Below are 144179 nucleotides of genomic sequence, written 5' to 3'. Positions count from 1 at the left end.
GCTTCACTACTATATGCCGTGGAGTTGGTCTTCTTGCATTGATAAAGTTTGGAGATCTATTGGCTTCTGTCACCTGAAGATCCATCTCCCTCACCAGATTTCGGAAGTTCTCAGCCATTATTTCTTTGAATAGGTTTTCTGCCCCTTTCTCCTTCTCTTCTCCCTCTGGTATACCTATAATCCTTACGTTGCATCTCCTAATTGTGTCTGATAATTCTCGGAGAGTTTCTTCATTTCTTTTAAGTCTTGCTTCTCTCTCCTCCTCTGCCTGCAACAATTCTATATTGCCATCTTCCAAATTGCTAATTCTTTCCTCCATATTATCGGCCCTACTGTTCAGAGCATCTAGATTTTTCTTAATCTCCTCTATTGTGTTCTTCATTTCCAATATTTCTGTTTGGTTCTTCTTTATCGTATCAAACTCTTTTGTGACATAGCTCCTGAACTTGTTGAGTTGTCGGTCAGAATTCTCTCTTAACTCATTGAGAATCTTAATGATGGCTGTTTTGAAGTCATCGTCATTTAGGTTATACATCTCATTTTCTTTGGGATTGTTTTCTGTGTATTTGTTGCTTTCTTTCTGTTCTGGAGATTTAATGTATTTTTTCATATTGCTTGATGTTGTTGATTTGTGCCTCCGCATGGAGATAGAGTTTAGTTGCTCCTTTCACTTGTTTCAGCTGCTGCGGTGGGAGGAGCAGCTGTTTATATTTCACCAACCAGGAACCCTGTCCGTAGTTGCTAACTGGGCCTGGGCCCCTCTTCGTAGCCACAGTGGCCCTTTGGATTCCCTCCTCTGCCGTGGGGGCCGTCACAGGGGGGCTTCAGGCTGCAGGTGCCTACTGTTGCAGCCCACCTAGATGTGCTCTCTCCTTGGGGTCTGCAACGGTGTTATGGACTTTTCCAGCAGCCAGGGGTGGGATCACTTATATTTGTCGCTCCGTTGCTGTCGGCACCCGCCAAATCTCACTTGTCCTCTATAGGTCGCAGGAGAGCTATTGGCATCTTCTACAGTCTGTGGTTAGTACACCTAGCTATGCTGCTTTTGCCCTGGGGTCTTCCAGCCTTGTGGCTGGCAGCTGGGTGCCTTCTACTGGTGCTGTGCAGAGGCTTTCCCTAAGGCTGCTGTGAGCCTGTAGGGTTTCCCCCTAGGCTACTAAGCTGGGTCTCTGGAACTCTCTCCAGCCCCAGTCCTCTCCGAGATCTCCGGCAATCCCTAGCCTCACGGGGTGGGCAACGGCAGCTGGGGGTCGCTCCGCCCTCAGGGCTTCTCTCCTGGCCTCTGCCGGAGCCGTGAATGCTGGGCGTGGCCCCTCTGCCAATGGCAGACAGGGAGTTTTGTCTGCTGCCCGGGCGGAGCTCCGGCGCTTCCCCTCCGGGTCGCAGGACCGGCCTTTGAAAATTCCCCCCGCCCCGGTCCTCTCCGAGATCTCCGGCAATCCCTAGTCCCACGGGGCAGGCAACGGCAGCTGGGAGATCTCCGTGCCCTCCGTGTCTCTCTCTGGGACCCTCCGGGCGCCCCGAGCACCAGGCTGGATCCCCCCGCCAATGGCGGGGAGAGACTCTCCCCGCAGGCTCAGGTGTGCAACTCCAAAGTTTCCCTCTGCGTTTAGGAGTAATTGCAGGGGGTTTAGGTAGGGTTCTGGTCACCTGTTTCCACCGTCGCTCCTCTGTTGTGTTCTCGCTCCTGCCCTAGACGTGCGTGGATCCTCTGGGGGCGTCCGTTGGAAGAAAGCCGCTTGCAGGTACCAGGCTGCCCGTCGGGGTCGAAGAGCCCTCACCTATTTCCACATCCTCCCGGAGGAAAGTCCATCCTCCTTCCGATGTATAGTCGCGTGGGTGTCTCAGACGTCCTGAGATGCTGTCTGGATATCCTTTGTCAAGCGATAAGTGTCCAAATAATTGTAGACTCGAAGGGCGAGAGACAAAGAGGACTACTCACGGCGCCATCTTGGCTCTTCTCTAAATTGCATTTTTTTAAAATCAACCAGCAAAATATATAAAGTATCCATTTAGAGCGATGTGCTGGTCAGGAGAGAGTATTTTGAATCGGGTGCCAGCCAATCTCTATTTTAGCCATTGCTTTGGTGTGAGTCTTCCCCTCTCTGGGACCATTTCCAACTGCACAGTGAGAATATTAGATCCTGGGATGTGGAAGGTCCTTCTAACCTTGATGTTCCAGGATTCTACTTACCTACAACAGTGAATAGTGCAACGGAGCAAGAAAAATATGAAGCATGCCTAACCCGGCTCTGCAGAAAGGCAACCGTGCAGGATTTGTAGTCAAGCACATTTGGGTTTACACTCAGACTCTGGAACTTACAAACTTTGTGAATTTAGGAAAATTCATTCATCAGTCTAAGCCTCTATAAAATGGAAATGATAATTCCTAGCTCCATGCTCAGTTAATGACAGCTTACTTTGCACTTCTGCTTCATATACCCCATGGCTAGCCTTTTAAGTCCAGCTGGGTTAAGAACCAGAAGATTCTTTTATAAATACCACCCTAGCAATTTAGATATCTCAAGTGCTGCTGCAGCTTCAGCTGAGCCCAACACGGGCATAGACAGCCTCTTTCGCAAGGCTAAAGTTTTCCAGGACTCCCCTTGAGGCCTCTGAGCAGACTCTATTTGTGTTACCCGGGAAGTTTCTCGGGCTGTTTCTTTTGCTAGAATTCCATGGTAAACATTCTTACAGATGACTTACCGCCTGTCACAACGCTCTGCAGCTCCCTTTCCAGAAAGAATTCCTGCAGAATGAAGTCAGTCTCTTACTAACCGCGACTTCCATTTTTTTTCACCCCTTTTGGTCTTGTTGTGAAGATGCTGAGCAACTGCCTCTGGCTACGTCAACGGGTCACTTCTAACAGCTGTGGGAGCAAAATGTTCCAGCAGTCTAAGACAGAGCCCGGAGGATCCAGGGAGATGAAGCACAGACTCCAAATCCAAGCAGAGGGCCATGGGGGGAAATTCCAAGTTGGTAGATGCAAAAACCATGGAGTAGAGTCAATGGGAAGTTCTTAGGAATGCTTGTAGAGGATTGGGGAATGGATAAGGTGCTTGTCCTCCTATAGACATCCTTCATTCATCAGTGGCCCCGTGATACATGGAATGATGTTTCTTCTCACTATGCTTCCAAAATGTTGGCAATCCTTAGAAGAGTTGAGCTAAGCACTCCGTGGAGTCCATATAACTCCTCACTCAACAGGGTGGCAGCAGTTCCCTTTCCCCAGGCATGTGGGAGAGCGAGCCAGGATCTCTCAGATAAATGAATCCCACTACTGTCTTCGAGAAGACCATGAATGTCTCAGGGAACCTCACGATGTGTGCACAGGCACACCCTTGTCTTATGTTCTTTTATTGCTGAACTATGAATAAATTTGCTAAGTCACTTATCTTTCATCTCACATAGCTAATGCTTGCTGCATGATGGAAGCAGAGATAAGGGTTTAACAGATGCAACTAAAGACTCTTAGCCACCCTGACTTAGGAAACGTTCCCTATTTTTATCTCCAGTAGATAATAATTTCCCTATGACTTCTTATTAAAATAATATTTCAGAAGCAGAAACAGAAGAACTCAATTGCATTCAATCAACCAATCCTCCACAGACCTTTACAGAGCCCCTGGGAGAAGCATAAACTCTGAAGTCATATTACCTGAATTTCAACCCCTCCCTCTTGAGCAAATTGCCTAACCTCTCCGAGCCTCGATTTTCTACGTAAAATGGCGATAATAACAGAACCTATCTTCCAGGCTTGTTGAGAGGATTGAGAATCAAGACATGTAAAATAGTGCCTGAGGAGTAGAATCTCAATTGGTGTTAGCTATGATTTTTAGCAGTGGTAATAGTAATAATATAGAAATAGTGGTTGTATAGCAGTAGTGATAATACTAGTAGTATAATAGTATAGTGATAGAGTAGTATAATAGCACTAATGCTATAGTATAATAGTAGTGTGAGAGTAATAATACTAGTAGTCATGTAGTAGTAATAGTAGTATATTAGTAGCAATAATATAACTGTATAGTGGTAATAATAGTAAGAATGATATAGTTATATAGTAATAATGGTGGTAGTAATATCATGCTAACAGAACACTAAAAATAGTACTATAGTAGTACTAGAAGAAGAAGAAGTAATAGTATTAAATATGCTAGTAATAGTAGTAGAATTTGCCAGGCATCCATCACGAGGCCCTTGCCCTTAAGGAGCTCTTATCCTCCTCCAGATTCCCTGAATGTCCAGGATGAAAGGGGGCTTCACAGGTCATCTACTGCATGGTGCACATCATATAGGTGAGAAAACTAAGGTCAAGAAAAGTGAACTGTCCCACACAAGATCATCTGAAGAGTTAATGTCAGTCTGCGTTCAAATTCTAGTCCCCTTACTCTCCCTCCAATGCTCTTTCCACTGGCCCATGGAGCCGATTGTAACTCATTTACACATCTCCTCCTGCCACCTACTCACTCAGATACCGACCACATGAGAAGCTAAATCCTCTTCAATCATACGAGAAGCTAAATCCCCCAAACATGTCATGTTCTCTGCTATCTTTGTGCTTTGTCAGACGCCATTCCTTCTACCTTAGGGACACTTTTCGTCTTTGCCCAGCTTGGTAACTCCTATTCATCCTTTGAGACTCCTCTTCAAAATTTTTCCTAAGTTCATCCTCTGTCCTGGTCCCCAGCTGTGTTAGGGCAGCCCTCTTCTTTTCTTTTGTAATTCCTTATAAGGTTTACCCTAGCATTTATTACACAGAGTTGGAAAATATTTTTTAGTTGGAGGCATTATTCTAAGTACTTTACAAGTATCAATTCATTTAATCCTCATAAGAACCCCTGCGAGGCTCTTAAAATTGATTTGTCTCATCTGCTTTCCAGGCCATTTGTTTGTTCCAAAAATAATTATTGAGCACCCACTATGGCCATGTATTAGGCACATAATTCTGAACAAGATAACTTTGCCCCTGTCCTCAAGAGGCTTACAGTCTAGTGGGAGAGACAGGCAAGGAAGCAGCTGATTATAATGGAATATATGAAGTCTTGTAATAGGAGGGGGCCCTGAGAGCACATGGAAGGGGCACAAACCCAACTTGGGAGGGGGTGTCAGAGACAGCTTCCTGGGGGATGTGACATCTGGGCTTGGACTTGAAGAATAAGTTAGTTGGATGGAGAGAAAGCAGAAAATGTTCTAGGGTGGAGAGAAGTGCATGATCAAAAGAGAGAAGGAGAAGAACACAGGTAGGAAAAGTTGAGGAAGTGGGACTCAGAGAAGATTAGGGTCAGGAGAGAAGAGCTGTCAAAGATGGACTTGAGAGGTAGGGGCAGTCAGCAATGCAATGCTCTGAAGGTCATATTACTTGGTTGGCTAGTAGCATAGACCATGAACTCCTTAAGAAAGGGATTCTATCAAATTTACTACCACGTTCTTCATAACCAACCAATGTCTAACACAGAGTAAATACAGTACTTGATAAGTACTTGTCAAATATTTGCATGAGTGAACAACGAATAAAGAGCAGAAAGATTTGGAGAAATGCCTTTTCTTTTTCTTCTTCTTCTTTTTTTTTTTAAGGATTTCTGTTATTTCAGAGGGACAATTTCATTTCATCCCCAAATACAGCAAGTACAACCTATTTGAGGCACACAAATTGTAGGACTTTTTTTTTCTAAAGAGTTCCCCAAATATTTTCAGTTTCATGGAGCCAGACTGGGGCCATGTGTTTGGCATTTTCTAGATGGGAGGAAAAAAAGCAGATTCCAGAGAAGCATCAAGCTGAGCCCAAGTGATAAGAGAAATAACTAGAGAAGGAACAATATTAAAAGAAATTTTTGAAAATACTCACCAGTACATAAATCATCCTGTAATCATGCTGTCCTGATTAGAAAACCAAAATAGAAAAAAACTTATTTTCTTCTGTGCTAATATTTCATCATAACTGGCAGTTCAAAACCCCTGGGAGCCTGGAGTTTGTGGATCTTTGAGTTGGGAGCTGGAAGGACTGATCTCAGAGCATTACCTTACAGCCAGTTCTCAGGGAAAACCACAGCACAGAGTGTGGGCTTCCGGACACTTGTGGAGACCTCTCATTCCAGCACAGGGTTTCAAGGAGGAAACAGGGCTCCCTCAGGGGGTTGGCAGACAAAAGAAATAGTTAAAGGATAAAGTCATACCAGGTAATGGCGCCAGATCTCAAGTAGCCCTGAGGGTCACTGGCTTGGGACCAGGCTGTCAGAGGTCCGTCAGTCAGTCATTTATGCAGGACCCTCTGTGCCTATGACTGTACTTAGTCAACTGAGACCACAGTCCCTGCTCGACACTGGTTAGCATGGTGGGTAGAAAGAGAAGAGACTCTAGAGATACGTAGATGCAGATTTAAATGCTGGTCCTATCACTATGCATGACTTTACAAGCTAAACCTCCAAATTCTTACCTGGAAATTTAGAAAAGAAAAATACCAGGAAAACGTTGTTGTAAGAACTAAATGAAACCATTTATTTAAAGCATGATTCCTTCCGCACGACATGACTGTTAAATATTAATGGTCTTCCTTACATTCACTCACTGTTTACAGAAGTGTCTTTTAGAATCTCCTTGTCACTCAGTTCAGAGGACCCAAAATTTGTGCAAATGCATATAAACTAGCCCTACTGCTTGTCACTAGTTGAGTAGTATTTTATAAATACCTGACATTTGGGAATTGCTCACCTGGTGAGGGCAAGGAGGAATATCCGCTCCTGTTGAATGCATCACGCTCACCTGAAAATGTCTCTGAGGACCGCATCCCCCACTGCTTGCAAATCCTTTAATATTTTTGAGTTTAAACTTTGAAAAATCAGAATCCTAGTATCTAGAGGACAGGCTTGGGGTCAGTCAGGCCTAAACAAAAATCTCAGTTCTACCAATTACCAGTTGTTTGGTATTGGAAGTGTTATTTAATCTCTGAGACTCAATTTCCTTAGCCATAGGTGAGAATAATCTCTCTATAAAGTTTAAATATTAAATGGCATCACATATATGAAATTGCCCAACACAGGATGTGCTTATTGACTTCATTCATTCATTCGCTTATTCATTCAACAAACATGTGTCAAGCATCTCCCATGTGCCAGGAGGTCCTTTAGGGACTGATGGAGTCATGAACTAAACAATGCTCCTCTCCTTTACTTGGATAGAGGAGGAAGGCAATAAAAAGATAGACAAATAGATTTCTCTCAGCTGGAACAAGTGCTATGAAGAAAAGGAAGCAGCGTAATAGGATGGACAGTGATAAGAGTGGTGGTGCTAGAAATGTACACTAGATTCTTTTCTCTTTTGCTCACATAGTGCTTTTTTTGTATCCCAAACTCTCTCACCCTCTGACCAGGAGCCCCCAGGAAGGATGAATAAGAGGTTATAGTCTATTGAATTGAGTCATCTGACATCCTTTAAATGAAGTTGTGGACACCAATAGAAGAGTACATGGCCATCAACAGGATGGAGAGTTGGGGTGTCCCTTGGAAACCCTTGGAGACTCACAGCTATGCTGTCTCTGGGCTCGTCATAGTTGACACTACAGAAGCAATTCTTGGGGGATGAGGCTTCCCCCCAAAGGAGGCAATCCTTAATAATGCCATCTTTGTTGCAGCAGAACATCAGTGACCTTGTTCTGAGCTGGGTCCAAGTTGAGGGAAAAGAAGAGAATGGCCAGCTGTGAAAAGATCAATTTGTTTCCCATCCACTCTTTCTTACCGTCAGAGAGGCTGGCTCCCCACATTGGCTGGGTCTGTCGGGGACAGAAGCCAAGTAGGGCACAGACTGAAGAAACACCCCCTGTTCCCACTGAAGCAGGAGCATTCAGGCTTCTGAGCAGCGTCTGCAGCATTAGCCATCACCCAGCTGTACTGCTTCAAGAAGACACAGGTTGGGGTAGCCGAGAGGGATACCTCAAGCCTAATTCAAAGCCATAACTATTCAAGTCCTCCTCTTATTCACATCTGAAAATACCCAGTGTTAGCTTGCCGTGGGAGAGCCGGCATTCCCATATACCATAGTTGGGAATGTAAATTGGTGTGACCTCATCAGAGACTCATTTGGCAGTAGCTATGGAAATTGAAAGCTTTGTTGCAGTCAGTCCACTTCTAGGAATTTACCCTTCAAACGAATTCTCAGAAGCGCCCCAAGATGAATGCGCAAGGATGTTTAGTGCAGCATTGTTTGCACTAGCAAATGTCTGGAATCAATTGAATATTACGCTGTAGCTAAAAAGAATGTAGCACATGTAGATTTATGTGGAAAGAGATCCAAAAGATAAAGGAGGAAAGGAATAGGCCGCTTTGTATGGTAAAATCCATTTGTTGTACGTAAAGTCAATCCTTCTAACAATGTCTATGTCCTCTTTTACCTCTGCTTGTACTTCTGTCTAGCCCCTCCCCAATCCCAAACTTCGATAATATTCACATGGCAAAAGGACTTGTGTAGGGCCCTATGGGTGTGCAAGATGCTAGGAATGAATGGATACCATCGCTAGATGTAAGAGTAACAGACCTTGCAAGCCTCTATTCATTCTACTCTGTAGAGCTATTTTCCCAGGCGAGGGCGAGATAGAAGCGATAGCCAAATGAGTTGTGAGTTGCTTATATGGTTTATGAGTTTTCCTGAGCTCCCTTTGAATGGGCAACTAAGACCATACTCTTAGTAGTTTCAGTCTCTTTATAATGGATGACCCATTTCCTTCTTTCAGCAAACAGCACAGAGAACAAATGTGAAAGAATTTAAAAGTTCCCGAAGAGAAAGAACAGTTCATATTTGCACAATAAGACTTTGCTCCCTTCCAGCTCTAAAATATCCCAAAACTTTTCCAGTTCCAAATGTTACCAAATTCAGAATGAGCACCAAATGTTGAAGAAAAAATAAGTAATTCTGTGCATCGTCCCCCTAATTAGCTGTGGAATTTTGATAGAGCTTCCTTCTCTCACTGGGCTTCAGCTCTCCCTGTGGTCAATGTGATATGGCCTATGTACTTGGACCAGGTCAGGGATGGCAAATACAGAGCACTAATGCCATTTCTCTCCCTGCTTCCCCCAGTAGGCATGACCAGTCAATCACAGCATTCTTTTCCCCTGGATCTCAGATGAGTCCTCTGAATCCTTCTTGATAAAGAACTCTAAGCAGTCACTAACAATTAATCCAAGTTGATACAAAGAGAATGCTTAATTCCCTTCTCCAGACTAGATGATATCTGAAGTTTATTCCAGATTTAACATTCTGTTTCCATAATTCAAGGATTCATTTGAATCTCAGGTCATTCATAAAATCAACCTAAATTGATAAAACACTAGTTAGTTTTTTCCACTTCTGAGTTGGAGAATCTGGTCCATATACATCAATATGAACTTGACTTGTAACCACTGTGCATCGTTATCTCATGATTATTGCCTATACAACCATGCTGCCTCTCTGGGGAGACAATTTAATTATAGAAAAGAGATCTCATATAGCAATTTTCAAACTGCACTACACTGTACTCCCAGAGGAACCCCAGGATTTTCCAAGGGCTCTTGGTGGCAGATAGTTTTAAGGGAATTTTCAGATTCTCAACTTCCATTTTCACTCTTTCTCAAGAGTCTGAATTCTCAAGAAGCAAGAACTTGAGCAACGGGAAGCCTCCTTTTCATAAATACCTTTCTCCCACTTTACAGAAGGAAACCATCCCTCTTACTTATCTTGAGTTGCCTTTGGGTATAAAAATCTCTGGGGGACCAAACAAAGGCACAATTCAAAATTCTGTTGTAACTATTGAGAAAGTGAATGACGAATGATCTAGGAACAGATCATTTTGCAAGTCAGATGACTTCCAGTGCTTTGGTTAAAACAAAACTGAAGGAGAACTTAATTAAAACATCAGTTGAGAAATCATTAAAGATGCTTTTTGAGAATATCCCTATGTGATTTTTGGCATATCACCTGGTACGAGGTTATAACACTGTTATAACAAAAGTCCTTCTTTTTTCATCTATTTATTTGTGTGAATATGTTTCTCAGTGCTTACAACCAAAAAATGAAAACTAGGAATAGAATTTATATAATACCATCTCATGCTAGCAATATTGAATATTCCTCAACAGACATATGATCTAATCAAAAACTTCATCCCATTCAGAGAAGTATTTCTAATAAAACTTTATGCTTCATGTCACAAATATTTATCAAAATTTTGATAAAGGTATAATGGATCGGTCAGTTGAGTACTTTTAACAATTGTTACGATAATTTGATACAGAAGAAATGTTTGTGCTAGAACCTTACACATACATAACATTAGAAAAATTTTAATATCAATTTGTATAATGTTTTGTTTCAGAGGAATATGATAACATGATCAGTGCTAGACTTTCAAGTATGAAAGTACACTACTTAGAATAAACTGTGGAGGAAGTGGAATGGAAATACACATTTAAGGAGAAAAAGGAACTATGTAAATTTTCAACTATTAAGGAAGATCTTATTCATGTATTTCTTAATGGGTAGATGGTAGTATCAAATCACTATGGAATTTAGATTTCATTAAATCTATTTAAAAGAGTGATGAGACAGTTTTATTTTTAAATGACTGTAATTTCAATACTCTTGCAGCTATATCCTTGGCAACTATTTAAACATGCAATAAAAACATGTCAACTTAAAAAGGTACATAGTTTTCCGGGATGATTTTAGAAGATACAAAAGCAAACCCTTGAAGACTACCATATTTAATACAGTGAATTCTCTTGGGTGATTATAACAGGGCAGATCAAATGGTAGATGTTCAAGGGGATCCCATTTGCTGATGAACTACTCTGTGTGCAGGAGGTGAGGAAGACACATTTTCTAAGTGCAATTGTTCTCAATCAAGTTGGGCTAAGACTGGACTAGATCTGGGCCTTCTTGTCAATCCCAGTCCAGTGTTCCTACCCATGGACCCATGCTGCCCTTTGTAACCGGATGTCTTAACTCGCATTAGGAAATCAAAAGATTTTTAAATTCTGAGTCTCTGTTGAGAGTTCTCTCTAATTACAGTATATAATGTTGGTGCCTTGGAGTCAATGCCTTATCTAGTGAACATGAGCAAAGTAATAAATATTTGTATAATGTCTTAGAATGTCCTTTCCTTCTTTGGTTGATTGCAGGTGCTCTCCTTTCTGGGCAGATTGCTGAGCTGGGGTGAAGGCAGGGTGAGGAGGTGGTAGGAGGGAAAAAGCATGTCATCTGCCTACAGTCCCTTCAACTTTAAGTGGGGTTTACTTATTCATTACTCATTCAGTAAACCTTACCTAAACACTCACTCTGTGCCAAGTTCTGGGTTAGGATGTGGGACTTCCAAGGCCAAGAAGACACAGGTTCTGCCCTTGAAGAGCTCGCACAATGACAAACTCATGGACAAATAATTAAGACACTCTGTAGTAAGTGTTATATTAGAGGAACTATCAGGGTACTAGTGATCAGAGAAGATGGGGTGATCAATTTTGCAAGAGGTGGTGATATTTGAGTGGGGTCTTAATTAGGAAGTCCCAGCAGAAGGCACAGCACACACTTCAATATGGAAACATATACGATCATGACATTTGAAGAATGGAAAGTACATTGTGGTGAAAGCAGAGGTTAGAGCCAGCATTTAGGAGGTGAGAACAGGAGATAAAGCTCAAGAAGCAAGTTGAGGATAGGTCACGAGAGGCCTTGAAAGCCTTGCTGAGGCATGTGGAGTTTGAATTTGATCCTTCAAGCAATGGGAAGCAGCATGACTAGATCAGGATTTTAGGGTGATAATTCTGGACGGCCATGGGTTAGAAGATGTTAAAAATGCCTAGCCCAGCCCTGGATACAAAGAGATTCTCCAAAAAACCTTGGTTGACCTCTCAACTCCCCTTTTTCCCTTGAATCTGGGACTTCCCAGCAGGGATCTGAATCTGTGCGTCCAGGAAATGTTCTATACTCAGAAGAAGAGGAAATGAACCAAAAATAGGGTAAGAACTCTTCATTTGTTTTATCAATATTTATAAGATGTTTACTCCCTTGCATGTGGTTCTACACTTTTTTTTCTCTGCAATAAAATTTTCAAGTAGGAAAGGATCCCTCCTTCTAATGTGGACATTAAGTCACAGATGGGTTAAGTAACTAGTCCAAGGTCACATTGCAGTAAGAATTAGACTATTTACAAACCCAGGCAGTCTGGCTTGTATGCACTTGACCATTGTACCATCGCTCTGTAAGTATTATGATTACTATTTTACTGTTACGGACTGCGAGAATAACAACATACTCAAACACTGGGAAGAGCATCTCTAGAGATGAATTTGGCCTACTCTTGGTAGGGGTGAAGGGTTTCTACATAGATGTATTCACAGGCCAAGTCTGGAGATGAATGGAGCCTGGACACTGTGTCCTGCTGAGGCCAAGCTCACAAAGGAGTCATTTTGCCACCATTGCCTCTATTCCTGAGCTGGAACTACCAAGGTCAAACAGTGGTCATCCTCACTCTTCCCCTAATCTCATTTTAGTGAATGCCATTAGCATCCACTGGGCTCCCCATCCAGTATGCTGCTTCTCTCTACTTCAGTTCTCACATCTCATCAGTCACCAGACCCTGGCAAGCTTGTCTTTAACATCACTAAAATCTTCCCACTTCCCTCCAACTCTGCAGCTCCCACCCTGATCCAAACCGCCATCATCTCTTGCTGAAATGACTATGACAGCCCCTCACTGGTTTCCCTAACTCCAATTTGCCTTCTTCTTAATTCTGCTTCACACGGCAGCCAGGATGATATTTATAAAGTATGACTCTATCCTTGCCCCTGCCTCGTTGACACCTTGGAATGGCCTCCCATCACCTACCTATAGGAGAAGAGTTTGAAATCTTTCATGTCTCTCACCAGCCCTACCCCCGGCGCTCTCTCTGACCACTCACCTTCACTCTGCTAATGTTCAAGAATGCGATATGCTGTTTCTCATCTCCACAAGCTGGTAGGGGCAGATCCCTCTGTCTCTCTCCTACTCCTTCACTTCTTACTCTTTCCTCCATAACTCTAAATCATATTCAAGCTTCTGTTCAGGTGTAACCTGAACAAGCCTTTCCCCAACCCCCACCCACCTCGATCCTCTCTTCACTCTATGATGGCACTTTTCACACTGGATTACAATTATCACTCTCCTTGTTTGTCTCCTCTTCTGGGCTATAAGCCTCTTAGGGGAAAGCTCCCTGGTTCATTTAAATTCCTCACTGCCAGGAACAATGTGAGACACATAGCAAGTAATCAGTAAATATGTATTAAATAAATGAATAAATAACCTCATTATTGTCTTCACTTGTAATGGATGCTATATGTTCTCACAATAGATGCTGTGTATTTGCACACTGGATGATTGTAGAAGTTAAATGAGCTTGAACATTGTCATTAACTCATTAGGGCCACTCAGCCTCCCTCTCCTTCATCATCATGGCTTCCTCATCTCCATGGGACCACATTCCCTTTAGCAGGGGGAGCAACTCATCCAGCTAATTAGAAACAGGGGCTAACAAACACTCCCTCTGCAATTTTAAAGGTCTGAACAGACCTTCTGACTGTGGATGAGAACATGATGGATTTTTCACATCTGCTTTTCCAAAAACAGAAAGGACTCCACTTCAAGCTCTTCTAACATTTCCTTTTGGGGGAAAATTTTCCAATACGTTGGGCCCCAGACTGCTGACTGGAAACCACTTCCTCACTCCTTTCTCCTTCTCCCTTACACACACACACACACACACACACACTTAGAAGCAGATGTTTGAAGACTTTCTGAAATCAGGGATTGACCCAAGGAAGGGTTGTGTTTCGTAAGCTGTTTCATCAAGAGAAAGAGACACTGGGCTTGCTAAAGGTCAAGAAAGAAGATGAAAAGAGACAAAACACACGGTGGTCTAGATGCCCAATCCCTTCCCACATGGTGACACACAGCATTTGGGAGAAGTTTTGCAAATCTCATCCTAAAATATATCATGATGTCACTGAACATTCTTTGTATCATGATGAAGCACAGAACAATACACGTCCTATGGTAAATGCCTATGGCAGAAGCCCAAGATATTTAATGCTCTGACTCGTTGGTTACACCACTGTTGAGCTTTCCTAGTATTTTTTTACAACATAAAATGAGCCTTGGATGGAGACGGAATTCTTGGGTAGGGAAAAGAAAAATTTGAAAGATTTCAATAAAACATTTTTTTCCTACCATTTTCAGGAATCATTATGCCATGCTGATAGAGTAAGCGAGCTAGATAAAGACAAAAATTGTTCAGCCCTCCAAGAGCTTCACATCTAGAAACCCCCATTTGTTCATTTTTAATATGGAACTAGTAACATCTGCCAACAGTCAATTTGAGAAGATTCCATGAAATTGAATTTATAAAACAATTATCACAGTGCCTGGCACATGTAGCCTCATAATAAATGTTACTAACCTTATTTTATAATCTCATGAGAGAGGCACATACTGAAGCAATTATTTAGAATCCAGGCAAAGTGGGTAATCAAGAAATAGAGATATAAGTAAAATATAGAGAGACATTCTGAGATAAATATTGAGGAATGATTTACAGAGCAGGTGGCATTTGGGATGAGCATCAGAAGATGAAATGGCATTTTAGATAAGATGAGAAGGCCGTTTTCCCAGAAGTCTGTGTAACTGAAGCACATCATTTGAGTATGTAAAGAAAAACTTCCTGGCTCAGCTAGTTACTATTGTGTCATTTGTTAACATTATCAAATCTTTTCCATGTGGCTCTTCTTTCTATCCAAAAATAGATTATTAACAAGAAACTGAGATCCTAGTTCCCAGAACATCTCCATAGTTTGTTTCATCCATGAATGCTGATGGGTAGAGGGTGTTAAGTCTCTGTCTAATGACTATACAGTGACTCAATCTTCTTCTCTGGAGAATGGAAATAGCCATCACTTTCCCAAGAATGGAGGGAGAAAGGATATCATTTTATTGGAGAATCCTAAAGGAAACAGAAAGTGGTATCCAAGTGGGTAGAGAATCAGTGGCATCTCCGACACTCACCACGGCTATGAGAGACTAGAATGAGTAGCAGAGATTGTATGTCGACTACAGTCACAAGGGCATATGACTTGAGGAAGTCCCTAGCCTAGTGATATGCACACGGGTGTGCTGGTGGTGCCCAAATCACTATGGATGAGCAGCAAGTTTTCATCAGGGCCAGCCATGGCCAGTTCCATTGTGTGCCATGAAGCTTCCTATTCCCAAGTAGACGTTGTCATCCTTCGAAGGTCAGAAAAACTGAATAAATGCACACTCCTTAGGTGAACACACAGTACTCATCATGCTCTGGTCCAGCCATATTTCCATCTCATGGATCCCATGCCCATCTCTCTTGAACTGCTCACCACTCCTGAATGCTCTTCAACAACTCCTTGATTTTGCACATGCTGTGTCTTCTACGAGAGCATCCTTCCCCAACTGATTTTCTTTGAGGATGTTTCAAAACTCAGTGTAGAAATAAATCAGCTAATCTTCCCTCCAACCTGGGTTAGATGATCCTCATCTAGCATGTCCCTACCTCAGTCACAGAACTCACAACCCTGGATTGTAACAGTCCTGTTCCTTGTTTCTTTCACTTCTGACTGTGAGCTCCTCAAGAGCAGACACTGCATGTTTAGGTCCTTGTTGTCTAGCATTGTATGAAGTATGCTCAAATGAATGCTTTTGGAATAAATGTACGAATGATTTGATTACAATATGGGTAGATTCACATGGATGGAGATAAGAGGGCCCCAGTGATCTTTCTTCCTGAAGAGTTCTATTTTCATCCTACAAATTGATTGACCTGGTCTAGCCTCCAGGGAAGTATTGCTCACCACCCTGACCCTAGCCCATCATTGTTACCAGGAGGGAGGTCTATATGTAGAAAGAATTAGTCATCAACTGAAAGGTGAGATCTGAGAGGCACAGCCAGGTCTGTTACCCACCAAAATTTCCCCAACATCCCGGCCATCTCTGCCAAATTCAAGAACATGTTCAGAAATCCCTTGGGACTGTCTAGCTATTCATAAAACTCCTTTCCTCACCTTCTTAAGACACCCAGATAAACTATATTTCCTAGCTTTCCTTGCAGTTAAATGTAGTCATGTGATTGACTTCTAGCCAATAGAATGTCTCTACTGCCTCTGATCCGTAATCCCACTCATGCAATCCTCCTTGCCCTTTCCACATCTGCTGGTTTACCGCCAGCAGCCTCCACGGAAGTCTCCGTGGAAGCCAAGATGGAGAACCATAGATGGAAAGATTCCGGTATCACTGCTGAAGGAGAGCCAATCCCCTAGCAGGGCTTTACACGAGCAGGATGTAAACCTCCATTGTGTTAAGCCACTGAAATTGTGAAGGGTTTTTTCTGTTACATCAACCATTGTTACTCCAATAAATATATTCTCTATCTGCACATGTCACCCCTGAGCTGTAACACTGTTCATCAGAAAAACATAAGAGCAAGGATTCTAAGAGGATGGGCCGCAAGGGGAGCAGGTGACACCCGAAGCTTGAGACAGAGGCAGCAGCAGCACGGCCAGGTGTGAAATGCATGCGCAGATGAGAGATGGGAGGCACTAGGAAATAACTTCACCTGTTTCACCTGGTCGCTAAACAGCAATGCCAAGAGGAGTTCTAGATCCTTCCATCACTCCTCAGTGACTGGGAGGTCTTGGATTAGCTATGCTTTCTGAAAAGATTAGCTCTCGCTTCACTAGTAAGAGGCATCTAACTTAGTGGTTAAGACCCAGGAATTGAAGGAAGTGAGACGTGGGGTGAAAGCCTGCCTTTGCCGCTTAGTAGCTCTTGCTCTTGGGGGAGCCAGCTTCACTCACCCTCTCTTACAGTCCTGCGTTGCTTAACGATGGGCATACGTTCTGAAAAATGCGTTGTTAGGCAATTTCGTCATTGTACGAACATCATAGAGTGTACTTACACAAACCTAGATGATATAGCATACTACACACCTAGGCTACATGGGACTAATCTTATGGGACCACAATCATCTATGTGCTCCATCGTTGCCCAAAATGTGGTTACACATCACGTGACTGTATGTCTGCTCTCAAGTGGAGATGCTAATCTACATATCACTGTTGCAGAATTACATGAGATAATACTTCTTAAACATATAACATACTACTTTGAATATTGTAACTTCTCAATAATTAGTACCCATGGTTACTCTTATATGAAATATGAATGCCTTCAAGATTTCTATCATTTATACATTTCTTTTAAGAAAGTTACTGAATACTTACCACCTGTCATCATAAGCACAAGAAATACACAGACAGAAATATCCAGTCCCTGCCCTCAAAAGTGGATACCAATATCCTTTTGACTTTTTTCCATTTCTCAGCTTTCTTTCTTTTGATAGACAGAGCTGCAGAGGAACTCCTCTCCTCGCCTGTCTTGGGATGAGTTTGGGTTTTGGAAGGTGAAAGCCCAGCCCAGAGAGCACCAGGCAACTGTGGTTCTCTCAGAGCCAGAGCTGCTGTCGATGTAATCTGATCTGGCCACAGAGAATGTGACTAATCGAAACCCCATCTGCTGTGAGGTTTCCCTGAATTCCCAGGAGGGCCCAGAGCAGGATATGAGGCGGCTGTGATGGCGAGGTGAGGGGGTCTGCGCGGAAATGGTGAGATCCCCCACTTGTAATGTGTCTCACCACAGGCAGGCTGGTGTGGGTCTCCCCCAGCATGACATCATCCTGGAGCTCACCGGGGCTCACACATACTGCTCCCTCCATGCGGGAAGGGGACTTGGAGTGTGCTGGTGTGTGTGAGCATGTATGTGTGGGGCGTGCATGTTGCATGTGCACACACGTGTGTGGTACTGGAGGGTATAAACCAGGATTTCTCAATCTTACCACTGTTAACATATTTGTGCTAGATAACTCTTTGTTATGGGGGGCTGTCCTGTGCATTGTAGGATGTTCAGCAGCATCCCTGGCCTCTATCCACTAGTTGTCAATAGCACTCCCTCTCGAGCTCTAACAGCCAAAAATGTCTCCAGTCATTTCCAAACGCCACCTGGGGTGCAACATCCCCCCTGTTGAGAACCACTGGCATAAACCTCTTCTTATTAAAGGCAGGGAAAAGCAGTTGGGGGAAAAATAAAATATAGTAAATCTCCAACTCCTTATCTACTTTTAGAAATAAAAACTGAGGAGGTGGCTTTGTTTGATAGTTCACATGATACTTATTCAGAAAGAGAAAAATCTAGTAGCAATAATAATTATCAACTATTTAGCACTTCCTATGCCCTAAACACGGTTCTAAGCACTTTATCTCACTGACTCCTTACAACAGCGCAGGATGTAGGTGTTATCTCCATTTCACAGATGGAGACACTGAGGTTCGGGGGGCGGGGGGCAAACCGTCTTGCCCAGGAGCATGCAGCTCATACACAGCTGAGCTGAGATTTGAATTTAGGTCTGCATGATTAAAAGTCCCAACTCAGAGCCATTGGGTTATCTTAGTCCATTATTACGGAGACGTCATGCAGCATCATAAAAATTTCAAAGTCTATGATTTAAACCACTGAGTATTTAATAAAAACTTCTACATTCAGCATAAGGCTAGCCAGAAGGTGGGTGGATTTGAGTGAAAGAGTCAGACTTTCCGTGCCCTTACTTAAATGAGACTAACCCATATTTATAAATCAACATCAGATAGTACATAATTAACCCCTAAATTGGTGGTACGTGTCAGAGGCATATAAAGTAAATAGTGTGCTGAAGAGAAAGAATATATTTTAATGACTGTGTTTCTAATCTGTCTCTGAGTCGGGTGGTCCATATACTAGGAGGCTCCTCAGTGATGAGTTGGAGTTGAAAGCATGTACTTGGCATTGGATGGTTCTGGGTTTGAGTTCTAGCTCTGACACCTGCCAGCTGTGTGGCTTTGGGCAAAGCACTTTACAACTGGGAGCCTCAGCTAACTCTTCATCAAAATGGAGACTAAACTACTCACCTCTCAGGACTGAACTAAGACCAGATAGTGGGAATCAATGCAGAGCATCTCACAGTCACTTGGCTTTTCTTTTATCACATTCATCGCTGTTGGTAATTATATGCTTATTTGTGGATTTGTGTGTTTAAGGATTGTCTCACCCATGAGTGTGAAAGGTCTATGAGAGCGGGAACTATGCCTTTTTTAATCTTTGCCTCTCCAGCACCTGACGTAGTACTTAGCACATAGTAGATACTCATTTAAAATATGCTGAGTGAATAGAAAATATTAATTCGTCCTTTCTCCTTGCATTTTCTTCTAAGATAATGAGTTTCCTGACAGTGGAAGTATTCAAGCAATAGAAAAATTAGATTTTTTATCCCTCCATGTTCTTATCAGGGCCTTTTATGGTGGCTCCCAGGACAACACATATCACATCATTTCGTAATTACCTGTTTCTGCACCTGCCTCCCACAGGGGCTATAAACTCCTTCAAAGCTGGATGGATCACCTTTTAATCCCTGTGACATGGTCCCATTACCTGTGCCCAAGGGGTGACACATGTCCATGTCCAATAAATAAAATGTGTAAAATGAAGACTGATGCCTTAAAGGACATCCATTGACCAAATTAGAACTCAGACAAAATTCCCACTTGGATATCAGCCAACTCATTAATTCTAGACTTCAGCAACTCTAAATACTGCCAACTCTCCTTACACAACATGCAACGATCAGGAACAAAAGATGGGGGCTGTTATTTCATTGTTCCAGACAAACATAAACAATCAATAATCCTGTATTGAACTAAATTGGCATTTTTACAAGGAAAAGTTGTGAAGCAGATTTTTCTTATCCAAGCTTCCACTTCAAAAATGATTCGATTCATTCATCAAACAAATATCCATAGTGTCTTACCATGTGCCAGCCACTGTTCAAGGTGCTGATTAAATCCTGTTGGCTCATTTAACACTTAGAGAATGATTTTGACATTGGGCGCTCCAAGGAAACCAGATGTTCCTATTGGATTGTTAGGTTAGACAGCAAAAAGGAGGTCAGAAGTTTTGGAGACCTCTTCATCCTCTGGTCTCAGCGCCTTTGGAGAAGAGAATATCTGATACTCAAAGGAAATAGTTAATTAAGCCACAGATGCATCCTAGCCAGAGGGTAGCCATCAAAGCAGAATACAAGGCACCAGAAAGTTTTGCATACCTGTAGGTCTCATCTCTCCAACCATCACGCAACTTCCCTGAAAACAGGAAAAGCTATCACTTCATTTGGGATTGTTCTCCGTGAAAGAAAGAAGGAAATTAGCATTGTCTGTGGCTGGCCACAGCTGGTAGCTTTATGTGTGTAGCCCAGTAGTAGGTACAATACTTACAATATTAGAGGATAAGAAACATCTCATTTCTTCGTTTCTCTTCATTTCTCTTAACCATGCCATTCTGCTCTAAGCCCTCATCCAAGAAACTAGTAACCCATAAAATTAAATAGATAAATAAAAATAACCAAGTAACTGGTAAACTTCAACTTCAGCTGTGCTGGGTAGTTGTCCCTCTGGCATACTGGTTTCTTCAGCAGTCCAGGGGTCTTACATGGCCCAGAACATCTGGGAAGCAGTTACAGGCCTCGTTTCTCTCCAGCCATGGCAAATATCATCATTGTTCAAGCCTGCACTCCTAGAAGTGAGTGGCCATACTCTTTACATACCCAGTTAAGGGGCTGAGATCTTAGGAAGGCTGATTTCATTAGTTAATCTAATATGTAAGTGTCTTTTTTGCAGGTCAAATGCAGTTGAATACCAGCAATTTCCTATAAACCACCTACTAGATTAACTGTGCAAACAAGATTACAACTTTCTAAAGAACCAAAGTACTTCCACTTCCTTTAAAAGCATCCATTGATTACTAATTTCTGCTCATTAAGCCAGGCTCCCAGAAGATCTCTCATTGGCAAGACTATACTAGCTTAGACGAGCTACTGGCAGAATAGACTTCAAAGTGAGCGCCCCTCAGCTGGTCTTCCACAAAGCAGCTGTTTCACTGATTCATCCTAGCCCCCACCCCCTCCTGTCCATGGAGATGATCAAGGCTTCACCGTCATTTCCTTATAAAGTGTTTCCACAGGGGAAATCTTCTATCATCTGCCTCAAATGATGAGTCATGCATCTATACTCACTGAAGAGCACGCCCCACATACCATTCATCTGCAAGTCGAGTCCAATCCTGGCCCAAGAATTTAGAAAGCCTTTGAACGTCTCTAAAGAGGCCACTTTCTGAGACAGCGCCTGAAAGATTTGCTTGGCATCTCACGCAGGGGCTCCTTCGGTCTCCAGATACCACAGCTCCCTCTGATGAGATCACTGAGTGAAATGGAAACCAGAGCAAAGCGGAAGAAAGGGACAGGGCTCACGAATTGTGCACAGAGGCATGGAGGGAGTGGGGAGTCTGGCATGTGTCCGTGTGTCTGCTTGCTCGTCTCGGCCACCTTTTTATGTCTTTTCTATCTAAGCAGAAGAAGCTTGATTTTTGTGAAGGATTTTTTAAGCAATAAACTCCTTTGGGTTTTGTGAGTCTTAGAGAAATCTTGGTACAATGCTTCCTCCATGTGAAACATTGCTCCAAGAATAAGCAGATCTGGATTTTAGCCTCAGGGGACCATAATTCACAGTGTGTGGGCAAAGCGGGCAACTGCTCTGAGCCTCCTTTTCTTATCTCTCACTTGAGCACCAGGATCTCTTAGCTCTTTCAATTTGACAAAGTGTGCTGCAGATGAGTCTTCTGCATTATTGATGAGCAGCTACACAGATAAGGCTGACACTTATGAGGGTCAGGCTGACTCTGGAATGATAAGGATGTAAGGTTTAAGTCCAGTTTTACTCCTCTCTCTGGGCAAAATCATTCAACACCGCAAAGCTCCCACATCAAGAGGCCACTTCAAAACTGTCAGGCTAATGGTGGAGGTTGGAGCTCCCGCCAGCTCCCCTTTCCTTCCCTGTGTTCCAGCCAATGCCTAAAAAGTCATATTCAAGGAGCTGCAACAAGAAGATAGTCAAAAATCTAATGAGATGGAATTCCCGTTTTTAAGACCCTGTTATGCACGAGGTAGAGAAATCATCCCATTTAGTCCTTGCATTAGTTTCTTGTGGTTGATACAACAAATTATCACACATTTAGTGGCTTAAAACAACAGAAATTAATTTTCTTACAGTTCTAGAGGGCTGAGTCCAGAATGAGTTTTATTGGGGTAAAATCAAGTTGTCCACAGGGCTAGTTCCTTCCCAAGGCTCCAGGGGAGGGTCTGTTCCTTGAGTCTTTCACTTTCTGGTAGCTGCCAGCATTCCTTGGCTTGTGGCCACATCACTTCAGTCTCTGTTCTCTGGTCACATTGCCTTCTCCTCTCCTGTAGTCACATCTCCCTCTGCCTCCCTTTTATTTGGTCACTTGTGATTGCATCTCCTTATGTCACAATCCTTAATCATTTCTGCTATGTCCCTTATGCTATGTAAGGTAATATACACAGGTTCTGGGGAATTAGGACATGGCTGTCTTGGGGGGCCATTATTCAGCCTACTGCAGTCCTGTTAACTCTGTGAAGTGAGGATTCTCATTCTTATTTTACAAAGATACAGATGGGACTCACAGGAGGGAAGGAATTCGAGACATTTCATGCTTTAAGAAATGGCAGAGCTGGGATTAAACTCAAGTGTGTCTCCTTTTAAAACGTGAGCTTCTTCTGTTACACCATTGTGCCCCATAAGACTGATAAAATAATACTCTTCATAGATGGTTTCTGCAGTGGAAGCAAAGAGCCCAGTATTTTGACCTTCCATCAAACCATGCATCGGCTACCTGACTTTAAGCAAGTCTCTTGAGCTTTCTTCACCTCGGTTTCCTCAACTGTAATATGGGGATAGTCCAGGTGTGAGAACTGAAATAATGTCACTGCTTCGTAACATTATAAGCAAATATAAGTGGGTCTATTTGCTGCCACTCCTGCTCTTGGAAGGCTGCAGGGTAGGGAAGGGGGAGAGGTAAGACTTCCCAGTCAGGACAATGGCCAACCCTGAGGTGCCACCACAGGAGGAAAGCGATTCTCATACCTCTGTGATACCAGCCCATCAACCTCTAGGGCCTGCTGAGGGAGCTTCTAGCTCTAAGGCAAGTCATACCACACAGCTGACTCCAAATAGGGGAGAAGCCCGCTATTGAATGGATAGGCAAAAATAGTTCCACTTTTCAAAGGAAGTTAATATTATTTCTCTGACATAAATAATCTCTCAGACAAACACTCAACATCCCTTTCAGGAACATACTCATTTCAAAGAGTTCATGTGTGTGCATGTGTGTGTTTGTGTGCATGTGTGTGTGTGTTTCACATGTGCATAGCAGGATGGAGAGGAAATATATCATGTTTGAATAAACACAGGAACCAGTACTCTCAGTTTGGTGAATCTGGGAGTCTCAAGGTCCATAACAAAAGGAGCTATATATTTTTTCTATGCCTATACATTTTTAAATTAACCCTTTTTATTTTAGTGAGCACATTTCTGGAATTTAGCTCTGAGGTTATCTTTTCTATCATTTAAAAATAAAAACATAAAGGTCTAGAGTAGAATAAATGACCTACCTATAATAACCAATGGCCACCCTTTTGTGATTACTTAGAATGTGGCAAGCATAAACATTTGACTAAGTATATTTCCTTTAATCCTGAGAATAACTCCAGGAAGTATCGGTTATTCTTGTACCCATTTTACAAATGAGGGACCTATAACAGAGAAGTTAAGTAATCTGCCCAAGGTCCCACTCCTTGTTATAGCTGCTGAGGGGTTGAATTAGTATGGGAAGAAATCCACACCAGATACTTCCAAAATTCCAGCATCAGCACAGACAGACGTGGACTTTTCACTGCTCCCTGCTGCCATAGTACCCAAAGAAACATAACCAAAGCCCTTCTTGCCTCATTAGATCTTCATTTACAAACTCCATAATCACTCAGGGCAGTCCCTCTGAGTCTAAGAACACCATCTTTGCCTTTGGGTATTTGTTAAGTTAAATATATACGGTACCACCCCCAATTATAGGAAGTTGGGCTGGAGTCTACAACTTGGGTTTGGATCCTCTTGCTACCATTTATGAATCACATGTCTTGGACAATTTACTTAGTCTCTCCATACCTCACAACCCCCATCTGAAAAATGGGAATAATGACAGTATCTATCCAATAGGCTCGTTGTAATGATCACAGAACTTAACACATGCAAACTACTTAAATAGTGTCTACATCACAGGAACCGCTCAATGAATGCGAGCTGCTGTTATCAGTCACTGTCCACAAAAGAAATCCAAGAAAAACCAAGGAGAGACATCAGGAAAAGGGACAAATCACACTTCCTCACGCGTGTCTAACTCAGCTGTGGCAAATCAGTCAAAGAAATTCAATCTGCACTGGCTTCAATGCTGTGCATTCCCTCTGTGACCTGTATAAGCCCAAGATGGCTTGACTCACTTGTATTCATCACTGCAGCCTGGGCTCAGACCAGAAAACGTGACCAAAACCCCCTCCCAGCCCTCTCTAGGGAATACAGAACAGACCTTCTAACTTAGAGCCGGCTAATGCTGGTCTTTGAACTCTCCCTCTTTGCCCTTTGGCTTCCAGCTAAGAAGCAGTCTTTAGCAAGTCTTAGCAGACAAGACAGCACCAGGGGGCTTAAACTCCCTTCTCTCCCCTGCTAAGTCCAGCAGAGCCCAGAAATACTTTAGACAGAAGCTGGGACTCATGAATTCATAAGCACAATACAGCTATGCAAAGTGTGACCTTTCTACTGGAATTTTTGGGAAAAAATTATCATTCATCATCAAAAAATCTGCATAGGCTATCAAATTTACTGAGCACTTTCCTTTCCCCTCTCTTACTTAGACGTCCCACCAACTCTGGGTAGTACATGAGGTAGGGATTTTTATCCACCTCACTAATGAAGAATCTGAGTTTCAGAGAAGGAGTATGATTTTCCCAAGCTAATTCACCTTGTCAATGGTCAAGGGGATTAAACCCAAAACTACTTGTGCCAATCTTATGCCCTTTCCACATCTTCCATCATTCAGCCAATCAGTTGGTCAATATGCCATTCCATGGAAATGTTATTTGACTTTCTAGTGCTTTGGGATGGAAAACACAGTTCGGGTCCTCAGGGAGCTCTCACAGTCTCATTGGGGAAATGGATGAGTAAATCAACGATAACAATAAAGTCTTTAATTATCTAATAAATCATTTCAAGAAAGTCTTATTGTTTACCTCCAAAATTGACCATAGATTATCTGCCATTCTAACAATCAGGATATGCAGGAATGATATTCAAAGTAATAAACAAGTGGCGTGTTCATTGACATAGGCACCAACCATAAATAGATGCTGGCTATAAACACATATGTTAATAAGCAGATAAAAAGTTACGATGCCTACTCTTAAAGTGTTCGTGGTCTAATGGGGCAAGTATGAAATGTGCTAAAAATGAAAAATGGAAGTCTAGATGAGCATGGGGGAGGGGCCCCTCTCTCTGAATGTAAGGAGCATTTCTTAGGAGTATTATGAAGTAAAATAATATAAGAATTTGCCACATGGATAAAGCGGGAGGAGGGTTATTCCAGGGACAGAGAATTGAATGTGCAAAGGCTCAGCAGCCTTTAAATTATTTCTTCGAATTTTTTACTCAAAATTTTTAAGTTGCCAAAATCCTTAAGGATTGCTTATTTGGTAACGAGGACATTAAGAGCCAGAGAAGGGAAGGCATTTGCCCAAAGTCACACAGGAAGTTGATGCAACATCAGTATTTGAACCCACTCTGAACCAAAACTCTTTCCACTCTGCCATGCTGACCAGAAATCTACGTTTTGGTCAATTGTGCAGCTCATTTGCCATATTCCATCAGTCAATGAAGCTCTCCTCTGTCTTGCCACTCATTCGAAGACCAATGATGTCTTTGAGCTGTTTTGTCCTTCAATATCTAAGGAAAAGTGAGAAGAACACTGAACAAAGGCTTGCAGACAGCAAGTTGGGGAATCTTGACTCTAAACAAATACATCTAATTAAAGGACTAGCTGATTGTGTTGGACTAGAGCTCCTTCATTGTTTTGGGAGAGATTTTTGGCAAATATAGAGTCACATGGGACTTCTGGATGGGAGTTAGCACGCCAGATGAATTCCAAGAAGGAGGGAGGAGGTTGGGAGCAGCAAAGGAGTGGGTCAGCATGGGTGGGAATCAAGGGATCCCATGAGAAGTAGATGCCAGACTTCTCAAAGAAATGGACACTCAGCTGCCTCAGACAATGCCAGTCCTGGCCAATATTCCACTCACTGGCTGATCTATAGGGGAAAAAACATATTACATTTAACAGACCTTCAAGGACATAAGAATGATCTCACCCAAGGTGATCCCCCATGCTCCCTCTGGCTTCCGAACCACAGTCTCCACCAGCAACCTGTGAATGAGGATCGCAAACAACCAACAACAAAATCAGCCTTTGGCTGAGAACTCCGTGCAGAGGTGGTGTTTACAAGCATCGGCTCTGCCTTCTCATGCAGAAAAAAGTGCTTATAGTACTGCGAAGGGCACGATCGTAAGAGATCAGATGCCAAGAGTTGCGGCCTCTGCCAAACAGGAGGATGAACAGCTATGAATTCCACAAACATCCTCTGCTGTAATGTCTAGCGTGGTTTACTTGCTCAGTTCTGACTGTGATGACCATCTGCATGGAGGGAAGCCATGGAGGCCTTGGTTAAGTCATTGCCCCTCTCTGGGCCCACTTTCCTTATCTGTACAATGGATGTGTTAGACACAATAATCTAGTTGCCCTTTTATATTCCGTGGGTGAAAAAGGAAGAATTTGATTATAACGTACAGCATGTCAAACATTCACTTGTTCCTCCGTTACTTCATTCATTCAATAAACATTTACAAAGCTTCTACAATACCCAAGGCTCTATGCTAGGCACAGAAAAAGTAGGGTTAATCACTGTCCTCTGGAACCGAGAGTGTAGGAGAAAAACCTAGATATATATACATCATTGTACTGTGTAGAGGCAATGAATTTCCTAACAGAGTTACAAAATGCTGTGGTGCATGGAAGCATTTCTTATAGAAGAAATCTAGGGAGCTTCATGGGGAAATTAGACCAGAATTGATCTCACTGGATCTGAGGAGGTGGAGGTGAAGACCCTAGATAGAGCACAGCATCAGCAAATTGGAAAGCACACAGCGTGTGCAGATCCATTTGTCTGGAACGGAGGCTGAAGAAGGTCCAGGGACAGATAGAAACAAGCTCTTGTCTGGGCTCCCCTCACTCAAAAGCCAAGGTGTGGCTTAAGATGCCACATCACATAGGTTTTGGAGAAAACTCATTTTATAAGAAGCTGCTTCTAAAGATTCATGAGTAAAACTCACTTCTCTATGCTATTGGAATGTACTTCTATGATGGCTCACTGAACGCTTAGTAATATTCTTGTTTGATTGCTCCACTGGCCTGTTTCCTGCGTCAAGGACCAGTCTGGTCCTATTTGGTTTTGTTTCCCTGTGATTGGCTAAGCCACTTGTAGTAGGCCCTAATCAATGATCATGGAATACTACTAAGTGGGAGGTTGGGTTTGGGACATTCTCAGAAGAAACTATATTTATCACTCAGTTTTCCAACATGCTCTCTTGTCTCATTTAAATACACACACAATTGCAAATATATATATAAATATATTTTAAGATTATTGCCTAAGCTAACAACTGTTGCCAATCTTTCTTCTTTTTTTTCTGCTTTTTTCTCCCCAAATCCCCCCAGTATATAGTTGTATATTTTAGTTATGGGTCCTTCTAGTTGTGGCATGTGGGATGCCGCCTCAGCATGGCTTGACGAGCAGTGCCACGTCCATGCCCAGGATTCGAACTGGGAATACCCTGGGCCACCCCAGCAGAGCGCGCGAACATAACCACTCGGCCACGGGGCTGGTCCTGCAAATATATATTGATTATATATTATATGCAAGTATAAGTCTATATGACATGTATTATATACTCTTCTAATATTCTATTCTGTAACCCAGGAGATAAACTCAGTAGTCTTCACAAAGCCAAGAGGCATGGAAGCATTTATTACTGATTGAAAGACACAACTAGTGCTACTGAAATATGCTTTGGCTAAAACACAGATTTAAAAACTTCCAAAACAACCAACATTTGAATCAGCCAAAACAGTTCAAAAGTTCAAATGAGCTGTTTTATGACATGACTATGTATGGGCTTTCTTGCTGTCTGGGAGGGTCACTTAAGCAGAGAATCCTAGAATATCAGAGCCAGAACACCCTAGAGATGACCTAATCTTGTCCCACTTTTTTCAGATGGGGAAACTGAGGCCCAGAGCAATAATAATAACGAGTGTGAGGATGATATTATTCAATATTGAAAATAGGTGGATAACGGAAACCTCCATTATTGGTAGTTTATTTAAAAAAATCAAGGATCTCTGAATTAGCTCTATGGAAAAAGAAATATATCTTCCATATTCAAATATGGCAATGGTTTTTATATAAGTAGTGTTATAATCTAATAGGGCATAAAACATGGTTTAAATATCATCTTACAATGGTCGTGGGCAGTAATGTGTAATAAGAAGAATTATGGAGCCCAGTGTAGTAACCTAAATGCTTCCCAGGTGTATTCCCTTAGTGAAGTTACAATGCTTCTCTGACCCTCAGTCTCTTCATCTGTAAAAAGAGGGCAACACTCATGCCATCGCACACGGTGGTTGCAAGGATGTAATGAAATAGTGTCCATAAAGTACCATGTACAGCTCCTCATATAGACTTGACAAAGGAAGGTCCAACAGTAGCTACAGATTGCATGAGACTCATTTCTGTCCACTATCACGAAACTATACGCTGTGACAAGCTCAAGCGTGGGTGCGTGCCCCGGGCTCTTCCCCACTCCCTCAAATGCCTGTGTGTGCCTGTGGGTACTCATTGCATGCTAACCACCAAACAAATGGATGACTCAGAGCTTGGCAAGTATCCACAGCAGGCTGGAGAGCTAAGACACAGCTTATGTCTCAAAGATTAAGTTGTTACCTTTTTTTCTCTTGTGATGGACACCGTCCAGCACTGAGAAGAGACCTCAGAGACCTTTTCCCAGGAGATGCAGCTTCAAAGACGGGACCATGCACTGGGCATGAACAATGTCAAAAAGCTGCTCCTCTACAGGGCACTGGGGCTGGGATAATGCCGCCTCCGGGCAGCTGGGCATGGCTGGCTCCCACAGAAGAGAGGCCGGACTGATCTGTGCTCCAGGCACAGTGCCCACCTGCTGAGAACTAATCCTGGGTTATCTCTCTGCTGGCCCTGGGAAACTCAAAACGCCCCAGGCTTTTGAAGGGCTTTATCTCCTCTTTCCAGGAACTCGGCTCAGCCTCTTTGCTTTCTCCAAGGTGCCACTGAGCAGCAGCTGCCCAGAGCACAGGCGAGCCCTGGTGGCATTTCCAGCCTGCCTGCCGGAGTAGCAGAGCCAGAATCAGAATCGTTCATCCTGCTCCCTCTTGCTCCCTGGGCTTCTGTCTCACAATTAGAAAATCCGTTTGGGGAGCGAAGCAAAAATCACACTTCACTAACAGCTGCTCTGTGTCGGGAGCAGGAGAGGAGGGAAGCGGGGATTCCTCCTTTCGCCATAAATTGTATGCAAATGGGCTCCTTTCTTGGCAGCGAGCAGGGAGTGAGTGCGTCTTTCATAAGCTAAGCCTGTTCCACTGGGAGGGCTGTTCCTTTAACTCACCAACTGAAAAAGTGGGAAAGGATGTCTGGAGGCGAGGCGTCCCATTACAGAGGAAGGAGCTCGCTATATAAGCCAGCCAAAGCTGGCTGCACTGGCCACAGCCTGCCTACTGTCACACGCTCTCCCGCGCGCAGACACACACCCGCCTCTCCTCCGCACAAAGACGGCGCGGGCGCGGGGTGACACTGGGGGGCAGCGCACGTGGGAGCCCCGCGGCTGCTCACATCCAGGTGCTTATTCCATGGAGCTGGTTCGCTCAAGGATCTAGGTGTTTCCCAGCTCCGGAAAGGTAAGTCCGTTTCACCGCCATCACCAAAGATCGTTATAATATACCGTTTGCATTCCTGTTACCAAATGGGTTGTGGTTTCATAATGATAAAACCTTTGCTTTATCTTCGCCACTGGCAAAGTGGGGTATTTGTTATGATCAGATGCACCTTGCTGTTTCCTACTCGCCCCTCTTCCAGTCTTGTACATTTTTGTCTGTTTGTTTTAGTTCAATGAGTAGGCATACACGGAAAGAACTTTTTGTAAAGTTTTTATCTCTGCCGCTCTTCAGAGGAATAGCAAGGATTTTCTCTTAACTCCTTGCCTGGCTGATTCACCTGTGAATATTTTCCTTGGAGGATTAGGGAAGGAGAGTTTCAGAGTGGAGTTTATTCGTGGCCGGACTCTGGGATGGGTTAGGGGGAGACTGATAGTGGATTGTAGAGAGAACAATAAAATTTTATGTCTAAACAGCCCTTACCTTACAGTTTACAAAGAGTTTTGTATCCACCCCCTCCTTCCACAGCATTCCCTCTGTGGTCAGATGTGGAAAGGGCCACGGGCTGGGGCACAGAAGCGAGAAGGTGACTCCTAAGGCCAGATGAACAAACTAGAGACTACAAGATGGAGGTGGTGGGCACCAGCTTCCGTTCTGAAGGGCAAGGGGACTCCTCGTGAATGCCTCTTGATTCACTGACCCTTGGTCTGGGGACATGTGCATGTTTGGAGTGCTGAGAGGCAGCAGTATCCCATATCTTTCTAGAATCGCCTCTCCCTCCTCACCTCTCATCGCAGAAAACCCTGAGAAACAGTTTCCCCCAGGGACGGGAAACTCTACTTGGCAGTCTGTGGAAAGGGCACAGGGGTTCCCCGCCCCATTAGTATTGTAAGGAGATTAAGAGCTCAGGTTTTGAAGCCGGGGGTCGCTTTGGTATCCCCTCCACCACCACCAAAGATGTAACATCTTCGAGCCTCAGTTTCCACTTCTCTAAACTGGGGACAATGACTTATATTGTCATGATGAAGAGAAAATGAGGTCTAAAGAGTTGAGTAGAGTGAGTGCTTAGTAATTGAAATTTTGGATAATCAATGTCATTGCCAAAAACTGCCATCACTTTGGAAGTTAAAAGAGGCATTTAGCCAATCTTGGATTGTTTCTTGTGGGTTCCCCACCCCTCTGTCCCCCTCCTCTTCTTTTTATCTCAGCTTGTCTGAGGGTGTCTCACTAGGCTGGCAGGTCAGAGACTTAGCTGTATTTTACAATCAGGAGGTTGTGTTGGCACAAGTTTGGAGAAAAGCGAGCAGCCTGGGGCTGGATATAAATGTCGGGCTCTGATTCCAGAATGCACAAGGTTTTGAGTTTGGGTATTTGCAGACGGCCATAAAGCACCATGCTGCCGGGGACTCTGCAAATGCTTTCCGTCTAGAGGGAGAGTGGGACGGGGACCCCCCCCCCACCCCTTGAAGAATGAATGCCTCTTTTTCATGTTTTGGTGGACCTTTTTTCCCTTTTTTATGGAGCTTTCCCATATGCGCTTTAGAAATAAAAACCTGCTGCCCACCCCAGCCAGCTTCCTGCCCAGTCCTGTGATATGGCAAGGCCAACTCAGGACTGGGGAAAGGTTTGTTCAGTGCTAAAGAAACGTGTGGAAAGTTTGCTGGCATCCTGTGCATCAAGCCCTTTGTGGTAGAAGTGAATGAGTGCACTTTGACTCTGTGCGTTTCAGGGAGGTGACAACATTTGGGGGGGTGGCGGTGCACAAGAAGAATATTCTCTGGTTTGCTGGAACAGCGTGAATTGGATAAGGGTTGAAAGGGGTGTTACCAGGTTGTACTGCCTAAAGTTTTTTTTTCTATGCTTTGTTTGAAAAATCTATCTTCCCTATCTTATCTTCCACTAACTGCTCCGTCCCCAGACCAAAGGTTGCTTACCTTCCAGCCCTCGGCTTTGTGGTCCATAGAAAGAGGATGACCATCTTTGTCTCACAGGGCTCTTGTGATATTCGAATGAGATCATATATGGCAAACTCTTGGCATAGTACCTAGCACATAGTAACGGCTCACTAAATAGAGGCTTTTCTTGGTATTCCTGTTTATCAATTTACAAGGACTTGGCCAAGATGAATGTTCTAAGACCAGGGTTCTCAAACTTATTTTTAGCAGTGGAAATATTCATTAACTGAAATTGAAGGCAAAACCCCAATAAACAACAGGTCAATTTGGAGCTGTGTTGAGTGAAGAGGGGATGGAGGGTCCAAAACTCACCCCATTGCTCTCAGCCTCTGGGACATTTCCACAGAATCCTGAATGACACCAAACACAGTGAAGAATCACGAAGCCGGGTGTTGTGTTTTCCAGGCTGCAATTTTGCACTTCAACAAGGATTTTTGACCCTCTGAGTCTCCATCTGTAGTAGGAGTTAGAGCAGTTCCTCAAGTAGTACAGTAGACAGGAATATATGTGGGAAGCTTAAAATGTTTAACAAAGGATGATTAATTAATTTTAATGATAACAATAACCAAAACATACGGAGAGCCTACTCTCTAATCTATAGGCCCTTTGTGTACATCATCAAACTAAATAGCCACAACATGTCTCTAAGAGTGGTACCTATTGGACAAAGAGATGGCTCAAAGAGCGGAGAGAATGAGTAACTGTTCCAGAGTTCGAGAATTCGGATGAAACCTGTTGTCAGACACGGGTCCCCATGATCCCCAAGTAAGAGGCACATTCTGCCACGTTTCTTCTGAATGCTGCTGCTTCTTGCACTGCCTTTAGAAAGAAAACACTTCTTTCTGGGCTAAATCTGCCCTTCCAGCCAGACTGTGGCCACCCATAAATACAGCGGTAGCCTGATCATATAACCAGAATGGAATTTGGAAAGGGAATTCAAGCTGACAGAATGAAAAACATATCCCCCTTAATCCTACCCTTTCTAATGCTCACAATGAACTAAGAACACCTATTTTCTCCTCCCCCTGGATTTCTATAGACATCCAGCCATATTTTCTCATAGGAAAACACATCCAGCTGACCTAAGCACAAGTCCCTCCATACTGAAGCTAGATGTGTTTTCCTATGAGAGTAGCTGGAAGAGTAGAAAGCAGGTAACAAACATTTACTTGACTCTAGATATATAGTCCCTTTGTGATGAGAAAACACTCAAAGTCGTTAATGTTGAGGCTAACTACATATCACATATGTGATAGGAGGGTTTGCCTGTGGTTTCTCATCTAATTCTGACTCTACCACTGCAAGTTATGAATGACTAGCTTCATTTTATGGACAGCGAAATCAAAGCCCAAAGAAGTTGGGTGACTCATCTGAGGGCTTTCCACAAGCGAGGAGCAGAGTTGGATTTGAACCCAAACTTTCTGACTAAACCCTATTATTCTTTCCACTCTGCTTCATTGCCTCCTGAAGTCAGGCTGGGCTGACCTCATAGAGAACTTTGAACGGTGACTTTCAGTGATTAGCTGAGGTGGTAGAGAAGTCCCCGACTGGCATTCGTGTCTATCAATTTTACAGAAAAGCCCTGTGTATATCGTTTCTCATGATGCTCAGAAAAGGTCAGCTCATGGTGGTGCAATTCTCTGCCTGGAAACAGAAAAGTTCAAATTTCAGCCCCAGAGAGAGACGAATGACACTAGAGGTAACAGTCAGGTCATTACTGCTGGTTTCCATCCCAGAAAAGTAGGCACACACTTCACTGTGCTCTCCAGGTGGGAGCTCTGATTGGGAAGGCAGGGCTGGACCTGGACCTGCACCCTCTCTGAGAACCAGGTGAACTGAGCACCTGATTTTAAAAGGTCTGATGGGGAGACAAAGCCAAATTGGTGTGCCCAGCCTCAGAGCAGTGAATCCCATGACAATCAGGAAATGCTTGTAGGCTCTGAGTCACAAATTCCCCTGAAGCCTTAGAGATGAGAGTTTATAACTCAATCACCTCTCACTTTGAAAAGATCACAGGGAATCCCCTTGAATCTAATCCCAGGCCAGTTTGAACACCTTCAACATGTGGGAAACATTAGATGAAGGCTTCCTTTCAAGGAGGGAAACCCTCTCAACCTCCTACAAACTCCAGGCAATAATTCCACCCAAGACCAAAGACAGTGGTGGCCTTACGTACCAGAAAGGGGCCATACACACCTGTGCAGTCTTGGCAGAGGAGAAAACTCTACATGCCTACCTGATTCTAACCCCAATGACCAGACTTTTTTTTCAGTTATGTCCTTATGCTTAGAAATCCTTTTTCTCTTTCCTTCCTCCTTGTCTCATATTTCTGGCCTCTATTTAAGTTTAGCAACAATCTAGTTCAATACTATCATTGCTCCCTTGGACTCTCCATCATGGAGTAAAAGCAAAATGCCTACGCTGAAAGCAGATTGTGAATGGAAAATTCCTTCCTTGTGTATTTTTAGTCTATTCGCAAGTGGAAATGAAGAAAAAAATTTCATGCCAAGTATTATTCCCATTTTTCAGATAACAGAAGAAGTTAGAGACAGCAGGCTACTTGCTAGAGGAATATTTACATTTTTAAAGGGTAGAGAGGGCAATGCTTAATACAGAGAATTGTCAATGGTGGACTTTAGACAAGGGAATAATTTGGTGGAAATAGGAGGGCTCAAATTTAATCACCCAAGGATGTCTTAAGGGGTAAAACCATTCTTGGTAGGTAGACAAATAAGATGGCAGAGACTGAATATTGAGTGCAAGTCACTGTATTTTTATTCACGACTCTAGCCTACAGCTGCATCATAAGGTAGCTCTGGCTAATAGCATTGCACTGGGAAACTTTTCTAGGCACGCAGTGCGACATGAACACATGTCACCTCACTGCAAAAGCAACACATTACAGCCAGAACAAGAGAGCCCACAGCAACACCAGACTCTCTGCCAGCCAGAGACCCTTAGGAACATTACAGCCAGGGAGGCACCAAGTAACAAAATAAAAACAATATTGATGATGATAATAATAATAACAAAGCGTGTGAGTACATCCAGACAAGGAAGCCATGACTTTCCAGCTAGGGAACAGACAGCCTGGGAGAGGAAAATACTTCAGAAGCTTTGATGCAGCAGAGGGCACCCACCTGCTGGGAAGCTCAGGAAGTGAAACCAGCTCATGTGCTCACGTAGGAGTTGCCCCAAGGGAAGCAGCCCGCTCTCTGAGGTACTTATATCCTGGGTCCTGGGATGGCCACACAGGTAATTCAAGGCAGAGATGTCACAGAAAAGTGCTCTAACTTATAGATAGATTGTTAAAAGTAAAATCTCCCTACCCATAGGTTGTTGAAACTAAAGGGGCTCCTGGGTAAGCACTAAGCCAGGGGTTTGGAGACCGGATTTAAAAGGTTCCTCTGAGGTGATCTGGGCTTTGCCATGGAGAGATGGGGAAGCCAAGCACGGGCTCCTCTCAACCTTATGTCAACCAAACCCCTCCACTTTTATCTGTTTTCTACATTGAGCCTCCTCATAAAATGCCATTTGATGAAAGAGTTCTGTGGCAAAAATTTTTCTACATTGCTGGTCTGGTTTAACTCTCCTCATTTGAAAAATGGTGAAACTGAGACACAGAGACGGGAAAAGTCTTCCTAAGATCTCATGCCAGTTGGCAACAGGGTCAGGACTGAATCCTAGGTCTTCTGACTCTTGCTCTTGGAAGCCAGGGTTCCTGGCGTCAGAGTCAATGCATTTTTTAAAAAGAAAAAATTAACAGTCTTATTCTCTGGGCAGCCTTCACTCACATAGACTGAGCCAAAGAGTCTTCTGTATTAGTTATCTGTTGCTGCCTAACAAATTACCACAAAACTTGGTGGCTTAAAACAACCCACATTTATTATCCTACAGTTTCTGTAAGTCAGGAACCCAAACACGGTTTAGCTGGATGTTCTACCTACGGTCTCTCATGAGGATTGGCCAGGATTGGGGTCTCATCTGAAGACTCAACTGGGGAATGATTAGCTTCCAAGCTCACTTATGTGGTTGTTGGCTGGATTCAGTTCCTTGCTTGCTGTTGGCTCAAGGACACCATCTATTCCTTGCGACTTGAGTCTCTCCAACATAGCCATTTGCTTCATCAAAGCCAATGAGAGAAAGAGCTGGCAAGCAAGACAGACATCACAATCTACTGTAGCCTAATTGTGGAAGTGACGCCCTATCACCTTAGCCATATTCTATTGATTAGAAGCAAGCCACCAGGCCATCTCACACTCAAGGAGAGGGAACTACACAAGGACGTGAATAGCATGAAGCAGCATCATTGAGGCCCGTCTTAGACTTTGCCTGCCACTGCCTCCAACACTCCAGTGTCACTGATTTCTGACCACTTATCAACAACAAGTTCACCCAACCCATCTGCATTTCTATTGATGAACAAACAATAATTATAGTAGTCACTAGGGTGGACTGAGTCTTATTTAAGCTTCCTATTAATTTACAAGGTGGAGCCAAGTGTTTTGAATTACATTTCATAGTTCATTGGGGTGCCATGATTCCTCTCAAATATCTTCCCAGGGCAAAATATTTCAAGGCAATGACTTCAAATGTATTTCATTCAAAGGCAAGAAATTCAGAGTGACCAAAACTGAAACTCATCCATTGTCCCCATCCCCAACTTATTTCTCTATCAGCAGATATAATGAAGACTAAAATCTAGGATTAATTCCTTCACTTTTTCTACCTCTCTCCTTACTACCTAACCATATACCAAATTTTGTGGACTCTACTGTCTTGACAAGTAAATCAGTTCACTGCCTTCCCAGCTTCACCATCATCATCCAAGTTCAGGCCATGGCATCTCACAGATGGACCACTACAACAGTTTCTTTCCCCATTGGCTCCCATCCCACCAACCTTCCCTTTCAATCTATTCCCCAACCCTGGCTTGCACAACATTTCAAGCCCTAAAGATTTCCAAATGGTGCTCTTCTGGCCACAGAAACAATTCAAATCCCCAGCCTGGCATTCAATTTTTTCCATGATCTGGCTCCTGGTCTCCAAACAGACCTTGTACTTCAGTTCTAATTCATGCTCTTCACATCAACCATTTCATGTTTTTAATGCCCTGGCAAATGCCATTCCCTCCTTCCTCGAATGTCCTTCCCTATGTTTTTCACTTACTCATTCTCCTTTCAAAATTCAGTTCAGGAACCATCTCCTCCAGGTAGATGAGATATCCCTTTACTTCATTCCATTTCACCTCATGTTTTTTTCTATCATTCCTCTATCATCCTGGAATTGCCTGTCTGCTCAGAGGTCAACTCCTCCTGCCCATGAAGTTCTTGAAAGGAGTATTTGTATCTGGCTTACATGTAATCGAACACAACTGGAATAAAATTAACCTTCAACAACAGACAGTAATCCATGCTGTGTCCCAGATTTGGACTTCTACTTTCTCACCAGAGTTTATTCAGAAAGCCCAGAACTTGAAGTTGTTTTCATGCTTTGCCCTCTAGGCTCTCAACTTTTCAGAGTGATATCATAACACATGACAGGAAGAAGCCAGTCCAGCCCTGGGACAGGAAACGGTCTCAGGACACAGACCTCAAGGAATGTCCTTGCTTTCGGAGGTGGCCCCCAGGGTCAAAGCATGCACTGCCTCAGATTTTGAAAAACCAGTACCAAGGACAGAGGAGGCCTGTCTGGGGATTTAAGGCTGAGTCACAAGAGATAGCAGAAAATCTGGAAGTTATAACTAGGATCAGTCTACAACTAGTGGGAGGATAGAAAGGACTCAAGGAAAGGATGGAGACAAAGAGCTCTCTGTCTTAAAACGTGGAGAAATTCACAGCCCAGGGGAAGAATTGGAAAGTGATTAAGAGTGTGGCTTCAGTATCAGAAAGTTCTGGGTTCAAGTGCTTGCTATGTGATTTTGGCCAAGTTATTTAACTTCTCTAAGCCTCATTTTCCTCATCTGTATTAAAGGCAAAGTTGTCTCTACTTCATAAGGTTATTGTGATGGTTAAATGACACAGTTAAAGTGCATTGATTAGCACAGAAATTGGCACTCAATATCAATGTTCTATTGTCGTCGTTGTTGTTACCTGTTGTTGAAATAGTTCTTAGTAATAAGACTCCACCAGAGAAGTAGCTGCCAAAAGTGTGTCCTGTGGAATAGCATTCTCATAAGATTCATCTAAAAATGTGTTCTGTGGCCAAATGAATTTGGGGAACACTTGACAATATGTCCCATTCTTAGAAATTCATGGCCCACATGTTCATTCAATACGAGGTTCTAAGGGCTGGAGATACAGGAGAAAGCAAGACATGCAAGGTCCTTTTATTCATGGAGCGTACATTATGGTGGAAGAAAGTAGGCAATAAAAAGGAATCAAAGCTTATAGTACAATTTTAGGTAGATACTTGCTAAGAGGAAATACTAAACACGATGAGGGAACAGACAATGACTGGTGGTGCTGCTTTAGATAGGGTGGGATGTGGAGATGATATTTGAGCAGAGATCTGAAAGAAATGAGGAAATGAGCCTGTAGACAGTGGCTAAGACTTAGGATTTTATGCTGAGTGTGACAAGGAGCCAATGGGAGATTTTGGGTAGAAGAGTACGTGATCAGAAAAATCCTGCAGCAGTTAATCTATTCAGATTTGTTTAACCCTGTATCCCCAAACTTGTTTGACTACAAAATACCCTTTTCCACAGGGCATCTACCTAAAAACATCTTAGATTATCGTCTGGTAAATTCTTCACTGGAGCACAAAGCTTTGTGGATGTTAAAAGCACTGTAAATTTGTTCTCACTCATCTAGACCTGGGGTAAAAAGGTAAACGAGCCACTTGAGCTAAAAAAGACATGCCCAGAGTAGGAAAACCTAGCTCTAGAGGTAGAGACGAGTGGAGCATCACCCTAATTAGCCACTCTTTTTGGCTAAAATGATCCACGAGCACAGCCAAGCTTCAACAGACTCTGGAACCCCATCGCAGGCCAAAGGAAACTCGCCAGCATCTGCCCAGAAGCTAATAAGCGTTTGCAAACAATGCACCTTGGCTTAAGCACGCTCCAGAGGGGAAGTGTGTAAAACTTGAGGGCCAGCCAGAGACTCTGAGAGAAAGACAGAGGTCAAATATTTCAGTGCTTACACGTGGCTAGCCACCAGATTGCTGTGGAAGATCTAGGAAGTGGAAGGTGAAGCTTTCTGCTTAAGCTCTGATCTCCCTCTTTATCAAGCAGTGCTAATTGAAGTTTTCACCTAATATGAACTGCAGGAAGTTGCCTCATGAGTCACCCCAGAGTAGAGGCTGAGAACACATATTTTAGAGTCACATGTTAGGTCTAAAAGCTGGCTTTCTCTTTTAATGCAGCCGCTGAAACTCCCTGAGTCTGAATTTAATTTCCAAATAGGCTCACCAGGGTGTCATGACAAATGATAAGATAAATGATAGCATGTATAAAAAAAGCATCTAGCATAAAGCTTGGCATAAATCAGGAATGTGGTAGGTTCTCAACAGGACGTTGGTTTCCTTCCTGTCCAGTTCAATCTGTATGTGGTTTTATAATAGTAGTTGTCATTTATTGACTAACTGCTATATTCCAGCAGGGTCAGCAAAGTCCCACGTGGCTGCCTATTTTTGTAAATAAAGTTTTATTGCAACATAGCCACGCTCATTCATTTATGTCATATCTGTGGCTACTTTCTCTACAATAGTGGAATCGAGGAGTTGTGACAGAGACGGTCTGGCTGCAAAGCATAAAATATATACTATCTGGTCACTTAAGAAAAAAATGTACTGACTCCTGCCAGTCAGTGTGCTAAAGTTATATACATAATTTCTAATCACCACAGCCTAGCAAGGTGAATATTATTATACTTATACATATAAAGAGATTGAATCAGAAATAAAAGTTCATCCAGTAAGTCTCTCTAAAAACATAATGCCAAACTGTCTAGCTGTAGGAAGCTTAGAAGAATGGTAGAAGAGCTATTCATTTGTATGACCCATCTTGATTTGTCCCTGGCTACCTCTGACTTTCATCTCTCTTGGGCTAATTTCTTGACTTTCCTGCCACATGCTGAATTTAATGATCCTGTCTAGAAGGGATTTTCCCCCTTTTCTTTCTTTGTTCTTTTGTTCATTTAACTCCATTCTTTCAAAAATAAAAGTTGTCATTTCAAGACCCTCTGAAATGCTATCATGACTTGATTAATTTCTTGGAAGGCGTATTTTTTTTTAAGTCAGTACATATCATGAGGCCCAATTTTCCAGAAAGGAGAGATTCTTAAGCTCCCCTGTCTGCTACTTCTCACTTTATCTCCCTCTCACTTACTCACTTTCTCTCCAGGCCAGACTCAAGGAGAGTAAGCTATTTCTAGGGGCTTTAAAGACTTGCCCGAGACATGAATATTGCAGTGCATTTGGCTTTGTGCCTTCCCTCAAGTTCAAAACTGTAAATTCAATCATCATATACACCCCCAATTCCCCAACACCATCCTTCCAAGAGGTCCCATTTTAGGAATCCAACTCTACTTACATCAATGATGTTGGATTCCCCTCTGATATTTATTGAATAAATATTGTTTAAACTAAGCAATAAACCTTGCCTCAAAAGATAATTTGGTACAGCAGAAAAAGCATAGAGTTTGGAATTACAAGATTGTGTTTTTAATTCTGAGTCCAATAATTACCCTCTGGGCAATTTATTTAAATTCTCAAGCCTTCAGTTCTCTTAACAGTAAAATACGAACAATGCTTTCAAACTTATAAGGTTGGTGTCACAATTAAATGGCATCTGTAAAGTGCCAGGTACAGGATAAATGTCAAACTAGTTGCATCACTTTTAGTTTAAATTGCTAGAGAGCCTTCATCCTGGAGCATCATGCTTGTCATAGACAGGTCATAGGTATATCATTACTCCCACCTCATATGAGGGAGATGAAAAGAGAAAGGGTCAGGATTTGTTCCAAATCTGCACTTCTGCCATTGTGTGCCATCAAACCCAACCCTGTGACATAATTCACACACAAAATAATCAAGTAAGCTTGGGAAACACTCTATAAACTCTCGCCTTCTTGGAGATTTCTAATGAACACGAGCACATTAAAGACCCTGGGAAATCCTGAAGTAAAGAAAGTTGTGTCATTTGCTTGGTTTAAAATAGCATTTTCTGAACATGTTTAATTAGGAATTCTTTCTCCCATGCATTAATACCTGTCAACATGTTGTGGATTACACATTAGAAAATGCCACTGAAAGTTACACAGCCAAATTAAACCCAAGTCAAGTTTAGAAACATCTCTATGCTTCAGACTCATGTGCAGCTTCTCCTTCTCTCTCTGTAAGTCGTAAAGGTCCTTCATTGGCAATAGTTATTCTGGACTCCGACCACTGCTTCCTTTTGAAGTCAGTTCTTTTAACTTAGTCATGCAAAAGCCACCCTTTGACATCATTAAAGGATGGCAGCAATGCTGATGGTAAGGAATGAGATCTCTGACACATGAGTCAGATTACTTCAATTAAATTCCTCTCCCCCTTTCTAGTTGCAAGGCCTCGAGCTGTGTGAGCATCTCATCTGTTTTCTCATCTGTAAACTGACAAAACTAAAGGCAACTATTTCAGGGATCTTGGAGAGGATATAATAAGATAATCCATATAAGACACACAAAGCAGTTCCTGGCACACATGTATTCAATCAGTGTTAGTTATTATTGTAGCATTTAAATGGCCCCATTTTGAGAAAGAGAAAGTAGACAATGAAAGTATGTTTGCCTTGCCTGGGATCACACAAACTACTTACTGGAGTAGTCTTAGTGTTCCCTGGAAGACCAGTTTCCTTCTTCCAGTCTTAGAGGCATATTTTCATTTCGGGAGTCAACTTCTATCAAAATGGATCAAACTTTATTGAACTTGATTCTAACAGGCTTTTATGATCGTCAGTGACTCCATCTGGTTCCTTCTGACACAAGCCTCAGTCAAGCAGCATTCCATTCATTTGAATATCAGCAGATTAGGAATGGAAAAATTGCCAAAGCTATCCAGTCTTGCTATGCCAAATATTTGGCACACATAGCAACACTCCCCTACTTCTGTACCCATGGTAGACATTGCTAATCCATCAAATCACCTTTCCCCTTGAGCCCAAACATGGCCACAGAATCTTTCTCAAAGCGGCTCCAGGCAGCCCCATCAGCTAATTGAAGTTGACACATAAACTGAAACTTAACTGCCTTCCCAAACCAATTCAACCTCTTAACCAAACCTTGAAAGACCTCTACAAAATTATTGTCTTTTTTTTGAAACGTGTTCAATGTCATGGAGCTCCCTAATAGGGGAGGATGAGAAGAAAGAGGAAAGAAAAGGAGAATAGATACTGACATTTGTTAGTAGCATTTATGATTAATATCCCAGGCATTTATAACTCCATTGCCCCATTCACTGTCTCCAACAACCCTGGAAAGATCTCCGTTCAACAGCTAAAGAAGCCACGGTTCAAAATAGTTATAGGACTTTGTCCAAGGCTCCCCAGCGGGTAAGCGGAATTTGATGTCAGGTCTACCTGATTCTAAAGGCTGTGTTCTCTTCTCTCCCATCAGAGTGGCTCCTTAAGAGTTTTCAAGGCTACATCTCTGGCATTGGGTGGCCGACAGTTTCACAAAGGCCACCATGTCACAGAGCCCTTTTCAGAAAATCTCTTATTTAGGGTTGAGTTATAAGTCCATCTATAACCTGTCCTTCTTAGATAAATTTCTTTCATTCTTATAACCTGGGCTCAAGAACCCACTTTCCAATATTTGTGAAAGAGTCAACGAGATTGCTTAAAATTCTGGACAAAGGCCAAAACAGAGAAGGTCATGGTTCCGTTGGGAAATGAATTCAAATCTATTTTTGAAACAATTTTCCAGAACCTTATAGAAATCTATACTGTTGCCACTTGGTCAGACCCACTTTTTATTTTCCTTGCAGTCTAGGCAAGACATAGAAGAGAGAAAGCAAGCGTTCTGCAGAGTTTTTATTTCAAAAATTGAAACCAGACCACGCCAGGGAAGTTTGTGGTCTGAGTGTATCAATGGATCTAGTCATACTTCATCTGAGCTTTTCTTAGGTATACTAAACCACAAATATGAATCTCATTATTGTGTCTGGATGGAAATATTTTATGGATTAAGATTTGTGGGCTTAATTTGGTTGGTAATGAAATGTCTGTTCGGGGGATGGGGGAGAGGAAGCCATGAAGCATCACGAATGCTTAAGCCAAACAACTAAAGAAAGAAACACTGAGTATTTAGGGAGTTTATACTTAATATTGACCATTTGACTTGGGTCTAAAATGAAATCCAAAATTAAGTTTGGTAGAAATATTGCCAAATTAGCAATGGGCCATGTATCACCAGAACCAAAGACACTCTAGAATTGGAGCCACACGCACTTGTTTATTTTACAAGAGAGTGGATGTGAGTTGCCTAAGGTCACACAAGAAGTGGTTGTGTGACTCAGAGCTCATCTTCTAGCTCTTCAATCTATTGCATGTTTTACTACGTGGCCCCATGAGAGCCTCAAATCTTCAGAAGCTTAAAAATAAGTGATAAAAATCAAAATACAAAAAGAGAGAGTGACCTAAAATTAACAAACAACAAATATGGCAATGAAATTGCAAGTGTCACTGACTAATAACCCAAGATGCTTCTTTTTTTTTTTAAAGATTTTATTTTTTCCTTTTTCTCCCCAAAGCCCCCCAGTACATAGTTGTATATTCTTCGTTGTGCATCCTTCTAGTTGTGGCATGTGGGACGCTGCCTTAGTGTGGCTTCATGAGCAGTGCCATGTCCGCGCCCAGGATCCAAACCAACGAAACACCGGGCCGCCTGCAGCAGAGCACGCGAACTTAACCACTCGGCCACGGGGCCAGCCCCCAAGATGCTTCTTTCACCCCAACACCAGAGTTCGACACTGAGTATATCCCAGGCCTGATCAAGTCCATGCTGTGCCAAAGGTCCAGTCGAGTTTACCTTGCTCATATAGAAAGCTTGTGTCAAAGCAGACATGCTGGGCTCTCAAGAACTTTTGGGGTGTTAACTAGAATCTCATGGGAAGAAGTAAGGTCTATCTTGGCCACTGTTATAACCCCATGCTCAGTGTGGTGTCTGGCACATAGTATGTACTCACTGAATATCTAAGTGAATAAAAGTGAACTAAATCCAGGAGTGCAGCAATGATGAATTCCTTCATACATCTTGCCTTAGGAGAGATCACAGGAGAACTAATTACATTAGGTCTAACAGGAAAATAAGAGTACTTGTTCATTCATTAATTTCACAAATATGAGCACCTGCTGTATGTAAGTTCAAAATCAAGAAATATATTCAATTTTATTTTATTCAAATATAAATATATTGTGCATTTACTGTGTTCCAGACACAGTGCTTGGTGCTGGGTTTTAAGAGATGAATGACTCAGGTGCTGGCCTGATGGTGTAGTGGTTAAGTTTGCATGCTGTACCTCAGCAGCCTGGGGTTTGTGGGTTTGGATCCCAGGCACGGACCTAGCACCACTAACCAAGCCTTGCTGTGGAGGCGTCCCACCTACAATATAGAGGAAGACTGGCACAGATGTTGGCTCAGCAACAATCTTCCTAAAGGAAAAAGAGGAAGATTGGCAACAGATGTTAACTCAGAGCCAATCTTCCTCACAACAAAAAAAGAAAGAAAAAGAGATTAATGACTCAGATATAGTCCCTGCCCTCATGGAACGTAACTGTCTATGTATAGTCTAACTGTATGCATTCTAACTACATAAGGAGTAACCATATGTACACTAACTGCTTACAGTCTAAGATAAATACAGGACAGAATTTGCTGATTGCTCTAAAAGAGGAAGATATACATACATCATAAAGCCACTCAAAACCATTTTTAGAATGCCATATGATACAAATAATATCAGATCAAGTACTGAGAGAATTCAGGAGAGGGAAAAGTTACCTGAGAAAATTTCTAATAATAGATTTCTTTTTTTGAGCTTTGTCTTGAAGCACAGATTGATTTGTCCACTGGGAGATGGCAAAAGGGCTTTCGAGGAGCCTTCAAGGCATCTGGATCCTCTCCCAGTGACCGAGATAGGACATCTGCAAGGTGTCTGTCAGTGTGTTTCATCACCATAGCACCCACAGGATGTCTGCCACTGTAGGGCCCTCATTCCAGGGTGTTGATAGTATTCTCTTTTGAGCCAGGTGTTTGAACGTTATATAGACAGAACTTGGGTCTGGTCTTGAACCATAGGTCCTTTCCTTGGCCCTCCAGCGCAAAGGGCTGTATAAAATGGTGGTTCAGAGCACTTTGGACTCAGATGGACCTGTGTTCAAATCCTGACTCCACTACTTAATAGTTATTCTATTCTAATTATTCTGTGCTTCAGTTTCCACATCTGCAAAACCAGAATAAAGACACTACCTCATATCAATTTGTGGGAATTTGCGGTTGGAGATTTTAAAATGCTTAGCACAGGCTTTGACAAGATAAGCACTCAGTGAATGATACTCAATGATATCTTTATTACTTTTATTATTATTTTATCATTTCAACCTCTTCTTGATCTTTCAAGGCCTTTTCAATTAATGTTCAGTGATTCTAAGCCTTCCTCCTCCAGGAAGCCCTCTGTGAACTTCCAAGCTCAAAGGAACACTTCTTTCCTCTATTCCTTCATTCAGACCAGCACTGCTACTGAACTTCGCTGTGTATGCACTTCTAGTTTGTGAGACTTCTGGAAAGAGAGGCTAGACCCTCACTCTGGGTAGTCTCCCCAGCACCCAGCATACATGCAGCACATAGTAGGTAGACAGAAAGTAGCTCTTGCAAGAATCTTAACATTTCTACTCTTGCTATTGACTTAGGAGTGTGCACCATGTTCTCAATCCGCAGCGACACTTAAGAATATCACCAATATTGAATCCACAATACATGGATTTAAAATCAATTGCTTCTTGTGACCATTCAGGAGGAAGTTATAAGCTTTATGATTATAGAGAACATGCTTAGCTTCTTCATTGTTGTATCCCTCATGCTTAACTCAGGGCTTGGCACATAGTAGGTATCTAATAAATATGTACTGAAAAGATGGATAGTTGGATAGATGGATGGGTTGATGGATGGGTGGATGGATGGATAGATGGATGAATGGAAAACTGAAGAAACTGCACAGGACCAAGAAATCTGGATATCTCTTAACACAAATGCTCTCCAAGATCCCATTGCTGATATTTGTCTCTGGGGACTATTATGATGACCTCAGACTAATAATTACGAGAATCCTTTCATATGCATTTATTTTTGAAGACCTCCCAGTGGCCTTCAGGAAGAGATAAACCTCAATCAAATTCATTGACCAAAAAATAGGATCTCTGGGTTTTAATATTAGCCAGTGACCTTCTCTGGGTGTATCAGTTCAGTTATTCTTTTTCATGTCATGTTATATCTCTACTTAATTGGACGTGGCTGCCTGGAGTGATGTACTCACAACAGTTCTGAAGTGGGGCTCCACAAAGGTGTGTAGGCATTGATTAGCAACATCTGCCACGTACACCAAATCTATGGGGGTGCCACAGATTTGCCACCCCTGGACTCCATGATCTCCTACAGTTGCTTCTAAGCCCTGCTCAAGTCTGATCTTGATTTTACAATCCCATGTCTGTCTGCATCGATGGAAAGTGCTGAAATACTGAGCCAATGTTTCCCGTCAGGAGCAGTGTCTTGAAAACTAAACCGCAGGCAGCCTGTTCTGGAGAAAGACCTGGCTGAGCAGCATAGACAACCATCCCAGTGGCAACGCTGCCTCTTGGCCAGGGGACTGATCTCCCAGAAAGGAGCTCCACCCTAGGCTCGTGAACTTGCTTTTCCTGCTACTGAATTAGAATAGATAGGCTAGGAGGAAAACCAGGAGTGTGGCCACAGCCTCCTCACCCCCTAAGGATCTCAGAGAATTCCTGACTCCTGACAAACTGAAACACTGAGAATTACCCACTTCCAAGGGAAAAGTGACAGAGGGCAAGAGGGAGCTCCCCAAAATTCCCTTATGAATCCCTCATCCTTCAGAGACTAGCCTTCCACTGTCTCTTTCAAACAAAAGACACAAATCACATAATAACAATACACACCTGTTACCTGTTACCTCCTGTTCAGCACTGTCCTAAGTGTTGCACGTGCATTATCTCATTTAATCTCATTTTTTCTCACTTGCAATTGAAAGAACTTTATAATAGTGTTGTCACTGTTGTCATTTTACAAACAAGAAAGTGGAGGTGCAGAGAGACAGTGTTACATAGCTAAGGTCATAGCCACTCGATGGAACCATAGGAATTTGCCCCTATCCAACCATCTTTGGCCTATGGAAATGGAAATCCCATATGATTCAAACTAATAGCAAGTGGCAGAACCAGAATCTATAGTATTTGACTAATTCTAGAGCAGATATCTCAAACATTACACAGCCTCTCCTTGGAGATTTGTCGGTTTTAGCATTTATCATTCTTCCCTTTCAGTATCTCTTTACGTGTCTGTTTCCTTTACTAGACTGTGAACTCATGGAGAGCAAGAACTATCCATCACTGGACTCTGAAACACCTCACTCCCTCTTGGGTTCTCCCATGGCCTGGTCTTAATGCTCATTCAACTCGCCTCTCTTGAATGCAAGAATGAATGGTTTTAAAAATGAGTTAATCCTCAGGACACTAAGATGATTGCTGGATCCACTAGCATCCTAACTGGGAACCCATTAAGCCACCGTGCTACCTAAATGGATAAGCACTTTTCAGTGCTGGAATTTAAACATCTAGGTCCTGTAGGAGCTTTGGTTTGGCAGCAGAGTTTTCTCAATTCTTTTAAGACACAGGTTGTGCTGGACTCACTCAAGGGTAAGGATCAGATGTCCTCGGAAAAAATCCACACTTAAGGCTGTTTCCTGGCTCCTCTCTCCTCCTGACACATTCCGAAAAGGAATTTATGGATGTTGGGAAGAACAAGGGGTGAGGAATTTCTAGAACCTTTAAGAACGCCCATGTAAGCAACTCCATGCGTAACTGACTGTGCACAATAAAATTCTCTTGCCTGTGAGCAAGAAGAAAAATTTAGTGTGAGCTGCCTCATGTGTTGCCAAAATGATGTGGAAAGAAATTCATCTGCATTTCTAAACAGTAGGAATCCTCCTCGTTCCCCCAAACCTAGGATATTTCATGTACATGCCTAATAAACAAGATAAATATATTCTGTGAGCTACTAAAAATGAAGTCATAATAGCTAATTCTGAAATATGATTCTAAGCAGTTGGAAGTTTTATCTGTATCTAAAAGTGATGTTGTTTATTCTCCAGCTGTGACCGAGGAAAAAATCCAAAGATTGTTGATTCCTTTAACTAGCAATGGTCTTTGTCTTGTGGTGAGTGCCTAAAAATAAACGTTAGTTTATTCCATGCTGCTTCCAAAAGGTTAACTACCAAACAGTTCTACTGGGGAGGAAAAAAAGAAGATTTGATAACAAGGGGCACCTTAAAGTATAAAATTATTAACCAAAAGCCCTTGGGACGCCGCTGCCATGATACTCCTCTACTGACCATGATGGTTTCCCTGCCTCTTAAATGAAGTGTAACCTCAGAATAATGTTCTGAATAAAAACCTATAATGCCCAAATCTGGAGAATCATCCTACTCTGGCAACGTCTAATACCGAAGAAATTGAAACGAGAACTAATTTTTATCTTTCATCAGTAACGAAATCCTAACATCTTAACACCCTCCCCTGCCAAAAAAAAAATAAGCCTTCAGGATCATTGTTTTTTTATTTTTTGTGGGGGTCAGGTGCCATAAATGTGCCAGATATTTGGAGACCAAAGGGCTAAATACAGAAGCCTGCATTCTGCCTAGTTATCTCAACTCATGATCCTGTGAGCAGTCAGGCACCTAGACTTAGGGAGACGTGGCATTGCTTCCTAGGCAGCAGCTACTCTTCACATTGACCTGCAAGGCTCTCCTCACTGTGATTTGACCAACTCCACGTGCTCTCTCCTTTCCACTCCCCTACATACGTGTCTTTACACCTCAGTAGAACTAGACCTCCAGTATTCCATACATGTTACCCACCTTTCTCTAAGTCAGGCAGCTACAAAGGGAAGCTGCTTTATTTTTTTTATTCTCCTCATCACCCATGTCTTCCAACTCCCTTGACTTTTCTCATGCTCTTCCCTCTTTCTAGACTTCTGTAGGCTTCAAATTCTACCCACCTCCTCAGTTGTATCCGTCTGCGTTTTAGAATCCTACCTATCCTTCAGGTCCATTTCAGATGCCATCTCTTTTGAGGATTCTTTCTCGAGCACCTCAGAAGAATGTAGCTTCCCTCCACCTACGTGACCAATTTCTCTTGTTTTCTATTACATCATTATTATAGTCATAATATACTTCCCTGATGCTCCCATCCCTTCTGGATACAAGGTTTCCTTTCTGATCTATTCTGTATTTGACTGCTCTTGTTTTTGTTGCTTCCATTATCTTAACTACCATACATTAAGCTCCTAGTATGTACCTGGCACCATGCTAGTAGCTTAATATATTTTCTCACTTCATGCCATCCTCCCACAACACTGTGAAATAGATACATGTATAGCCATGTAGGAAATGAGGTTAGTGAGTCTCAGAGGGCAAAAATGAATGGCTACAGGCAACAGCTACTAAGTGGAAGAGCTGGATTCTAGCACAGGTCTGTTTCTCTCCAAAGAACAGGCTCTTTCTCCCACACTCAGCTGCTTCATCAACATAATTGTTTAAGACTGCTGAATGAAATGGACTGAGTCCCTCAAAAACTGCGGAGCAAAAGAGTGCAGGGTCAACAAAAAATGGACAGTCATGAGTTAACTTTGACAAGGTCTACCAGCTCCCAAGAGAAGGGTGAGGCAGAGTAAGTCAAGATGTTAGGTGTGGACAGAGTAGATCCTGGAGAAATCTATCTTTTGTTTGATTTGAGGAGAAGAAACTCATGGAGATCTTGAGACTCAAAGGTATTCAGAGAGAGGAAGAAGAAAAAATTTCCTATCTCAAAGGTAGAATGGGGGGAAAGGATGCTGACCTGGGACAAGGTAGACATCCCTTCATATTTGAGGAGGGTAGTAACCATGAACACCATTCTCCATTGGTACCTGGATGTGTTTGAACATGTAAGGTATGGAAATTACAGTGCACATACCTATTTGCTTATGTTCAGCTGAGTTAATGAAAAGTATCATCTTCTCTCTCTCGTCTCCTGGCAACTGCATTGGAGGTACTCACCCATTTTCGTTAGACAGGAGACTGAACAATAGCTAACTTTCTTAGAGACTCTCCTTGACCTCTCTGAGCCTCAGTTTCCTCATTTGCACCATGGGCTTAATATCACCAAGCAGCCCTCTAAACCAGTCCTGCTCAGTAGAATTTTCTGCAACGATGGAAATGTCCTTTATCCACACTATCTGATATTACAGACAATATTAAGCACTCGAAATGTGGGTAGTACAACCAAGGATGGAATTTTTTATTGTACTTAATTTTAATTCATTTTAATTGTAATAACCACTGGTGGCTAGTGGCTGCCATACTGGACAGCACAGCTCTAGACTAACGAATTCAAAGTTTTATACTTTTTCTTGAGTTTAAGTTTTCTACCTTTTCTCTCATGGGAAAATCTTTATGATAGATTTTTTACTCCAGATTAATTGTGTTTTGAGACGTTAACAGGAAAGGAGGTACCTAAAGAAACTCACAAAAACAATTCATAGCAGTTTCTTTGGCTCCTGATAAAGATAGAAAGCAAAGTCTGATCCACCTGTGTATTTTTCTGCATTCAGCATATGTGCTGAGACTGGGTACAGAGCAGGGTAATCTGCATTGCTTAGAAATAGCCACTTTGCCCTGGATATGTGGCCCCAACAATCTGTGTATTGAGCCCGTACAAAGGTTGTGTCTCTTCCTACTCTCCTCCTTTGCAAACATTTATTCACCAGATCCTTTAATCTTACCATAAAATATAGATAGATGGACAGATAGATAGATAGATAAATTGATATGAGTATAAATATAGGTTTGTTGTTAGTGCCGTTGAATCAATTCCGACTCCTAGCGGCCCTGTGCACAGTGGAGCAGAGCCCTCCCTGGTCTTTTTGCTCCAGCCTCTCACCTTCCAACACTATATGAGACAATGCTCCACAGCTATGCATAGGCTTTTCATGGCCAATTTTCAGGAGTTGGTGGCCAGATCCTTCTTCCTAGTCTGTCTTAGTCTAGAAGCTCCACTGAAACCTGTCCACCATGGGTGACCCTGCTGGTATTTGAAATGCTGGTGGCATAGCTTTTAAGATCACAGCAACAGGCAGCTGTCACAGTATGACAATCCGTGGACAGGTGGCGTGGTTCCCTGACTGGGAAGCAAACCCAGGCCGGAGCAGTAAGAGCACCGAATCTTAACTACTAGACCACCAGGGCTGGCTATAGATAGTTATAGACATAGATATGGAGATAGAGATGGAGATGGGGATAGAGATAATCTCCAGGCCGTATTTGCCTGGGGTCTTTGAGAGAGACAGTCTCCACATACTGCAGAACTCTTATCCTTGCTTAAAAAAACAGACCTGCATATGCCAAAGTAAGAGGTTTAAGAGTTGGGAGAAAGAAAATCCTAAAAAACTATGAATTGAAGTCTCTATTTTTCAGTACAAAAGCTTCCCTTTGAGCTCTTGCTGCTGCCAAAGACCGTACCATTCCATGACACACGTCACCCCATGCACTTTTCACAACCATCCTACAAGGAAACTCGTATCACATTTTATCAATAACATGACTCTGCCTTACAGTAGTAGATAACACCTTTCTCAAGGACAGGAAGTAGTTGAACTGTGAATCAACCCAAGACAGTTTGTCTTTAAAACCTATACTCTTCAGCACTATTCTATTTACATTCCAGCAACTTGGAACCTGCTATAGTCTAAAAGAAGCTCTTTCTATTGGAGAATTCCGACTTGAAAAATATTTCTCCTGTTGTGCTGAAATTTGTCTTCTCGTAACCAACCCTACCGTCACTCCCAACAGACACACACATCAGTGCTTGTTCTGTCCTTTGGGGCCACAAGGAGCAAGCCGGCTCCTGCCTCCCCAGGATTTGTACATGATAGTCATGTCCCTCTCAACCTTGGCTTTTTCAACTACAGGATAAATAGGCACAGGTCTGCATTCCTTCCTCCTACAAGATATTTTCCAGACCTCCCATTGCCTGGTCACTTCCTATAAAGATAAGAATCTACTTGTGCATTTTAAGAGTCACTATAGAATAAGTCGTTCAGTCTGAAATTTTAAAAGACCTGCTGTCAGAACGTGATTCTTCATGTCTAACTTAAATATCTCAAACTGCGATCTAAAGTAATTTTCCCTAGATCTATCCTCAAAGGACACGTTAAGCAGCCAGTTGTCTGCTTGAGAATATTTTACGTTCTTAAAGGTTATTATTTGCTCCCTATCTTTTTTTCTCTCCGGTGTACATAGTTCCAGTTCTGGTAAATGTATCTTTATAAGGTTTACCTCCTCACCCATCAGTGATTTCTGCAAGTCCTCTTTGATCTGGATCCAAGTCACTGCTAAGTTTAGGACTGGATTCCATGAAGAGGTCAAACTCAAGCTTAGGCAGAGGGACGCTCTTGGCCTGGTCATGCTAGGCTTTGTTCCTAGGAATGCAACAAAATAGAAGCTACTTTTTAATGTATGCCTCCTATAGGCGGACTCAGTGCTGGATGCTTTACATACAGATTTCCAATCCATAGTTTCCCCCGGAAGGGTTTTGACCCACATTTTACAAATGAGGTCATTTGAGGTCAAATGAGGTTGAGAGAGGATAAATGGCTTGCCAAAGTGACCAAGCTAGTGAGTGTCATTTGAATCCAGGTGCCTCTAATTCCAAAGCCTAGGCATTTTTTATCACAAAGATATAATGGATCTTTCCCAAAGGACAAAAACATCCATCTGTCCTCAGACCACCATGAGCCAATGGGAAATACATAGCCCTCAAGAATTCCATTTCCTTCCTCCAAACAACGCAGCATTTGGCTGTGCCAGTGCACATCCCTTACACTCACAGTGAAAAATCCTCACTCAACCCATACTCTGGTCATTATTACCCTAGACTCACTGCCTTGGAGTCTCAACCAGCAACTCTCCTGGCCTTTTAGATGGAAATTTAAGTCATTTAGCAACACACACAAAAGTGTTGGGTAAAAGTCCAAAAGCATTTCAAACTTGGCCCATGGCCCTTTCTCGTGAAAAAAAAAGAGAGAGAGAGCTAAGAATTGAGGGGAAGAGGATGGGAAGGAAGGACTTTGTGGAAGGCAAAGAGAGTTAAAGCAATTGCAGTAGAGTACGCCATCAATAAATATTTGTCCAGTAAACAAATAAGATGAGCTATGCTGGTTTGAGAACTTGCCAAGTTCTCCTCTTCATAATAATTTGCATTCAGTGGGCCTGCCTACATCCCAGATCCACAAATTCTTACTTAGGAAACTAATTTGAATGAGACAGCATACTCAGAAGTTTTTTGTTTCTTTCTTTCTTTCCTTTTTGCCTAACCAGGGAGTAGATGCCGTAAGTAGCTATCACATGGATAGTTGGTAAAATATCAAATATGACTATAATTAGGATGTGGTATGGATAGAAAGTTCTTGATTAAATCCACAGTTGTGCTTCCTAGGTCCCCTGACCCCTGGCCAGCCCTACAGAAATGCTTCTCAGTTCGATTTTCCATGCTACAATCCTTCTCCAGGTTTTGCAAAGACTTTCCCGTCATCATGAAGGAGGTGATCATTTGCGATCATATTGACACATTCTATCATTGGGATAAGACCTTCCTTGGAAAAAAAATTGGAAAGCCTCTTATAGGATAAGCAATCTAAATACCACATCTAATTGACATAAATAGCTAACTTAGAACATGCGAGTGTAAGCAGCATGGGCATGGGAAAATACCAATTTTTGAAATGACTGATTAAAAAATAAGTAGCTCTCAATTACATTCTTGAACGACGGTCAGGTGTATTTCCTAATTAAAGAAGACTATAAATGACTTCATACTATGTATAGATCATTCTCACAAGATTCAAGGAATATTATAATATACAGTATTATAATATACAGTATTATAACCACCTAAAGTTTAACCATGTCTTTCTATCTTTACTCAATAATTTCTCAGCTGCCTCTGTCAACTCCCTGTAGTGTAAACTCTTGACAGTCTTTTTTTTCTTCTAATGCAAGTGCCTGACTTAAGCTTTGATTACAGAGGCAGCCACTTCAAAGAGGCATCCACTGCAAAGATGGCTATCTGGAATAAACACATTGCCAGCCACAGACTAGATAAAGAGCCAGGCACCTTCCCCCACTGAGGCTTCTATGTTTTAGAGATCTCCATTAATTTCAATAACTGACCATTTGGGCCGCTTGGTGTTTCTCTTCCCACTTTTTAAATTCCTGCTCGTATGTTTTAAATTCACCGATAAAGAATGAGCCTGCGAAACCCTGGGCCCCCACCCTCGACCCCAATAAAAGCAGAAGCCCAGGCCTGTGCTCTCTCTCTCCCCCATGGCCTTGCTCTTTGGCCCCAGGTATGCCTTGTAATTTCCATGTCCTTTAAGTAATAAACCGTTTTTTCCCAAAAATTTTCTGATGGTTATTGTGGAAGGGCCTCTTGCAATCATAATAAGAGTCACAAGGGCTGGTCCAGCCACAACATTGGTTATTGATAAGCTGAGACCAGCACACAACACTCCCCTTTCCTCAGCTCCTTGATTGTCCATACAGGTGAATAGCCTTAAGACAGCTTAACAATGTAAGAACTGCTTCACAATAGCGTATTCTCCTCTATACTCTCTATCTAATCATTTTCATTCTTTAAGGATCATCTTAAATTCTATCCTTTCCAACAGCCATGCCCTACCACTCTTTCGACAATTCCTTTTACATCTTTCAAACTCCATAATCACTTATATCCTATACTACAAAATAAATGATTTACATTCCTTCTTGCTTTGCTCCTTAAATAGTAAATGGATGATTCCATTTTCTTCTTAATTCTATTGTTAAGCCCTCTGAGGGTAGGCCCTTGGTCTTATATTTATTTCTACCATCCAAAGAACTCTGATTATTGTGGAAAAAATGTATTCGTCTGCTTGGGCTGCCATAACAAAATATCACAGACTGGCTGGCTTAACCAACAGAAATTTACTTTCTCACAATTTAAGAGGCTGGAAGTCCCAGATCAAAGCACTGGAAAATTCAGTTCTGGTAAGGCCTTCCCCTTGGCTTTCAGATGGCCACTTCCTCGCTGTGTCCTCGCATGGCCTTTCCTCTGTGTACAAGCAGAGAGAGAGAGAGAAGGAGAGAGACCTCTGATGTCTCTTCCTCTTCTTACAACACTATCAGATCAGGGCCCCAGCCTTATGACCTCATTTAACCATGATTACCTTCCTAAAGTCCCCGTCTCCGAACACAGTCACACTGGGGGTTAGGGCATCAACATATGAATTTGAGGGGAGAAGAGGACATCGTTCTGTCCTAATACTCAGTAAGAATAGTATAAGTACTTGTTGACTGGAGAAGACATCAGAGGCTCATACACATCCTTTCTGAGCCATCTCTTCCCCTGAATCATAATTTGGACAAGGGGTTCAGGGACACTCTGTCAGGCTCTTCTAAAAACTTGACGTTTCAAGGTTTTGGAAGTAAATCAAGGAGAAGAGAAACTGAGGTTCAGCGAAGTAGAAGACTATTCCAATAGCCACAAAACTAGTAAGAAACTCAGCTGGAATTAAAACTCAGTTTCCTTAGAGAGTCCTTCATTTTAATCTCTGCCTCTGATAGCAGCAGAGAAGCAGCAGATGGTGTTAAACTCAGATTAGAGGGTCAATAATAAGAGGTAGGAGTTATTGAACATCTACTGGGACTATGGCCATTACGTCACTATGAGGGTCACTCAGTGTGCACATCTAGCGAATAGTGAAGAAACTCATGAATACATGGTTTCAAATTAATGTTTTCACTTACAGGATTATTTTAACTTTGACATTAGCCATTATGATCTTCACTGTATGCCAGTGAAACAAAACCAACAAAAGTTACATATCTTACCCAAAGGCTAGAGCTGAGATCCAAGCTCACATCCGGTCTGTCTTATTCCAAAGTTTGGCCCTTTCTTCTGTACCCTGTTGACTTGCTAAATTTCTAGAAGTTGAATAGTGAGTGAAATCATTCCTTCCAGTTTGCAAAATTATTTTGGAGACCATTTTATATCAAACCTACAGTGAATATTGAAGGAATATGAGGAGAGCATCAAACGCAGGAGATATAAAATCAAAATTCACTTGGAACTGCAGATATTCAATAGATTCAATTAGCAGTAGATACTCACAAGGTTGTTATTTTGTTTGTTTACTTGTAGAAGAGAATTCCTTCAGGAAGATCAGAAACGACTGATTTGGGTTCTACTCTGTGCTTCCAAATCCCCAATTCTGCCTGATAGTGAGACACTCTGGGACTGTAGAACCCCAGAAACATCCAGCCAAACCCACTTCCACCATGGGGGCCATGACTCGGCTGTTGGCAGGCATCTTCCTAGCTTTGCTCGCCCTCTCTACGGAAGGTGGGGTCCTCAAGAAAGTCATCCGGCACAAGCGAGAGAGTGGGGTGAATATCTCCCTGCCAGAGGAAAACCAGCCAGTGGTGTTTAACCATGTCTACAACATCAAGCTGCCCATGGGGTCCCAGTGCTCAGTGGATCTGGAATCAGGCCATGGGGAGAAAGACCTGGCCCCGCCATTGGAGCCCAGTGAAAGTTTCCAGGAGCACACAGTGGATGGAAACAACCAGATCGTCTTCACACACCGCATCAACATCCCCCGCCGGGCCTGTGGTTGCGCAGCTGCTCCTGACGTCAAAGAGCTTCTGAGCAGATTGGAGGAGCTGGAGAACCTGGTGTCTTCCCTGCGGGAGCAGTGTACCACAGGAGCAGGCTGCTGTCTCCAGCCTGCTGAAGGTACGAGCTGGTCCAGGCCCTCGCTGTACAAGTAGGAGAAATGATGAGCATGGCAGGGTCCATCAGTGGTTTCCAAAGTGGGTTCCCTGGGGAACCAGCCTCACCACGTGTTCAGTGAAAAGAGATTTTGTGGTCAAATAAATGTGGGAAATATAACCATCGCTGTTTTGCACTTGGTGACAAGTGTTTCTTAAAGGAATTCTCAGGCTTCTGGGAAGTCTTCCTTCAAGAAACCCTGTTCCACTCTAATTACTAGTTTCTAAGACTCATTTGACCACGAAATCTACCCATTCTTTACCCCAAAACTTATGAACATATTATGAAATTCCTGACTCAAAGATCACTCTCCGAAGGGTGCTAATATAGCCCCATCACCTCGTTGTACAAGTAGGGAAACTAAGGCCCAGAAGGAGGGTGGGATCCCTCAATGTCCTTCAATAACTGGCCGAGATAGGACTTAATCCACAGTATTCCACACCCCTGTGTTCTTAAAAATGCACAGTGCTGCCTATGGTCCTCACAAATGTGCAGTGCACGTTCTGCGGGAATTGGAAAAAACAGTTCCGTTTAATGGCAACAACAATGATGATGATCACAACTATGAATTGAGCCCCCTTTATGTACCAGGCACTGTAATTCATTAACTCATTTAATCTTTCCAAGAACCTTGAGATAAGGTTAAATGCCCCCATTCTACAGATGGGGGAACTGAGACTCACAGAAGTTACCCAACTGGCACAAGATGACACAAAGACTAATACGAGATGGGAGCTTTGAATGTGCCTGTGTCTCCAGAACTTGTGGTCTCCCAGTCGTACCTGGCCACATCCCTGTTTTAAGGAATTTTGCCACTTTGGAATTATGTCTTCATCTCCGTTCCCTCAAGTTGATAGAACCACAGGCGTTTCAACAGCATCAAACTGGAGGTGAAAATCTCTATTTCTGCCACTCAGAAAAACTTACCAGGAAGTACTTGGGCAAATTATTTCAAGAGTAGATCTAATTACCATAAATGGAGAGTACTATAGGACATACTCTAGGTTTCTAAGGCAGGAAAAAAAAGTTTTCTTTATGCATAAATTAGTTTAATTCCCCCCCCCCCCCCACTCACCGTCAACTACCTGGCAAAATGCTGATGGAAGTTACACAATGGAATTAACACTTAAGAGTGAGTAGGAATGATTGTTTAGAGGAATGCCATCTGCTATCCAATAGAAATATAATGCGAGCCACACACATGACCTTAGATTCTCCAGTAGTCACATTGAAGAAATGAAAAGGAAACAGCTAAAAATAATTTTAATCGTTTATTTTATTTAACTCAATGTAGACCAAATTATCCATTTTTCAGCCTGGAATCTGTATAAAAATGTATAAAAATTAATGGCTATTTTACATTCTTTTCTTTCACACTGTCTTTGAAATCCAGTGTGAATTTTACACTCACAGCACATCTCAGTTCAGGCAAGCCACCGTTCAATCACTTAATAGGCACGTGTGTCCAGCGGCCACCATACTACACAACACAAGTTTGGATTCTCCGTTTTCAAACCCACTTTTATTTTTAATTGCCTTCTTTCCTGCTGTCAAGAAGGAAATAAAATATATTAACACAACTAGATCTAGGTGCAGAAACACGGAAATGAGTTTCATTTCCTCTCCTCGGGCTCCATAGAGATCGCTCCAGTTAGTCCGAGGAGTTAAGTGAAGACATGAGATAGACCTCAAAGAGTGGAGTCATGTCGGTGCTGACCATGTATTCCTCAGGTTCACTCCCACTGTGGCTTCCGGGAAAGAGAGGGAAAAAGAGAGAGAGAGGCACAGGAGTTTTGTGGGGACGTAGCCAAATCGAAAGTGGTCCTGACCGAGTTAGAAAGCCACTCCTTCACTGCCTCATTTCAGTTAGGGAAAATTAGAAAGTTGGGTCACGTAAAGCCGTCTACCAACTAGAGTCAACCCAAAACACTCTGGAAGGGAAAATAACACTACACACAGCAGTAGGTTCTTGATGTCCTCGTTTAACCCTGATGCACCCAAGGAAGTGGGCTCTTAGTCCCGCATGAGCAATGAAGAAGCTGAGCTTCAAAGCATGTAAATCCCTTTCCAAATGCAGCACCGCTTTGAGTCAAAGAGGCAGAATTGAGTTCAGTTCGACAACGATTTCTTGTGGGAAACAATTGTTCTCGAATGTTCCTCCTGGAGAAGCAGCAACACAGCCCAGCACACTGCTTTCCACAAGGCAGTGATTCAGAATCACTGGGGTCTTGGGACTACTTGAAAATTTGATAAAAACTATGGATCCTCTCCCCACGGGTGGAACACACGCACACACACACACACAGAGCTACACACATAAACCCACACCATCTTTGCACATGAGTCTACAGTTTCAGAGAGTGCAGCTTAAGAATTCCTACCTAGTGTAACTGGATGGGAGCTCATCTGATTAAACGCATGAAGCAATTAGTTCTCAAGCCAGATGAGGCCTGAGGATGCAACCATGCTCTGGCTGAATTTCAATCTGCATTTGGCGGGTAGAAATCGAGAAATTGAGAATTGAGCTGAGAGCATCTATTTTCTTCGTTGCAGGCCGCCTGGACACCAGACCCTTCTGCAGTGGCCGGGGGAACTTCAGCGCTGAAGGATGTGGCTGTGTTTGCGAACCGGGCTGGAAAGGCCCCAACTGCTCTGAGCCCGAATGTCCAGGCAACTGTCACCTGCAAGGCCAGTGCCTGGATGGGCAGTGCCTCTGTGACGAGGGCTTCACCGGGGAAGACTGCAGCCAGCTGGCCTGTCCCAGCGACTGCAATGACCAGGGCAAGTGCGTGAATGGGGTCTGCATCTGTTTCGAAGGCTACGCCGGCGCCAACTGCAGCCAGGAGGTCTGCCCGGTGCCCTGCAGCGCGGAGCACGGCAGGTGCGTGGACGGCCAGTGCGTGTGCCAAGATGGCTTTGCCGGCGAAGACTGCAATGAGCCCCTGTGCCTCAACAACTGCAACAACCGCGGGCGGTGCGTGGAGAACGAGTGTGTGTGTGACGCGGGCTTCACGGGCGAGGACTGCAGCGAACTCATCTGCCCCAAGGACTGCTTCGACCGCGGCCGCTGCATCAACGGCACCTGCTACTGCGAAGAAGGCTTCACAGGCGAGGACTGTGGTCAGCTCACCTGCCCCAACGCCTGCCGCGGCCAGGGCCGGTGCGAGGAGGGCCAGTGTGTGTGCGATGAGGGCTTTGCCGGCGTGGACTGCGGCGAGAAGAGGTGTCCGGCCGATTGTCACAACCACGGCCGCTGCGTAGACGGGCAGTGTGAGTGTGACGACGGCTACACAGGAGCTGACTGCGGAGAGCTGCAATGTCCCAACGGCTGTAGTGGCCACGGCCGCTGTGTCAATGGGCAGTGCGTGTGTGACGAGGGCTACACCGGGGAGGACTGCGCCCAGCTGCGGTGTCCCAGCGACTGTAACAGCCGGGGCCGCTGCGTCCAGGGGAAGTGTGTGTGCGAACAAGGCTTCCAGGGCTATGACTGCAGTGAAATGAGCTGTCCCCACGATTGCCACCAGCACGGCCGCTGCGTGAATGGCATGTGCATCTGTGACGACGGCTACACGGGCGAGGACTGCCGGGAGCTGCGGTGCCCCAGGGACTGCAGCCACCGGGGCCGCTGTGTGGACGGGCGGTGCGTGTGCGAGGACGGCTTCACCGGCCCCGACTGCGCAGAGCTCTCCTGCCCGAGTGACTGCCATGGCCAGGGCCGCTGTGTGAACGGGCAGTGTGTGTGCCACGAAGGCTTCACGGGCAAAGACTGCAAGGAGCGGAGGTGTCCCAGCGACTGTCACGGCCGGGGCCGCTGCGTGGACGGCCAGTGCATCTGCCAGGAGGGCTTCACGGCTCCAGACTGCGGGCAGAGGTCCTGCCCCAATGACTGCAGTAACTGGGGGCAGTGCGTGGCAGGCCGCTGCATCTGCAATGAGGGCTACACAGGGGAAGACTGCTCAGAGGGTTAGTACCAGTGCAAACACTACCCTGATCTCCCAGTGTGTGTTGGAGAATTAGACATTAACTAAAATACATGCACACACACGCACACTGACTTTTTGAAGGGGCCCTGGTCATTCACCTGTTACAGGGCTACCTATTTGAGGGCTTGGGGGCTCAGAGAGGTTATGGAATTGTCCCGAGGATGCACAGCTCACACATCCCGCAGCTGGGATTTGAGTCTGCCAAACTCGTTTATACTGACTTGAACATATAGTGCCTAAGATGAGGTAGATGGAAAGATAACCTCCCTTTTGCTAGACATCAACCATCTTCCCTCCTCCCCTCCGACAACAAACCAATCGTAAAGTAAATCCCTCTATTTGGATAGAAGTAAAAGTTCAGCTAAATTGAATGGACAGTGAGATTACATAAAACAAAGATCAGCTAAAGACTAACTGTTGATCCCCTGTGAGGCAGACCCATCTCTTAAATCATCTTTCCTTTACTGTCTTTGATCCTGAGCATTGGGATGCCCTTGGAGGGGCATTATCGCGCAGTTGGCACAGGTCATGGTACACACTAAGTGCTCAGTAGACAGGGGATGAGTGAAAATACAACAAAGACCCATGATGCTCAGGTTTAATGAGGGTCTTCTTTGTTCTTCTTCCATCCACCCATGTTATACTGGTTGTGATGGGGAATTTCTGTCTTGATTAAAAGTATCGATAGATAAGAATAAATAAATGGCTTTATGTTTTACGTGGCCAAGGCAGGGAAGCCTGGTTGGAAGGAAGCCCAGGCTGGCGGGGAGGAGATGTGAGTCCCAAATTTGATGAGAGAAGCAGAGTTGGGCAAGTCCCTCTGCCACACTCACATCTAGAAAATGAAAGAGTTGGACCGGATGAGCCCCAAATGCCCTTCCAGCCCTAGGGAACTAGGACTTGAAGTTGAGAGCAGGGAGCCAAGCTCAGGCTGCACTTTCCCATGCAAATGGCCTGAATCTGAACTGAAGTCCAGGGAGTGGATAAGTTGGAGGGGTCCCTCACAAAGAACCCTGAAGGCCACACTGCAGACCCGGAACTTGAGCATGAAGGCAGAGGACGGCCACCAAAGGTTTTAAAGATGGATCACAGCTGGGGCTTCCTGATGAGCTCTGCATTTTAAGAAATGAAGCTGGATTTCAGGCTTCAGAGACTGGCAGTGCAAGAGACTGGTCACAGGAAACAAACCTGGAGAGAATGTATGGGGAACGTAATTGATCTGTCCTTTCTTATTCCTACCAGTGTCCCCTCCCAAAGACCTCATCGTGACAGAAGTGACGGAAGAGACTGTAAACCTGGCCTGGGACAATGAGATGCGGGTCACGGAGTACCTCGTCACGTACACTCCCACCCACGAGGGCGGCCTGGAAATGCAGTTCCGTGTGCCCGGAAACCAGACATCCACCATCATCCAGGAGTTAGAGCCTGGCGTGGAGTATTTCATCCGTGTGTTTGCCATCCTGGAGAACAAGAAGAGCATCCCCGTCAGTGCCAGGGTGGCCACTTGTGAGTGAACAGAAGCCCCTGGGCAGCCCCAACTGCCCTCCACTCACCCAGCGTACAACCCGCCCCATGAGTTACTGCCTCCCCTTCGCCCCCATACCTCTACGGCTGTCTTTCTATAGTTACACCAATTAACCTGGAATCCAGTTAAGCCCATCGAGTACTTTTCAAAAGAAACTCTTCATTTTCTACAAAATACCCCTCCTTGCTCTCCTGTCTCTTTGCTGCCACAGAGAATCATTACAGGTAACACTTAACAAGTGTTTACTCTGCGCCAGATTTGGTTTGAACCACTCTGTGTATCATTAAGTCACGTAACTGGCGAGAACCCTATGAGACAGGAGCTATCGTTAACCCATTTTACAGATGAGAAAACTGAGACTCTGAATGGCTGGGCGTCTCATCCCAAACCACGTGGTTAATAAGGGGTGTAGATGGGTTTTGAACTCTGGAAGTCTGGTTGCAAATTGATGCTCTTAACACTCTACTGTACACCTACCTTTCTGTGGTGCTCACTGTCTATATATACTTAACATATTATAGCTAATATTAATATATATTATATATAACATAATTGTATGAAAATATATATACATATTTTTTTAAGTAGAAACATTAGGGTTCGAGTTATTCCTTTAAGAGTCCAACATCGGTACCATCACTCCCATATCTGCGAAGGAAATTCTGTCTAGAAATTGGTCATTTTTCACTTAGTAACAGTATCATTGGCTGCCATGTTTTAAACTTGTGCTTGGTGCCAGGAACCATGGCCAACAGTCTACATGGAATACATCACTCAGTCCTCAAAACATTCCCAAGGGACAGACATCCTTACCTCCTTCTCCCGTGTGAAGAAACTGAGGCTCAGGGCATTTTTTGTACAACTTGCTCAAGCACAGAAATGTTGCAATGGTGGAGCTTAGACGGTAGCCCACGTCTGTCAATGTCAAAGCCTGTGCTGATATTGGGTTATATGCAGTTGCCAATATTTAATCATAGGGTTGGTCCTTATATTAATTTTCATGCTGCCTCACAGTAGACAGCATCCCGGAAGAACCTTTAAATAGATGCTCTGCTGATCAGGCCCTGACTATGGCAGTGGACCCACAGGGCTTAGTGGAATTCTGGCTGTGCTGCCCCAATACGCATGTAGCCATCTTTACCTCCTCTCTGTGCTCTTCCTGACAGACTTACCTGCACCTGAAGGCCTAAAGTTCAAGTCCATCAAGGAGACATCTGTGGAAGTGGAGTGGGATCCTCTGGACATTGCTTTCGAAACATGGGAGATCATCTTCCGGAATATGGTAAGGAGCACAGAGGAGCAGGCATATTTGCCCATGAGGATCTAAAAGATGCTCAAAGCTTCTGCAGACTTATATCAACTCAATTTCCTTAGCTTTGGGTGGGGGAAAAGGCTCTAATTAGCACCCTGTGTGTTTGTACATATATTATAAGTGATTTTAATAAGTCAATAAGCATAGCACTTAAGGCTGAGACCTAAATGAATAGATGTTAAGACATGTCTAGGTTCAGATTGCCCCTCGTAGTCTTGCAAACCTCTACTCAGAGGCAAAGAAGAAAGGAAATGGTCTCTCTCTCGAAATGCCTCCAAGCATATCAGAGATTGAGCATCTCTCCTCTCTGGGCCTAAAAGCACGCCTGAGGCAAGGACGTGGGTTCCCGAGTTCCAGCCCAGGCCCTGCCACTAGCTGTGTGACCATGGGATGCTCACCCGACTTCTGTGATGCTGGCCTCTGAGTCTTTCAAAGGAGGCGTTGAGCTTGTGGCTCCAGAATTGCTTTAGCTCTCACATCCTGTCAGTGGAGTTGAGTGTCCAAGGAGTGAGTAGAGAGGTTTACAAGAGGGAGATACGAACTTGAGAGAGATCTTTATCATCTCTGTATCCTATACTGATCAGATGCCTAGTAGATGCCTAGTGAATAGACGACGGAGTAAAAGAGGAATGAATGAATGCGGAATGAATGAGTCACACAAATGAAGAGGTCGGCATCTCCTTTAGGTCTTACAAGGTGCTCCTATCTTTCAGAATAAAGAAGACGAAGGAGAGATCACCAAAAGTCTAAGGAGGCCAGAGACCACGTACCGGCAAACAGGCCTAGCTCCTGGGCAAGAGTACGAGATCTCTCTGCACATTGTGAAGAACAATACGAGGGGGCCAGGCCTGAAGAGGGTGACAACCACCCGTGAGTATCACCATTAACGCCACTAATACAATGACAAAGCTAGTGTCCCTCACAGCACCTCTCGTGGAAATCATGCCCTCTTGTAGAGCATCTGTATCAATTAGCTTTTGCTACCTAAAAAACAAGCCCCAAACATAGTGGCTTAAAACAATAGTTCTGCACAGTGATGATCTGGGGTAGGGCTCAGGTAGGCAATTTTTCTGTTCTTGACTAAGCTCACTTATGCATCTGTGTGGGCTGGGGGCTGGTTGACCTAGGATGGCCTCAACCAGGATGGTAACTTTTTGCTCCATGTCTCTCAGGCTCCAGGATGCTGGCCCGGGCCTGCTCACATGGCAGCTGAGCAGGCTCAAAACTGGCACTATGTTACTTCTGTTAAAGCAAATCTCAAGGCCAGTCCAGGTTGGCGGGTGGGGAAGCACCCCTTAAACACCTCTGTCTCTTGATGAGAGGCACTTCAAAGTGACATTTCAAAGGGGCACGGATACAGCAAGATAAATAATTGAGACTGTTGCAAACAACCTACCACATCATCTAAGTTAATATTGGCACCCAGTCCTCTGAAAAAGATACGGCAAATGTTAAAGTCACTATTTTTCAAAAGTAGAAAGTGGGGCTTAGACAAGCTAAATCAATTTAAGGAACACCACATGGTTAATACCATCTGGGACACAATTTGAAGCCAGGGAATGGTTTTATTACTTGAACCCCATTACCACTAGCATTGACTAGGTTCTGGTTTATGTAGAATGTTGATTCCATGTCTTCAACAGGAACCTAAATAAAATGTCACTCAATACTAAACATGTCAGAATGTCTTGAGGGTGGAATAGGATTCAGCACAACTAGATCAATTGGTGGGGGAAAAAAAATCCAAATTTGGCATTGATCTACCAGAAAGCAAATTTTTAGAAAGCAAAAATAAATAAATAGAATTGTTTTGCATTGCCATTTGGGAAAACCTCTTTATCTTCTTCAAGATAGCATATGTGCCAACTGTTTAAGAAATTGATTCTTCTTGGTGGAGGGTTGTTGGAAAAGTTAAATCTGTTGACTAACAGCAAGAAAGAACATCTTGCATTTAAATGTTTGCACATTTTGCCAAGCTCAGAGCCAATTCGTGAGATTGTGTCCTTTATAAGCAAGTGTTTTTCCATCATCCTGACAACATTTCTCTGTGGTAGGTAGAAGGCAGGTACCAACAGGAAAAAAATTGTTAGATCACCAGAAAGGCATAGAAAAGATGAAGCAGGTGCTTATTTGCTACAGAGCAGGCACCCTGAGAAAACAAAAGGTACTTCTTTCATCTGTCCTTTTCATTTTAATCTAAATTTGGGGATCGGCTCCTTAGTTTCTTCTTATTGCAGGACAAACATCCCAACATTTGGAGCTCCATAACCACACAAATACCAACATTGAGAGGCAGATGTTTACCTGTTCATTTTGCTGATAGCTGAACTCTTCCCAAGTTTAAAGGACTTTAAAGGACTAGTACCGGAACATTTTGGCTCCTTCTCTCTAGTCTCTATATAAAGGTTTTATTCCAAACATTTGTGGCACTTGACTGTTTTTGAGAAGCATCTTCATTTAAAGGAGGAAGAGCATGGGCTTTGGGCCCAGACGGTCCCAAATCTGAATTCCGGCTTCACCCCTCACCATCACCTGGAGCAGGTCCACTTCTCTAAGCCTCAGACCTACCCTCTGAATAATGGGTTTAATGGTATCCTCCTTGTGGGCTGTCATGAGAGTTAAGATGAAAATAACAAAGCATCGTCCTTGGCACAAGGCAGTGTTAGTCTCCTCTATTGAAGGGTCCTGAATCCAGGGGGAGATCAGTGTCCTTGACTGAATCCCAAATTCTTTAATGAAAGGGTACTAATAAAGAGAGTAGGTATGGTTTGGATGCTTGCTGGTACCTACAAGAACACAGGACAGGTGCTTCTCTATTGATTTGTAGCGTCCTTTTCATTGTGCATTTTATAGGTTCATCATTTGTGAGCCAAGACTCACTCATGGACACCTAGAATTCAAAAAATAAACTCTGCAGGTTTCTCATAATCAGCTATGAATCATTCCTCCTCCTCCTCATTTTCTGTACAAAACCAAGCTCCTTTCATTTGATATTGTTTCCCCAACCAATGCTGAGAGCACAAACTTAACTATTTTTAAAAATGAAGATGAGACATTGACTGAGTGCCTGGCAAGTCTTCATTTTAGGCATTTACTGAATGCCTGGTGTGTTTTAATGTTTGCATTAAAATTGTTTACATTATTTTAAAAAATAGAGTTAAGACATACACGAGGAAGCCTGACTCTATGCTGAGGATCAAGAAAGATCAGAGAGATCCACTCTGAATGAATGAATGAATGACCCCATGCAAACTGAATAGTAGAGTTTGAATAAACTGCAGAGAAATCTGTTGAAGAACAGTGAGAAAAGTACAATATTGGGATACTCCTATTTTTAATTGTAGTAAGAACACTTAGCATGAGAGTTGCCCTCTTAAATTTTTAAGTTTACAATGCAGTGTTGATAATTCTAGGCACAGGGTTGTACAGCAGATCTCTAGAATTCAATCACCTTGCATAACTGAAACTTTATACCGGTTGGGGAGAGAGTGTGTGTTTACCTGATTGCAGTAGGGTCAAAAAGGCTTCTTGTTAGGAAGTGACATTTAAGTCAGATTTTTAAGGATGGTTAGGAGATTTTTAGAGGGGATCGGGGCAATCTGAGGAAGAAGAAACAAAGGGACAGCAAGTGCAGAGGCCAGGAGGTGAGAGACAGTAAGGTGTGCTCTCTGAGCTCTGAGCAGCCTGCTGTCAGAGCAGGAGACACAAGCGTGGATGGGCAGGAGGTGAGTGACAGGGCCAGAGGAAGGCCAAGATGAGGTTACAGAGATGTGCACAGCTGGAGACAGCCATGACTTTCTTGCCTGAATTCTTTTTATCAAAAGTAACTTTCCATACACTGCAAGACAGTCCTTGCCTCACTTTTCGGCTTCAAATTCTGATGGAGAAGTTATCAGCCATCCAGGGAGTCTTGCCTAATTGAAAAACCAGAGAGACTAAGTCAATGTTTTCTAAATGAACTTGTCCCTGAGCGTGTTTCTTCAACTTATGAGAACAGTAATGGTAATAGAAACAGAGTAACGACCATTTATCATGTAACTGCCATGTTCTAGGCTCTACGATACATGCTTTGCAAGCATTATCTCCTTCAATATTTGAAAAAACAACAAATCCGACAAGGTAGCTGTTATTATCCCAACTTGTAGCTTATCGAATAGGAAATTGAGGCTCAGAAAGGTAAATAAGGTCAAGTGGTCAGTATGCACATAAATGTACATGAACTGACCCGGATGGCTGCAAGCTCCCTCTCTGCTCACCCCCTGGCGCCAGCCTCAGTCTCTGAAACCACTCTGTCTTCACCCGTCACAGGCTTGGACGCCCCCAGCCAGATCGAGGTGAAAGATGTCACAGACACCACTGCTCTGATCACCTGGTTCAAGCCCCTGGCTGAAATCGACGGCATCGAGCTCACCTATGGTGTCAAAGATGTGCCAGGTGACCGCACCACCATCGATCTCACACAGGATGAGAACCAGTACTCCATCGGGAACCTGAAGCCAGACACGGAATACGAAGTGTCCCTCATTTCACGCAGGGGTGACATGTCCAGCAACCCGTCCAAAGAGACCTTCACGACAGGTAACAGGCCTTCCCCTGCTCACTTAACAGGAAAGGAAGGATCATGATACTTCCATCCCACGCCATGCTGGTGTGTCTTCTAGGCTCCTTTTCCAGTAGGGAAAATAGAAAGGGGATTTTCATTCCTTTAAATGCTATTTTAAAATATTGTTGCAATTGATGGATTAATTTTTCAAAGAAAAAAACAACCCCAAATAACCTTTCAAAGCAAAAAATATATATATAGTGTGTGTGCATAGAAGATGCTGGACTGACATTTTTGGTAAAAGTTCTGATTCCAATAAAATTCAAATGAATATTTTAATAATAAAATATAGTATATGGAAAACATGAATGACAAGGATGCCTCCTAACCTCTTAGCCTTATGGCATTCTTTTAGAAGTACCAAAATGTCAATCATTCATTCCATAGATATTTTTTCAGAGCTCAGTAAGCACCATATGAGTTAGTAGAAATACAGTGATGAACACAAGAACCCAGTTCTTACACTCATGGAGCTTATTTGTAAGTATCTGTGTAGTTTTTTTAAGCACAAAATTGGAAGAAAATATGAATGGTTAAAGTATCACACATTAATAATAGGAAAAGTGCCAAAAAGGTAGTATTTGTTTACATTTGCGCATCAGCTGTTGACAGCGATGCGTGTGGGGGCGATTTTGTCATTTCTCTCCAGTGACAGGCTCCTTTCATATCTTAGTTTGAATCATTGAAGAGTCCCACTCTCTTGGTTCCTGGTGTTTTCAATACAAATGTCTCTTCCTCTCCCAAACAGGTCTGGATGCTCCCAGGAATCTCCGTCGTGTCTCCCAGACAGACAACAGCATCACCCTGGAGTGGAGGAATGGCAAGGCGGCCATCGACAACTACAGAATAAAGTACGCACCCATCTCTGGAGGGGACCACGCTGAGGTCGAAGTCCCGAGGAGCCCACAAGCCACAACCAAAACCACACTCACAGGTGAGCTCCACATCCTCGATCCTCCAAAGAGAGAAAACAGTGCAGTTCCCAGCAATCTTTTTCACTTGGACTTCAGTGAGTCAGTCTACAGAATGTTCCAGACGCTGAGAAATTGTCCAGGAGCAAGCTCAGGGCCATGTTTATGGTCCTCTGTTCCAGTTTTTGGCTAAATTTCAACCTGCACATTCTCTTCTAGGTCTGAGGCCGGGAACTGAATATGGAATTGGAGTGTCTGCTGTGAAGGGAGACAAGGAGAGCGATCCGGCCACCATCAACGCGGCCACAGGTGAGGCACACCTGGATTCCCACCACCACTGGGCTGGCACTGGCCAACACAACAGGGTCCAGAAGGCAGAAAACCTACTTAAAAAGAAAGAGTAGACGCCCAGAGGAGAAAGGGGCCTCTAGGATCATCTAGCCCAAATGTCTACATTTACAATACCATCAGCATCCTGCATCTAAATGATGCCAACACCACTCTCTCTATGCATAAAGGAGATTTTTTAGGGAAAAAACAGACTATAAACATCTACACACTTTCTAAAGTTGGTAACCAATTCCAATTTTTATGAGCCATTGACTAATCAAAACACACCTTGATGGGGAGTTCTCTTAGAAAACACCTAATTTTTATTGTATACCCTCCTCATACAGATTATAAGTGGCAGGAGCACAGTTTAAGGCAGGTGTTGCTCATCCCATTGCATCTGGCCCCTCCAGTCTCCAGATGACGACGATAAGGGGCTATATGATTAGAAGCCATTGATTCTTTCCTCAAGTTTTTTTCTGGAAAATTTGTATAAAAGAAAGCTCTTCCCTCTACCTCTCTGCCAGCCTCCGCCATATCTCCCCCAGGTGCTGTAAAGAAAAGAGGCTGGTGTGCAAAGAGGACACAGATTACACTTCATCAACCTTCCCCATTATGCAGGATCTGATGCTGAGTGCTTACATACATAATCTTTTTTATGTTTTCATTTTGAAGTAATTGTAGATTCACATGCTGTTGTGAGAAATAATACAGAGAGATCCTGTAAGCCCTTCGCCCAGTTTCCCCCAGTGGTAACAACTGTGTAACTATAGAACCAGAACTATCACAACCAGGACATTGATATAATCTATCAACTTCATTCCCATTTTACCAGTTTCACCTGCACTTAACTTTTGTCTGTGTGTGAGTGTATTTAGTTCTGTGCAATTTTATCACGTGTAGATTTTTTAATCCACCTCTACAGTCAAGACAGAATAGTTCCATCACTAGGATCCTTCTCATTACCCTTTTCTGTACCCATAGGCGCCTCCCTCCCTCCCTCCCTCCTCCTTTTTCTAACTCTTGGCAATCACTAATCTGTTCCTCATCTCTATAATTTTGTTATTTTGAGAATGCTATATGCAAGGAATCATACAGTACACAACCATCAGAGATTGGCTTTTTTGCTTGGCATAGTTCTCTTGAGGTCCATCCAAATTGTCTCTTGTATCAATAGTCACTTCCTTTTAAATGCTCTGAATGAGTAACATTTCATGGTATGGATATACCACTATATTATGTTTAATCTTTCAAAAAATCCAAGGAGGTCATGTACAACAACAGCATTTCACAGAGGTGAAAATGGAGACTCGGGTGGTTGAATCACGTGGAGCCACACATCCCCTGTGCAGCGGAGCTAGGACGGTAGCCCAGAGCCAGCTTCCAGCTCCGGAAGTAGCCCTGCCTTGCAGCCTAAAGAGGAAAGCTTATCACTCTGTTTTCCTCCCAGACCTGGACGCGCCCAAGGACCTTCGGGTTTCTGAAACTGCGGACTCCAGCCTGACTCTGGTGTGGAGAACTCCATCGGCCAAGTTTGACCATTACCGCCTCAACTACAGCCTTCCCTCTGGCCAGCCAGTGGAGGTGCGGCTTCCCAAAGCCACCACCTCCTATGTCCTGAGAGGTCTGGAACCTGGACAGGAATACCCCATCCTCCTCACCTCAGAGAAGGGCAGACACAAGAGCAAGCCTGCACGTGTAACGGCATCCACAGGTGAGGCCAGCCTCTGAGCTCCCTGCAGACCCTCTGTTGACTCTGAGGCCTGCGGACCCGTCAGCCAGGTTGTCTTCATCTGAGAAAACCAGTTGGAAAGACATATGACTTTCTCTACTCATGAATCCTCTCAATTCTCCTCTGAAAGAGCTACTCACTCTTCTTTTCCTCTTGTCAACTGATCCAGTGAATTTCTCTTGCTGGGCAATCGATAGTGGTTTTGAAATATTTCTTCCTAGAAGAACTCAAAGCATCAGACTGTGTTTGTCTTTGTTTTCTTTTTTTTAAATTTTCTGCCTTTCACAGAGCCTTTTAAATTGTTTCTTGTTCTTTTTCCCCCTCTTGAGCCTAACAATTAATTTACTTTGCATTTTATTTCTTTTCAAGATGACCAAGAAGTTGGTAGTAATGCTTTGGTGATTTCCCATTAAATGATTTTATTCCAGGTCTTTTGCTTTCCTCTAAGGTTGTCAGAAAAGTTGCATATGGTCCTTGGAACTTCTACAGAGCCCTTCTCATCTTCTCTTTTCTCTTAGTCATTAAGAGGCGGACTTCGTTTTTCCATGACAGCTTAATCCTGACCTCAAGTCTCCCTTCAAGCCCAATGATTCTGTTCTAGATACCTGCTGCCATGTTTCCTAAATAGCTAAATCAAAAAAACCAATCAGAAAAAAAATCAGTTCTTCCTACATGAACAATATGCACATTTTCATTTTGGCCCCCAAATATTCAAGAGATATAGGTGAAAAATGTTAATGCTTCACGGTTTGACAAGTAATAGTCTTTAGTTTCAATTTAACTCATGAGTATTTGTTGAGAACCCACTGAATGCATTGTAATGTGCTGATCTTTGAGGGGAAAGTCAATCACGTACTTAGCACTGTTATTTTGACTCGTGTGCTCCTGCTCACAATCCTTGGGGAAGACTCAATATTCAGAATGTTAGATGAAATTTAATCAAGGAAACAGAATGATTGGGGAAATCAGGAGCAGCCAGAGAACGTGTCATGGCAGCAATGTTACTCCAGCTGACTCTGGATATGCAGAAAAGGAGTTGTAATGATGGGCAAATTTGTAAATGCCTCGAAGAGTCTTTGTCATTTATGAATACCTTCACCTGCATATAGCAGAAATCTCAAGTAACAGTCACTTAAGCAAGGTGGAAGTTGGTTTCCTCTCTCATCGAATACATCTGAGGTTAGGTGGTTCAGGGATGGCACAGCATTTCCAAATTATCAGGGACTCAGGCTCCTTCTGTCTTTTTGTCCCACCATTCTTAGTCCCTGACTTCCACTCTCAAAGTCACCTCCATGTCACAATATGGCTGCTGCAGTACAGCCTTCACATCTGTGTTCTAGGCAGCATGAAGGAGGAAAAACTGAAACCAAAAAGGAGTACCTCCTAGATGAGTCTTTCTGGAAACCTCACTAATGACTTCTGCTCACATTTCATTGGTCACTCCTAGCTATAAGTAAGTCTAGGAAAGGTAGTCTTCTGGCTGAGCACATTGCTGCCCACATAAAATTGTGGTTTTTTTGAAAGGAAGAGAGAGAGAAAGGATATTTGATAGACAAAGAGCAACCTCTTCAGAGTCAGAAGTGAGCTCAGGTGGTCAATTCTATTGACTGCATGGCCTGCTTCCCACCCAGCTATGAAATGATCATCAAGGATGCTCTGGAGGGGTAGCTTAGTCATAGGTGAGGGAGGGCAGAAGAGGACCAGGAAGAAATAAATCTATGGTAGAGATCTGAATGTTTCAGCTTTATAAACATGAGCTTGTTGTAAGGTATCAAGGGACAACAAATGAATCAGAAAAACAAAAGAGAGGGAATTCGTCCCCCTTCCCTGTCTCCTTCTCCCTCCCCCTCCTCCTCCCCCTCTTCCCCCATCCCCCTCCCCCCTCCTCCTCCCCCTCCCCCTCCTCCTCCTCCCCCTCCCCCTCCTCCTCCTCCAGCTTCTTCTTCTTTTCTCTCTCTCTCCCTTTTCACTTTCCCTTCAGTTTGACAAATGCTGTATCAGACAGCCCCCCATCTCCACACAATCATTTTACCCTCTGGCTATAGCCCGGTTATCTCTTGTCTCCAGTAAGGAAGCCCCAGGCCTCAGCAGCTCAAGGAGATGAAAGCGAACCACAAACTGGAATTACTTTGTCTCTGACTGAGAGCCCAGTTTTGGCATCTCAATGGCTCAGTGGTTTTGTTGCCCCAGCCAGGCCTCCTTAAAGCTGTTTCAAAGACATCGCGTTGTATATTTAAAGACTTTCTTCATTACAGGAAAAATGTGCAAAGTCCCTTTCAGTGACCCTTCCCCATTGCCTCCAGAATATTTCTCTCTATGGCTTTCTCCATAGAACTATTTTACTTTATTAAAAGTGGGGTGGACGTTTCTTTCCTTCTCCTGAATTCTCTTTCCACGTCTCCTACATTTCCTCAGTCAATAGTATATACAGCCATGCTTCATGCTAAGTTCTGGGGATACTAGACCAATTAAGACAGATCTGTGCTTCCAAGGAATTCGCTTTCTGGTAAACAGACTGACAGACCCCAACACAGGTCTCCACTCGCTATAATTGGGTGTGCGGAGGGCGCAATGAGAGCACAGGATGCCTCTGGGCATCAAGAAAGTCTTAAAACAGGAGAAAGCTTTTGGACAGACACATAAGAGGCAAACAGGAGTGTGTTATGGAATATGTGAAGAGGGGGCAGTCCAGGCACCTGGCCTGGCTAAACACACGGGAAGAAAAGAGAAACAGGAAATGTGAGCGCTCTTGGGAGAATGTACCATGTGGCTATGAGTCCTAAAATGTCAAAGGACTTTAGGTTCAAACCTCAGAAGAACAGGGCTCCCAGTTCTGCATCACGAGATTCTTAATAGCAGAAGTCTGCAAAGTGCCACTCGTTGTCTGTGGGTTTTATGGAGAAGATGCAGAATTGGCTGCCCCAAAGCATTTTTCCCATGGAATTCCAGGGATCTAGCCATGGAATTGAGCCAAAGTACAAGCCTTTTCCTTGGTGTGGCATCAAATTAAAAGTGTGCATGACCTAGCTGCCCATCACACCTGAAATAAAAGCCAAGGCCCTACACAGACTACACGGCCCTATGGAATCTGGCCCTTCCCATCTCTCTGACCTAGCTCCCACCACTTGTCCCCTTGCTCATTTCACCATGATCCCTCTAGCCTCCTCACTGTTTCTCAAGTATGCCAGGTCTGGTCCTGCCTTGGGACCTTTGCACATGCTATTCCTGCTTCCTAGATACCACTCTTCTCCAAGTACTTCACATGACATCTCCCTCATTTCACTCAGCCCAAGGGATGTCTCAAAAGACTTCTCTGGCCACCAATCTAAAATGATGCCCCCACCCTGATTTACCCCTTCATGCTGCTCCAGAGTTCCTCATTGCCACTTCTCTGGCCTGATATTATTCAGTAGCTGGCTTATTTATCTATGGCCTGCCTCTCACTACCCATCAACATGTAAGGACTCTGTCTCCTTTATCCAGGGCCTCATCCATAGTGCATCTCCAGTGCTTTGAACATAGCCAAGCACATGACAAGTGCTTCATGAGCATTTGGGGACCCCAGCCACTCCAAGGCTGTATTTCCATTGTATCCTCTGGCCTTTTCCTTCCACCTCTGCATTAATGACCCAAATTCTCTCCTTTAAGGATTAAGGGAAGGGAAGTCACTCTCTTGGGGTCTTCGATTAAGCTTACTCTGGATAGAAAAAGAAGGAAAGAAGGAAGGGAGGGAGGGAGAAAGCGTAGGAAGGATAAAGAAAGGAAAGAGAGAAAGGAAGGAAAGAGAGCAGGAACTATTTTTGTTAGCAGTGAACAAAATTAGTATGTGCCAGTATCTCCCCCTTCTCGACCCCCTGTGTTTGTACTCTGATGAACTCAACGAAACCTTCCTTAAAGTGAAGGCCATGAATTTGTTGTGGGAGTAAAGGACACAAAGCAGGGAGGATGTGTAGAAATACAAGGCCAAGCATCCTTCCAAACCAGCGTGGGACTCAACAGTGATCCGCCAGGAATTCTCATGGGTTTGGGAAGCAGAAAGGTGGAAGTTTGTTTTTAGCCACAGCTACAAGTAATAAGAACCTTCTTCTCTGATTTACCTTTTTTTTTCTCAAGGAGCAAACTGAAATTTATTCAAATATTTATCCATCCTACAAATATTTATTTCATACCTGCTAATGGGTCAGGCCATGCTGGTATACAGAACAGAAAGATACATCCTGCCTCTCAAGCAATGATGCACATTGCGATGAGAAAGAGAGAACCAGAACCAAAATTATAAGAATGCAACTAGCCTGTTTTGGGGGGGGGGGGGGGGGGGACAGGAGAACAGGGGCAAATAGCCATTCCAGACCTGAGCAAAGAGAATGAAGGGTGTCAGAGAGGCCCTTGGGGAAGAGGCTTGGCTGAGCCCTGAAAAAGGAAAAGTGGCTGGGTGAGTGCAGAAGGGAGTAATGACATTTCTAGCAGGAGGAACAGCATGTGAGAAGCTCAAACACAGGAGAAACTTTATATTAGTGAAATACAAGTTGTCCAGTTCTGCTGTATGAGGGAGCAGGAGAACAGAAGGATGTGAGGTTAGAGACGTCATCGCGACCATCCTCAGAGGGCAGTGATTATCATGCTGATGGGCTTGGGCTTCATACTTGGAAGTGTTAGAGTCATTGAAAAGTTTTAAGGCAGGCAAGGCTTTTAATTTCAATTACCTTAACTTTACAAGATGAGATCACAGCAATTTAAGCTACGCTTTGGGGTCCTTTGCTTGAATTTGGCTATCCCTCTGCTGTGGGAAAATCACTCTCTCTCATCAGTGAGCACTAAAAGTGGATTCCTCATCAGCCGGCCCTTGGTCATTCCTGTCTACAAGGTGGTGGAAATCTAAAGATTTAAAGTTGGCACAGCCAGAAATTCCTCCAGGCCAGCTGGTCAACCCACCATGAGCACAGAAACGGGATTTCGAAATTCTGATTTCCCAGGCCCACTGACATTGTTCAGAGGGTAGCTGCCAGTGCACAGCTGTAAGAAAAAGACAATAGCCTTTTCATAAAGAAATGCCAAGAAATTCAGTGTGGAACTATACAACGGAAACGCTGGGCTTCTGGGGCAGGAAGCCCACAAGCATGTCCTTGGCTGTTGAGATGTAAAGTCTGCATTTATGTGGAACCTGTTGGTCCTCACCTCAACTATCGTCTGCTGTATTGTATTCCTATTATTCCTTCTCTTTTCATAATTCCTATCCTTCCCCCTTTAATTTATCTACTGATTTTTTTTTCCTTGGAGGTATACCTTTTACTTATCTGACTAGCATTTGTTTAATGAAGCGGTTTGGGTGGGGCAGCAATCACCCACTACAGAAACCATCACAGCACTGCTCACTAAGTATAAACTGATGCTCTTTCTTTATTTGCCTCCCCCCAAGAGTGGAAAAATAGCCAAAATTTTGGATGGAAGGATCATTACCATGATTATTACTATTTACTGAGCGACACAACATTATATGAAAATTACTCTGTCAACTCTATGACCAGATGATACAGGATGTGAGGGATGTTGTATAATACTATCAGGGGCATATAAAAAAGCTGATTCAGGGGCCAGCCTAGTGGCTCAGTGGTTAAGTTCTCACGTTCTGCTTCCATGGCCCGGGGTTCGCTGTTTCAGATCCCAGCTGAGAACATGGCATCACTTGTCAAGCCATGCTGTGGTAAGCATCCTACATATAAAGTAGAGGAAGATGGGCACGGATGTTAACTCAGCGCCAGTCTTCCTCAGCAAAAAGAGGAGGATTGGTGGCAAATGTTAGCTCAGGGCTAATCTTCCTCAAATTAAAAAAAAAAAGCTGATTCAAAGAGCAAAGATGGTTCTCAACAGAAAGAGACGTTCCAATGTGGATCCCCTCCCCTCCTCTCTCCATCTTTACTGCAACATCTTAATAGACAATCCGTCATCACCTCCTCTCTGCCCCAGTTAACTCTCCTCGCATCTTTTACAACCTGGTACCTGAAATTTCTTTCATGGAAAAAAAATATGTTTTATGTCAGAATTAGAGAGATAACTTAAAAGGCGGTTACATGGAGAGGAAAGACAGTGAATTTAATTCGTATAAAAGGGAAAGTCATCAATGTCAGCTAAGTTCCTGACAAGCAGTTTTGACAGTAGGAGGAAAAAAAACAGGAAAGTGGGATAAGACAGGGAGTCTATGGGCCTTAGGATCAATTTCCTTTACTTCACAGATTTTCTTCAATTGGCTTTTGTCCTGCATCTCTTGATGCACGAGGACTGCTGGAATGTTTGAAAAGGACACGCTCTTGAGTTTAGTTGTGTTTAAATCCCAAAGTCAAGGAGACAATTGTTATATCTGGAGCACTGCTCCTGGCCTCACAAAGGCCAGGGGTTTAAGAATGCCTGATTCTCCCTTTCTTTCCCCAAAACTAGATACATCACTTTGAGTTTGGGGTCCTCTCTTTCTCATTGAGACCATGTTTGTATCGTTAAAAACTGCTATGGGACTTTGGGTGTGAGATTTAGGACGTGAATTTGGGTTAAATGAACTACACAGAAAGTATTCAAGATCAGCTATCACAAACGTTTTCTGCAAAGGGCCAGACAGTAGATATTTTAGACTTTCCAGGCCATATGGTTTCTGTCACAACTACTCCACTGTGCCTTAGCAGCCCAAAAGCTGCCATCAATAATAGGTAAATGAACAAGCATGGCTGTGTTCCTATAAAACTTTATCTATGACACAAAAATTTGAATTTCAGATATTTTCCTATGTCATGAATTATTCTTGTTTAGATTTTTTCCCCAAGCATTTAAAATTATAAAAGCTGTTGTTAGCTCAGCTAAGCTCGTTACCAAAATAGGCAGCAGGCCAGATTTGACCCTCAGATCATATTTTTCTGAACCCTGTTCTAGAACAAATAGGATTTGAAGGAGTGTATGCTTTGCCGATATGAAGCAATTAGGAAGGAACGTTCCCCAGAACTTAGAAAAGTCTGAATTAAATAAATTCTTGGAAAGAAACATTGTCCCCTCTGAAAGATATCTTCAGTCCAATTATAAGTAAAGATTTTCAAATGAGAAGCCTGCTTTAATGGACACATAGGGCTCATTTAAAATTAGCAGCCAATGTGAGGCATGAAAAGAAAAACAATTTGTTATTTTAAATAAACTCAAGACGGTTCTTCCTCTGTTGTTTACAAGATCCGTTTCCAGAGAAAATCCCTTCTTCCTAGGTCATGCAAAGTCCACTTAAGCTCAGCCCTGGCCAAGTGATCACCTTGAAGGCATGTTCAGACAAGTGTTTTGACGGTACTTTGCGCGTTTAAGAGATGAATGAAGATGGCGCACTCAATTTTAATTGAGCTCAATAAGCTCTGTCTCTCCCAGTGCCAGTGTTTCTTTTTGTCCAATAAGGGACAGTTTTGCAAAGACCCATCGCCTTCCTTAGTTCAGCCTTGCTTGTACTGTGTAATTTATGCCTGATCCTTCTGAAGTGGTTTATATAAACTGATTTGAGCCCCGGAAACTGACAAAAATCCCAACATAAAGAGACCATAACACAGACCTTCCAGAGGACACTGAGAAAGCATGAGAAAGAAGGGGATCTAAGAGAAGCCAATTTTCTCAAAATACCGAAGGCTCGACAGCTCAGACCAAGAATGAGGAGAATAGCCCAAGGCTGTTCCTCATGATCTCATCTTTACGATGACAGACACTTTCCAAAATGGAAACTGAAGCCCAGAGCATTACGAACATAGACATGTGGGGTTTTCTAAATCCACAGGACACTGGTCAATAGGAAAATACCTTTTCCAAAAGACAAATCCAAATACGCAATATGGTGAAATCAGGCTTCTATTGATTTTTCAGTCGGTGTGTTTTGGCAACAGCACCACTGAGGGATGCGGTGAGTGAAACATGGCACTCAGGCCCCCGTGGTCCTTTAGCACTGGCAGCCAGTTTGCCATTTCTGGGCTCCCAGAAGGAAAGTGTTTTGAGGAATGGTTTAACTGACCCCGTCTCTGTCATTATTCAGACCACACCCCTGAACTGGAAAACCTCACGGTGACCAAGGTTGGCTGGGATGGCCTCAAACTCAACTGGACCGCAGCTGACCAGGCCTATGAGCACTTTGTCATACAGGTGCAGGAGGTCAACAGGGTGGAGGCAGCTCAGAACCTCACGGTGCCCGGCAGCCTGAGGGCAGTGGAAGTCCCGGGCCTCAAGGCCGCCACCCCTTATAGAGTTACCATCTACGGGGTGATCCGGGGCCATAGAACACCAGTGCTGTCTGCTGAGGCCTCCACAGGTACCTCTTACCTTTCTTTCTAGCTTCTGTTTTTTCTCCTAACAGGAAACTGCCCGAAGATAATCAGACACAGCTCACTTTTGAATGGACTCATTTGGCCCCAAGTTATAGCCGCTATGGTGTGTAATAATGGGAAGCCATCAGGCTACACAGCTCCACGGGCAGTTTTCACGCTGCACCCCATGTGAGCAAGGCCCTTTGGAGTTCTGCAGAGCCCAGCCTGGGGACTGTATACATAGCCCCAATGGCGGCAACATTTAGCTTCACCAACAGGCTCGCCCCTGGCATTATACTCAAAAGGAAAAAATCAACCCCCAAATTAATTTCCTTCTCTACTGGAGGTTAAGGCAATTCCTTAATAAAATAAGATAAATATTTTCCTATATCTCACCCTCTTTGCTCTATTTCTCAAATTCAGGAAGGCTGCATGTTTATCTAAAGAAAGTCACATTTTTTTAAGTAATGTAAAGCCTGTTCTTGTGTTAAAGATGCCCTGGGTCTGGGTGCATGAATTGATCATTAAACTCGTTCTTTGTCCTTCTCCAGGGGAAAGTCCCAATTTGGGAGAGGTCACGGTGTCCAAGCTGGGCTGGGATGCCCTCAAGCTCAACTGGACCGCTCCGGAAGGAGCCTATGAACAGTTTCTCATTCAAGTGCAGGAGACTGACAGAGTAGAGGCAGCCCAGAACCTCACAGTCCCAGGAGGACTGAGGTCCGTGGACTTGCCTGGGCTCAAAGCATCCACTCGTTATAGCATCACCATCCGCGGGGTCACTCGAGACTTCAGCACAGCCCCTCTGTCTGTTGAAGTCTTGACAGGTATATTGCACTAGTTCACTAATCTGCTTCCCCCCATTGTCACTACTCATGGGGGATCAAAGCTCTTCCCTCTCTAAACTGGGTTCATCCCCTAGCACCTTGGGAGAATACCGGTACATCACCCCTGTGTCCATCCAAATGTCACATCCCTTATTTGGCAAAGTCCTAGACATGGCATGGTAGCCAATTCCATGGAAAATTCCACCTATTCTTCCTTGACAAAAGTGAGAGGTGACTTTTCTTTCAAAGCAAGTTTCAGACATAATATCTAAGAAGTTGGAAAGCACAATTTGCAAATGGAAAAAAGAATTGGTCTGAGCTCATTTTAAGAATACACCAAAGGACTCCCCAAAGCCCCATTTGTATGTCAAGAATGGAGGTTATGAACAATTCCTAGAACTAGCTTTCATTCCCAAAGGTTGAATAGAAAAACCCTGGCTTTAGTGCCAACAATAAGAGTGTGCTCAATACCCGCCATAAATCACGCATCTGTAATCAACACTAACCAGACAACTCATCCCATCCTTGGCCAAGACGCCACCTCACCTGAATCCCAGCATGCATGCAATCGCCTTTTTTAGTAACTCAGCAACTCTGTGTCCTTATGCAGAGGAGGTTCCAGATCTGGGAAACCTCACAGTGACCGAGGTTAGCTGGGATGCCCTCAGACTGGACTGGACCACCCCAGATGAGATCTATGAGCAGTTTGTCATTGAGGTCCAAGAGGCTGACCAGGCCAAAGAAGCTCACAGTCTCACAGTTCCTGGCAGCCTGCGCTCCGTGGAAATCCCAGACCTCAGGGCTGGGACCCCTTACACAGTCACCCTGCACGGCAAGGTCAGGGGCCGCCGCACTCGACCCCTTGCTGTCGAGGTCATCACAGGTATATGACCCTCCTCCCAGACCAGGGAAGTACTTGAGCCAGTCTGTCTTTGGAGTAGAGAAAGTTCTCTATATGGCAGCGCTCTATCTCAATGTTGCAGGCACGCAGCTTGAACACTGGCTCTAACTGAGGAATGTCTGGGTTGGAATTCCACCTCACTGGCTGAATATTCTTGGGTGTGTCATTTGGCATCTCTGAGCCTTCTTTACTCATCTTCCAATCAGAGATCATACCCCAGCTCAGAACACTGTCATGAGCAGTAAACGAGATGGTGAATGCAAGTGGTTAGCAAATCGCCCAACCTATAGTACATATTGAACCGCAGACAGCTAAATTGATCAGATAGCAACACGTTGTAACAAAAATAGCATCAACAGGTAGGCTGTGGCACAAGCATCAGGTCAGAACTTTCTACAGAAATCTTATCATGAGTGGCCTCACTAATCGCCATCCAACTTGTAGTCAAATTTCCACAGAATAACCTTTGAAATGAATTAGTCATCTGCTGAAAGTATCCAACTCACTCTCCCCTTAACGGACACTCAAGGCAAGGACGCTGCCAAGAAAGGACAGCCACATTTGACTTCAATGTTTTGCATTCCATTTGGGGAGGAAAAACAATTCATCTCAATTTGTCCTCTGAAAATATGCTGCTCCATCTGTGATAGAAAACTGTGCTGTTCATGAGGTTTCTAGAAAGAGCTTTAAAGGAGGCTGTGAGCAAATGGGCCAGAATTTTGGTAATAGGGTTTTTATGCTGGGCCCTAAGCCCATACCTTCTCCAATGCCTCCCGCAAACCTAATTCAGACAAATTGTTTTGCTCCTTGTATACACCAAATAAATTTGGTCCTTGCTAGAAACTACACATAGTTCCAAAAATAGGAAAGGTTTCTTTGTAGTTCACCTAAATTGGCCAGATTATTGTTGTCCTGTGTTTCCTGGAATATCTTCAAGAGCAAATGGGGACATTGAGACATACGTGATCTGGATGCAAGATGCTAATGGTCTACATCTGTAGTTTTTGAACTTCTGTTTTTAGCAGCTCCTTTTTAGAACTCCTTTTGCACATGAAATTTTACAGGGAACTCCACTAAATGACATAAATGAACAGCATTTCGTGGTGAGCTGAGGAAGGAGGGGGCTGCCTGCACCCACGTCCCCAGCCCAGTTCTTCCACGAAAGCGCTAAGTGAAACATGGTCTGCATACAGCTCCTCTGAAAGGCTGGCTTGCCCAGACTCTCACAGGGCACCGAACCCTGGGATGCCTGAGAACAAGTCCCTCACACCTTTTCTGGCTAAAATCTCTGCAGATATTTTCTTCTCTAATTTCAAATCCATGGCCACTTCAGCCTTAAAAAGAGAGTCTGAAAGACTGCATTTAACCCTGCGCAGCATTCCACTAAGCAGTGGGTTTTTCCATGTCTAGAAGCCAAACTTTCTAAATCAGCAATAATAACTACTTTAAATTTCCTTCCTACATTGTAGAAAAATAAATAGTGGGCCCTGCTCTGCACCATTTATTGAGCAAAACATAATCACTTTTAATTAAAAGTGGGCACTTGCCTCATGCAAACGGCCTTGCTCCGTGATGTAGCCATCCTTCATTCAGACACAAAGTACTGGCAGAAGATGGGGGAGGGAAAGAATCAAGCCAAGGATCTGGTATAAAACCTTTAAGCCGAGAAAAGTCCAGAGATAAAACATCGGGCTTGTGCCAATCTGAGACAGCATATGCTTTATAAATGCAGTCAGAGAGCATGCAGCCAGCAGTGAGATGACCTCTCCGATGTCAAGTAACCAAATGGAGCAGGTAATTCTCTCCAATATGATGGAGAAGTTACAAGGGCAAACATCTCAACAGGGATATATATGTTAGGCTGCCACTTATCAGGCACTCACTATGTGTCAGGTATGATGCTCAGAGGTTTATAAATAGTATTGTTCCATCATCATGCAATCCAATGAAATGGTGCTGTCAGCTCTTAAATGGAGGAGAGTGAGGCTCACAGATGAGCTGGGTGACATGCCCAAGATTACACAGCTAGCAAATATCAGGGTTGGAATTCTAACTAAGACCCAGCTGCTTCCCAAGCGTGCATTTTGAACCAGTCCCACTTCCCTTACTCTGACCCACGATCCCACGTTTTCCAGTTGCCCTTTGCGTTCTGGCCGTGCATGCTCAGAGACTTCCCGGTGGGTTGTGCAGTGATCCTGATGGCACTGCCATTTCAAGGATGAACAATGCAGATGTTCCCTTTCCGATCATTTTCAATTCTTGGGGAAAGCTGTGGCCAGGTTACCGCAGTTCAAACTGGAAATTTCCAGAGACCAAGAATGACACACACACGCACGCACAATTCTCTCGCCCCTTTCTTTCTTCCCTAGAGGTGGGCTGTGGGACTTTTGGTTTCCTCGTTTTTGGTTTGCAGAACTGACCAGTACCTCTCTGTCCTTCTTCAGAGGAGCTCCCTGAGCTGGGAGACTTAGTCGTGACCGAGGCTGGCTGGGATGGCCTCAAACTCAACTGGACCGCAGCTGACCAGGCCTATGAGCTCTTTGTCATACAGGTGCAGGAGGTCAACAGGGTGGAGGCGGCTCAGAACCTCACGGTGCCCGGCAGCCTGAGGGCAGTGGAAGTCCCGGGCCTCAAGGCTGCCACCCCTTACAGAGTTACCATCTATGGGGTGATCCGGGGCTATAAAACACCAGTGCTGTCTGCTGAGGCCTTCACAGGTACCTTCTGCTCCCTGTCAATTCTCTCCCCCAGGGTTCCCTGCTTTCTCTCCAAGAGATTGTAAGGGGAGTCAGCTTCTCTCCACATCAGAATGCCTTCCTTGCTCCCCTTAGCTGCTGGCTGTGCATGCTCAAACACCTCCCTATGGGCTGTGCCTTGGTCCAGATGCCTTTGCCATCTCGAGAATGAAGGATGAAGATGTTGCCTTTTCTGACCTCCAGCCTCCAGCCTCTCCCAGACTTTACCGGCCCCATCCTACAACTTTATCCCTTTTGAATGATGGCTTTCTGTTTCAGAAGACACAGTCTGATGGTTTTAATTCTCTTCTCCAGGGCTTGGATATAACTACAAGCTGACCCTTCCCATGTGTGCATTCTGGTGGAGCACAGATTATTTACTTTAGAGAGTCTTTTTTGCTAGTTGGAAAATGGTGCTTCACTATCCCAAATCCCTCATGGGCACTGTGGTTCTTGCATTTAAAAGAAATGTTTTAATTTAAATGTTTCTTTAAAAGGCACTGAGTATAATAAGAGAATTGAATTACCCTCCTCCGGGCAATTCTCTCAGATACTGAGTCATTGTTAGAACATCAAATTAGCTAGACCAGAAAGGAAAAAAAAATCACACAATTATGATGGAGACAGGACCGAAGAAAAAGCCATTTATTAGCGGAAGTACACACAGCAGCATTTGAAGCAAGAATGTCCTAGGCTGCAAATGTCGAAGATCTGATGCCCTTTTCGCTCTCTTCATCAAGAGTTGCTCCCTGGAGTGTTGGCCTTTGGATGGCACACTCCCAGCCCAGACCCAGGAGGGTACATTATAGTTTACTCATGATTCTGCCCCAGTGACAAGGCAGCCAGTGTTTCCCCCTGAGCCAGCTAAAGTGAGCAGCCTTCCCCAACGCTGTTTCCCATTGCTCATCTTCCTATGTGCCTCCATTGGTTTGAAGCTCAGTGGAGGCTGTGTTGTTTGGTTTTGCATATATTTGCCCCGTTTTTAGATAATTATTGCAACTAAACATTCATGCAAACCTGTCTCTCCTGGTTGATTCTAGCAAAAGCATAGCTTCCTATTTTAGCCTCAATCATTTCAGTAACTCTTGCTGAGATAAACGTACAGCATACGCTCTGCTGCGTGAGTGGTGACCCCAGAATGCCTAAAAATTGCAGCTGAGGCTCGATGCACCCAGGGCTTTTTCACTTGACACCCACAAACCATCCCTTCCCAGTAGGCAGAGAAATCATTTGCCACTTGTGATCTTTTCTGTAGATCTTGTGGCTTGGGTGTTTTTAGTGTTTTTATGTGCTTTTTTCCTTTTTAATGATAGCAATATTCTTGCTTCTGATGAGTTGGTCTGTGGGGGGAAGGGCCCTAATTCCGTCTGATCTATGTTTCACCAAATCTGTTGAGATGGGAAGGCCTTCTTCCTTGCTAGAGAGACAGCACTAGTTTTTCACAGCTTGCTTCTGCCTGCTCTCTGCATGTTTTCATCCTCTTGCTCAGAAAAACACTGTAGGACCGTCTCCAAGATAAAAGGTTATTTCTTGGCTGAATAGGGTTCCCTGACTGCCTTGTCTTGGCTCAGCTCAATACTAGCCTTCTTGGCCCACATAGAAGCAATTAAGAGAGGACAAGCTATTTTAGCAGAATATGAAAATGGCTGGCCCTTGTCAGAAATATGACAAAAATACCAAGAATGACACTGACAAGTCACCACTTCCCTTTAAGTCACAAAATCAGAAGCTTCAAGGTACCACCTTGGGAGGATAATTCCGTCAGAATTATTTAGTCTTCATTTGAATAGATGGGAGTTCCCTCAAAGCAAAGGATGACTGCAGGAGGAAGCCAAGTAATGTCGGTCTCCTGAGTACAATTCAAGAGACTGGAAGCTGCCAGCACTCATATCTTTTGACTGATGGCCAGCATCCCCGAAGTAGGGCTCCTGGAAGCATCTGGACTCAGGCACAGTTCCTGCTGCCATCCTTCAGCACGTCTTCTCACACGCAGGATCTCAACCAGCCTGACTATGTGTGGCAGCTCCAGAGCAGGGAAATCTAACTACCCTGCCTTCCTTTTTCTATTCTTCTTTTAACAAACCCCCTTTTTCTCTCCCATTGGCACTGACTGGTAACACTGCTTCATTTCACCATAACCCTGAACTATTAGATCTTTCTGCTCAGCTATGGTCCTATTAATAACCTCAATCTTAAAACACAAGCCAACCGATTAACTGAAATTTCTTTGTTTCTTCTCTCCTACCCCTCCTTTTTCAGCCGGAGAACCTGAAATTGGAAACTTAAATGTTTCCGCCATAACTCCTGAGAGCTTCAATCTCTCCTGGACAGCTACTGATGGGGCCTTCGAGACCTTTACCATTGAAATTATTGATTCCAATAGGTTCCTGGAGACGATGGAATATAACGTCTCTGGTGCTGAACGAACTGCCCACATCTCAGGGCTCCGCCCTAGTAACGATTTTATTATCTACCTCTCGGGACTTGCTCCCAGCATCCGGACCAAAACCATCAGTGCCACAGCCACCACAGGTATATGTGCATTCTCCCACTTCTAACACCCTTTCTCCAGAGTCTTCTTTGCAGGATGAAGCCACTCCTCGCCCATTGAAGCGCAAGCCACAGTGCGTTAACTCTTCCGTGATGCTAGGCTGGAGCCTCTTTAACGTAACTCTCTTCCAGCAGCAGCCCAATTGGTGGACTTCCATTAAGCCCTTTGCCTGATTTATCACTGACCAGGACATATTTGCAGCATAAAATATAGTTTGGTCTAGATTGTCATATAGAATCTGCAGGAAAGAATTCTCCCCTTCAGTAACTGAAAAGCCATATTGAGCATTGTCCTTGATTTAGAAAGATGTCAAAGAGGTCTTAAAATTTTTATTTTGTGTTATACTAGTGTCTTTGTCTTCCTAGTGCCTTTGGCTTCCTAATACCCAAATAGCCCAATGATTTAGTGAAATTGTGTTAGTGATGTTATTTTTTTTTTCAACTGGGACAGTGATGAGAAAGAGCAGGCATTACTCATCAGAGGAATACAGGAGGAAGCCCTGCCATCCGGGTCACCCTAATTCCAATGCCACTTCTAGGAGAAAAGACCACAACATGACCAGAACAGTGAATGGTAGATGGCAAAAGTAAAAGTAAAATAGTTGTGTTTAAACAAAGAGCTTGGTTAGTGAAAGCATAAATTACTCGCACTTTAAATTCATGGTCTCTGTGACATACATACTAAGGGAGATGCTCTGTGGTCTGCAGCAAAAAAGAGCTCTCTGTGAATTTAGAAAAGAGAGGCTTCGCTGTTCCAAACAGCATTCTTAGCACATTTAGGACAATGCCTTCTTTTGACAGATAAAGTAAGACATCACAAACGGAAAAAAAAGTTACTTGTGCAATAAACACAGGAGAATTTCTTCTTATAGTGCACCATCTCATATTCTGGAGAATTCAAGAAAACAGTTGACATGGTAGTATCAAAATTACCCATCATTTCAGTCATGCATGATTGAGAGATAATCTGTCCTCATTCTACATGAGACTACAAATTGTTGTCAGGGTGGTCCACAGAAAAGGCAGAGAGCCAGCATTAGCTCCTTCTCGTCTCAGCCAGATTAAAGTGTGCCAAATTAGTCCACCATATATATTTGTTTCTCATGGCTCAAATTGGTTTTCAACAAAGGACAAGTTCCTTTACCAGAGGGTAAAGTCTAAAACTTTACAGATTTAGTCTTATGTGTTTTGATGTTGACCTTATAATAGTATTTTACATTGACACGCTTTCATATTTTTTTCTTCTTGCTTTAGTAGCCGAACCTCTCCTTAGCCACCTCACTGTCTCAAACGTGACCTGGGGTAGTGTGTCCATCTCGTGGGAAGCTCAGGAGTCTGCCTTTGATAGCTTTCTTATAGAAGTTAGGAATTCTGACCACCCCCAGGAGACGGTGGTACATTCTGTGCCTGCAGCATCTCGCAGCTCGGTCATCACCAACCTCAAAGCATCTTCTAATTACACTGCCCACCTTCATGGGCTGATTGGCGGGCAGCGTGCTCAGACCCTGATGGTCCAAGCAACCACAGGTATTTCCCATGATGAGTTCTTCACTCTTCATTGATCTTTCTCTGAGGAACATTCCAAAAGGTCACCCGCTACCATTTTTCATCCTCCTAGTTCCTCTGCATCCTTCTCAAATTTGATAGGGCCACTCAAATCAGAGTTTAAAACTTTAAATACTCTCACCCCAAATTAAGGAAGTTCAATGCCAACCTCCTTTTCCTAAATATCCATTCACATCTGGAGCTGCTCTGCTTGTTTGTATAGAGTTAACCTGACTTACTTTGGTTGAATTTCTAAACCATCCTTTCATTTGATCTTGAGTAATCATTTCCATTTCCACCCATTATCATCTGCCTGTGGTCTTTCTAATCAAAGTTTGCCTGCGTCATATTCAAAGAGGTCTATGCATGCCATTTTTGCTTCCTTGGTCAGGATGTTCTACATTCTCTTTCTCTCCACCAAGATTTGAAAAGTGATGCCAGTAGCATGCAGAGAAATGATCCTAAAACACACCCCAAGAACCACATGAGAGGACCCAGTGGTCTCATCTTGTTCTGGAGATTTTTTTTTTTTTTTTTTGCTTGCATTCCCTACAAACAGACTGCTCTTTTTGACATTGACTCTATCAAGCATGTTTTGTCAACCACTGATGTCTGTCACAACATGTCGGGGTCTTCCTTTCCTCCATCATCTTGTCCAAATCTTAGTGTGTGTGGTGAACATTCAGAGCACTAAATTTTTGAAAATGTGTGTCTTTCCTGGGAGCAGAACAGCGTGTCAAGGAATTGTGTCAAAAGCTTAGAAGTGATGAGAGAAAAATGCCCCTAGCTTGCATGGAACACTGACCGCCCCTAAGTACCATTCTCTTTCTGAGTTCTTTCTTGCATCTCACTTTTCAGCTTGGTTGAACCTTTTGGGAGACAGCTGGAGGTAAAGCTGACCTTGAGGACCTTGGTCTTATTCTGCATGGTGAAGGTGTTGGCACTGCCAATCTCTGTCTGGTAGCATGAGAAAAATCCTAACAATCATTCTTAATTCAGGAGATTGCTTCCACAACAAAATAGAGGGCAAACAGAGTCCCATTATTACTTTGGTGAGGTAATTTGCCAGTGCTGTGGCTGAAAATGATCGCATCATTAGCTTCTCAAACTAATTGCTAAGTAGGAACTCCTTTGCCATTACCTACAGCTATGTTCTGCTTCTGAGCCGGATCCTTTTTGTCCTTAGAGGTTTAATGGCATTGAGTATGCTGTGTGGTTGTCCAGTTAAAGTTTATCCTTCTTTCCTCCAAATGCTGGAGTTCCAGCAAGACAACTCCCAAGTCCCTGGAAGTAATAGTTTGCTTCCTCCCAACCCTAAATCCCGGTCCTAGTACCTCAGTCTTCCAGGACTGTTGCCTCTCTCTAAAATACAGTCTGAGTTGAACTTATTTTAATGTTCGTATTATTTGATAAATGCACATTTAGGAGGCCAGACCATGTACATGCCCATTTAAACTAATAGTACAGGCCCCCCACATTAAAAAGGAATTGCTCTTATCACTAATTGTCTAGACTTTAAGGGACAAGAGAAACTTAACCTCATCGGAACCATCCATCTTTCCAAATTATCCAATAAGAGAATTTTCCTAATCAGAAAATGCAATGCCTAACTTCAGGCTTTCCTTTACCTTTTGCATGCACCAGGCATTTGTTAATGAAAGCCATTTTCACCTTGACGGTATTTAGGCTGAGAGGTAGGTTTTCCCATGGTGGGTAAATACTATGGAGAATTTCTCTTGTATGGATGTCAGCCTTTAATGTCTACAATCCAAATAGATCAAAAGAAGACTAAATAAGGAAACTGCAAAGTAGCATTTTCTAAGGCATGCTCAGTGGAACACCAGCTCCTTGAGATGTTCGAAGGATATTCCTTAGAAAAGGTGCCCATTGATCCATAAGTCAATGAAATGCTGGGCTAAACTAAATTAAATAGGTTTCTTTACAGAACTAGCATTTCAGAGCCTGCTAGCATGCTTTGTGAATCTCTAGGGTAAGATATAATATTCAGTGTTTCACCATGAAGCTGTCTTTTCTTGGAACATCTGACTCAGCACTCCACTACAAACCTTCGAAAATACAGCCTAAATACTCTTTACTTTAATCCTACCTACCACTCTAATGGCTTGTCCACTTTTCTTCATACATAGCTAGTAAATGGTCATGTCTATAGTTAAAAAGAAAACAAATTCACCTCTGCAGATAAAGCAGTATATTCTCTAGGAATATAATCAATGCAGGTGTAGACACAGCCTAATATACTACCTTTCTGCAAATGTTTGGAGGGATTGATACTTTCATGTTCTGTGGCTACATTCTGGAAAAGTCCACAGCTTCTTCTAATAATATCTCTCTTTTTCTCTCTGCCCATGTTCCTTCTCCTTCAGAGCCAGAGCCACAGTTGGGCATACTAATCCTTAGCAATATTACTCCTGACAGCTTCAACGTGTCATGGACCACTCGAGCTGGGCCTTTTGCAAAGATTGTTATCAATGTTAGTGATTCTCAGTCGCTCCATGAGTCACAGCAATTCACAGTCTCAGGAGATGCACAGCATGCTCACGTCACCGGCTTGGTGGAGAACACTGGCTATGATGTTAGTGTGACAGGGACCACCTGGGCTGGGGACCCCAGCAGACCCCTCACTGCCTTTGTCGTGACAGGTACTCATTCAAAGGTTCTCACTTGTCTGTTTAGAATTCTGAGACGAGGTAAGGGGAAAAAGGTGATAGGCATTCTAAAGGGAAATTCAATCCAAAATACATTATTCACTCCTTATATAAACCTCCAAGTGAAAAGAGAGCAGAGACTACTGCAAAGAGGGGTCTTTCACAGCCACTCCTAGGAAATGGAGGCGGTGTACTCAACAGTTGTATAAAGCTTCCTAGGATTTTCACGCCCAGTTATATAGGCTGTCTGAGCCAGAGTTTGGAGATTCTGGCTAAAGAGTGAGTTCTAAGTTAACAAAGGCCTAGGGCAGGAATTTTGTCCGTAAATCATGCTAGGTAAGGCAGTCCATAAACGACCTGTCCCAGAAATATAGTAATTTATCTTTTTCTTGTAAAAAATACTTCTTCTGAAAATTAACATCTACGACAGATGAAGGTTCAACCTAGGATAGCAGAGAAGTCCCAAGTTTAAAACCTTACCCATCCATTACACTTGACTTCTAACTTCTCCTTGAATTACATAAAGAAATGGTTTTCTATTTTCTCTCCTGAGATTATCCTAAATCAGTGGCAAAGGCTGCAAATGGTGTTGATTTACCAAATCTCTAGCCTGAAAAACCTCAGAAAATATTTAGAAGTCCCTTGCCTCCCACTAACGATAATTTTCAGGAGACTGACTTTGCTGTCTGATTCTCACATTAAACCAGGCCTTTCCCAGGGTCTAAATTGCTGTAAATAAGATATATTAATAAGTTCAATTAAATATTTGATTGGAGGCAGCATGGAGTCCTAGAAGGCCAAGATTTTGAGATCAAGCCTGAGTGGTTTCTAACCCTCTCCCGCATCTTTTTAGCTGTATAACCTTGTCTGGTTCTTAACTGCTCTGAACCCCAATTTTCTTATGTATGAAGAAAGGATACCCACAGGTACCTCTGGCAGCCTTGTCACAGGCATTAAGTGGATATGATGAAATTTAACTGCCTGGCAGCCAGTAAGCATTTTACAGAGGCTGGGGCCTTTCTGCGGTCTTCCAACAGTATGAGGAAAGTGGTGTTCTTAAAAATAAGCAACAAGCCTAGATAGAAACAATAGACCTATGCAATCATGGCTTTTTGATTATTTTTAAGAGAACATTGGACGTGTTTTAACATGAGATCAAAAGTGTTTAGATTTCCTGTCCAGTTATGTAATGTGAACTCAATCATTCAGAGAGTCTTCAAATGCAGAACAAGATAATTCCTTAGTGGAGCATTGGGGGAAGGGAGGAGGGAGCCAGGACTCGAGAATCTCTTTGCCCAGAAGGGGAGGAATGGCCAGCCGCAGATCCCATCAGGCCTTTACTTGTAGCCTCTTGCCTGATCCCCCACAGAACAAAGAGAGGAAAGGGATGCTGGGAGAGCTGATCTTGGGAATCCTGGATGCGGTTACAGCATTGTCTCCGCTAATCCTTGAAGCGAAAAGCTTCTGCGTTTTAAAAGAAGCATATTCAAAAAAGAGGAAAAAAAAACTGAACATGAGAGACTGTAAATAACAAGCCCTTAATTGACTAATTAGCCTGAATGCACTCTTTTTCATCGGAATTCCTTTGCTTTGATGGCATGGAGGTGCAAAGAGGCCAGGTATCAAAGAGCAACTCCACTTCTCTAAACAAAACTCTGCAGCAGCATTTGAGACTCTTGTCTTGCAGACAAGGAAGCCTGTTTGCACAATATATGTGATTTCCTCTTTACCTTTGATAGAGTTATGGTTTGGGGAAGGTCTTTACATGGTAAAAAAAAAAAAGTCTCAAAATAAACACCAAGTGTTTCAAAATAAGTACAGGAAGTCCAAGCTACAACGAAAACTTAAATCTTTGCTTAGGGGATGAGGGCATTTGTTCACTTGTTCATTCAGTCACCAAACACTTCTTTTTAAAATATTTTTCTTTACATCCTGTGGATTAAACTCTGGACATTGTGTAAGGTCGTTTATCTCTTTGGAAGTTTCCATTTAGCTGCAATGGAAAAGAAGGCTGTAAAGTCTATGCAGCTCCAGCAGTTTTGGCCGTGGAATTCCCAACCCCATGCCCCTCCGATAAAAAAGAAATACATTCACCATTAGTGTGTTTTGTCTTACTTGAGGGGAGATGCTGGACATTCTCCACTAATCCTGCTCATGTCTCAGAAATTGCCAGCACTGATGGGGTTGAATAATTAGACGTTGGCATAGGGTGTGGAAAGAACATTGCACTTGGAGTCAGATGCTCTGGGTTGTATCCCAGCTAGGTACCTAGTAGCTATGTGATGTTGGGTAAGCCATTTATCTCTCTGTTTCTTTAGATGTCATGGGGATGAGAGAGTAGGTAGCTATATGTACTTTACGGTGTTCTTGTGAAGATGCCATAAGATAATGGACATAAAGCCCTGTCAATTGGGAAGTATTGACAGAAACTTAGCTGATATAAGCTCACATTTTTGGGGAATCCCGATGCATGGAAAGATCCCTTGGCACCTAAGAAATAAGAGTGCCTGAGATATAGATGTTTGGTTAATGAATGAACAAATGATGACCTCAGAATTTACTAAAGATTCAGACCTGTCTTTAACTCCTAACTTTATCCAGGAAAATAAATAGCAAAAGAATCAGTAAATTCTTATGGCTCTTCCTGGGCCATAACCTTAACTTGTTAACTTTGATGCATGAAAAGTCTTACCTCTTCCCTTTATCTCAGCTTACGAGAATATATGTCACTAATTGGTCTAATCAACAGGATTCAAAATGTGAACTAGAAGGAAATAGAAACATAAGAAGTGTAGCAAAAAGAAACATGTTTTCAAAAAAAAGAAAAAAGCTGTTTCCCTTCAAGACCAGAAGACAGTGGGAAGTAGAGAAAGTGGTCCAAACCCAACACAAGATATCCAATTTTATAGGGGAAAATTCATGGCCTTTGGAGTGAGACTCAGCTAAAAACCTTGCTCTATGACATGCTAGCTCTGTGGCTTTGGTCAAGTCAACCAATCCTGTGAAGCTCAATTTTCTTACCTGTATAATGGGAATAATATCTATCTCATAGGCTTGTTAAGAGATTTACACAAGATAATGTTGTTTGGCATCAAGTAAGCTCTTACTAAATATTCATTTCTGAGCCTATCACACATTTAATGATTGATTGGGTATCTATCAGCGTTCGTGGAGACTTGTGCTATCCCAGAAGAGTCAGTGCTGCTAACCTGAGTTATTTTCATCCCTCCCTTCTTTCAGAGGCCCTGCCCCTTCTGGAAAACCTAACAATTTCCGACATTAATCCCTACGGGTTCACAGTTTCCTGGATGGCATCGGAGAATGCCTTTGACAGCTTCCTAGTAACGGTGGTGGATTCTGGGAAGCTGCTGGATCCCCAGGAATTCACACTTTCAGGAACCCAGCGGAAGCTGGAGCTCAGAGGCCTCATAACTGGCATTGGCTATGAGGTTATGGTCTCTGGCTTCACCCAAGGGCACCAAACCAAGCCCTTGAGGGCTGAGATTGTTACAGGTATTTTGATTCAAGTGAGCCATTTTCTCCTCTTCCTGGTTCCCTTCCATGTAATTCATCTACCAGATCACCATGGTTTTAATATCCCTGTCCATGTTCTCTACTTAATCCATCGATGTGGCTTATTCTTTTATGTTCCCTTCAACACTTTCCCTTGTCTTATGTCTCTAATGAGCACGCCCTTCTCCCGCTCCAGAAATGAGAAGGTCGAAATGTTTCCACTTCGTGTCCCAAATCTTCTAGACCATGTCTTGTCCATTGCTCTTGTGTGCTTACTCCACATCACCCTCCCCTGTGTTCATCCTGGCTGGTCCTCAGCTAATTTCAGCCTTCTCAAAGGAAATATACCAAAGAGTATATTTCAAAAACTTATTTACAACATTTGCCCTCTCAAAATCTCAACTGTGACCTTGATAAACTTGCTGCGTGGGCTTGTCTTTGGAAAACCAAGTGTGAATTTATTATATTGGTAAACACTAATATCATAGAGCTTCTCCAACACAGACTAAATCCATAATATTCTAAAGGCTAATAATTCCTAGAGAAAGGTAGCATTAACAACTTTAACCGTCAAAAATCTGTGTTTCCCAAAGTCTTTCTAGAGATTACTGGCTCCATAGAATATTCAAAGGTCCCACTTGGTGAAGAAGTTCCATGTTCAAATAAGTTTTGGAAATACTGAGTTACACATAGTTTGACAAGATCTTGGACCACAAGGCTTTGCAGAACGTCCTAATGTGCATGTGCCTCTTCAAGAGTGAATTACCCTGGCAGTATTTCCCAAACTTATTTGACAATGGATACCTTTTAAGGAAGAGGATCAAACAGGAATAGTATACTCTGAGTGCACTTTGGGAAACTCAGGTCAAAATTTACCTTGACTTTGAGTTTTGTCTAGTTAAGGCAATCCAAGATAATACCTTGAGTCCAAAGTATGTAACACAAGAGGTTCCAAGCCTCAGTTCTGCCATCTGAGTACTCAACTAACGGTTAAAAAAAGCAAACAAGAAAGTCAAGAATAGGAGTCTTTTTTAGTAAAACAGCTCCCCAAAAAAGCAAAAAGACTATAACATTTACAGCAGTTGAAAAGCCATTTTTCTCAGGATCAAGGGAAATATAATCAGCAGTATCATCATGGGCAGCTCTACAGATCGTTAATGCTGGTTTATTTGTCTTTTCAAAAAGAAAAGAAAAAGGTCTCGCAGAGGATGGGCACTCAGCCACTGGAAGACAGAGAGCAAATGTAAACAAGTTACTGGCTTTGAACTTGTTTAATAATGCATGGGCGGGGCCAACGCTGAGTCCAGATGTGGATTTATAGAATTGCTTTTAGACAAAACTCACATATGCAAGCATCCACTTGGCTTATGTTGAATGTGTCAACTCCACCTTTCCCCTCTCCTCGACCTACTAGATTTGTTCGTGTTGAATAATTTTACTTTTGTATCTCAGGACACTTGTGTCTCTGAGAGCCAGGACATCACCACGTATTGATACTCCCACTGGAGAGAAGATTGCACAGGCTGGTAAACGATGTTCTCTTTCCTCCCTCCACCATTTTCTCCCCCTCTAGAAGCCGAGCCGGAAGTTGACAACCTTCTGGTTTCAGATGCCACCCCAGACGGTTTCCGTCTGTCCTGGACAGCTGATGAAGGGGTCTTCGACAGTTTTGTTCTCAAAATCAGAGATACCAAAAAGCAGTCTGAGCCACTGGAAATAACCCTACTTGCCCCCGAACGTACCAGGGACATAACAGGTCTCAGAGAGGCCACTGAATATGAAATTGAACTCTATGGAATAAGCAATGGAAGGCGGTCCCAGCCAGTCAGTGCTATAGCAACAACAGGTACCGTACATAACCAGGAGAAACCAGAGAATAGTCACAAGCTTGGGGTCTTCTTCTCACAGGGCTGGGAAATTACAAGAGCTTCAGACGCAGACAGGCTTGCATTCAGATCTTGGCTCTTTTGATTGTAGACAGACGACAGACAATTTGGCTAAGTCTTTATGCAAAAAGAGTATGATACCATTTTCTGAATAGCATTGTGAGGATTAAAAGAGATAATTCGTAGAAAGCTCGTAGTGGAGAGTCTGGCACATAGCAAGGACTCAGCAAATGAGAGCTATCCACGTTTTCAGTATTGTTGTTAATACATTGAATTTTTTAAATTCCAAAGACCTTTCCTTCTACCCATTATCTCGTCATTTTTTATCCACAGATACACTTCTTTGTTCTTTGGTCAAATGTTCAAATTATATTAGGCAGGGATAATGGAAAAGTGGTACCTCCACCTATAAAAATCAATATTTATAAAATGCTATGTGTGAATAATCAGTACCATGATGGGGAAGGGAAAAAAGAGGAAGCTGGCAAGGTTAATAGGCTGTTCTTCATGAAGCTCACTAATTTTGTCCGATACTCATAGCAACTCTAAAAGGCACTAGAGGGAGAAATGAAAACCATTTTCCACACTGAGTTGTTTCAAGGAAAAAGAGGAAGATGGTGAATAACATGACTCTTTAGAATAATAATACTAACATGACTCTTTAGAGGGAAAAGGAAAGACTTACAAGAGGTGGGGTGAATTCTCTCATGAAACTGAGGGAGCTGGAGAAACAGCATTCACTAGAGATGGCTGCTTCAAAAGGAACCAGAGGAAAGAATCACAAAATCACAGGGAGAGGTAAAAGGGATCTGAGAAATGATGCAGCCCAGCCTCTTCTGTTTGTGCATGAAGAATCAGAGGACCAGAAAGGTGAAGCGACTTTCCTAAGGTCACACAGCCAGACTTGGGGTAGAACCCGAATGTTGACTTATTTTAGTACTGTTAAATGTTAGCAGGCTGGGTGACAGATAACCAACCACCAGACCTACCTGCCTTCTCTGACAGGCATAGCATAACACTAGCCAAAACCTTCTTCTCTTTGTCTGGAGACGGGTATTTTATGATGTCAAATTTCAGGACCTAATGAGCTCCAAGAAGCCACCTACGGAAATCATCATAATCGGTATTTGCAGATGTGGAGGGGCTGCTGAGTCCAGGCAGCAGTTCAGTCAGAAGAAAAACCCTGTTTCTAGTTAACTCAGACACCCCATCCCCGGGATGTGGGTCCTGTCTCCTCCTCCCTGTGGCTTCCCATAAAACAAATGGAGATCAGAGGCAGAGCCCGATTTTGACCTTGGTGTATAAACACTGCTTTTCAAAGTTTACTGCTGATCACTGATTTTGTTTTGCTGATCTTTTTTTCTAGAGGCCCTGCAGCTCTAAAGCAAAAAAGGAGAATGAATAATCATGAGCTTTTTTTTTTAACAACAAAAGAAAAGACAAAGCAGATCCTTCTCTTGCAGAAAACTTTTTCTTTGATTTCTTGCTCTGAGGCTTTGTATTTCACAGCCAAAGAAGTATGCGTGCGTGTGTGTGTGTGTGTGTGTGTGTGTGTGTCTATGCATGCGCGCATGCATGCACGTTTGTGTGCCCACGTGTGCCTGCACGCCTGTGCTCCAGTACTTGGGGAGGACAGGAGAGGTGACCCTCAAGCGTAGCAGACAGATGTCTAATTTCCCTCTTCCTGTCATCAGCTTTATGAAGTATCTCTTCTGCTTTCTCATCCTCACTTCTCTCTTTCCTCCTTTGCACAATTGTCAACTCTTGTCTGTGATGGTCCGTTCCTCTTTTTCCTTATAAAACCTGCTGTGGCTCCTCCTCTCGTTCACAAAGTGCCTCTCCTTGAGCACAGGCTGCCAGCCCTGAGGGCCCCAGGCAGCAGAGAGGGTGGTTAGGGGCAGCATAGCCTAGTGGTTAAGCCTGCAGCCTCTGGGCCTCTGGGCAGGTTACTTGGTCTAATCCTGGCCATACCTCTTACCAGCTGTGTGACCTTGGGCAAGTTTCCTTTCCTCTCTGAGCCTCAGAGCCCTCATCTGGCAAATAGGTTTTACCTCAAAGGCCAGCCATGATGTTTAAATAAGATCATGAATGCCAACTATTTAGCAGAGTTTCCTTACTCACTGTAACGATATTAGCTATTGTTGTGTTTGGTTATTTAATGTAAATTTTATTTTTAATGAACTACTTGGCTCAAAATTCAAAGTTCAAAAAGGATGTACAGTGAAGTCTCTATTCTACTGTGTCCCTGCCACCCAGGTGCTCTGTCTAGAGGCAGCCAGTGTTACCACTCTTCTGGATTGTTCTGGAAATATTCTATACAAACAGACAAAATTAGATATAAATCTAAGTTCTTTTTTTGAATGCTTTTTGGGGCATATAGTTAATGTACCCACTCTTACACATTGTTGTTGTGGAGTATGTGTGTGTGTATGTGTGTTTCTTGCTTATTACTAGATCTCAGAGATTCCTCTATATATGTTATTGATTTAACCGGTCCCCTACTGATGGACACTTAGGTTATGACTTTTCTCCTCCATCTGTCAATCGATCCCTGCATTGACAATGGCTCCTCTTCCCCTCTGTGGTTTGAGCCACTGCTTCACAGTAGCCTTGGTCCCCTTTTGGGAGGCCCAGAGTTGCCAGCCGCTTCCTTTCCCTCTGGGGAGTTAAATGCCAACCTTTATCTGTGCACCATCTAGAGGGTCCCCATAGTTCAAAATCCAGCCATGGGGGAAGACAAATTTGTCATTCTCTTCTAGAGGTTCTTATATGCCACCTCATGGGACTAGTGAGGCCCCTGAAATGCTTCCATAGCCTGTCCCCATTGCTGTCCCCAGACATACACCTCTTGAACTCCCTTCCACCCCCGAGACCCATGGGGGTAGTCAGTGCTCCTTCTCCCAGCTCCCAGAACGTGTCCCCTCCCATCTCTTCCCACCTTTCCTAGCCAGGCAGCCTCTTGGCTCCTCTGCTCAGTTCCAGTTTAGATGCCCATGAAACCACACACCACAGAGTGGCGGTGGCATTATGTCTGGGGGCCTGGCTCAGCAGGTCTGCAGAGACCCGTGCTCGGCAATCCCCCCTTCTGTACGAAGTAGGCTCTTTATGCTGGCTGCCTCCAGCTCTGACTCCCATAAAGCATGAAGACCGTAATCCCCAGTTATAGAGCACATCCTTATGCCATGTGCAGAAGGGTGCTTGACACACTCTACCTCACTGAATCACTGTGACTCAGCCAGACCAAGTGACTGCCACCTTCAGCCCCATTTCACAGACGAGGAAACTGAGACCTAAGAGGCTAAGGTGTTTTTAGCTGGTAAGGCCAGAATGGAATTCAAACCTAGGTCAGTCTAACTCTAATATCCTTGCTGTTAAACCGTACAGGCTACAAGAACTGTTTCCTTAGTTTAGCATAGGAACTGACACATATTAAGTGTTCAATAAAAATACGTTGAAGGGGAAATGATTTTTTAAAATGATTGTCATAACTAAAGACATTTGCTCCAGAGTTGAGGAGGCAACTTTTTTATGCCGAGAGTAGTTAGATAGAAGCCTTCTTTGAACACCTCGAGAGTTTCTATCAATTCCAGGTGTTTCCCTGATGGAGTTTTTATTGAAAATCAAGAGCACCACTTGGAAAGAGAGACAGAGGTATGTCCATGCCTGGGTCTCAACTTTTCAATGAGGATGATTTAGTTTCTCTGTGGGGCTTTATCTCCAGGTTCCCATTGGCCATCTCCTCTGCCATAGTCCTGGAGACTCGGGACCCTATTTATGGCAGAAGAAGACATGCTAAAATAACAAATAGTCTTCCACATCTGGCAAGGTCTGTTGACCAAAAGTATCATGCTCATTGAGCCTGGATTCCACCACCACTGTGCCATTCCTTCGGGTTACAAATGGCTATCTTCATGCTGCCACTTCGTCAAGCACATCCTCAGGAGTGCACGATGGCTGACATTACTAATTCTTATGGTTTCTAAGACACGGCAGAAAATATTTCTGTTTGCAGATGATGACACTGGGATCTGGAAGGGAAAGCTGTGGCCGTAAGATACAGCTTCTACCCTGTGTCGGGACTTGCACCAGTGACGTCTGCAGTCACGCTGAAGGCCAGAGTGGACCAGGCTGGCAGCAGGACAGACTCAATACCTGAGTTTATACACCTCACTGGGGTTTTTTGCTCCACTGGCCTCATCGAGATCTTTGCTGGGGACCACCTCAAAATCCAGGGTGGCCATGGAGAAAAGAGTCATATGCAAAAGAAAAGAAAGGCAGGGCGATCCTGTTTACTGAGTTCTTACTGCGTGCCAGATTCTGGGCTAGGGTTTTTACATCATGATCTCTGATAATCCTCTAAACATCCCTGAAGGTGGGTACCACTTTTCCCACTGACCAGATGAGGCTCCCAAAAGTGAAGGGACCGGCCCAAGGTTGCCCAGCCTCTCCATGGTATTTGGACAAACAAGATCTTTCAGGCTCCAGAGCCCTTGTGGTTTCCAGAGCTTTCCAAGGGGTGGGCTGGGGATGGCTACCAGGTCCCAGGAGAAGGCCATAAAGGAGAGAAAAAGACAGAAACGGAGAGAAAAAAAATCCTTCCCGCAGTGGGCTGTGGGTTTTAGAACTTAATGATCAACGTGGGTTGGAGAGGGGAAAAGATGAGGAAGTGAGCTCCCTGGAGACCTGAAAATTGTTTCCTGCATTCTCTGGTTAAGCGTGGTCAGCTGAAGAGGGCAGAAACTAAGCCAAAAAATACACCGAGAAAAGCCAAAAGAAAGTGGGTTCCGGGGGAGGTATTTACATAAACTGCCCCTGGGACATGGCTTTCCCCGAAGGTAGACCCCACGTCCCCACGGTGTTTGCTTTGGTGATGTGCCTGAGGTGGGTCGCCTGGCTTGAGACCTCTATCCAGTTCTGGGAATGGGTTTGTCGAGGTTAGTTTCTGTAGGCACAATATTTCCAAATCCTGGAGCTGCGTCAGCTCCGCAGCCCAGTCCAGGGACCCAGAAAGATCACAGCAAGAGAATGCTCATTGGAGAACTGAGCCTCAGTTTACTCCTCTGTAGAATGGCTACAACCACACCATCTTCTCAGGGGTTTCTAAACGAGGATTAATCCTTATAAATTGCAAAGAACTGTAAGTTGTCAGGTTTTGGTGTCATTTAATAAAAGGAACTAGAAAGCAAAGATTTGAAAAAATGCTAAAATTCAAACAAAAGGAGCATGGATTCCAAGGTGTGAAACCACTGACCCTCACTTCCTTAGAAACCAGCTGTGGTGTTAACATCCTCCTTGAGTGAAACGAAATGGCTGTCCTACCTGAACGAAAGAATGGTTGTTTCTATCGTGTCACAACTTGACCACAGATGGCTACACTCTCCATCCCAAAGGCTTAGCTTGGGTGTAAACTCTAGGGGCTGAGTTTTCCTGGATGAGGAATCCAGGAAGAATCGTTGATGAGCAAATAGTCAACTATCTAGTTAACTAGTTCTGGATTTTTCCTGTGCTTTCTCCTTGACAGCTATGGGCTCCCCAAAGGAAATCATTTTCTCAGACATCACTGAAAACTCCGCCACTGTCAGCTGGATGGCGCCCACTGCCCAGGTGGAGAGCTTCCGGATTACTTACGTGCCCATTGCAGGAGGTAGGGGACATGGAGGGGGTAAGGGGAGGGAACCTGGAGGGTTTGGGGGGAATAGGAAAGAGAACCTGATAGGTCCATCCTCCCAAACATCATGACTAAGGAAAACTACTTCCTCACGTTTGAGACCATCCAGATAAACTTCATTTGTAAAGTGCTATGAGATCCTTGGAAGAAACGACCTTGCAAAGGGTGATTTTATGAAGACCATTTCCAGCCTTGAAATTCTAAACTTCGATGAGAACTAGACCCCCCGATATTATTTTCACATACTGACAGAAGACTCTAAATACGTTGGCCTTTTTCTGTTTGAGTACACGCATCTGAAAGCTGATCTTGACCTGGATATATGTGAGGTTTTGCCCTTGGGTCCCCAAAACCCATCTGTCTCGGTATAAGATGAGGAGTTGTGTCTCAGTAGAGTTGGGAGTTCTGGTTCAGAGCACACGGGCTATAATAGAGACCACGGGGAAAATCTGAAGACATTCCATCAGGTGGTACATTCGCCATTCGAGGAAGAAGGTACAGAGAGGATGGTTGATAACCTCTTCAGAGAAAGGCATACCATCTCTATGGGGAGTTTGACTAGCGCATCCACAAGCTCTTCATCAGCCCAGAAATTCAAAGAAATATAAATTTTAGATTTTTTAGTACATATAAGAACACAAACTTGACTATGACTATCTTCTTTTCTTACGTGGTAGAATCTCTGCTGGAAAGGGAGTCCGTATTTTCCTAAGCTAAGACAATGGGTTAACTATATCAGATATGCATTGCATGGTGAGCTTCCCATATTCTTTGTGGGAAAAAATAAATAAAATTTGCACAACATGCTAGCTCTCTACTGAACGGAAACTTGTCATTTTTAGCACATTGTGACTTCGTGTTTTTTCCTCTTCTGGCCCGGTTTTTGGCATCTGCAGGGATGGAAAAAGCATTATGCAAAAAGTAAGACCTTTTCTCTTATGCCAGAGGGTAGGAGCAAATGAGAACAAGTCGAGAAAATGGTGTTGGATAAAGATATCGTTTCATTTCCAAATCGGAGACACCCATTCTTGGGGCAACGGTAAATTTTGGTGGGGTTCACCATTCCTGATTTTGCTTTTCCTGCGTTCCAGGGACTCCCTCGGTGGTAACTGTGGATGGAACCAAGACTCAGACCAGGCTGGTGAAGCTCTTACCTGGTGCGGAGTACCTTGTCAGCGTCATCGCCATGAAGGGCTTTGAGGAAAGCGAGCCTGTCTCTGGATCATTCACCACAGGTATTTATCTCATCTTCAGCATTATTGCTCATGACTCAGCAAGTGGAAAAAAGTTTCCATTTAGGAAATTCTAGTGGAAAGTGGACTGGATTTGGATCACCGGAAGCCTCAACCCCAGCCTCTTACGAGCTGAGTAACTTTGACTGCATCCTTAACCTCCCTGGGGCTCCGTTTCCTGGGGTGGTACAGAAGTTAGAGGCCAAGTCTGGGAGTCACGCTGACCTGGGATTGGAATCCCAAGTCTATCTCTTCTAGATACGTGAGCTGTCAGTTAATTTCTCTAGAGTCTAGTTTCCTTCTCTGTAAAATGGGTGCAATTCTGCTTTCTGTGCAGGGAGCTATAAGAATCACATGGAAGTATATATATAAAGCATCTGTAAGTGTAAACGACTCTACACTACTCTACACGTTAATCCTCCTCCTTCCCTTCCCTGCCTAGGGCTGGGACCATGGTGAGGCTCCTTCCAGGCTGGTGCTGCCCCAGACATGGAATGGTGACAGCTATAAAGCACGACTCTCCATTAGGCAGCTACTGTCTTCCAGGCACTGTTACTAAACTCTCCCCTGTCATCCCCATAGCTATTATCATTCCCATTTCACAGAGGAAACAAGTGAGACCAGGGAAATTAAGTACCTCAGCCAAGGCCAAACTAGTAAATGCAGGAAGCCAGTTTGAACTTAATTTGGTCTGACTCCAAATTCTGTGTTCTTCTAAAATAAGGGATTATTTTCCTGTTACAACCTGATTTGTACAGCACACTGGAAGGAGGGGGAAATAATGAATTGCATTGAAGGAGAATGAAGTGGAAAATTTCTCTTCAGACAGCCATGTCTCTAAACAATTTACCCTTTGATATATGAACAATTATCTAGCCTAACCCATTAAGGGATCCAAAGAATGGGCCTCATAGGAAATTTCAAAAATACCCTAATAACTAAAAGAGTTAATAATATGCAATTAAGACATCCCATCTGAACGCAGAGTCCTGTGTACCCTGCCACACAGGCTCTTATTTCCCCCAAAGAGATCTTTCATTCATGGATTCTCCACGGCAACGGATTGCAACAGCTGGATGTGTTTCCTCCTGAGGTCCCGTTGCCCTCCTCCATTAAAGGAGATTCTGTACAGGCGTGATGAAGCAGGAAGGAACTCAGAGTGGACGATGTGGGCCCCCAAAATTACTCTGCCACCTCCTGACTCCTTGGCCAATCATTTCATCTCTTGATGCTCAGGAGCCCCATGTGCAAAATGAGCTGATGATGGCTGCCCTCCATCCTCCCAGGGCTTCCATCTTGGAGAAGTTGAGTCGTAAATGTGAACACAAGAGGGAAATGGTCATATTTAGGTTGGTTTCTAAGAAAGGGATGTTGGGTAGTAGCAGTGGTCAATTAAAAGGACCAGGACCCTATGAATATCCATCCTTTCTCTGTATGAATCATTTGGAAATTAGATCTAAGACTCCAAATAACTTTAATAGTCATATGAATAACAACTGCAATTATTGAGCGCCACCCTTAGCACATTTCATGCACATCATCTAGTTCATCCTTACAGCAGCTACTCTTTGACAAGTGAAGAAGCAAGGTTTGGAGAAGGGAAATGACACAAGGGCACAGACACTAGACACTAGAGAAGCCAAGGTAGAACCTGGGACCATCAGCCCCCAGAGCCTGGCTCCATGTTATCTACAGGTCACCGGACCAGAGCTGTCACTCAAAGCCCAGGAAAGCCTGGGGCAGCCTTCACTCTGCAAGTCTCCTCTGTTTTTGTAAGTTCTTTCCCTGGGGAAAGTGATCGGAACTATAGTGATAACCGTTGTTATGTGTTCAGCTCTTTCCAGTTTATATAGCACTTTTATGTCTATAATATGATGTGAAAATCAAAATAACACTCAGGATAAAGCCAGACAGAATTGTTGTCCCCCTTTTACAGGTGGGAAATAGAGAGCCAGAGTAACCTGGCCAGCAAGGAAAGGGGTCATGACTCAAACCCAGGCCCATTCTGGCTCCAAGCTCAGGACTCTGAACCGTGCATGCAGCTGACACTGTGCCCCAACACCAAGAGTCCAGGAGCAGTGTTCACAGCAGAGCAACTGCACTCTGATGTCCTATCCCATGATTGCCTATCTCTCCAACACATCGCCATCTTTCTTTGCAGCGCTGGATGGCCCGTCTGGCCTGGTGACAGCCAACATCACTGACTCAGAAGCCTTGGCCATATGGCAGCCAGCCATCGCCCCCGTGGACAGTTACGTCATCTCCTACACGGGGGAGAGAGGTAAGGTCATGTCCAAGATCCTCCCTACTCTGAGGAGTGACTGTCCTGCTGTGAACTCTTCCCACTTTCCTTTCTCCATGCTACATTTGGTACAAGATGACAAAAATGCGTGAGTAGGTTGTAAGGCCAGCAATGTCCTGTGGCTCTCAATTGCAACCTCAGAATAGACTCCTGGGCTGGGGCTGGGTGGATGGGTGTGGAGGGACCTTGTCAGGGGGTGACAAGGGAGGCCTTATCCATACTCCTCTGCTTCTTGTCAAGTGAAAGGGCACAGACAGTGTGGTTCTGTCAAGGGAGTCCAGTAGGCCATTTAAAGAAAAAACAGAGAGTCCATCTCCAGCCTCCACATTTCCCCCGCCTTTTCCTCATTCTTCCTCTCCTGCTAGTCTCTCTGCCTGTCGGTGTGAGTCACCCTTTCCAAACAGCGCTCTTATCTCTTACAAAGGATTCCAGAATCTAAACCTTAAACAGGCTACTTCAGGTGGCTCTGGGGAGCCCAGGCTTCTCAGATGCCACAGAGGAGGCCAGTTTAGCAAATTTGATTGAGAAATCAGAAATCATTTCTCCCTGTGTTTGCAGCCGTCTGTGCTGATTTACTTAGTTCACAGATCAAATGCTTGTTTGGGGCACCAGCAAACCACAGCCACCAGAACGTAAAGTCAAATACAAATGCAGCAGAGAAGAAAGAGAGATTCGTTTTCAACAAATGAATCCATACTTTTGTAATGAGCTAGATTTTACTGTTTTAACCCCCAAGCATATGTAAGTTTCATATTTTAGGCTTCAGTATTTTTTACTTTGAGTACTAATATGAGAGGGCACCGCAATCTGTGCCTGGGGCCTCTGAAAATCTTCATTCAGCCCTAACAACCACCTAAGAGAGCTCTTCGTGAGGACAGAGCAAGTTGGTGGGTGGTGGGGAGGAGAGATGTTTGGGTTTATTCTTTTTACTTTCCATTCTTACATATTCCCTGTAAGCAGCCTCTTCCCAGGCGGGGAAGATGATAGTGTGTCCCCCAAAATAAGTTAGAGTGTAGTTCCTGGGAATCGTGGACATCGTGGATGCAGGCCTAGAAAAGAGCCTGGTCCACAAGAGGAGGGAGTTATGGATGATGAGTAGGCGGCCAACTAGTCCCAGTTTGCCCAGGACTTTCCCAGTTTTATCGATCTATGTCCCACGCCCTGGGAAATCCCTCAGTCCCGGGCAAGCCAGGATGGTAGGGCACCTATGATTAGGAAATAAACACATATCCTTGGACATCATGGTTTGATGTCCGCCATTGGACCTGACCCAGCAAGGCTGAGAGGCAATGATCATGCTGTTGTGTCTGTTGCTACCCAATTTTTGTGACCCCCAGCCTAATAATTTGACAACATTCGGCAATTTATAAAAGGATGGGTAAGTGAAAAAAAGGAGAGAGCAAGCAATGGGACTAATTAAATTTGGGTGGCCTGAGGCTTGGAGATGTTGCCTGCAACTCTCCTCTGGCTGGTCCCTGTGCCTCAGCTGCAACGCCGTCCCAGACGGCACCATGTGGAAAAACTGCCTACCCCCAGGTCCTCTTCCCTCTGATTTGGTGCCTGGAAAAATCCAGTCTCCGTAGGATAAATCCTTTGTATATGAGGTGGGTGCTCACGAGAGAGGAAGGGGTGTGAGTCACTTCAGAAATCAAATCTGCTTTTCTGCAGGGTCACTGAAAGTTTCTGTGTTAGAAGTAGGTGTGTGCGCTGTGTGCCAAGTCCACTGATGGCTCAGACAGGGAAAGGTAACGGCCTCGGGGTGTGTGTTTCATGTTCAGTGCCAGAAATTACACGCACGGTGTCCGGGAACACGGTGGAGTATGCGCTGACTGGTCTCGAGCCTGCCACGGAATACACGCTGAGGATCTTTGCGGAGCAAGGGCCCCAGAAGAGCTCAGCCATCACTACCAAGTTCACAACAGGTACAAGACACCCAGAGCTGGAGGGCGCCCACCCACAGACTCGGTCTTAAACAGGAACCCTCTCTACTCTTCCTTCTCAAGTCAGGTCCTTGCAATGTGATGACATCAGCATCAGCTAAACTCACCAGTGCCCACTCAATCAAGACCTTCAGAAATACACCGTTTCCTTTTGAACTGAAATGACCTTGTTCTCCCCACGGACTAGGAAATGATTTTAAGAGAGGGATTTTTAAGTGGAAAACCAGTCCCCATTGGCCCTAAAGCCGGTGTTTAATGATCCATGTTCTAGGCAGGGAAATATTTTTAAGAGCAAGATTTTTCAGTCAAGTTTTCCTAGATGTCCGCTGGGTTTTTATACATTGAGATCTTTTTTACAAACTGCAGCAAACCAGGGAAATGGAGGAAATGTCCTTTGAGCAGTGGTGAGCACCAATACCAGTATCCATCTGTCCTCTTGTTTAGAAACAATGGGGGATTGTAATTATGTTCACAGCTGTGTCTTTCTCCCCAAATCCAGCCAAGGCCCAGCAGGACCATGTTGGGCTTGGGAAAATGTGGCCCTTAGGATGAGATGAACCACAGAGAATTTATGTCTTTAGGATCACATAGCTCAACCACCTCATTCACAGATGGGGAAATGCTCTGCCCAAGGTCATATAGGTCAATGGTAGAGAAAGGACTTGAACCCTGGCCTCCAGATACCCAGCTGGGATTTTTGTCTACACTCGCTGACTTATTTGACATTGAGTGTGTTATCTTCTCCAGACCTCGATTCTCCAAGAGATTTGACTGCTACTGAGGTTCAGTCGGAAACTGCCCTCCTCACCTGGCGACCCCCCCGGGCGTCTGTCACCGGTTACCTATTGGTGTATGAATCCGTGGATGGTACAGTCAAGGTATCTGGAAACATATAAATAACTGCCAAGCTTGCTGGTTGAAACATTTACACGATCCTCAAAGTAGGGAAGAATTATCTGGGTGTGTTTCTTTACCCAGTGCATCTGGGGAGCTGAAAAAAAATTAAAAGGGAAAGGACGCCATGCCAGACTTTCTGAATCACATGCTCCAGCGTCTCTCATTTTAACCAGACTCCAGTTTTGATAACCAGCCAAGGTCGAGAACACAGCTCACAAGACTTGAGGACATTTTAGGAGCTGAACTCTCAGTCCTTTAATGTTTTATTGAACAAAGGCCAACAGCTTCTTCTGCATCTTTGCCATATATATTATCTCACAGATGGCATCATTCCATTATATATTGAAATATATATCGCCAGGTCCTTATGACATCAACTGTTAATACTGTTTATAGGAATTGCTAATGCTATTTATATTCGTTACCCATGAACTTTTTTCTTTTACTTTTAAATTCGAAATAACTTTAACCCTTCACGCAAGTGCAAGAGATTTTCTAAACTCTATCTTCTAAACTTGTTATTGAATTTTTAATTTCAGGCCTCATACTTTATATTTTCAAGATCTTTTACTCATTCTCTGCACATCCATCTTTTTCTAGCATCTTGTTTTTGTCTTGTGTATCATCTTTGCTTTATCTCTAAGAATATATGTTATTGGTATTTTTTTTCTACAACCTACATAGGGTTTTTTTTTTCAAGCTTTTCTTTTCTGTTTCACTGCTGCTGTTGGGTTTGGTTTCATTGGATTTGGGTCTTTATCTTTCTTGTTGAAGACTTCTTTCCAATATCCAGTGGGCCTTTTGTACCTGAGCCAAGAATGAAATAGCTGGTGAGGAGTTCCAATTGCGTAGACAGGGCTTCTCGACTAGGGGGGCCATGGTAGAGTGATTTGGGGGTACCCAGCAGTTTTATGGGGGGACTCCCAAATATCAGCACTGTAAGCCTTTTCTCGAGCTAACCAATCTCCCTGGAGGATCCTCCAACTCCTTCAAACCAGGCTGCCAGGAGCTCAGCTGGAGAAGGTACAAATCTTCACTTCTTCCATTTCCAGGGTAGCATAGCTGGGCCTGGTGGGTTTGAATCCAGAGTCTCCTCTCTGGCTCAGCCTCTCCAGAAAGTAAACCTCAGCCTTCCCTCTAGACTGGGAAGGACAGTCCATCAGACTGTTGGGGGATGGGGAGAGCTGGGCATCTGTTTCTTATACAAAGTTTTTAAACAAACCTTAGTTCATCCAGGCCCCACCCCACACTGACCTTCAAAGGCATCTTTGCTTTTGTACACATTCCATTCCTGAACTTGCTGGGCTCTGTGGCATTCGTCAACCAGCCTCTGACAGGTGCTGTTCGCTTAGTTAATTAGCCCCCTCAGCTGTCACTCCACCATGCACTTTCCGTCTATCAAGATTCTCTTGACATTGCATTCACATTGCTGTCTCCTCTGCCATTTCCCACATCTTTGTGGGTTTACACTCTCTAGCCCATTACTCTCATTTTGGTGATATCAAAAGTGAACAGAAATAAACTGCATTTCCAATCCATCATGCTTAACCAGAAGTCAACACACCTTGCTAGTTACTATCGTGGCCCTTCTTGGAGTTGGTCGAACAATGAACTAACTCAGCGTGTGGATGGAGGCAGGCCCTTTGCCTTCTCTGGCTGTCAGTGTTCACATCTGTAAAATGCACTGGACTCACCAATCTCTGAGTTCCCTTCCGGTCAGGTGTTCTAGGATTCAGTGTTTACCTGAAGTCATAAATCTCATTTTGAGTTACCTTAATCGCCTAGAAAATAACTTTGTACGGCAGCCTAGAGAGCTGATAGGTAATTGTTTCCTGAAGTAATTCAATGAGCACAGCTTTGTAACTGATAAGTGATCCTTCTTACGCAGACCAGAGCTGGGGGCCTCACAAAGGTCACCGGGTCACTGGTATCAAATGGGACCTTCCCTCGGCTTACATCATGCATGTCCCAGCCCCAGCTTTCTATGTTTCACTCAAGAAAGTCAATTTGGTAAAGGAAGAAAGAGTCCTGGACAGGGTATTGGGAGGCAGAATGGAAGACCATCCTCTGCCACCAACCAATTATGGAGTGAATGCAAGTGTCTTAGCTTCTCTGAAACTCAACCCCAGCCTCCCATTCGAAAAACCAGGATAGCATCACTTGCCCCATTCTGAGGATGTGAGAGAACCTTCCAGGGGCCTCCACACTGACTCATTTCTGCCTAAACCCAGTCGGCTGCATTTGCAGGATGTTGAGAGCACTCTTATGTTTGATTTGCTAGGAATGTAGGCTGAATTCCAATCCCAGAAACCAAGGTCATCTGCTAAGTAGTGATCCCCTGGGTATTGGAAGCTGGAAAGAGGGTTTGAAAAGAAAGAGGATCTCTTGCAAACTCAAGCCGATCCCCTCCTCCGGACAGCAGCACAGTGACCAGTCACAAACGCCAAGCATAGGCAGTTAGGTCTCACAGCAGGTGCACACAGCCGCCTCTCCTGGAGATCTCTGTTCTAGAAAAGAGATACGATGGTCAGCTCAAGCCTTCATCACGCCATGCCTACTGAGCTATTATAATAGCATCCTGACTCAAGAGATGCCCAAACTGACTGCATCTCAGTCATCTGGGAGCTTCTGAATATGCACCTGGCCAGGCCCCCTTCTGGCTCTCACAGTCCTGTCAGTCTGGGATGATCTCAGGCATTGTATCATTTTAAAGCTTCCCAGAGGGCTGTGACAAAAAGCCATATTTAGGGCCCACCAGCCCAACTGGTCTCAAAGTCTAAACCTTTGTCTTTCATGTGATTCATCTTGCCCCCAGATGAAGTTGGGTTCATGCCATTCACTTTTTCAAAAATCTTTCAGGAATCTCTGTTCCTTATAATGATAAGCTTCAAATTCCATAGCTTGACGTTTAAGGTCCTTTGTAATCTGGTCTTAGTCCATCTCTCCCGCTGCTTCCCCAACTGAAGTATGGTTGAGGTAGGTCATTGTCTCCTCACGTTATTTTAACTTACTCTGCCCCTTCTGGCCCCAGGACCTTTGCTTGTGCTGTATGCTCCCCATCTTTGACATCCCAGAAATGAGCATGGAGCCTGGCACAGAGTGGGGCTCAGTGGATTCTTGTTGAATGGATGAATGATCTGTATGCATCATCTGTACCCTGAGGATTTATGTGGCCAAAAGCTATGATATTCTTTCTTCTGCCCTTAGGAAGTCATTTTGGGTCCAGACACCACCTCTTATAGTTTGGCAGAGCTGAGCCCATCCACCCACTACACGGTCAAGATCCAGGCATTGAATGGGCCCCTGAGGAGCAAGCTAGTCCAGACTTTCTTCACCACAGGTAAGGGGCTCAGGGAGCAGCCGGGCCACAGCCGGGCTCAGGCGTCCCAGGAACAGGGAAGTTCCCCCTGCATCCTGCCACTAGGTGTCTTCTGCAGATGGCAAATGTGCACGCTGTTCCATTGGTGAATAAGAGGAAGCAGCTGTGTGTCCCAGAGGGCTGAGAGTGTAACAGAGTGTATCCCAGCACTGCCTCCCGCCCTTCACACTTCCCTTAGCCACTCTGCACACACCTGCTGAGGGAGGTGCAGAAGCAAAGGGACCTCTTAGTCAGATCTTATGCCAGGTGCTGGGAGTACAAAACAATGAGTGTGCCCTAAAGATGCTCTCAGACGAAGGCCGTGAAATAAACGAGGAAACAGCTGATGAGGCAACCTCAGATGAAGATAAAGTGCAATGAGGAAGTCGAATCAGAAAAAAGAACTGCTATGACCATGACTTCTCCCACCCACCTGCTAAGCACAGCCCCACGTCCATTTCTGTCAAGGTTTTGCTTGCATCACATTATTGAACTTGGAAATTCCCTGGGAATTCTTGTTTTCTCCCTCTAAGATTCCCAAGCTCACAGCAGTTAACTGACTTCTCCAAAGTCCCAAGGCAAGGAAGGGGCAAGTTCAGGAGGAGCACCCTTGTCTTTGGCTTCAGAATCCCTTAAAGAGACTGAGATGCACCTGATAGGGCTGATAGCACATCCTGATCCACAGCGAGCCACCACTGGGGGCTAGAGACCTAGCCATCCTGGCCAGCACCTGGGTGCTCATCAGGTGCTGCCTGGCTGCTCCAGGTAGAGCAAGGTCGACCTGACACATGCCCCTCCAGGGGCTCAGCTCTCCTCCACTGATGTCATAGGCAGCTTCCATCAATAGAAGAGACTGAGATAGGCCATTTATCCATAACCTCTAAGCCTCATTGCATCTCCACAAAAATGGGACTATCTGCATCTTGCAGATGAGGGAACAGAGCTTCAGAGAGGTGCAGTGGCTTGCCCATAGGCATCTAGCCAATAAACAGTTGAGCTGTGATTTGAAAGCTCCTCCCCTAGTCTTCCAGCTCCAAGAGAGTCATTCCTTCTCCTTATCCCGCAGTTGGACTCCTGTACCCATTCCCCAGGGACTGCTCCCAAGCGATGCTGAATGGAGACACGACCTCGGGCCTCTACACCATTTATCTGAATGGCGATAAGGCCCAGCCGCTGGAAGTCTTCTGTGACATGACCTCTGATGGGGGTGGATGGATTGTGAGTGTCACCAAAACAGACTCCAGAGCTCTCAGGCATAGGGGATGGGGATAGAGGGCGCGAGGGGGAGCAGGGAGGGGTGGAGGTCCTCCTTGTGCACTGTGACCCCCATGTGCATGAAGTGTTGCAAGATAAGGCCTGTCACACGGAGCCACTCAGGAATTATCTCTTAAACAAAGGAATGGGAGAGAAACTGGAGATAAAAAAAGGCTAAAATAATTTTCTTGTAATTTATGTCCTCAAAAAGTTTGTGATGTATAACATTGACAGTGGTCATCGAATTCATTACGTGTATTAATTAGCACTGACTATCTACCAGGCACCATGTGAAGAATTTTACATGAATTATTTCAATCCCATTATCATATGAGCTGGGTAGTATTTTTTTTAAATTAACAAACAATTTTTTAGAGCCAGTTTTAGGTTCACAACAATATTGAGCAGAAAGTACAGAGTTCGCATAGAACCCCTGTGTCCCGCCCCCACGCATGGCGTCCCCCTCTATCAACATCCCACACCAGAGTGGTACATTTGTTACAAGCAATGAACCTACATTGAAAATCATTCTCATCCAAAGCTGGGCAGTATTTTTAATCCCTATCTTTCAGAAGAGAACACCAAGTCTCAGAGAGAGGAGGTGACCTGCTCAGAGTCACATGGCAAATAGTGACAGAGAGAGCTATGGACCGGTGCTTTTCCCACGGTCCAATATTTCATCCTCCCAGAAAGATGCCTTCTCTTTCTTTCAATAGCTTAAGTGCACTCAGATTCATTGATTATGTTTACAGGTGTTCCTGAGACGCAAAAATGGACGTGAGGATTTCTATCGAAACTGGAAGGCCTATGCTACTGGGTTTGGGGACCGCAGAGAAGAATTCTGGCTTGGTAATGTAGCCCTGCATGTTTGTGTCGAAAATACCCATTTCTACCCTCCTTGTTGTTTGTCCTAACCTTCAGCAACCTATGGGAGAGAAATGGATTAGGAAGAAACAACGGCACTGGTAGTAGACACAGAATTTCAATTTCTCGAGAGAAAAGACTTTAAATTCTCTGAGTCATTAAAAATAAAATCTAATCAGGGAAGAGCCAACAGCCAGACCTTAAGAATAAGCCAAGCTTTAATTCATTCACTGGACCATTTCTAGAATTGTCCTTAGTGATATCGTTAACTGCCTCCATCCTGTGCTGACATAGGTCCCTAGGAGCCATAACCTCTAAGCCTCATAGCATCCCCACAAAGTTCAAAATTCCCCTCTTGACACGGGGAAACAGAGCCTCAGAGAGGCTATGTTTCATGTTCATTGGCATCTAGCCAATAAGCAGTAGAGCTGCAATTTGAAATCTCCCAAGCCAACTCTACAATGCCATCATCCATCCATCCATCCAAGCAACTCACTCTTTCCAACCACCTACCTGCAAAGGGCACTGTCCTATGCCCCAGTGCCTGGGCCAGGGAGTCTGTCCCCTGATCATCCATTGCCTTTCACTTGTAAGGTGGTTTATTGCTTAAAAAGGGCTTTCTCCACCCTTATCTCCTTTGATCTTCACAATACACTAAGAAGTGGGCAGGGCAACCAGATTGTACCTGACGCTCAGAAACATCATATGTCTTGCCTGGTGTTGCACCAGCACAGAGCAGACCAGGCTGCAAACCGGGGTCTCTGCAACACAGACTTCTCTAGGGTACACCCAGCCGCTGCTCTTACCGGGTGGAGTAGAAATGATGGCCCCAGTCACTTGTGCATCTTTGGCAATATTGCCTGTCATCCACAGGGCTGGACAACCTGAACAAAATCACATCCCAAGGGCAGTACGAGCTGCGAGTAGACCTGCGGGACCACGGGAAGTCAGCCTATGCTGTCTATGACAGGTTCAGCGTGGGTGATGCCAAGACGCGCTACAAGCTGAAGGTGGAGGGGTACAGCGGGACAGCAGGTATGGGACAGCCGTGCTTCTAGCCTCCGAACCCACAAAAACCTTCTTGTGCTTTCAGCTAGTTCCTCCAGCCATCATTCCTTCCACCATGAATCCATCCACTTATTGGATCAACAGATATTTGAATCCCCACTAGGTGCTAATCCAGAGGGTCTGCCATTGAATGGAATCGGGTAGATATCTCCATCATGAAAATAGAGCAGGCTGGAAATCAGGACCAATTTGTAGCTACTGTCACTCAAAAAAATAGGTCTTTCTCTTATCCATTTTTAGATATCAGTTTTAGACTAAGAGAAAAACAGACTCTCAAGGGTCTTAATACTCATCTGACCCAGTGCTTCTCAATGTATTATGTACATGTGACCCGCCACGGGATCCTGTGAACGCGCAGCGGCTGACGCAGTATGACTAGGGTGGAGTCAAGGTTCTGCCTTTCCTACGAGCTCCCCGGGGATGTCACTGTGGGTGATGTCACTAGTCTGTGGGTGGCGCTTTGAATAGCAGACAATCCACTCCATCACCCAGCTGTTTGAATCTCATCTTAGACATCACCACCATGTGGTCATCCCACCTCATCCTGCATACCCTGTGACCAGAAGCTCACTCTCTCTCAATCGGTACTGTCATTCCTTGTCTGGTACATAATGTAGTTCAGGTCTTAAAAGATGCCTTTGGCTTGAAATGGCCTTTGTGCGGTTTTCTGGCTTCAGCTTAGAGGAGAAATAAATAAGGGAACTATGCATTCAGGCCTACTAGGAGGCATCTTCTTTTGCAAATATTTCAAGTGCATCACCCCCATTTTAACTCTCATAAAACCATTCCAGGAAGACATTGCTATTATTCAGATGAGGAAACTGAGGCTCATACAAGTTTGGTAATTTGCCCAAGGTGAAACAGCTTGTAGAAGGTGGACCTGGGGTACAGGCCTGGCTGAGACAGGTGGACTTGGTAACAAGAAAGGATGAGGCCAAAGAATGTGACCACCCCATGCAACCCATGCCCACTTTAGGATGATTTCTAGTTATGTTTCTGAAAACAAAAGAGAGAGATGTTATGGGATATTTTCAACCTCTCTGAGCCATGAAAGAAACCATTCATAAAGGTGAAATTCCCCAGTTTGCCAAAAGCCAGGCTCAGTCTGAGGAGGCACCCAGCTCTTTCGAGATCAGTCTGGTCTGGAAAAGAGACACCCAGGGGCAAAAATTGTTTTCGTTCTTGCATCCTTCAAAGAATTGTGACATTTTATTACCTGGCAATAAATACCTCCTTGGTTGAGATGGCTTCAGGCAGGAAGGATATTGTTACACGGAAAGCAAAGCCAGGGGCAGCAGGCATGTGGCCTCCACCCGTCTCTGTCTAAGGAGTGAATGAGCCATAATACGTCTCTTTGCTAAGATAAGCCTTGAAGGCTGCGTTCTCCCGTGTATGTTGCTGGCAGCCAGCCCTCCACAGCAGAACATCTTGTTTCATCAATATCTACCTGCTATTCTCAGTTAAAAAGGCACCTGGGTCCCTCTGACAACTTGTTCCAAGTATCAGGGTAGAATGCCTCAGTGTCTTGAAACTTTGGTGCACAACATTGGCCAGGGGTTGGTAGTGAGGGGACATGGAAAGAAATGGCACTTAAATGCTCCTAAAATTCACTATATTAAATTACAAACTAGATGCTCAAATAGCACTCTATATAAATGAGCTTCTCGTCTAAGAATCAGGGAACGCTGGTCCCATGAACACTTTGAAAAATAGCTATACGATACGCAGGCTCTTTGGTGACAACTAATATATGAAGAGTTTATTTATAAGTATGGCTCTGAATACTTGAATTTGGGGGAAAAGCAGACCATTATTAAACGCAGATTTCTCACTCTCTGAGCTCCTTTATGAAAGGGAATGCAAAAAAATCATAAAAATTACAACACTCCTATTTGTATCCTACTCTGCCTGTTTAGCATATCCATCGTCCCTGCAGTATACTGAGATAGACTGAATCCACGTGCTAGGGTCATTCTTCAGATGAGAAACTGAGGCTCAGCAAGTGGCTTGACTTGTTCAAGGTGGCAGCTCGGGGGCGAAAGAGATGGGACTTGAAGTTGGACCCTCCGAAGCCACCTGCAGCCCTCTTTCTACCCGTTGTGCTGGTTGTATCAGAAATGAGTCTTTGGGGTGACACTCATGTCCCATCCAGGCATGTGTTTGATTCTAATTCTGGGTCCAATGTCCAGAGCCAGCCCACCCCAGGACCTTTTCATTTGTCACCCCTGGCTCTGCTCTTCACGGCCCACAGGAAACACTGGCTGGGATTTCTCAGTCCATACTTTCTCTCTCTCCCAGGTGACTCTATGGCCTATCACAATGGCAGATCCTTCTCCACCTATGACAAGGACACGGACTCAGCCATCACCAACTGTGCCCTCTCCTACAAGGGGGCTTTCTGGTACAAGAACTGTCACCGTGTCAACCTGATGGGGAGATATGGGGACAATAACCACAGTCAGGTGAGTGGATGGTGAGGGCCCAGGACAGGGCTAGGGAAGCTGGCTGGAGGTGATGGGCAGGCCAGTCAGCACCTCCGCCCTGGCTGAGACCAGGAGGCAGGAACCACAGGTAGATGACACACATTTTTTTCCCAGCACAGCAAGGAGAAATCTCAATGACACTGCAGGGCAGGTAATTCACAGAAACAGCACGTGTTCACCCATGAACGCTCCCCAGGGATCACTGGTCAGGTGAATTCCAAACATAGATAGCTTTTCTCAGACAAAATCTTTGTGTGAACCCCCAGAGGAAAGCAGCTAAAAGTGGAAGCCACTTAGGGGAAGCCAGGGTGATGAAGGCCCGGGACACCGCCTCCTCACCCCAGTCTGGAGGCACCTCCAGAGCCCCAAGAACCCCTTGGAACGAAGACCGCAGACTTCAAGTCTTGTCTTTTTATGAATCATGAGACCGAGGCCCCGAGAAAGGTGACGTCCTTGAGGTCACAGAGTGAAATTGGAGGCAAAACAGGACCTCCCCACATCCGGCCCTCGGCGTTTCTCTGTGCCACACAGGATGCTGTAGCTTAATTTCCACAATCACAGAAACAGATTTTTGAGGTCCCCTTTAGAAATAGGTGAGCAGAACAAGTGCAATCATCTCCCTTAGGCTGAACCCTGGTGCACCAGCACGCGCCCGCGAAGTGGACAAAGTCAGGTGGTTTCCAGCTACTTAATCACAGTGGAGCCCCTGCCTGGTCCCTTCTCAGAGGCCGTCCCCACCCTGGGGAGGAGAGAGGGTGCTCACACACGGCCACCCAGACTGATCCCTGGAACTCAGGGATTCCTACCCAGGCTGCTCCCAAGGGGTCCTGGGGGTTTTGTCAAAAGCCACAGGCTCTAACCCCACCTTATAGCCCAGGGATTCGGATTCATGGTCTCAGGTAGGATGTAGCATCTTGTCGTTTTGCTTATTTGTACTTTATTATTGAGGTTTTTTTGTTGTTGTTGGCATTTGGTTTTTGACCGGCTGCTCTTCCTTATTAGTAATTTTCATACGAGTGTTTATGCTTGAGGTAGCTGCGAGCAAATCATCATTGTGCCTTTATAGGCAGCTCTTCCCACGGCACCATTGCTCATGCTCTGCAGGGCACTCTCAGCTCCTCCAGCCCAGGTGCTTGTCACCTTTACCCTGTGAGGGGACCAGGACGTGGCTATTCATGCCTGTTGGACAGAGGAGCCAAGAGCTGGAGGACACGTTTTGACCCCGGTTCTGTGTTTTCCTGTCTTATTGTGTTGCCTCAATTACACCTCCGCTCTGAGCACCATTGGATTGCCTTTATTACCTTGTCTCCTAACACTAGTGCAGTATGAAGTGCTTCTGAAAAAAAAAAAGCCACATGCCTAAAGGAAACTTCTTGTTTCATCTTCCATACAATTTTGGAAGAAGAAGGAGATGACGAAAAAGGCCACAATGCAATTATGGGAGTTTGGTCCCAGCTCTGGCTCTGCTCCGGTGCTGTGTCGCCTGTGTGAAGTCACTTCCCCTCTCTGGTTTCAGTCTCCACCATAGTGCAAGGAGAGCTTGCCCCCAGCTCTATCAGAGGAAAGAATGAGGACAGAGGAAGGCGGCACAGGACCAGGCTGTCAGGCTGCACTACCTTACCGTAGCTGCCTAATTACAGTTGTCCCCTCACAGCCCAAGGCAGGTTAAAGAGAAGAGGGAGTGCATGGAGTGGTGGCTCCTAGGAGCACCCTCTGAAGCTGAACCCCTCACCAGTGGGACAAGGGGCCATGTGGGACTCGATGGGCAGACTCTACCATCTGTAGACTCTGCTAAAGAGTCAACGTGGGACCAGGAGATCCAGACACAAAAAAAAAATAGTCTTTTCGTAAAGGAAAATCTTTAGCCAAAATTCCAAGGATATTTCTCCCTGTTTGGGATTAGTAAAGTAATATTTATTGAGCACCTATTATGTGCTGAGCAGTGTGATGGCTCCTTTACAAACTCATTTAATCTTCATACATACTTTCAAGGTTGACATTATCAGACCTTAAGAAAAACAAAAAAGATAGTGAAACTGAGGCCCAGAAAGTTTTGATAACTTGTTCAAGACCATTTATCTCTCAAGTAAGAGCACTAAGATTTAACCCTATATGTTAAGTTGCAAACTTGTGTTCCATCTGTGTTCTCTCTGCTGTTCCATACAAACCTCTATTAACACACTCCATAGAAATCCTGTGAATTATAGACTTCTCTGCGTGTAGCTACTCAATTCTGTAACCTCCAATCATGACCTGAATTCCTTCGGCACCTATTCCTAATGTTGCCAAGTTTCACCAACCGCCATTTTGTTTCAAGATGGAAGATCAAAGCTCAATGCAGTCAGGTGACTTCTGACCAAAGTAAAAAATTGGAGTCATATTCAGCCAGCCTGTTTGAAAGTTTTGACTACACAGGTCAATAGACAGATAAGCAAGAGACAGTTGTCAACTACCAAATGGTCAAGTTGAAACAGAACTCGTTTTGTTCCATCTACTAAACTGCAATGGTCAGTGAACCCCTAGCCTAATGGAAACCAATCTGGAGATCTTCTTTTTTTTTTTTTCCAGGGTGTTAACTGGTTCCACTGGAAGGGCCATGAATATTCAATCCAGTTTGCTGAGATGAAGCTGAGACCCAGCAACTTCCGAAATCTTGAAGGCAGGCGCAAACGAGCATAAATTCCAGGGACAACTGGGTGAGAGAGAAGTAGGGCCCAGAGAAAGAAAAAAATTTTACCAAAGCATCGATACAATCAATCTAACCACCAAGCCACACCTGGACATTTGGCAGGAGTTAAAGTTGACCATGGATCATCAGGGCCAAAGGCAGCAGCACTGTCCTGGCCCCCCTCTGCAGTTACTTCCTTCACACCAAAGACGACAGTCTCCAACCTGTTTCCGTTTTGTTGTTTGAATCAGCAAAAATCTTCCAGTGACAGCATCGCCATGGTTTTCCTTCTCTTGGGTGGCTCTGGGAATGGGAGAGGGGTAGGCTGTACAGTGGTAGTTTTAGGACCAGCTGTATTTTACCCAAAGCTGTGTAATTAATTATCATTATTTTTGTTAGCAATGAGTCAATGTGTGTCATTGGAAGCCATCCCTTTTTTTACATTTCATACAACAGAAACCAGAAAAGCAATACTGTTTGGATTTTAAGGATATGATTAATATTATTAATATAATAATGATGATGATAAAAACTAAGGGTTTTTAAAGAGATCTTCCTTTCCCAAACACATCTGGACAGTACCTGATTGTATTTTTTTTTTTAATAAAAGCACAAGTACTTTTAAATTTAGCTGTTTCAGGCCTTTCATTGTTGAGCCTGAATTCCACCAAAGCCTATGCATTTGAACAGAGGGAGGGATGTTGGAAATGAAAGGTTAGGGAGGGATGGTGGTCAAGTGGGAGGGGAAAGAAAGGCAGACTAAAGGCTGGGAGGATGGAAACACTTTTTTGAGCAAAGTTGAACAAGGTTGGAAAAAGCTTACAACTTAAGTTTCAGCTTCTTGCTCAACATTTCCAAGACTAATCGTTTATGGTTTAAAAGATGTTTTTATACCCATTTTCTAATGTAATCTTGTTACCGCACCCGGTTTGTTTTTGCCTACTGCCCGGAAAGCCAAACACCGAGACGCCGAGATTGCAGCAGAGAGAGGGTTTACTCACAAGGCAGCCACGTGAGGAAGCAAGAGAATGAGTCTCAAATCAGATTCCCCGAAAAGAGGGACTCAGGGATATTTATGGGATAGGAGGGAAAGGTGGTCTGAAATGTGGAGAGAGGTGGTTGGAAGTGAGGAGAGGTGAGGTAATTGATGATCTGTACAAGTGTAGTCAGACTCCATGCCTGTTCATAGGATGCATGCTCACAAAATGGCAACATTAGTATGATCTGAGGATGGAGGTTTTAGCCTCTTGACTTCAAAAGGTCATTTATCAGACATCTGCACAGTCCCAGTTGATGGGTTGGTGGTCTCAACCAGCCTGAAGTGGACAAGAGGTTCTAATCCCTGAAGAACAGCTCAAACATCCGTTACCATGGTGACCCAAGCTCCAGGGAGATGTTATCTACAGGAGCCTAGTGGGAGTCAGACAACAGCATATTGCCTAAGCAGCACAGTTAACAATGGGTGGGTTAAATAGCTAAAAGCTATAATCAGTAATTGCAAAAAGGAAAAAGAACTTTAGTTCCTAGCTGCTTAATCATCAATAGCTAACTGTTTGCTGGTTTCAATCCCTCCTATTCTTTGGTCACTCCTCATTCTTGAGGGATTCAGGGCTGCAACCGATCCAGCTCCTTCCTGCTGAATTGGGTTGTAGATCTGGGTTAGAGGAATGAAACTGTTTAGCACTCATTTGGAAATATTCTCTTGTTCCTGGCTTCAGGTTAGCATTTTGCATTATTAGAATATTGTACCTAGTTCAACAGGTTTGGAATGACATCTAAAGTCACATCTTATAATCAAGTATTGGACCAGAAGGATAAGAAGTATAGACAACCCAAATTTTAACAGCCCTTGAAAAATAGTCCTAATCCCAGTGGGGCCTCCATCTGGTCTCCAGGTGGGGCAGACATCTGGGCTTAGTTCCTGACAGTTTTTTGCTTTACTGGATATGCATCAGAGACTGGAACAATGGCCTATACCCTGGTCTTTCAGTTGTCAAGATGCCGACTATCAGCATAGACTCTCTACCTGGGGGTCATCACATTCCTAAGGAACTCAAAAGAACAAAGTTATCCACTTATAGCAGCTGAGAGGGGCCATAAAATCTACAGAGCATGTCTGGGTGAGTTCATCAGAGGTCATTCAAAGTTACAATATGGTTTCTTTTCTATAGTATGGCTTCCCTTATGTCAACTCTGTGTTGAGCCAGTATCAATCTTCTAATAATCCTATGACATAGATGAGGTGACAATTGTTCTCATGCATAGGTTAAAATCCCCCGAGGCAGACCACCTGAGTTCAGATCTTGGCTCCACCATTCCCAAGTTCCCAAACTTCTCTGTGCCTCAGTTTCCTCATCAGTAAAGTGGGGATATTTGCACTTCTTAATTTCATAACATTTCGGTGACAAATAAATAATATCATCCATATGAGGCCCTTAGCATCGTGCCTGGCATAGATAAAGTGTTAATAAGCATTAGCTATCACTACTGTAACTTTATATATGATGAACCCGGGCTCATAGAATTGCAGTGACTTGCTTAATTGGGTAATTAATAATAACACTAGGATTTAAACCCTGGCCTTCTGGCCCGAACATTCCTTCTCAACCTCAGGCCTCTTGATGAAAATCTCTCCTTCTCTGAGGAAATGTGTGCCATGGTGACAGAGTACAGTTTGCAGAATGAGGGGTATGGGGAAAGTTCAACTGGATCCTTCATCAGGCTCCTACAATCCCAAGTTCTTAGAACTATAAAGAATGCCTGTTAGGAATATCTTCTCCTCCACTCTAAGCCCCCAAAAATGAAGAGAGCCCAGTGTCCCCCAGCCTCGGCCTGAATACACCTAGTGATGGGAAGAACTCATTGCCCAGCAAGGCAGATCTCTTTGTACTCAGCAAGTGGGAGTCAGAACCACACACTACGCATATCTCTTTTAAAACAAGGGTGGTGGGCAGGAGAAGCAATTCCCAGTTCATTCTCAGAGGTGTTTTCAGCAAATTGACTTATTTCATGAAAATGTTAGAGCTGATAAGCCTCATTTAAATGGAATGTCATGGCTCAGAAGCGAAGATCAGAGGAATTTATGGCTCCCGCCAGATCTTTTGCTGCTGGATTTATCTTGCTTTAATAAATGCTGTCATGTTATATACACAGTTTGCTGTTCCAGATCATAAGACTTGTTGCCTGCAATTCAGCCATAGCAACGCTCGCCTTGCTGTGTAAACCCAAACAAACGGGCTCCTTGTAACAACCAAGCCTGAAGTGGGAGGCTTAACCCTCTGCGGGCTGCTGACTTTGGAGACTCTGAGCCCCAGTCATGTTTCCTCCCCAGAAATACAGATATAACTAAGCTGGTAAGGTATTCCCCAGAAGCAACACAAGAATCAAATTCTGATTGGGGAACAAGACATATCAAACAGGAGTCCTTAATCTTGGCCTTGAGAAAGCAGTAGAGGCCCCCAAATAGGGACAGGTAGGGAGAAAGGCCCAGGGCCATGACATTCCATGCCTCACAGTGGGTTTCAGATGCCTACCCACCATGAGCTCTGGTCAGAAGTGTGAGCTTGCCATTTCTCAACCACATCCATCAGTGGCTGACTCTGTGGCTTTGTCCATGCAATCTCCTCCATCTTGAAAGTTTTTCTGAAATTCTACTCCACCCTCAAAGTCCAAGCCCACTTCCACCCACGAAGCGCTCAGTAGCTCTCCATTGAGAATTAACTTCCTGGGTGCTTGGTCTTCTCTTTGCCCCTCCTTATTCTGCTCTCCTCCCTTCTCCCTGCTCTGCATCCTTCAAGACCACCCTGTGTGAATTCTATCAATGGACTCCCGCGCCCTCAGGCTTCTGGTTGGGTAGCAAAATGGGCAGCCCATGGACATTGAAGAGAGGACACTGGTGGGGATGGGGCATGGTGAGTCAGGGTATTTATTTTCCAGCTCCATCTTTCTAGCATCATGGTGGGCTGACAGCTTCTATTCCAAGAGAGTCACAGCACCTGGCAATTGGCTGTCTCCACCTAACTCTCTCTTTGGCTTTCAGATACCTGCTCCCCCCACTTGCCGCTTCAGGTCTCAGGTCTTTGCACCTTAGCTGCTTCTAGACCTGGGGATCCGTGCTAGCCCTTGTGGTTCTCCTCCACCTGCCCACACATCTGAAAATAGTCCCTCAACTTTATCTCTTCTCGGGGCCCTGACAGCCGTGCCCACTCTCGGGGGTGCCTCGGCACTCTGTACCAACATTATAGCTGCCTGCTTGCCTTACTCCATTTTTCTGCTCATGCCTCCCACCATGTAGTAGACATTGGTCATTTAATGGCTTCTCGACATCCAAACTCCTTTCTAGTTTGGAGAATTCCCCATTATGTGAGGACACTGCTTCCCTCGGTGGAAGCCACAGTAGAAAACACTCTTTCCTCCTCCTCGGGGTCGCCAGGACATGGGTGCATACCTTAGGCTTTGTCCACTGGATACCCGAGGAGGGACTTTTAAACTTGAGCAAGGAATGCAAACCAAAGAGCCCATGAGGCTGGCTTTCCCGCCACCACCATCGTGGTAGCTAAGACACAGCCTCGTCCTTTGAGACTACAATCGAGCCAACCTTCGCCCCTTCTCGGTTGCCCCTCCCAAGCCATTCTCTTTCCCACCATGCCTTGCCAGCTCCAAAGTATCTGAGGGGCTCCTTGTGGGCTGTGCTGATTGGTTCTCTTCTCCCAAGATGCTTGTTTCCCTTTTCATTTAAAAGTCAGGACTTTTCATTTAAAAGTCAGCACCTCCCTCCCCATACGCCCAGCACTAAATGAACAAAATAACCACAAGCCGTGCATTCAGGCAGCCTCCATTCCAGGGAGAAGCTGGCAACAGAAAAGCCAACGTATAATTGCAATCTGAGAGCATGCCTTGGCAACAAATACAAGACACTATGAGAACATTGAACAGACCTGACTGGGAAGGGCATTTGAACAGTCATCTAAACAATTAAGGAGGGGTTAACCAGTGAAAGAGGCAGAGGCAGAGGGTGAGGGCAGACCCAGAGGCTGCCAGGCTGTGCAGAAAGAAAGCCAGAGGCACAGGGCAAGGGAGGCTGCAGTGGCAGCAGGAGCCCAGTCCTGCAGGTTCTTCTGGACCAGAATAAGGATTTTGATCTTTTTTCCTAAATGCAATGAGAAGCTGCTAAGGAATTTTAAGCAGCGAAGTATTATGATTACATCTGTTTCTTTAAACCATCTTTTTGTCGCAGTTTGAATTGAGACCTGGAGGTGCAATCTGGGAGAGTCCTTGAGGAGGCCACTGCGGGAGTCCAGGAGAAAGGCGATGGGGTTTGTGTAAGGGTGATGTCGCTGAGATGGAGCATATGGTTTGGAGAGATGTTTAGAAGGTAAAACCTGCGGGACTTGGGGTCCCAGGGGACTTCTCCACGTTCGCATCTCTGTTCCTGAGCTGCCCTGAATGCCTGCAGGAGATCTTCCCTAGACATGAGTGTCACTTCAACTAGGCCAGCCTAATTAGGGATGTGTCATTCAGGCCCCCAGAGATGGGGAGGGCTGCCCAGTCCTGGAGCACCAGGGCGTTGGGTCGGTTGGATGGGGGAGCCAGAGAGAGCTCCCTCGAGGTTACTGAGGTTAGACTGAGGACTGTGCGATGCCAAGGGGAGGCTGTGGCTGGATGCGAAGGGCGAAGGTGGTGCAGGGCCTCATCTCGAAGGCTGTGTGTCCTCTGAGCACAGCCGAGAGCTGCTGAAGGTATTTAGGGCAGGAGTGACATAATCGGGGTTGCAGTTTAGAAAGCATACTCCAACCCTAGAAAGACCTTCACCCCCCAATCCACCTGTGTCCTCTAGCCTCAGCGGGGTGCAGGGCTTTCTCCCCTAGGCTCCCGGCCAGGATTCCGGGCTGGTGTGTTATATTAGTGGCCAGCAGAGGGCTCTCTCCCCACGTCCTCCTCCCTCCCCCAGAGAGCCCGCAAATGAATTTAGAGCTTGGAAAGGAAACAGGAAAAGCTCTCCTCTTGAGAAATCACTCCAATTCCACCAAGACTGGAAAATAGATTTCAACGTGTTACAGAAAAACACACACACACAGTCAAAATAAGTAGCTCCAACATGAGCCCAGCACATTTGCAGTTACAGGTTAAGGAATGCATTTCAGGGGTGGGCCCCATGGCATCGTGGTTAAATTCACGCACTCCCCTTTGGCAGCCCCGTGTTTGCGGTTCGGATCACGAGTGTGGACCTACACACTGCTCATCACGCCACACTGTGGTGGCACACATACAAAATAGAGGAAGATCGGCACAGATGTTAGCTCAGCATCAATCTTCCTCACCCCCCACGAAAAAAAGAAAGAAGTGCATTTCAGAGCAGTGAAATGACTTCCCCCAAGTTCACCCAGCCTTGAAGTGCCAGAGCTGGGACTAAAACCCAGGTCTTCTGACCCCTTAGGCCACGGGGTCTGGAGGAGCATCCATCTGCATACTTATTCCTTTATCCATTCTTCCATTCCGCACACATGGAACACTGGCCATTTGCAGGTTCCCTCATAACACTCGACAGTTTGCAAAGCCAGTGTGATCATAACAACTTCTTTCAAGCAATTGCCTTTGTAGTCAGAGCTGAGCTTGAATCCCAACCTTTCCAATTACTGAATGATCTTGGCCTCGTCTCTTAATTTTTCTGAGTATCCCTATAAGTGAGAATGAGGAGGACCCACCCTGATAAGAATCTATGAGAATCTAAAAGAGAAAATGGACAGCACCCGGCCTGGAGAAAATGCCAACACATGTTTCTCTCTAAAGTTGAGAGATGTTTGTCCAAAGCCGAGCACCTGGGTAAAATACTTAAGACAACCAGCAGATGGCAGCCTCTCCTGGCTTTAGGAGGGCACTGAATGGCGGAGCCCCTGGTGGATGTGCTGATGTGGACCGGCGATGCCAGCTGGGCTCCCAGGCTCATAGAGACAGGAAAACACCTTTTCCACCTTCACTCTAATCCCTCTCTCCACAAGGGGTTCAAGCTGCCCAGAGGCAGCAGGTCATGGCAGGCCACCTCTACTGTTCTCCTCTCCCCCTCTGCTGAGCAAAACCTCCCGTCAACAACCACAAACCTTTTTGCTTATCACCTTTTGCAACTATATACTGGGGTCGCAGGATAGGAATGTGGGGACAGGGAGGGAGGGTTTCTGGCTCACGTGTCCACTGCCTACTCAGATTCTGCAAGGACCACCTGGCCGGGAACACCACTCTTCTCTGGCATGGTTAAGGGCTCCACCATATTGGTGTCCTATCGCTAATTTACTTTCATTCACTAATCCTTTATTGTTGGTTGTAAAGGGCAAGCTCACACATTTTCTACCGCCCTATGCTTGTTCCTATGGCTTGTCACTGGCCCCTCAGCAACAAGGCTTCTGTTCCCCTTCCCTGCTGTTGAACTTTCCAGCACAGAGTGAGGCGCATCTAGAAATGGGGACCAGTTCCTATTGTTTTACTTTCTCTCCGCCTCGAGAGCCTGGTTTAGATAGCTGTCTTTCTAATTATCCTGGGCAGCATTGAAAATGAAGCCAAGGACCCTGGGTCCTCAGCGCTTGCCTCCTAGAGCCAGTCTATACTCCAAGGAGTTGTAGAATGATCCTTTTGAGATGCTGAGTCATGTCATCTCATTCTGCTGCCCCCAACCCCTCCACAGCTTGCCTTCTGGCTTAGAGCAAAGCCCAAGACGTTACAGTGGCCTTCAAAACCCTGAATGCTCTGTCCCTGGATACTCCACTGACCTCGGCTCCTCTCTCATGACGCTCTGGGCACGTTGGCCTCCCTGCTGTTCTTGACCCCAAGCTAATACCCTCCCACTGGACACCCTTCGCCTGAGATGCTCTTTCCCACGCGACACATGCACGGCTCACTTTCTTGCTTCCCTCAGGTGTCCCCCCAATGTCACATTCTCAATGAGACTTTCCTCACCATCTTCCGTAAATACACACGTGTAAAAACACACGCACATACTCACACAAGCCTTCCCACGCCCCTTCTTTATTTTTCTCCATGGCATATATTTCCATTGAACATACTACTGGGTTTGCTTATTCATGTCTATGTTTCCTAGAAATCAAGCTCCGTGACAACAGGGACCCCCTGTGTGTCCCATCTGCTGCATCTCCAGTACCACAAACAGAGCTGTTCTATTGTTTCTCCGTCATTGCATGTTAACCGAATACACGATCAGACCCAGGAGAGAGGCAAGCAGTCCTTCTTAGCCTCCGGACTTTCTATTTAATTCGTTGAGTGTCGGCTCTATTCTCAGATCATCATTTTAAGCGGAAACAAACAAACTCAGAGAAGGAGTGATTTTCCCAAAGCTGCCATGCAACCAATATGATTCAAACCCAGTTCCTGCTCACGCGCATCATGACCACAACAGGTCAGAGCCTAAAAGTGTGATTTAAAGAAACAGCAAAAGAAGTGCTCCATCGAGATCCCGGGGCAGCAGCCTCACCCAGGGAGAGACAGGCTACGAGCTGAGGTTGTCTCACAGCCAAGGAGGGAGAAATCCAGCAGGACATTTATAGGAAAAAAAACCCACCACAAATATCAGTCATTTCAAAGACAGGGCATGGTACATGTCCAAGCAAAATCACTTCTCCAGGGACTTTCCATGCACGTCGACTCTCAGAGAGCATCTCCCGATTTTGGATCAGTGCCCTATCACCCCAGCAGACTGAGAACCGTTATTTCTCAAGGACTGATGGGAAGTGAACAAAATTAATAACCTCTCAAGCCTTTTATTTACATGAATTAACTAAAAGAAATTACTAAAATGATAGGGAGAGAGAGAGAGAGAGAATTTTCCAGGTATGGCAGGAACATCACTGAACTGGAGTCAACTGGTTGTGGTTTCAAAAGCTTTTCCAAAAAGCGCCTTCATTTTCCAGTGCAAAATGAGTCCTGGATCATCCCCAGAAGGATTTAGCTTCTCTGAGCATCTATTTCCCGACAATCAAGGCTTCCTAAGCAGTTAGCAGAGCAGAGAGTGGAGCAGGCCCCAGATGTGTGAAAGAGGCACTGCAGACCGAATTCAGCGAGGCTGAGGACCACGCTCCACCTGGACACCCTTCAGGTGAACATCAGAGTCAGGTTTGAAAAAGCATCTATTTCCACCCAAAAGCCCGGTTCCAAGGTAGCAAAGAGCTTTCAACTCAGTGCAACACAGGGTTAGTTCCAGAGCAGTCTACAAATTCCATGACGGCGTGGATTCTTCTGCTGTGTTCACATTGTGTCCCCAGGGCTGCATCCATGATGCACAGCACTTGAACACAGTAGCTACACAATTAAGATTTCCTTATTAAGGGCCTGGCCGGGTGGCGCAGCAGTTAAGTTCACACACTCCACTTCTCGGTGGCCCGGGGTTCGCCGGTTCGGATCCTGGGTGCAGACACGGCACCGCGTGGCAAAAACCATGCTGTGGTAGGCATCCCACATATAAGTAGAGGAAGATGGGCATGGATGTTAGCTCAGGGCCAGTCTTCCTCAGCAAAAAGAGGAAGATTGGCAGCAGTTAGCTCAGGGTTAATTTTCCTCAAAAAAAGAAAAAAGGTTTCTTTATTAAGAAATTAATTTATGATAATTACCTGGAAGTTATTGGGAAGGTTCTGAGGTCACCACCAGGTCCATTTGAAAAGAGGTTTACACTCAGTTAATAGATGTCTTAATATACTTGTGATCCTTAGAATGGAGCATATTCAGACAATCAGGGCATTGAGAAGATTAAAACCTCACCTCTTTAGTGAGAGAAAATTGGAATAATCTCTGTCCAAAAGGGACATAATTTGTCTGACAATCTCTGAAGGTCTGTCAGGGAAAGGAGAGAGCTGACTTATTCTGCTGGGTGACAGAGAGAAGAAGTAGGAATTGATGATGAAATCTACTTGAGGACAAATTGCACTCCAACAAGAAAAGAACTTCTAATGACCAAAGTCATCCGAAGGGCAAACAGGCTGTCACAGAAGCAGCGAGCACCTGATGTGGAAGCATCGTAGGTCTTGGTGGTGCTTCAGACATTGAATAAAGTGGTTTGTAATGTCTTTCAGCCCTAAAATGGACTTACTCTGCACCTCTGATTCAGCTAGTTGTTTCATACAAGGTGTCTAAAATGCTTCTGCTCCAAATTTTCAGTCTCCAGCCTGAATCTCAAATGCAACAAGAGGGCAATCATGAAAGAGTTAAGACAACACAAAATAGGTGGCCCAGTGGGGAGAAGAAGGTGGCCCCTTGAGGAAACAGGAGAGGAGATAAAAACAGAATTTTGACGGTTCCACTGCACAGGCAGAGCCCTTCATCCAGGCAACACGTTGAGGAGTCATACTTAGAAGCTGGCAAAACCCTAAACCTAAAAAACCTAGGTTTAATTTGTTTCTCCGAAGCAAGCTCCTTACAGAGAAAGGAATCTGCTGCCCTAACCATGACCTGTTGATGGTGAATCTCACTGCCTCCTGGGCCAGGATATTTACAGCAAGAGATTGCTCAAGACCAAATTTCACTTTCTAAACTCCACTTGGGAAATTATAGGAGGCTTGTACAAAGATGCAGTCTCTGAAGGAGACCAGAAGTGTAAAAAGAGATGTAATGTTATCATTCAGCTCTCAATCTATCACCACCTGATCCTTTTTTCCCCACTTGATCTAAATACCAAGAGCACTCAAATGGAATTTCAATGTCGTCATGTACATCATAAAATACATCTTTTCAATACTAAGGATTGAGCTTGACTATAACAAGACCACTAGACATGGAGTCAGGGAATTGCCTCCCCGACCGACTATGTGTGTGTTGGGGGCAGGAATCATTTCTCAGCAAAACTCTTTATCAGCAACACCTGGCCAGGAAGACAGCAAAAAGCCAGATCAATGAATGAATGAATCATCCATCGATGGTTTCAAGGTCTGGCTCTGCTACAGAGCTAGCAGTGTGACCTTGGTTAAGTGACACAACTTCTCTGAGCTTCAAAGTTTTTCATTTCTAAATCAGAAATAATAATAGCTACCTGGTGTGATTGCAATAAATGCAAAAATGTGCATAAAGTGTCCCAGAAAGTGATTAGCATGTAGTAGGTACTCAGTAAATGGTCGGCCCTCTGTACGCCCTGGAACCATACTTCACACAAAGCAAGTGATCAGTAATTGATCAGCTTGGCTGATCAATGGCTGCAACTAACACAGATGCTCTCATTTAATTTAGAAGAAAGCACAGACAGGTGAGTTCACATGACTTGGGTCAGGTAGCTGCTCCACGGAAGAGCTAAGGGCAGAGGGAGGAAAGGAAATCTAAAATGTTAAGTCTATCTCTGCCAACTGTGAGAGGCAGTGAACACTCATATTTGTCTTTTGTTTACACCATGATTTCTACTGTGGACTTTCGGCTCTGAAAAGCAAAGTCCCGCATCTTCTAGAGAATTCACACAAGAGTCACACTTTTAACAGCTTTTCATTAGTAAATCTGGACATACAGATACAGTAAACTGTACTCAAAGTCAGTTATACCTAAAGGAGCTATATAATAAATTCCTATTGTGTCTAGTCCCGCTTCCCTGCTCCCAAGGAGTTTATTCCTGCAAATGAAGATGTATTTGATGCTGTGACCAGGAAGTGAAGTATATGCCATCCAGCATGTTCCCTCATTGCCTTAACTTCAAGGAAAGGAAGGACAAGTTCACGGCCCACTTATTACAATCATTACCGCTCAGGTCTGTGGCATACTTTATTTCTTCTAGTTCCTTCCACTGATCTCTGTTCTCTTTTTCATCTCAACGGTCCGATTTTGCTTTTTGTTTAATCCCTAAACCATTGCAAATCTTTCTCCAAAAAGGTAAGATAGAAGAACATTAAAAACATACAGTTGCACGCAGATTCCCAATTTGGACTCCCCTGGTTTGAAAACAATACCTGACTCTCTCCTTCAGATTCACCATCTTTAAACAAGGGATGATCTTAAAAACTAATAACATGGAACACTTGTAATAGCTCCGGGTACAGGCCACGCACTGTTGTAAGTGCTTCCCATGTAAGAAACTCATTTAATCTTCACAAAATCCAAGGACGTTGGTGATATCACCACGTCCATTCTACAGAGCAGGAAACTGAGGCTCAGAAGGTTAGGTAACTTGAAAACCACACTCTTGAGGAGGCACTTTATTTAATGCAATTAGAATTAAAATGGAATGCTTTAATTTAGAACCTCATCTTCTGGGAACCATGAAGACAGCTGTGAATATAATTAATACACTGCAAATGCTGGCAATGGAGCCAGCCCACACAGTAAGAGAGCGATTGTCATGATAAGGAGTAAATTCCAGCGTCCTTCCTCTGTTCAGATTCCACTATCAGCAACTGCAGAGGCTGACTGTAGAAACAGTGAAAAGCCAAGAGGTTATTTACTGTTGTAACTGGGTTGGAAGGAGAAAAGATCCATAAGGTAAAAGGGCAGCACCCTAATGTTTTCTTTGCCTGCAAGGCAGACACATCGCTTGGCAGGCTCTTTCTGACCTAATGCCTTTCCCGAAGTGTGGAGAATTGAGAGAGGATCATGAGATCACTGTGAAGGGGAAAACCTGCAGCCTGAGCTCCTGACCACAGCCTGGAGGGTGACTCACACTGCATCCTGGCGAGCTGGTCCTGCTGAGCTGGTCTGATGGAGAAGTGGCTGCTGTCACCTGTGACTCGGAAAACTATGACCAATGGAAGGTACTGCCCTGCTGTTCTACATTCCAGAGACTCCAGAATCCCAGGGGCACTGCAGGCTGCTTTGCCTTTGGGCCAAAACTCAAAAAGAGCCTCTTTCCAAGTCCTGGAATCTCATCCCCGTCAGGGTTTCGGAAGGAACTACAGCCGATGGAAATGCGTCTTCACTGAGGTGTGCACAGAAGTCGTCACTTCTCCCACCTTCTCACAACTCCCAGTGACATCATTCCTGTGGCCACACTGAGGGAGTGGAACCCAGATACAGGAAGTGTCCTTAAAATGGCAAAGCGAAACTAGGAGGTGCGTCTTGTCCGTTCCCAAGAAGGCCTCCTGCCAGCCTGACAATGTCTGCAGAAATAGCGCTGGCTGCACCTTCTTGTCTCCTCCTAAGTGCCCGTTTCCTGCTGCCTAGTTCATTTCTGCAAATAGCTCCCTTTGCGTACTGTGCCTGACTCCGACATCTTCTACCCCAACCCCTGATAATGGATCAAAGCTTTAGCACTCCTCTGGCGCGTACTTCTTGGACTGGTGTTGGCATTTGACCCTCTTCTTCTGTAATGACCCCAGCCCAAGTCTGGTGCAGGTCTTGTGTGAATGGATCCCGACACCCAGAAACAGGCATGGGCTGGTGGCTTTTAAGCTATCGGCCAGGCTACCAGAGAAGGGTCACAGAAAGAAAAGTGTCATGGGACGCAGAAACCGCAGGTAGGCTCCTTCAGATGGCATGCCAGGAAAGCCCCTTCTGAGAAGGTGACATTTGAACCTAAACCTTTAGTGATCCAGTGCACAGTTTGTGCAAAAGGCCCGAGTGGGAAACAGCTAGCTACGTAAAATGGCTCCAGCAGGCGCTTCTAGGGTCCTGCGTCATTTCTGATGTCAGCGTAGCTGCAGGGGACAGGCTCTCCTCCAAGCACGTGCCTCTAAGTCTCCCGACTGCTCTGCCTCAGGGCTTTCTCCAGAGCCTGGGAAACCCACTCAGATCTGACCCAGGAACATTTTCAAAGTGGGAGGTGGGAGGGACTTCCTTGGGGACCCTCAACCAATGAGGGACGGGAGCAGTGAATGAATGTCCCACCCAGGCCCCTCTCCTCCTACAGGAAACTCCAAGGCTTGCTCTGTGTACCTTCTCTCAGGGACCCCAGTTGGACCATGGCTCACTCCCCCATCCTGAGATCATCTCCAAGCTCTTGACTCGGGCTCTGCGTTAAGTCTGAGAAGCTGAAGAAGCAGCTCCTTGTGGTTCTAGTGAGAATCCAGTTGGTGAGGTCAATATGAGCTAGATGGTGAACAGGCCATGGAAAAGCTTCAGATTTCAGATTTCACTGCCTGGGTGGTCAAGATGGTGGAGCCCAGCCAGGGAATCCAGCCAACAGGCCTTCAGGTGACCTTGGTGGCTGGGGATCTGACCTCACTGGGGCTAGAAGGAGTCTTTGGTCCTCTGCTAAGCCAGCTAAGATTCAGGGAAGGAATTCGGATGGGCAGGCAAGGGACACTGAGGCAAAAGGCCGCTCATCAAAATGGGGCCACCAGGGAAGCCACAAGGTGAAGTTCTGACTCAACCCTTATGCAAGTGCCAAGAACTCATCTCTAGCACGTTGGATATGGCATGAAATTAACCACAGCTTTCCTGAGTGCTGCCAATTTTCAATCTGCTAAGCAGTTTTCATAATGAGCTCATTTCGCCCTCAAAACAACCATATAAGTCATTCTCCCCATTTTATAGATAAGGAAAGCTAACCGATCTAAGCACTAGAACCAAGACTTGAATACAGAGTTATTGGATTCCAGATTCCATGCCTGGTCAGTCAATTACCCTGCCAGGGTCCAAAGGTGCTACAGCCCAGGGTCAAGGTCAACAATGGATCCTGCAGATGTAAGCTTGGTGGCTGCAAGCAGGAGGGGCTGGGAGAGGGAGGAACTTATTCTTGGCGTCAAAATGCACACACAGCATGGGTTCACCAGCATCCCCTGGGGAGAGATGCTCCGTGTGCTTTAGACTCACAGCAGCAGTGACCATGTCCTATGTAATCAGATTGCAGCCACGCTTCCATTCCTGATGAATGTTTCTCAAGTTTGTCATCTACATTCAGGGCCTGAAGGGAAAGGACTCCAGGTTGATGTGGGCAGGATGCTCAGCTCTTTATCATTTAGAAAAGAAACCACAGCCATACTTATATCTGCAGGGCATGCTCACGTTTACAAAATGTATTCTAGTGCTTGAAATCATGATGCTGGGGATAGGCAGAGCAGGTCGTCTGATTCCCATTTCAGAGAGGAGCAAAAAGAGTCAAAGATGTTGAAAGGCAGGACAGTGTGGTAGAAATACCAGCTGCTGGCTGTGGAGCCAGGAATTCCTGCTCTGGCCCAAGCTCTGCCCCTGACTGGCCTTGACTCACCACGAGCTCCCTAATCACCTCGGATGCTGACTTTGCAGGTTGAGTGTTGGAAAGGGAAGAAGCCAAAAAGGGAAGGAGCCTGGCTCCCCGAACAACACCAGAGAGCTGAGATCAAAACCACTAGTAGCACTGGACCATGATGCGAGCAAGCAATAAATGTTTATAGCCTTCTGCCACAGAGCATATGGAGTGGTTTGTTACAGCAGTTAGCCAACCCTGGCTAATACAGTCCCTCTGCAGTCAAGGCGGCTTTCTCCTCCAACCTCAGTCCAGTGGATTCAGCATCACTTGGAGCTTCCATCTGGTGCTTTCCAAGCTACACTTCATTGACTGCACATTCCTTGGTTTCTGTGTCCATTCCTGCCCCTGGTCCTTGCCCAGTACCCTTCTTCATTGCCCCTGAAATCAATGAGACAGCAAAGCCATACACTACTCCGCTCTCCAACCTGTCAGAGAAGAGCCAGTCCCATCAGACAATCCAAAAGCCAGACCAAAGGGCACCAGACTCCGTCACTGGAGACCCAGTACTGACTTTACCTTGGCTTCTAATTCACTAGGTCACCTTGACCGCATTTCTTGAGCACCCAGGTCTAGCTTTCCCATCTCTAGAATGAGGGGGTTGGCCTCCCTGATACCAAAGCATCCTGCTAACATTTTAGGATTCTAACATGTAGATTCAAAGCCCCAAGAGAGAAGGATGTGGGTTAATTAGTCAAAGCTGTGGGATAATTAATGAAGGTGATTTCCCCAAACTCTGAAGGAAAAACGATTTCATCGAAGGGGAGAGAATTCTTGAAGCTGATGTCACGTGTACGAAGGCAAAAGATCAGACGGTTTCCACATTAGCAAATCCCACTGTCTGAGAGGTCATGGAAGAGAATGGAGAGGCCACAGGCTCTGGATTTGGAGAGACCTGGGTTCGAATCCTGCCTTTACTTCTAACTGGCTGTGTGATGGCAGGAATTCACTTCACCTTTCTAAGCCTCTGTTGTATCACTTGTAAAATGGTATATCTCAGAAGGTTGTGATAACTAAATGAGATAATGATAGTAACACACATCGTAAGTTGCAGCAGGAAATTCCCTTCATTCCCATCTTGCTAGGCTGAGGAAGGAAGTTAGTCTGGGAAAACAGGGGGAGGAATGGAGGCATTCCATTCATTCACATATCTGTTCATTTACCTCAAGATTACGTAGCAGTCACTGGCAATACAGAGATGAATAAAACATAGCCCCTGACCTCAAGGAATTCAGCGTCTAGGTGGAACGACAGACACATAGACAGATTATTCATCCCCTAGTGATAACTACCTCACACAAGCACAAGAAAGCCAGCACTTCCACTTCTAGAAGCACACCATAGAGAGAGAGACATGGGTGTCCATGGAAACGTGTACAGAGATGTCCACTGAAATTCTCACTATAAGTGAAAAATTAGAAAAAGAATGTCCAACAATAGGAGAGCAAAAAAATGTATCAGATGAATAACTAGAATCAATAACACATAGTCTCACAAAGATTGAGTAAGAAATGCAGTTATCAAATTATATATACACTTGGGTACCATTTGATTAGATTTTAAAACACACACGACATATTTTGTATTTTTCATAGATGTGTATAAAAGTATTTTTTGAAAGAACTAGAGGAATCACATTAAACTCGTGAAGCTGGTTGCTTCTGGGGAAGGTAGGAAGAAAGTGGATCCAAGGATAATGGTCAAAGGGGACAGTAATTTCACCTGTAATGTTTTGCTCGTGTTTAAAAAGACTAGACACAACTAGGACAAAGTCTTAGCATTTGTTAATTTGGATAGTGGAAATATGTGTGATATTATTCTTTATACCCTTCTGTATATTTTAAATTTCTCAAAATTCCACAAAGAAGAATGATGCAAGTGTCTTCCCCTTGGTTAACTTAAGTTGACCCTTGACTCAAGATTGGAAGGCCATGGCCAGATGGCAAGATCAAGGCTAGTAGGAGTTAGCCGGTGGTAGTGGAGGATCATGGAGTACGTAGGTTAATCATGCTACCGTTGTCTGGGAGTCAGCATGAAACTGCTTTGAGGAGACGAAGACCTAGCTTTTACTTGTGGATTCACCACTTAGTAATATAACACCATCATGAATGTAATCATACAACCACCCTGAAACATATTGCTTTGTCTAATGAATCTAGTTCTTCATGCCAGTTAGCAGATAAAATGTAGACTTTAAATTCTATATAATTTATACTTAGTTTGAGCCAATAATGTAAATAGACCCGTTAGGAACTTCTTAGTCTCCCTAGGAGAAAAAAAGGTCAATCTCTAAAATGATGGTTTTCCGCCTGCCATTCCCAGTCCTCTCCAAGATGGCACCCAGGTGTGGTTTATGCAACCTTACGGTGAAAGGGAAACACTGGGCCCCAGAGCACAAAGCCCATTGGGTGTTAGTGTCAGAAGTAACACTCAGTCTCCCTAATTGCAGACTGATCTGCTAGTGTTTGCAACTGAAGTCTGCAACATGTGAAGCTTGAAGTCTGCGGTGTTTCTCTTTCTTTCTCTTACTCTCTCTCTCTCTCTCTCCTTGAGCAAAGTCCAGATGCTCCCTGGCTAACTCAGTCCCACCATCTCTAGATTTTTTTGAATTCTGGCTGTGAGTCCCATTCAGCCTCAGCCCAAACGGCTTCTCATCTCTCTAGCCTTCTCTGCAGAACTGCCTTAACCCTGTTCTAATGAGACCTTCTATCCAGCACCCCACCCCAGCACCCAGCTGTCCACAGAACATGGGAGCCAAGGGCAGCTTGAGAGGGCTAAAGCTCTAAGCCTTCCTCAGCCTCACAGACACTACACTGCCGTGTTTATTTTGAGTTGGCTGCCCTGACATTAGTATGGCACCCTCTGAGGTGGCTCTGCCTGGCAGTCCCCAAGTAGAGACTGGAAGCAAGACCCACTCTCTGTTCTGGATGTTTCCTTCATTTATATAAAGCACTTCCCTTTTTTTGGTCAAATGCCAGGATAGTTCAATCCCCTCTTCTTCCCTCCTGGACTTCCCCTTTCCACAAAACCCTAGGCTGGTGTAATGCTTAATTTTATGTGTCAACTTGGCTAGACCATGGTACCTAGATCTTTGATGAAACACGTCTGGATATTGCTGTGAAGGTATTTTTTAGATGAGATTAACATTTAAATCAGTAGACTTTGAGTAAAGCAGATCGCCCTCCACAGTGTGGCTGGACCTCGTCCAATCAATTGAAGGTCTTAAGGAAAAGACTGTACTCCCTCAAGGAAGAGGAAATCTTGCCAGCACACTGCCTTCAGACTCAAGCTGCAACATCAACTCTTCTTGAGTCTCGGGCCTGCTAGTCCATCCTACAGATTGGGATTTGGACTTGCCGGCATCCACAGTCACATTAGCCAATTCTTTAAAATAAAACTTTCTCTAATCTCCGGTATGGGCAGGAGTCTCCATCCTATTGGCTCTATTTTTCTCTGGAGAACCATAACAACTACAGCTGGTAAAGGGAGGGGCAGAGTTTCCCTCGCATCAGGTCTTCATTCTTCCCAAAGTCAACCTCACACCTGAACCTTAATGGTATACAGGGGCACACGTTGAGTCCTCTAGGCTTAATCTTCGATATGATAAATGGAAGATAAGGAATTTAACAAATCCTTTTCTTCTCTATAAGACCCAGTTTGCAAGGCTACGCTCTTACTAAGGAGGTCAGGTACCTGTCCTCCGGGATAATGAACTTAAAGGAGGTAGAAGGCTGAAAGGAAACCATGACTAAAAGGGAGAAATGGAAATTGGTTATTACAAATTTTTATTGCCATTACACTCTGTGATCTTGGGCAACTCTTTTCACATCTCTAAGCTTCTATTTGTCTCACCAAGTTGTTCAACTAATCAAGATATTATTGTTATCATTAGTAGTAGATCTCATTTTTGGAGATTCTACCATGCACCTGTCACAATGCAAAATTTAACTGCGATTATGAGTATTGGAGTTTGGTGTTTTGCATGGATGGCGTTGGATGAATGTAGTCAGAGTTCGGGGCCACGGTTGGGGTGGTAGCGGGTAGAGGTACAAAAGATGTCTTAGATGGCCAAATCCTGGCTGGGTTGTAAGATCCAGATGGAGGGTGGAGTTGGGACTAGTGTGGGTCAGCAATGACAGGACCAGTGATTAGAGGGCAGTTGGATCACGCTGGCGGAACAGAGTTATGACTGAAACTTCTTCCCACACCTCTTGTCCCAGATGATGTGATCCTAGTAAGTTTGTCTTTGATCCAAAGAAACACCTGTGCTGGAGCCAGTTTTACCTTCTGCCCCACCAGGTAAGGAGGGAACGTTCTAGCAACTTCACCCATGGAGTCCGGGGAGGATGGGAAATTCCCCTGGAAGCCCAGAATGAACCGAGGTCAAACTCTGGGCTTTTTCTGAGCAAACATTTTGAGAGAAACCAAAGTGATGATGATGTGGAAGAGCGATCGGGGCTGTCCCCTTGCACAGAAGCAAGGCTGTTGAAAACACAGGGATTAGTACAGATGAATCATTGCCAGGTCTCTCCCTGAGAGCGTTTGCTAGCGGCAACCCAATAAATACCGGATCTCCGAAAATGCTGACAAGTCACCCGCCGGGCCTGGGAGTTAAGAGAGATCGCTTCCGAAATTGGTGGGAGGAGAAAGCGGGGAGTGGAGACACGGGGGCGTATCCCCCCTCCAGAATTTATGTTCCTCCTTTTGCTAAGATAACTTCCTACTCTTTCAGAAGTGTAGGTGATTCTAGAATCTAGATGAATGGTGCCCCAAATCCCAACCGTCTGTCCCTCCGGTGTGGGTGGGAATGCATGTCCCCCTTTGACTCCTGCCCTTTGACAGCAAGGCAGAGTATGCTTGGAGGCAAGAGGGGCAGCTGCCTTGCTTTGGGTTATTAGCAGTGGGGACAAACTAAAGGTCTTTGGAGCACTGCTTCAGACAGAATCTAGAGTGAACAGTGCTGTAAAAGAGGCAATAATCCATTTAATGTCTTGATTATGGTAGTGGATACACAAATCTACACAAGTGGTACAATGTAGAGAACTAAATACACACACACACAGACACACACACAAAGAAATGAGTGCAAGTAAAATTGGAGACATCTAAATATCATCAGTGGATTGTATCAATCTTAATATCCTGCATTCAGTATTCTATCATACTATAGTTTCACAAAATATTACCATTGGGGAAAACTGGATAAAGGGTACACAGATTCTCTCTGTATTATTATTATTTTTTTTAGAAAAACAAATTTATTGACATGACTCATGGACCACACAACTCACTCATGTAAAGTGTACCATTCAATGGCTTTTAGTATTTCACAGAGTTGTGTATCCATCACCACAATTTTAGAACATTTTATTATTCCCCCAAAACTCCCTGCATCTTTTACCCATTACCCCACCATCCCCCCATAACCCAAGCCCTAGGCAACCACTAATTTATTGCTGTCTCTATAGATGTTCCTGTTTTAGATATTTCATAAAATTGAAATAATAAAATAGTTGGTCCTTTGTGACTGACTTCTCTTACATAGCATTTATTGTAGCATGAATCAATATTTCATTTCTTTTTGTTGATAAACAACATTCCATTGTCTGGATATACTGCATTTTATTTATCTATTCATCAGTTGATGGACATTTGGCTTGTTTCCACTTTTTGGCTATTATGGATAATGCTAGTGTGAATGTTCACTCATAAGTTTTTGTGTGGACACATGTTTTTAATTCTCTTGAGCGTACACCTAGGAATGGAATTGCTGAATCATATGGTAACTCTGTGTTTAACCTTTTGACAAACAGCTGTACTTTTACATTCCCATCAATTTCTCCATATCCTCACCAAAACTTGTTATTTTCTTTTTTTACTATCACCATCCTAGTGGGTGTGAAGTGGTATCTCATCGTGGTTTTGATTTGCATTTCCCTAATGATTAATGATGTTGAGCATCTTTTCACGTGCTGATTGGCCATTTGTATATTTTCTTTGGAGAAATGTCTATCCAAATCCTTTGCTCAGTTTTTGAGTTATTCACCTTTGTATTACTGGTCTCTGTATCACTTCTTACAATTGTTTGTGAATCTACAATTATCTCAATAGAAATTTTAATTTTTTTAAAGAAAAGATATTGGGGGAAAAAATGGAAAGGAATTCAGGGGCAAAAAAGAAGCTGAATTTTACCAGAGTATATACCAACGGCGAGCAAGCACATAAGAGATGTTCAGCATCATTACCCACTAGGGGAAAGTAAGTTAAAACTGCAATGAGATATAACCACACATTTATCAAATTTACCAAAGGAAAAATTAGTGACAAAATCATATGTTAGTGAGGCTGCAGAGAAACTGGGTCACTTGTACATTGCTGGTGAGGAATGCAAAATAGTACAGCCATTCTGGCAGCTTCTTATTTAAAAAATAAACATGTAATTGCCAGACAACCTAGCAATTGCACTCTTGGGCATTTATTCCAGAGAAATGAAGACTTATGTTCACACAAAAACCTGTGCAAGGTCATTCATAAAAGTTTTATTTGTAATAGCCCAAAACTGCAAACAACCCAGATATCTTTCAATAAGCGAATGGTTAAGCAAACTGTGGTCCATCCCTACTGTGGAATGCTGCTCAGCAATAGAGAGGAATGAACTATTGATATGCTGAGCAACTTTCTGAATCTCCAGAGAATTAAGCTGAGTGAAAAAAACAATCTCAAAAGGTTACATACTTTATGATTCCATTTATGTAACATTTTTGAAATGAGAGAATTATGGAAATGGAGAACAGATCTGTGTCTGGCTTAAGTCAGGGATGAGACGGGTGCAGGAGAGGGAGGTGGGTGTGACCACAAAAGGGCAACACCAGGGGATAGGTCTGTGGAAATGTTCTGTATCTTGATTATAGCAACATCAGCATCCTGGTTGTGATATGGTACTGTGTGATACGGCAAGATGTTACCAACAGGGGAAAGTGGTGAACCCAGTAATACACCAGATCTCTTGGGTCTCTCTAAATTTCCTCTTACAACAGTGAATCTACAATTAGCTCAAAATTAAAGTTTATGAGAAAAAGAGAAAGGCACTGACTTCATGGATCTACTTACAGTTCTACCAGTGAATAATTATGTGATTTGAGGCGAATTAACCTTGTCAGTCTTTCCACCGGTAAAATGAGGAGAATATCTACTCGTGATTGTGGTAAGGGTCAAAAGAAAATAAAAGTGAAAGAACTTGTAACTAACAAAGCAATTACTACTACTACAACTATATCTAGAATATTCTCTGTCTTCAATATACATCCCTTCATGGATGCCTCAATGTCAGAAATGTCCACTCATCATCCTTTGACTTCTCCACTGATAATGGAGGCATTGTGAGTAAGGGACCAGAACACACTCATTCATACAAAGACAGGAGTGAAGGGTGTTTGCTAACATGAAAGCATTCCGGTGCTTGGAGGACTCAAAGGTGGAAGGAAACAGGCCGAGATCTGGTCCCTCATCAAGGCCTCTCGGAGAGGAGGGACAGGAGAGGAGCCATGCTGAATCGGATCCCAAGTTTTATGGACTTTTGGTACCTGGAAGTGGGGACTTTTGCCCGACCTACTTGAGAATAAATTTACTCTTACCCTTGTGGCCCTGGACAGGTCACCCCTCCTCCCTACCTGCTAACCGGGAATAACCACACCTCCCTTACAAAGCGGGTACGAGGACCGCCCACATGAGATAATTCAGTGTTTCCCAGTTCCCAAACTCCAGTCATTCCTGCACCAGTGTCCTCATTCCCACCAAATTCACTTAACACCAGAATTGTCATTTATTTGCTATTTTTTTCATAAATCAGCTCTCTTCTTTACTTAAATAACCTTATTTGCGAAAAGAAACAAAAGCAGATGCACATTTGTTCACATTTTAACATCTTTGAAAGCAGCCTGCTTCTTACACTCAGTGATGTAGGATGGTTTAATTAGCAGAATTATTTTTATTTCTTAGTGGAGTATAGAATAATGATGTCCTTGTAATCAGCAACATTTTAGATCCTATTAAATATGGAATGTCACTTCTTTAAGTAGAAAACCAAAGTTGCTTGTTAAAAATAGAAAGAATCATTTAAATAAATACATTTTATTAAATTACATTTTAATTAATTTTCCAACATAATTAAATTTCACCTAGAGTGTGCTGCCTGCAAATACATTAGCCTGAGGCCTGCTTCTGATCTATTAAAAAAGGGAAATTTAGTGAGCAAAGAGGGTTGACGATGAGTTGCTGGCACCAGACTGATAGGATCTTCATGAAACAATATAGTATATAATTCCATGTTCCTCATAGTCATACTGTGAAGCACCTAAAACTACCTCCATTAGCAGCAAGTGTCTGCCCTTCAACAGCACTGGGGAAAAAACAATGAGTAGCAGACAAGATCTGTGTCCTGTCACTGCTTCTGGGAACTGGAGGCAATACACATTCCTAGGAGAATGGAAGAGTACAGTTGTAGTGGTTCCACCCTGAGACATGTGGCAGTGAGAAATGTCACCTAGAAGTACATCCACTGACGTGGATAGAGTCTTAAATAAAATGTTGAGTAAAGTGAGAAGAAACTGAATGAGGTATATTTCACAGCATCATCTATGTAAATTAAAAGGTTATACATTCTGGGGCTGGCCTGGTGACATAGTGGTTGAGTTCGTGCGCTCTGCTTCAGCAGCCTGGGGCTCACAGGTTTGGATCCCAGGCACGGACCTGCACACTGCTCATCAAGCCTTGCTGTGGCGGCATCTCACATAAAATAGAGGAAGATTGGCAACAGATGTTAGCTCAGGACCAATCTTCATCACAAAAAAAAAAAAGAAGAA

General features: G+C 44.1%; 1 protein-coding gene across 4 annotated transcripts; it reads left to right on the top strand.

Moving 5' to 3' along the window:
• The first annotated feature begins 29890 nt into the window (after positions 1–29890).
• On the top strand, positions 29891–120814 carry TNC (tenascin C). 4 transcript variants are annotated; one of them, XM_046658119.1, is made up of 30 exons: positions 29891–30093; positions 56503–57096; positions 59686–61095; positions 62358–62621; positions 63807–63922; positions 64666–64822; positions 68261–68530; positions 69304–69489; positions 69686–69775; positions 71247–71510; positions 79567–79839; positions 80386–80658; positions 81269–81541; positions 84004–84276; positions 86554–86826; positions 88099–88371; positions 90774–91049; positions 94296–94568; positions 96142–96414; positions 101976–102098; positions 103214–103357; positions 105516–105635; positions 107435–107578; positions 108344–108474; positions 111701–111833; positions 112918–113069; positions 113858–113954; positions 114843–115004; positions 117336–117499; positions 120089–120814. In XM_046658119.1, the coding sequence occupies exons 2-30, from the start codon at positions 56640–56642 to the stop codon at positions 120197–120199; spliced, it is 7155 nt and encodes a 2384-aa protein (XP_046514075.1). In that variant the 5' UTR covers positions 29891–30093; positions 56503–56639; the 3' UTR covers positions 120200–120814. The 4 variants fall into 4 exon arrangements, with proteins under 4 accessions (XP_046514075.1, XP_046514084.1, XP_046514094.1 ...); XM_046658128.1 differs by lacking the exon at positions 88099–88371 and having other exon boundaries at positions 29892–30093; XM_046658138.1 differs by lacking the exons at positions 88099–88371; positions 90774–91049 and having other exon boundaries at positions 29893–30093.
• Positions 120815–144179: the final 23365 nt, after the last annotated feature.

Source organism: Equus quagga, chromosome 1, assembly GCF_021613505.1.
Source record: "Equus quagga isolate Etosha38 chromosome 1, UCLA_HA_Equagga_1.0, whole genome shotgun sequence".
Lineage (NCBI taxonomy): Eukaryota > Metazoa > Chordata > Mammalia > Perissodactyla > Equidae > Equus > Equus quagga.
This window is presented reverse-complemented; position numbering and strand designations above follow the sequence as displayed.

What these genes read in the sequence shown, in the direction of transcription:
- TNC (XM_046658119.1), top strand. Translation starts at nt 56,640, where the DNA reads ATGGGGGCCATGACTCGGCTGTTGGCAGGCATCTTCCTAGCTTTGCTC. An exon ending in TGCTGTCGAGGTCATCACAG is followed by an intron (nt 81,542 to 84,003) that starts GTATATGACCCT and finishes GTCCTTCTTCAG; the next exon opens with AGGAGCTCCCTGAGCTGGGA. An exon ending in TTACGTGCCCATTGCAGGAG is followed by an intron (nt 102,099 to 103,213) that starts GTAGGGGACATG and finishes CCTGCGTTCCAG; the next exon opens with GGACTCCCTCGGTGGTAACT.